The 144,179-nt window shown below is 40.9% G+C and overlaps 1 protein-coding gene across 2 annotated transcripts; it reads left to right on the forward strand.

The window, feature by feature from the left end:
- Positions 1-19,282: 19,282 nt before the first annotated feature.
- On the forward strand, positions 19,283-108,377 carry dnah9.S (dynein, axonemal, heavy chain 9 S homeolog). 2 transcript variants are annotated; one of them, XM_018238559.2, is made up of 70 exons: positions 19,283-19,364; positions 21,270-21,705; positions 25,392-25,588; positions 26,869-27,027; positions 28,106-28,236; positions 28,661-28,872; positions 29,394-29,627; positions 33,077-33,244; positions 35,168-35,284; positions 36,824-36,974; positions 37,945-38,059; positions 38,796-38,864; positions 43,023-43,149; positions 43,507-43,762; positions 44,948-45,189; positions 45,599-45,734; positions 45,885-46,081; positions 47,692-48,116; positions 48,704-48,926; positions 49,975-50,141; positions 50,248-51,118; positions 52,381-52,511; positions 53,095-53,221; positions 53,511-53,663; positions 53,780-53,905; positions 54,550-54,789; positions 54,976-55,136; positions 55,260-55,416; positions 55,502-55,606; positions 58,759-58,916; positions 59,244-59,382; positions 60,112-60,399; positions 60,515-60,725; positions 61,154-61,281; positions 61,773-61,881; positions 62,294-62,441; positions 67,726-67,900; positions 69,570-69,743; positions 70,225-70,432; positions 71,149-71,314; positions 71,459-71,561; positions 71,662-71,901; positions 74,740-74,901; positions 75,403-75,599; positions 76,259-76,421; positions 77,031-77,154; positions 77,364-77,506; positions 80,483-80,644; positions 80,774-81,007; positions 82,337-82,597; positions 82,685-83,110; positions 83,227-83,346; positions 83,781-83,969; positions 86,694-86,929; positions 87,025-87,147; positions 87,865-88,069; positions 89,661-89,825; positions 90,206-90,346; positions 90,517-90,687; positions 91,103-91,225; positions 97,626-97,819; positions 98,472-98,620; positions 99,299-99,426; positions 100,136-100,363; positions 102,096-102,287; positions 103,279-103,470; positions 104,658-104,828; positions 105,319-105,501; positions 106,038-106,427; positions 108,029-108,377. In XM_018238559.2, exons 1-70 carry the CDS (start codon positions 19,309-19,311, stop codon positions 108,254-108,256), a joined length of 13,536 nt encoding a protein of 4,511 aa, XP_018094048.1. In that variant the 5' UTR covers positions 19,283-19,308; the 3' UTR covers positions 108,257-108,377. The 2 variants fall into 2 exon arrangements, with proteins under 2 accessions (XP_018094048.1, XP_018094049.1); XM_018238560.2 differs by lacking the exon at positions 19,283-19,364 and adding an exon at positions 19,730-19,929.
- Positions 108,378-144,179: the final 35,802 nt, after the last annotated feature.

Genomic DNA, 144,179 nt, shown 5'->3' on the forward strand with positions numbered 1-144,179 from the left:
AACCCGCACTGATACATGACAGAATAGGAACAAACTATATATATATATATATATATATATATATATATATATATATATATATATATATATATATATATATATATATATATATATATATATATATATATATATATACAGTATCTATTTTCAGGAGTGGAGTTCAAGATGTTCTTCTTTAAAAGATATCCCATGTTTTACATCAGACAACCCAGACTTAAGCGGCTCTTTAAAATAAATTTATATAGTGTAAAACTCAGTCGGCTCTGGAAAGAATCCTACACAAGGTGAAAAGTTTAAATTCTCCATTGCTTAATAACATGTTTTAAGGGGAATTCAATTGGAATATAGAACTGTATTTTAGGTATGCCGCAAGAGAACACCTTTTCAGTGAACTGATTCCTAACCTACAGCACAGAAGCACTAATGTTAGGGTAATGTTAGGGGCAGATATACTGAGAGCTCACCATAGAAGAACTCATACACTTTCTATTCATTTCTATGTGATTTTACGAAGCGAAAGAGTTTACTATTTGATAAAGTGACTACTCGTGTCCCCCAGATGTACCCTGCCCAGACAGAGAGAAGGTAAGTGGTACATACAAGGTGAGGAACCAAAGATGTACCAAGAACTCCACTTTGCTCCTATGAACCTAAATTCCTTTTAATACAAGACAATACCGTGGTGGCTGTTCCTTCTTTTCACTGGCATTGTTTGCTACATGTAAATGCATTATCTATAAATACACCCAGGTCTTTCTCCATCACATATTTGCATAAATTGGTCCCATTAAGGGAATTGATAATGTGCATATTGTTAAACCCCAGATGCAAAACTTGCAATTTTTTTTATTTAGATGGTACATCCCACATTGAACTCCCCCCAGTTTATTACTAAAAAGAGTAAAGTGAACCCAGTAAAGAACCATGGGTTCAACTACTGTATCACCATCAGTTCCAAAAACTACTAGGTATTGGCCAAAACATCTGTCCTAACTGGTCTTTAGACTGCCCTGCAGACATTGTTTTGGACACCCCAAGTGGTGAGTTCCATGGTATGGAAACCTCTGATCCAAGCTCTTACATCACAATAGACTGTATTTTGTTGGTTTCAGAGATGTCTGCTAGTGTCTGATCAAAGTCCTAATGGAAGCATTGAGGGGGACAAAATATAGGCTGATGGTCCCAATTCGGCCATTTGATTCTCCTTGTTATTGCGTTTGGCTTTATCTAGTTTCAACTTGAACTCTGGAAGTTGTTCCCAGAACATAGCTAGGGGATTAGCCTAACTCAAAGCAAGTTACAAATATGACAATAACCCGACTTTCTTTCCGTTAAAGGGATACTGTCATGGGAAAAAATATTTTTTTCAAAATGAATCAGTTAATAGTGCTGCTCCACCAGAATTCTGCAATGAAATCCATTTCTCAAAAGAGCAAACAGATTTTTTTATATTCAATTTTGAAATCTGACATGGGGCTAGACATTTTGTCAATTTCCCAGCTGCCCCTGGTCATGTGATTTGTGCCTGCACTTTAGGAAAGAAATGCTTTCTGGCAGGCTGCTGTTTTTCCTTCTCAATGTAACTGAATGTGTCTCAGTGAGCATGAGTTTTTACTATTGTGTTGTTCTTAGATCTACCAGGCAGCTGTTATCTTGTGTTAGGGAGCTGCTATCTGGTTACCTTCCTATTGTTCTTTTGTTTGGCTGCTGGGGGGGAAAAGGAGGGGGGTGATATCACTCCAACTTGCAGTTCAGCAGTAAAGAGTGATTGATGTTTATCAGAGCACAAGTCACATGACATGGGGCAGCTGGGAAATTGACAAAATGTCTAGCCCTATGTCAGATTTCAAAATTGAATATAAAAAAATCTGTTTGCTCTTTTGAGAAATGGATTTCAGTGCAGAATTCTGCTGGAGCAACACTATTAACTGATTCATTTTGAAAACATTTTTTTTTCCCTTGACAGTCTCCCATTAACAGACACAAGTTGTTCTCCTCTGAACAATATGTTATTGTCTATTTATAAGCTTCCAGGCATCACTCACCCTTTCCAATTAAATAGCAGGGCCACCATTAGAAATCAAAGGGCCCCGTATAAACAAAATTTTCAGGGCACCAAGCCCCACCCCAGATCCCCCCCACTGCACACAGACATCAGCACTAAAAACTGTAACCCCCCCACACAAGTTATAAAAAGCCATTGATGGTCAGAGCCCCCCTATAAGTTAAAAAAAAATAATAGGTGACTAGGCCCCCCCTATAAGTTAAAAAACCCATTGGCACCAGGGCCCCCCATAAAAGATTTTTAAAAATCAATGGTGGCCATGGCTCCCTAAAGTTAAAAAAAAGTTGGTGCCAGGGCCAGTGGCTTAACTAGATGTTGCTGGGCCCCACAGCAAATTAATTTTAGGGCCCCCAACATATTCAGTGTTTGTCCTGTTTTAACAATATATGTTGAAATTGCTCATCAATGAGAGCCTCATGGGGCTCCCTGTATCTCCTGGGCCCCCCTGCAGCCGCAGGGTCTGCTTCCTCTGTAGTTACGCCCCTAGCCAGGGCCCCACATAAAAGTTATTTAAAAAAACAATGGCGCCAGAGCCCCAACAAGTTAAAAAAAAGTTGGTTATAAAAAACATTGGTGGCAGGGGCCTATAGAGTTTTAAAATAATAGATTGGTGGCCAGGAGTTTAAAAAAATAAAAAAACACACATTGGTTTTCAGTAGAACTGAACTAGTGGCTTCAGAAATTCAACTTTCATGACTTTGGGTCTTTTCATGGCTTCTGGACTTCAAGTTCGGGTCTTTTCGTAACTTTGTGTTTTTTCGTGGCTACCGGACTTCAAGTTCGGGTCTTTTCGTGACTTTGGGTCTTTTCACGGCTTTGGGACTTCAACTTCGGCTTGTTTCGTGGCTTCGGTTCTTTCTGTGGCTTCGGGACTTCGTCTGTTCGGGACTTTGGCTTTTCGGCTCTTCTGGACTGTGGCAGTTCAGGAAGAGGTGGCACGGTGTTACGCTGTAAAGAAAAGTGTAGTACAGCCATGCCCCCATTTAAGCCCGGGCCTTGTACAGGAGTACCTCCTGTGCCCCTTGATGGTGGCCGTGCCACAAAGGCATCATCACCTGCCATGCAATTATGGCAACCTTCGTTCCTCACATGCATCTGGCCAATGCCAAAACACAGCTTTTTATTTAGGGAAAAGTGATTTATTGTCTCTTCTCAGTGCAAAACGCTATGATATTCACACCGCAGACCCTGAGGTATTTTGATCAACATGCGAAATCTAAATTGTTGATGTTCCCTTTGATTTGAGTTTCACAAATCAGACACAGACACGCATTCCGCAAGGGATCCTGCGTCCCATTCATCACAAACTGTAAGTCTTCCAGCCAGCTTTAAATGCACTGTTTACAGAACACGTTGGCATCTCCTTTATTGTATATTATTCGTATTTTGTCAAGCTTTCCCCTCTTACAGCATCTGTGCACTGTTACTAATGCAGCTGCTGTCTGATGCTCATTGAAATTCCTATTGGAAAGAAGAACAGTGACGTGTGCTTGTTCTTTCTTAATATCATATACTGTACATTTATCAACCAAACAGTGGAAAATTGGGACTGTGTATATATATCTTCTGTGATTGACACTAGAGATCCCACCTAGTAACTTCCTACAATGACATCTTCTGGCATCGATTACAACATAAGACCCATAGCCTATGGGTGGAAGGGAGAATTTCTTAGATCAAAAAATAACCAACGGCACTTCAATAATTTTTACACAATAATACAAATTAGGGCTCATAGGGCAGGCAGTAAGGACAGGTACCTGGTGTGGCCTGTGTCCTCTGCTTATCTTAAATCTAGTTTTCCGAACTCTAATATTTCATATTTATTTATTGAAAAAATCATGACATTTAAAATCATTAATAAAATCAGCAGCTACTACTGTATATATGTGCAGGTGTTTATTTTTCTGTTTCTTATTTATGAAAAAATTGAAAAATGACTGGAACTATGAGATTTTTTTCCCACGAATAAGCATTATTTGGTTTTTCTGATATTATTAGGAAAACAAATTGCAAAGAACGTAATCAAGGGAAATGTAATTTTTTTCTAGCAAATTGATTTAGAAGAAATGCAAACATTTTAAATCTATAAATCTGCTCTAAGGGGTCCATTTACTAACAATGGAATTTATTTTTTTCCCACAAATTTTAAAAAATTCTTGGTTTTCCTATACAGTATTTCTAAAAAGTTCTAAAAATTTTAGATTTATTAAGGGGCAGATTTACTAAGGTTCGAGTGAATTTTCGAAGTTAAAAAAGTTCGAAATTCAAAGTAATTTTTTGAATAATTCAACCATCGAATAGGATACCACGACTTAGATTCGAAGTAAAAATCGCTCGAATATTCGACCATTCGATAATACTGTCTCTTTAAAAAATCTTCGACTTCAATACTTCGCCAGATTAAACCTGCCCAAGTGCTATGTTAGCCTATGGGGACCTTCTACAACCATTTTCTAAGTCTATGTACATCAAATGAAAATCCTTCGATCGTACACTAAAATCGTTCGAATCTTCGATTAAAGGATTTTTTTTTTTTATTTGAGTTTTTTATTGATTTTCAGGTAACATTGAGAATTTCCAGTGAAGACTGGGGAAAAAGAAGAAAGGAGAAAGAAGAGAGTGGTGAAGCCAGAAAGGTAAGTAAAGGTAGGGGGGGGGAGTGGAGGGGGTTATAACTTGCGTAGTCCATGAAACCATAGTATATAACTTGAATGGGGGGGGGAAGGTTTGACGTTTTTCCTGTTGTCTGGTGTCCATGGGTTGACCGTTGTAGATATTTAAAATCTTTCATGGCCTTTAGTTTTGTAAATCCGTTTTATCAGGTATGTTCGGGTATTTGACGATTATGTTTCCATCTTTCCCAGAATTTGTGAGTCACTAGATCTTTGGTGATTTGCGCAAGAGTTGTTGCAGCATACTTTTCATGTGAGAGATTGGAGTCTATTAGGTGGATTACATTATCTCTGTCGGGTATTTCCGTAGATTTCCAGTGTCTTGGTATTAAGAGACGGGCTGCAGTAAGAACATGGAAGGTCAATTTCCTTGTTTCTGGAACTAAGTCTTGTATTCCAAGGTTTAAGAGTGCCATGGCTGGTGATATATGAATTGGTACGTTGAATATTTCTGAGAGTAAGTTGTCAATTACTTGCCAGAAAGGCAATATTTTGTGGCATGTCCACCAGATATGTATAATGGTGCCTTTCGCTGTGTTGCATCTCCAGCATTGATCTGACACATTGGGGAACATTTTGTGTAGCGTTGAAGGTGTTTTATACCACCTAAAAAGTATCTTTCTGCAGTTTTCTATATGATTTGTGCACTTGGTGTACTTAGAAGCAATATTCGCTATTTGGGACCATTGTGGTAGAGGGAGATCAATGTCGAGGTCCTGTTCCCATCTCTGGATATGTAACGGTTTAGTGGGCCCTATGTCTGGCATAATGGCTTGATATACTTTAGATAGGCCTTTCTTTTTACCAGCACTATTGAAGCATATGCGTTCAAAGGGTGTTTGTGGTCTGGATAGGCTATTTGTATGTGAGCCTAGGAAGTGTCTGATACGTAGATATTTGTAGAAATCATGTTTAGGGAGGTTAAACTCAGTTTGTAGAGTCTCATACAGTTTTAAGTCACCGTTCGAAAATAGCTGTGCTATGCGTGTGATTCCTAGAGTTTCCCAATTGGCTAGGGAGATGTCAGGAATTTCCGTTTCCAGTATCTTGTAGAGTTTTTTGTGGGGAATATATGGATGTATTCGTGTTTCTTCAGCAAATTCCAGACTTTCAGAGCTGTCATTGTAGTGTGGTATAATGAATTGAGGTCAATTTTGTGCAATGCAGACTTGGTCCACATTAGTTGTTGTAGCGAAAATGGATGAACTTGGTCTTGTTCTATCTCCAGCCAGTGCTTGCTATCGATCGGAAGGTTCCATAGGGTGAGTTGCTCTAATATTGTAGCTCTGTAGTAGTATTCGATACTAGGGACACCAAATCCTCCTGCTTTTTGGTTAAGTTGCATTATACTTCGTTTGAGTCTAGGTTTTTTACCACCCCAGATGAACATATCTATTTTTTGTGATTGCAGGAGAAAAGTTTTTGGCACTGTGATTGGGAGGGTCCTGAATAGGTATAGGAATTTGGGCAGTAACATCATTTTGACTGCTGCTATTCGTCCCAACCAAGAGATATATGAGGTTTTCCACTTTTCTAGTTGGGTTTGGGTTTCTCTCAACAGTTTTGGGAAGTTGCTGCTGTAGGTTTTCGCCACTGTGCTACCTAGTTCGATTCCGAGGTAGGAAATAGTATCTTTTGTCCACTGAAATGGGTACAGTTTTTGCATTTCGTTCTTTTTATCTGTTGTGACATTTAGTAAGAGGGCTTGCGTTTTACTAACGTTGAGCTTGTAATAGGACACTTGGCTGTAAGAAGTTAGTACTTGAGTCAGCTCTGATAAAGATCATTCCGGGTTTGTAAGTGTTAGCAAAATGTCGTCTGCAAAAAGCGCTACTTTATGTTCTGACTGAGTGGAGGATATTCCCGTGATGTCCGGCGTGTCTCTTATCGTTTTTGCCAGCGGCTCCAGGATTAGGTTGAATATAAGCGGGGAGAGTGGGCATCCCTGTCTCGTGCCATTTGTGATATAGAAGGGTTTTGAGAGAAATCCCATGTTAGTGACTTGTGCCGTCGGTGTGGAGTATAATGCTAGGATCGATTGTAGTATTGGACCACGAAAGCCAAATGCTTGCAGGGTTGTTTCCATATATAGCCAGTGGACTCTGTCAAACGCCTTCTCGGCGTCTAGAGCTAGTAAAAGTGCTGGTGTTTTTTGGCGTGTGGTTTTTTCTATCAGAGAAATGAATTTTCTGGTATTATCTGCCCCATGTCTACCTGCAGTGAAGCCAGATTGATCTTTATGGATGATGCTTGGTAGGATTTCTTTAAGCCTATTCGCATACAGTTTGGTATCTCCGTTCAACAGTGAGATAGGCCGGAAATTGGGGCATTGATTTGGGGTTTTGCCCGGTTTGGGGATGGTTGCTATCGTAGCCTTCAGCATTTCTTCTGGTATCTTGCCTTGTTGGCGGATGTGGTTGAAGAGTTGTGTCAGTTGAGGAATTAGGATAGATTGGAAGGTTTTATAATAGGCGGCAGATAGGCCATCCGGTCCTGGGGCCTTCCCTGTTGGGGTGGAATCGATCGCCTCTTGGATTTCCTTGGGTTGGATGGGAGTGTTTAATAAATCTAATTGTGGTTGTGATATTTGTGGAAGTTTGGCCCGTGCTAGAAAGTCGATAATATTTTGTTGTATTGGTTGTGGAGTTGTCACATCTTGGTTTAGATTATACAGAGTTGCATAGTATTCTGCGAATTTGTCTGCTATCTCTTTGGGGTTTATGATTTTCCCTCTATCCTTGTCCATCAAATGGTCTATGGCTTGTTTCCTCTGTTTCTGTTTTAGGAGATTCGCTAGTAATTTTGAGGCTTTGTTACCTTTTGTGTATTGAGTAAGGCGTAGCCGTTGGAGGTGGTAATACATCTTAAACAGGTCTATCTCACACAGTTGCGCCTTCACATCTCTAAGTCATTTAGTCGTTTGTTTGTTGGGTTGTGCTTTATTTTGTGTTTCTAGATCAAATAGTAGTTTTGTTAGTTCTTGCCTTTTCTGTTCACGCTGTTTTTTAAGTAGTGAGCCATATTTTATGAGTCGTCCGCGAAGTACTGGCTTGTGTGCACACCAAACCGTAGGTGTCGGGACTTCGCCATTGTTATTGAGGGTGAAGTATTCCTGTAATATTTGATTACACTGTTGAGTTATTACTGTATTGAGTAGCAGTGATTCATTTAGTCTCCAGTGTGAGGTGGATGGTATGGATTCGTTAAAATTGCTGGACATAGTTACTGGTGCGTGATCTGTCCAAGTCATCAGCCCAATTTGTATCTTTTCAACGGCTTGAAGGGTGTCTTTGTCTGTAAATATGTAATCTAACCTAGCGTATCTTACATGCGAATGTGAATAATGTGTATAGTTTCTTTCTGTTGGGTGTGACGATCTCCAGACGTCGAATAGGTTATGCTTTTTTAAGAGGTTTTTCAAGTTTAGTGCATGGGTGAGTATTTCCCTTCTAGGCGTTTGGTCTTTTTCAGATCTGGTGTCCATGTCATGAGCTAATGGTATGTTGAAGTCACCCCCTATTATGATTGTTTAACATTTGGGGCATAAGCCGATGCTACTGTATAGATTTGGTCCTGTAATTCTATCGTGACGATAATATATCTGCCTTGTGGGTCTGTTTGTTGTCTAATCACTCGAGGTGTGATAGTAGAGTGGAACCAGATTGCCACCCCTTTTTTCTTCACTGCGCTGTTCGCATATAGTTGTAGTGGGTATTCCTTGCAAGCTAATCTATTGGGCTGGTCTTTGGTAAGGTGGGTTTCCTGGAGACACAGTATGGACGGTTTTGTTTGTCTAGCCCAGAGCAATAACTGGGATCTTTTGTTCGGGCTATTTAGCCCGTTGACATTTAACGTGGTTACAGTGATTGCCATTCTGTTGTTGTATTCGATTAAAGGATTTAATCAGTCGATTGAATGATTTTCCTTTGATCGTTCGAACGCTAAATTATGTGAAAAATCCTTCGACTTTGATATTCGAAGCCGAAGGATTTCAATTCGAGGGTCGAATTTCGAAGTTTTTTTAACTTCGAAATTCGACCCTTAGTAAATCTGCCCCTTAATGTAAAAACTATGAAAACCTCTAAGTAAAAGTTGTTGTGGTACTATGGAATTCAGTGGGAGCTGAGCGGAACTGATTGGACCCCTTTAAATCAATTCAGACAATTTGGTTTTCAGATTTTTTTTCCCCGTTAAGAATCGTCCAAAAACGTGAATTTTTAGAGGTTTTTAAGGTATTTATATTTTTTACTGCATCGTTCAGCACTTTTTTTCATTCATACTTTTTATTTTCGGATCTTTAATAAATTCAGTGACAATTGTAGTTTTAGAGTTTGTGAGTTAACCACTAAAATTTGCCTCTACAGGTTGAAAACAACCAATGTTTTATTTTCAGTGAGAAACATCTATTTTATCTATTTTTTCCTGTTTTTTATATTCTGGCACAACATTCCTCTTTATACAGTACAGAACCGCCACCACCATGTTCCATGAATGCCGTCTGTTTTGTTTCCTCCCACGTCTCTTCAATTCTCTGCCTCCAACCTCTGAGTTTGCCTACAAAACATATATATTTATATACAGTATATACTGTAGATCGTTAAGCTGTGCCTGACTTGGTATAACAGCCATCAAGTTGAGTGTGATGTAATTCTTTCCCATGTTTATGGATATTTTAGAACTGTTATTTGGCGCAATAAAAGTATACACAAAAGCAGCTACTGGTTTATAATATCTTTATTCCTTGGCAGTGAGTTCTGTTTGACATGTGGAAATCTGGAAAAATGCCAGTGTTTTTGGATTTAGAATGACGTATGGAAAATGTTTCTTTGATTGCCCCCAATTATAGGAGGAAAAGTGGTTTAAACAACTCTTTTATATTCCTCTATTGGGTCAGATTGGAGGCTAAAAGGAGGGTGAAGGTGAAGTAAAGCCAGTGGAGTAACTAGAGGTAACTTAGCCCCACAGCAAAATCATTTTAGGGCCCCCTTAAACTTAGGAATAGCGAAGGGTAGTGATGGGCGAATAAATTTGGCAGGCACTATTTTGCAGCGAATTTCCGCGTTTCGCCTCCAGAAAATAAATACAAGAAAAAATGTTGCAAGTCAGAATAATCATGCACATAAAATTGTTGCACATCAAAATTATCCGGACGCCCATTGACTTTAATGCATTTGGACAAAAAAGTCGCTCGCATCAAAAATTGCGCGTCAAAATAATTTCAATGCGTTTCATGAATTTTTTGCGATTTGCAAATTTTTCGGTTAATTTGAGAATTTTTCAGCAAAGCGAAATGGCACAGATTTGCCCATCACTAGTGATGGGTGAATAAATTCACCAGGCATGGATTTGTGGTGAATTTCTGGGTTTCGCCGCCCGCAAATAAATTCACAAAATTGTTTTGCGAAAATTTGCCTGGTGAAAAATTTGGCGTGTCAAAAAAACATTATCCAAGTGTCAAAAATATTTGAACGCCCATTGACTTAATGCATTTGGACAAAATTGTTAGTTATGTATATAAAATTGTCGCTTACGTCAAAATTGTCGTTTGTCAAAATTATTTTGCTGCCCGTTGACTTCAATGCGTTTGTTGAATTTTTCGGCAGATTCACCCATCATTACTTAGGGAAAGTAATTTCATATATTGAAACTGCTATTCGTTAGTAGTCTACTGAGACCCCTATACCTTTTTTAAATCCCACTAATAGAAAGGTCTGCTTCCTTTACAGCTGCCTGCTTAGTTTCCAGAGTCATGCAGAAGGTGATGGTGAGACAAAACAGAAACCATAGGGCAAGATGAAGATCATAGGGCAAGAGGGTGAGAATAGGTCTAATGATGTCAGTAAGGCAAAATAAACCGAATAGGACAAGGAGGGAATTGTAGGCAAGATGGAGACCTTAGGACAATAAGGTGAAAGTAGGAGTTGATGGCAACAGTAGGACAAGATGGAGACTACAGGGCAAAATAGTGATGGTAGGACAAGATGGAGACAATAGGGTTGGATGAATATGGTAGAAAATACTGTACTATATTAGGACATTCTCCTCCCATATACTTTTCTGATATGTAGTACTGACAGCAATTTGGGTAATGTAATAAAATGTACAAAGTTTGCTCTGATGTTTTCATTCACACAGGTGACTGTAAATCTTATGTCCTTATTGCAATGGGGTACTAGACCCATTATTAGTAAGCAATTTGCCTTATGAAAATGCACATGGGCATTAGCCAATGTTGGACCTTGAAGTATTTCCCGGGTGTTGTAGATGTACAGTGATGTTCCTTTGCTCTAGTACTAACTATTAAAGTCAATTAAGTGACAACGTCATACAAGTGAATTGACTCAGATAATCAGGTTTTGTGAGAAATTGTCTATGACTCTACATTGTATGTTTGTACACCATGGGGCACATTTACTAAGGGTCGAATTTCGAAGTTAAAAAAACTTCGAAGGATCGTACAAAAAAAAAAATTTGCCAAAGACTCAGAGAGGTTCTAGGAGGTCCCCCATAGGCTAAACAGCAATTCGGCAGGTTTAAGGTGGCGAAGTGTCAAAGTCAACGTTTTTTAAAGAGACAGTACTTTGATTTTCGAATGGTCGAATTTGTGAAGTATTTTCAATTCGAGTCTAATTTTGGCTGAAGTACCCAAAAATTGCTTTGAAAGTTTTTGAATTCAAAAATTCACTTCGACCCTTAGTAAATGGGCCCCCATGTGTTGTCTGTCAACATACAGAGGGGCCAAATCAAAGGGGACAGTATGGATATAAAATTGTAATGAATGTGAATATGCTAATGATATTATTGTTTATGTGAGACAATTATACATTCATTTAATTGATATATGGGGACACTGGTTTGGCTTTAATATGGATTTATAGTGATGAGCGAACCTGTCCTGTTCGCTTCTGCAAAAATTTTTGCAGAAGCGTCAAATTTTATATGCGTGACTCTTTTGTCCAAATGCATCAAAGTCAATGGGCATCTGAATAATTTTGACGTGGGACAATTTTGACGGGCGTCAATTTTTTTTTTCTTCGCAACAAAATTTTCCACTACGAATTTTCGCAGCAGTTTAGCGCAAACATTCACAGTCGACTAAGTGAGGAAATTGGCCGCAAATCTATGCCTGCCAAATAAATTCGGCCATCACTATTGGTATATTGTTTGCCTGTGTATGTTTCATGAGGTTTAGGGAAACAGTTATAAAATAAATATGAAATAAATGTGAAGAATGTTAGAAAGAGCACCTGGGCAAAACTCTCTGATTGCTCTTCTTAACTATATGGGTTTTGATATATTCATTTAACAAAAGCACACACACACACACACGACACCACTTTTAATTAGCAGAATTGATAGATTAAGCTAAACCCCTGACTGAAGCAAGTACATTATGAAGAACTAATGATGTTAATGCAAGTGTTAAACTTGATTCTTCCCATAAAGCAGCTCAAGCATGCCATCTGGTGGCACCACAGCTCTGCTTTGAGTCCTGTTTAACAAATACAGGAGCATTTTTCACCTTTAAGTGAGTAGTGATGGGCGAATTTGCGGCGAATATTTTCGCGAAACGCCTGTGAAAATTCGCCCGAAAAAATTCACTGGCGTAAAAAAAAACGTTCCGTTTTTTTCAACGCCGGCATAAAAAAAAAGCCGGCGTCGATTTGCGAATTTTCCGGTGAAGCAAAACAACGCAAATTCGCCCATCACTATAAGTGAGCATTAAAGTTTTTGGCTATGTGACATTTTTATAGTTTGACCTTTTAATGGTAATGGTCTCAGCTTTATGACGTCATATTGGTTTAACTGTCATTTTTTTCACCTTGCAAATTAATATTGCTAATCCCAGATTAAATTCATATTTCAGTGAGAAAAGCGTATCCAAGGCATTTCACATAAACGGGAGGAAAATCATTATCCACAAAACTCTTTGAAGATAATCCTAAACCCAATTAATTCTTTCCTTAATTTAATGTATAGGTTCCCAGAGATAGAGTGCAAAGCAAAATGCAACTTTTTCTTTACTCTTTTTCCTAGGGTAACGAATTGGAACATGACATATATTTCATAAAACAGGGCATATTTAAATCAAAGTTTTAAATTTTTCCTGAAAATTTATTTTAAAGTAGTATGTGAAACCGGGTATTTCCAAAGTGCATTCTTGTAGTTCGCTGCAGAAATGTGCTTACACATAAACCAAATAAATGCATACATGATGGGTACCATCAGTCAATGAAATCACAGAGGTGTGTCTCTTACTCCCACACTACCTGTTACAATCTTCTCTATAGTTCTCATTAAATACAGGCCACAGCCCCCGCACTAGGCTTATTTTTGGGGCATTCTTGTTGCTTACAAAATCAAATACAAATAATAAGAGAAGGAAAGCTCTGGAAACAGAATAAGTTATACTCTTATATGGTACTGTCAAAGAGATATAACATGGCGGTTTCCTCCCATATTCATACATACAAATACACAGAGAAGGAATGCTCTGGGCACACATTTAAATTTACGACAGTGGCTCACTTCCTCTGATATTAAAAGAACATGAATGTATGTATGAGATGTATAGAGAACTGTACTCATATTGCTCAGATAAGGTGTATACAGTATAAACATACCATGAAGCAAAAACTACTATAGATACTATATATCATGTATATTGTACTAGACAAGAGCTGCTAATTCAACTCATTTATGAATCTACCTATACTCCTTTGTCACAGGATCCCACACATAAGTACGCAATCAACCAGCACATTGGACTTCTGCAATCATAAAATTCAAATTTTTACTTATATATCTCCAATTACTCTGAGCAAAAGAAGGGATGGGATGAGACCCATCAAAAACTCAGAGAACATGGCATACCCTACAGATGGGGGTTTCCATTTAAACTGGTGGTAAATAGTGCAGCCAAACATACACTCTGCAAAACCCTCAAAATGGCAATATATTCCTAAAGGCACTTTGTCTTTCTCTCAAACTCTATTTCGCCAAATCGCACTTCTCCACAGGTGAGACCATCATGGAAAGCTTGGTCTTCGGTGGACCAAATTCAACACCAAGCCACTCCACAGAAGCTAGCTTTGAGTCCTTCACCACCTCAGGAAACTTGATTGAATATATATATATATATAGAATCAAATATCAAGAGTTCAGGCAGGGGGTCAGAACCAAGGCAGGAGCAGAAACAGGCTGGGAGCTAGAAACAGACTGGGAGCAGGAATCAGGCTGGGAGCTGGAAACAGGCTGGAATCAGGCTGGGAGCAGGATTCAGGAACCTCACGATCAATGGCACAAACAGGAACCTCACGATCAATGGCAGCAAATCCTATTCTTGGGCGCCGTCACAGTGTTTTGGGCGCCCTTTTATGAGTGATGATATCATCATGCAGCGACGCTGCAGCCATTTGTTCAGCATGGGTGCCCCATCTTGGATCTTCACTGTGACCGCCGGGAATGTAAACAGCGCCGTCGGGTACTTCTGGGTTGGGTACTTCTGGCAGTCCTGACAAGTGCCACACAAAAAGTTACTGGTTAAATTAAGGAATGTTGGCCTGAAACATAGTGTAGCGCTATAGTAAATTGAGTGCACCTTACTCTACTTTAAGCTTCACCAGGGCCGGATTTACCCTTCCTGCCCCCCCTAGGCCCAGCTACTTTGCCGCCCCCCCTGTATTTTCTGGAAGTAAATCTTTGGCTACTTGCACCTGCACTGTGCACGCATGCGCTCAGCAGCTCTTGCCTGAACTAGCTCCCTTTCCAATCCTCTAGACTCTATTTCCAATTAGTCTGGCGCCGTGCGTGCCAGTGCGGCGCGCCAAGTGATGTCACAATGAAGCGTGCAAGCGCAGTTACATGGTAACGTGGCGATGTCACAGAGCGCAGACCGGAAGAAGTGGACACCGCTTGCTATCTACTCTCTGTAGAGTAGAGGCAGGCGCACAGCAGGAGTCCACACAAGCTGCTGCGCCGGGTAAATGTGGGGGGCTGGCGGTTGCTCTGTTTGGAAATGTGACTGTCATGGACCACTCCACTTTACTATGTTATAGAGAAAGATGTTAGGGGGCCTGCTTGCCGCCCCTAACATCTTGCCGCCCTAGGCCCAGGCCTAGGGGGCCTCTCCCCAAATCCGGGCCTGAGCTTCACTCCTAGTACATATGCTCCGGATGAGACCTTAAAACCTTAGGGAGTGAGCCTTCACATCGAGGTGGAAGCAGGGTGTAGTGCAACTGTAACTGTATTCAGGGTGCAAAGAACTGGGCGCCAGTGGTTCTTATAACTTAACCAGATAACAGATTTATTGAGCACAGTATACAATCCTCAGTGGAGTGTACATAAATGAGAACATTGCAGGTTCATACAGTACATTGAATAGGCAGTACTCACAACACCTTTGGTCAGTATGATTCTCCTCAGAGGTAGGAACAATACATGCAGCTTTGAGGAGGTACACCCAGCTTTCAGCCTTTTCCCTAAGTGGAACCTGAGGGGAATCTATCTACCCTAGGTCTGTACACTTAGTCCCTACTTCTGGGCAATGAGTACCCTGGGATCTTAATCCCACTACAACCCTTGTAGGAGCCTTAAGCTGCTCAGCTAAATAACCTGACTGACTATCACTCCTAGAGTGATCTATAAGGGTGAGTAGCCTATTCTTACTAGATCTGACCTGTCTAGGTTCCACTCGAGCTCTGCCTCCGGCACAGGCTAGAGCCAGCACAAGATGTACCCAGAAAGTATGGCTGAAGAGCCTTTTATATCCTAGCACAGTGCCATCTGCTGGTCACTGTGAGAAATAACAAGAGTCAACAGTACCCCTCCCAACTGTATTTTAGGACGCAATTAGGTGTCCATAACATGGAGGGACTGCCTGACAATAAAACTAGGGGTGGCTATTTTACACATCCCTACAATAGTATTTGTACCTGGATAGAGAACTGGCTAAAAGATAGACTACAAAGAGTGGTGGTAAATGGAACATTTTCAAATTGGACGAGTGTTGTTAGTGGAGTACCGCAGGGTTCTGTACTTGGTCCCTTGCTTTTCAACTTGTTTATTAATGACCTGGAGATGGGCATTGAAAGTACTGTTTCTATTTTTGCAGATGATACTAAATTGTGCAGAACTATAGGTTCCATGCAGGATGCTGCCACTTTGCAGAGTGATTTGTCTAAGTTGGAAAACTGGGCAGCAAACTGGAAAATGTTGTTCAATGTTGATGAATGCAAGGTTATGCACTTTGGCAAAAATAATATAAATGCAAGTTATACACTAAATGACAGTGTGTTGGGAGTTTCCTTAAATGAGAAGGATCTAGGGTTTTTTGTAGATAGCAAGTTGTCTAATTCTGGGCAGTGTCATTTTGTGGCTACTAAAGCAAATACAGTTCTGTCTTGCATAAACAAGGGCATTAACTCAACGGATGAAAACATAATTATGTCTCTTTATAGGTCCCTGGTAAGGCCTCATCTGGAGTATGCAGTTCAGTTTTGGTCTCCAGTCCTTAAGAGGGATATAAATGAGCTGGAGAAAGTGCAGAGAGTAAGTGCAACTAAATTGGTTAGAGGGATGGTAGACTTAAATTATGAGGGTAGACTGTCAAGGTTGGGGTTGTTTACAAGTACATTAGAGGACATTATAGACAAATAGTAGAGGACCTTTTTACCCATAAAGTGGATCACCGTACCAGAGGCCACCCCTTTAGACTAGAAGAAAAGAACTTTCATTTGAAGCAACGTAGGGGCTTCTTCACAGTCAGGACAGAGAGATTGTGGAATGCACTGCTGGGTGATGTTGTGATGGCTGATTCAGTTAATGCCTTTAAGAGGGGCTTGGATGATTTCTTGGACAGACATAATATCAAAGGCTATTGTGATACTAAACTCTATAGTATAGTATAGTATAGTATAGCTATTGGTATGTAGAATTTATGTAAAAGTAGAGAGGGGTGTGTGTATGGATGCTTTGTTTTCATTTGGAGGGGTTGAGCTTGATGGACTTTGTCTTTTTTCAACCCAATTTAATTATGTAACTATATACACTCTACATAGATATATATATTCATCCATCTATATACACTCTATAGATGTATATATTCATCCATTTAGATACACTCTACATAGATATTTATATATATATTCATCCATCTATATACACTCTACATATATATATATATATATATATATATATATATATATATATATATATATATATTCTCATCTATATACACTCTACATATATAGTGTGTCACTAACAGCAATTGCCCTCTTGGTATTAGCAATGTGCAGGAAAAAGTGCTGGGGGCGCTCCTTCATTAGAATCAGAGCTGTCCGTGGCTGCAGCAAAATTACAAGTATTAACATCCTAACAGTTAAAGTTCTGCAACAGCTAAAGAGCTAGTTGTTGAAACACATCTATGCAATCAAGTCAGTGTGAAGTCTCATAGAAAAGTAGACTAGTCAGCTGCATGCAGGACTTCCAATCATAAATCACAGGGCCCCATACAACAAAATTTCCTGGGCCCCCTGGGCTGGGCCCACCGCAAGCCCTACGTACAGGTCCGCCCTCCCCACCCTACAGGTCCGCCCCCCACCACACAGTAAAAAAACAAAAAAAATATTGGTGGCTAGGGTTCCCACATGTTAATAAAAAATAAAAGATATTGGTGGTCAGGGCCCCCCATAAAAAAACATTTGTGGCCAGGGCCCCCCATTAAAAAATATTGGTGGCTAGGACCCCACATGAGAAAAAAAAATTGGTGGCCCGAATTGGTGGCCAGGGCCCCCCCCCCACATTATAAGAAAATTGGTGGCCAGGGCCCCTTAAATGTCCATGCCTTCCCGAAGTCAGCAGCTCTCAGAAAGATGGGGGGCCCGGGTAATGAAGTAAGTGTGGTGTGGCCGGGCCCCCTTTACCCTCGGGCCCCCTACAACTCTCCCCCCTGTCCCCCACTGATGGCTGCCCTGGCTGCATGTTCCACAACACTTATGCTATCAATGGTAGCTTTGTTGCCATGCGCTGTGGCCCTTTCAATGAGTTCACATGGCATAGGAATGTGTGGGTTAATAGAGGCCATTTTTTTCTGTGATGCCTGTACTGACTGGAAGTGCTAAATGCAAGAGACGCAGCATGGAGCAATATATGTGTATGCAACGCAACACCACCAGTTCCGCCAATACAGGCACTATTGGAAAGGAAGGCCTTCATGCACAACTAGATGTATTCCACCTGCTTTAGGTGCTTACATGTGCCTCAATGAGTACAGACCAAATTGGAAGTATGGGCCACGTTTGTTCCTGTGGTCCCTGTGGAACACAGGGAGATGCATATCAAATGTCTGTGTGTAAAGGCCCTTAACGTTAAACTAAAGCCTATCTAAAGAAGTAGGCTATAAATGTTGTACATAATGTTTTGGGCTTCTGTACCAGCCCAAGGCAACCACAGCCCTTTAGCAGTAAAGATCTGTGTCTCAAAAGATACCCCAGTAGCTCCCCATCTTCTTTTCAACTGATTCACTGCACATGCTCTGTGCTGCTGTCACTTACTGAGCTTAGGGACCCACTCACAATATACAGTACACATAGAATAGAAATGTCACAATATAAGGCTGATTAGTTTTTAATACAGATAATTAGTATATAGCAGAGCAGAAACTAGTACATCTAGCATCAGAATTTAATAATCAGCCCTGTAGCATCAGCTTATATTACAGGCCAACCTCATTTTCTGATAATTTACAATGACCCCTAAGCTTAGCGTCTCAACAGTTGCTCAGAGCCCACTGAGCATGTGAGTGTCGCAGATACTTTCCAAGATGGTGACCTCCTGTGATGAGTTTGAAGTCCTGAATCATTGCTGCTATTGAGAAGCTGAAACTTTAGGCTGGTGCAATAATTTTGGTATATAAAATATGGAATTTTTAGCCATATTAATTTTTAGGGTTTAGTTCTCCTTTAACATCTTTTTCTCTTCATTCTGTCTTCTTTCAGCAGTTGGGTGTCAGATATTCATTGACAGTTAGATCCAATATATCTTATAGGGGGACTCCCTTTCCTAGCAGATGTATTAGAGCTCACTCAAATAACGGATTCTGGACAAACAAAATCTAACAAAACAACGGTCTTTTGCATAAATTCTGCATGTAGAGAGACATGATGTCTGGACTGAGCTCTGATACATTTTCTAGGCAAAATAAGTTAAAGAAACGCAGTATTTCCAAAACAGAGGCTTCTCTAAAACTTCTTTTGATAATATCCCCCTAGGGATGTTTTAATGTTACTCTACCCTCCTGGCAAGATTTCCAGTTGGTAGTGAGGGGCAGGTGTGAGAGGGTTTTGTTCTGCACCCTCAAAATAAAGCATCAAGTGAGAAGGTTAGTACAGATAGGCCTCTACTATAACAACAATTCCAAGCTTTCTGGGTGGGTACTGAGGGATAATTGTGCAGGCCAATGTTCTACAGCACCTCAGTAGCCATTTAGGCTGCTGTAATGTATTGTCTGTTCTCTCCACCCACCAAAAGAGGAATACTCCCACTTCCTGTCGCTCTGTAAATGATACAATGCATTGTGGGGCAGCAGGAAGTCCTCTCATAACAAGAAATGGCTACCTTTCCAGGTAGGCAGTGGGGTGCAAGTTTGGGGAGCTGTTGTTCTAGAGAACCTCAATAACAGCAATGGCTGCCATAGTGACCTGCCTGTTCCCCTTCCTGTCACTCTTTATTAGTAGTATAACTAGAAAATACTGGGCCCCACATAGGGTTACCACCTCATCCATTTAAAACCAAACAAATGTGGAATCCACAGCCAGTATGGCTAATTAGCAATTCATTTAGTTAAATGGCTGCACATAAATCAGTTCAGCCTGCATCTAAATGAATTGCTAATTAGCCATGCAGGCTGTGGATTCATATCGGTTTTAAAGGGGTGAGGTGGCAACCCTAGCCCCACAGCAAATTATTTTTCGGGCCCCCAAAATGTCTAGAGATTGACCTGTTTTACCAATATTTATTGAAACTGTATATGAAGGGCCTCATGGGGCGCCTATACTTCCGGGCCCCCCGGCCACCGCAGGGTCTGCTTCCTCTGTAGTTACACCACTGCTCTTTAAGATCTGCAAAGGGTTTTCCCATAGCAGTAAATGCTCCATTCCCTTTCAGTAACTCCTTCGGCTGTGCCTTTAGGTAATCATACTAAAACAAATGGTATTTGAGTCAGAATATAATCGGAACAAGAAGATAAACTGAAAACCGAAATGATTTATTGAGAGTTTTTTGACAATTATCATAATTTCTGGGTCCCTGTACTCTACAGCCCCACCTCCCCTACAGGTGGCCATACACATGGAAATCCACTTGTTTGGGGATGTCGCCAAATGATCGAATCTCTCCCCGATAAGCCCACATTGAGGTGGGCGATATCGGGCTGATCCGATCGTGGTCCCTAGGGCACAATGATCCAATCAGAATGGAGGCGGGACTGCATCAACGAACAGATGTGGCTACGATCCAACGCGTTTTTTACCCTGCCCGATGGACATCTGCCCGACTTTCGGCCAGATATCAGGGATGCCCGTCGGATGGCCCCACACACGGGCCAATAAGCTGCCTACTCAGTCTGTCGGCAGCTTTTATCGGCCCGTGTATGGGGGCCTTAACAAGTGTGGAAGGGGGATCAAGGTTCCTTACTTACGTAGGCATAGGGTCTGCTTCCCCTATTTTTACATGCATGTGCTTATCCACAGGTCAGAATTAGCAATGAGCAAAATTTTTTCGCCAAGTTTTGCAGTGGAAATTAGGCCCATAGACTTTAAAAAAAAAAATTGTCACACATTAAAAATTTGTCGCACAATTTGTCGCCCATAGACTTTTGGTAAATTTTCACAGTTGTGGGAGTTTTTGGTGAAGCAAAATGGGTCAGATGTGCCCATTAGCAGTCAGAATTCCTCCAAATTACATTTAAAAAAATTCACAAAATCTGGTTAATTTTACTTTAGAGCAGTATCTTGTTGCAACCAATCAGTGATTAGTTCTGATCACCCAACTGCGGCAAGCCTAATGAGTAAAACAGCCTGATTGCTACTGAATAACACTTGAATTTAACTTTATTGGGATTTTTTTTTTTTTTGTTTTTTCCACTGAACCTTCAAGTTGAATTAGCAAATGCAAATTTTCTTCTGAACAGCTCATGATGGGTTTTGGTAAATAGCAAATCCTGACATATAAACTTTATAGGGGGTGCTGGGAGTTGTAGTTTAACAAGAGCTTGGTAAGTCTGATCTGACATTGTTCTGCTTGTAATGTGAACTCATTTAGTTCTGCAAGTTAATCAGTGGTGACAAAGTTTTAACTACAGTAGTTACCCTTGTAACAATCTCCCGACTCCCTGGGGAGGGGCTTATTGTCTCTGGAGCAGCAACCCTTCCTTGTAACTTGTTGAATGCAAACACTGTTGCCATGACAGCAAATACAAAAGTCAGAGCAGCAACTGAAAACTAAAGCAGTGTTTCTCTGTTTCTCCACAGTTTTGGCACCCATGAACTAAAAAGGAAAGAAAAATCACTTTTGGCCACTGCACCTCCAAAACGTGACCCCTACAAAATAATCACCATGGACGATTCGACCCCCACAGACAAGAGATTACAGTTCTTAGAGGACTATGTGCTAAAAACTCTGAAACTTAAACCTGACCGATGGCAGAAATGTGTCAGCACAGAGGAATACAGGCTGGTGCTGCAGGAGTTTTTAGACAAGGCTGACCATTTGCTGTTGGTGGTGACTATGAATGCAGCCGGCTTGTTGGTACCATTGTTAGAGTTGCCCAAGAGTACCAAAAACAAAGCGGTATATTTTTGGAAAAGAAATGCCTCTGCGCTGAGCGCTGACTTAATGAAGAGCAGCCTCATCTATGGTGACTTGTCTTATGCACCCCTCGATCACTTCTCCGTCATGGTGGAAGAGGTAAGGCGTTGGGAATATTTCAGTAATCCGTTGCTGTGATTATTTGTATATGATTATTTGTATAAATCTAGCTGTTTATTAAACTACAACTCCCATTCTCAGTAGGGGGAATATGGAAGTTATAATCCAGCAACAGCTGGGCAGGTAGTCCATTTGCAGGTCACTGATTACTTTGGCATGATGCTGTCAGTGTCGACCACAGCTCTTGAGTCTTTGATTCCAGTTTATGGAGAATGCTCAGGGGATTACAGTGCAATCAAAGTGGTCAACTTCCCATTTAAACAACATTCAAATTTTCCCTGTCATCAACAAGATTTAGGCTAGGGCCACACGGGGCTGAAATCGTCATGTTAAAATACACAGAACGAAAACCAGTCCCTATGTAGGCAGTAGCCTCCTCTTCTGTTCACATAAGGAACTGTTGTGTCGACTCTGAGACTCTGACTGCATTTTTTTCCTGCTTATTTCTGCAGGTGAATTTCAGCCCCAGTATGGCACTAGCCTATAGGGGAACAGTGAATGCTGTTTAAATGGGAAGGTGACCCCTTTCAGCCCCTATGTGGCACTAGCCTTAAGGGTCAGGGCACATGCTCAGATTCGGGGAGATTAGTCCCCCGTCGATAAATCTCCTCTTCTTTGGAATGTAAATCGGTGGCAAAGTCTTTTTCCGAAGTCGCCTGAAGTTTCTTCGTGAGGCAACTTCGCATAATGAAGCGCTCCAAGTGCCACCCTGCCGGCGATTTGCAGTCTAGCCAGCGGGAGGCAGTCCGGGGAGATTAGTTGCCCCAAAGAAGAGGAGATTTGTCGCCGAGTGCCTAATCGCCCCAATTCTGAGCGTGTGTCCTGACCCTAAAGACACAGTCTCGCCTTAACTATAGATAAGGTGCAGGCGACTGCTGATAATGGAGTAAGCAAACATATTGACCTAAGGTGTAAACTGTCTGCACTGAAAAAAAACTTACAATCCAATAATGAAAATGAGCAAAACCAAGAATAAATGGTAACATTTTGCAAAGTAGACATTTACTATATTAAAAACTGTGACCCTGGGCCTCGCTGCAACCTGCATTAGGCCTGTAATTTCCCCCATGGGGCATCTGTTTCAAACACCAAACCTATTGAGGGTTTTTAGGGTGGAGTGAGTTGTGGGAGCAGACAGGACTTAGCCGCAGGACCTTCTCCACCTTATAGTTCATCATCCTTTTCATTTTGGGTTTTCAAAATGCATATTAACCCTTCCCCTGCCAACAATTGAGGTACAATATGCAGTCCTTGGGTGTACTGTTACAGATTGCTAGTAGTAAAAGGGCTAAATTAATGATTATATAGGGCAAGGAAAAAATGTATTGTTTTACACTTTAACTTATCCCGCAGTTTATTTAGTAGTCCTTAGAACACAACTTTAAAGACAAAGTCTATTTTTATCCTTTTTTTGTTGTCCCGGGGTTCAATCGAATCAGTTCAACCATATTCACATTATTTATTCTGGTAAATCCCTACCAGAGCTGGTGGCAGGCAGACTGGCAGTTGTGATTCATTGCTATTTTGCACTGAACTTGGATTTCCCTAACCCACCTGCAAAATAATGATTTCTGTGTCCTTCACTGCCAGCAACCCCCCCTGCCCCCTTATGTGTGCTTCTAAAACTTGAGGTGAACTGACGTTCGCTACAATGTTTTGGGTGTCAGAACCAGGACCGCCATCAGAAATCGCAGGGCCCTGTACGACAAAATTTCCTGGGCCCCCTGGGCTGCGCCCACCACAAGCCCCACCTACAGGTCCGCCCTCCCCACCACATAGTAAAAAACAAAAAAAATATTGGTGGCTAGGGTTCCCACATATTAATAAAAAATAAAAAGATATTGGTGGTCAGGGCCCCCCATAAAAAAACATTTGTGGCCAGGGCCCCCCCATTAAAAAATATTGGTGGCTAGGACCCCACATGAGAAAAAAAATTGGTGGCCAAAATTGGTGGCCAGGGCCCCCTCCCACATTATAAGAAAATTGGTGGCCGGGCCCCTTAAACGTCCATGCCTTCCTGAAGTCAGCAGCTCTCAGAAAGATGGGGGGCCCGGCTAATCAAGTAAGTGTGGCGTGGCCGGGGCCCCCCTTACCCTCGGGCCCCCTACAACTCTCCCCCCTGTCCCCCCTGATGGCTGCCCTGGTCAGAACCATAGAGGGATAAACAAATGCTGCTTTCAGTAGCAATTACATTTACTCATAATGTTCTGTGCTAGTGAACTCTGCTGTTGTTGTCATAGGAAGCAAGTGCCCAACAATTGGTTGGTTTGATCTCCGGTAAACACAGTCTTAGAAGTCTGTGCATGGCTCTGTTACCGTGGGGACTGTAACACAAAGTTCATTTATATTCTGCCCCCCCCAGCTCCACTAGGAACAATAGGCTTAATAAACAGTTTTCATTGATGTTACAATGGGCTCCAGAATCAGGTATGATTGACATAACAATGAGCCCAACAAACAGGTTTATATAAGTGCCTAAGAAAATTCTAGGAAACTGTGTCAGTACTTTTTCTACAAAATATTTTAAAAGATGTGGGATAAGTAACAGTGTAGTGTACTGAGTGCCGCTGCTTCCCTTCACAGTCTGAGAAAGGAGACATCAGTAAGTGGAATAGATGAGCAGGACTATTAAAGTTTTTGGAAAAAATTTGAATAAATCAACATAAAACACATTTTTGAGCATTTCCTTCTATATTTAAAAGAGTGCACTGCACTGGTACTTTCTCGTTTTTCTCACAATATATCTCCTTTAAATATAGGAGACATATATATATAGTAAGACTATATAGTAAGACCTGTCCTACAGAATTGTAGGGCTATGTGTTTATGGTCCTGCTGCACTGTCTAATGAAAACAATATGGCTGCTCTGTATTTTGTGGTCACAGCCTCATTGCACCCCCGCCTAATGTTTTTAAAAAATAGTGGTGAGCACAACTTTCCCTTGTTGTTATATATATATATATATATATATATATATATATATATATATATATATATATATATATATATATATATATATATATATATATATATATATATATACTGTATATATAATGCTGTGGGCACCCAAGAAAGCTATACTTTCATACTGTACTATGAAAATAAATCCACATAAATGACGACATTACACAAATACAAACCATCATTAATTGTAGATAATATAGATTAGCATGGGTTGGGATACTGGCTAGTCTGGCCTGACAATTTGTGGCAATAGATCCTGCTAATTCTCTTGCTATAAATAACAGTAGTTTGGGCTTATTGCTTGGCTATAGCTCAGCCACTTGAGGTCACTGTTGCTCTGAATATAAGACTCCAGGAAAACCACAAGTTTATGTATAACTGTGTCCTCCTCTTGTGATGGAACAGTATTTCTGATAATGACATTTGACAGTGCTGTAACTAGAGGGGGAGCAGACCACATGACTGCAGGGGGTACCGTTGGCAGAGTGATTTCCCCTGCTTGACGAAACATGGTGGTGGTGAGACTTAGAGTTATTTTCTGGGGTGCCCTTGGTTGATTATATAGAAAGTATGGTCTGCTGGTCTCACGTGCTACTACGTGAGATCAAATCCCTACAAGGAGAGACTATATGCCCAGATATACGCTGATTGTGATTATCCTCATTGTATAGATAACATTTTTGGTGTTGTCCCCCTGCAGATTGTGGTCCCAATTCTAACCAATTCAAAGAACCATCAGCACTGGCCTCACGTAGTGTCTCAGGATGTCATGCGTCATGTCAACCATTTGAAAAGCAGGACGTTTGTGATGGTCGGTCAGGTCAAAGGAAAGACGCTGCTGCCCCTTCCCGCTGGTTCGGAGAAGGTTGATTACATGGATTATGAAAATGAGAAAAAGTGAGTTGATTCCTATGAAAGACCAAGTACCAAATACGATACAGTCCTAAAGCCAAGTATTTTTTATGGTTATAAACATATTTCATTTTTTTGTTGTTGTATTGCTCTCATACTTTTGCAATCTGGCTGCTAGGGCTTAATTATATTAGCAACAAGGCAGAGGTTAGTCTGGAAATGAGTAGTAAATGCTGGAATGATAAGCAATAAACGTTATCAATAAGAATTGCTTCACAGCCAATCTGTTTTTTTATGGTTGCCGGGGTCACTGACCATTACAACCAGATAGAATTTTGTTGCAAATGGTTGACCACCTAGTTGGGGTCTAGGCAAGGGGACGAGTTACTGTCCTTCATAAAGCTAATTTTACATCCCAGCCTGCTTTGACCATACCTAGTAAATGTCCCAATCCCCTGGAAACTCTTTTTTCACCAGGCTCCATCCCTTTTCAGGCCTACAATTTGAGACTGTCCAACCAAAAACGAGTCAGTTAGGAAGTATGTGATGTGGGTCTCAGTGAAGCGTTAGAGGAGGATCGAAAGAAGAAAGGACACTGTGAAGCTGTATTAGTTAAAACGGGCTTTGCTCTTAAAGGAGAAATAAAGCTTAACTAAAGAAGTAGCTAGAAATGTTTACAATATGTTTAGGGCTTCTGTACCAGCCCAAGGCAACCACAGCCCTTTAGCAGTAAAGATCTGTTCCTCCATATTCTATTTGTCCCCTAAGCTTAGCTTCTCAACAGCTGCTCAGAGCCCACTGAGCATGTGAGTGTCACAGACACTTTGTGACCCCCTGTGACAAGTTGAAGTCCTGGATCATTACTGCTATTGAGAAGCTGAAACTTTATGTTGGTGCAATAAATTCAGTATATAAAATATGGCATTTTTAGGGTTTAGTTCTCCTTTGTATAGTATAAGAAAACACATGTAAGCAGTTTGTTGCACCCAGGCACATTATAGCCTGTGAGTCTACTGAGTACTCAACCTGGCAATATAGAGGAATGGGTTCTTTTAAGTGATGCTACTCCTTCCCATTTTAGGTATTAGTAGTAGGTATTAGTATAGAGTATACATATCTGCAAGGTTCTCTTTTCTTTCCCTTTTCATCAACATTAATATATCCTATCAGAAAAGGACTGATTATTGTGGTAAAATAGTATAAATTTATATATATAGATTTATACCCTTAAATGCTGACCAGTTGCATCAATGAACACCTACATATTCGCACAAACACAAATGTTGGAAACGGAAGCCTTACTGATTCTCTTTTGCTTCCCCTAGTAATGACCAGCAAGACCGGACCATAATCCACTCCATCGAATCTGCCGTCATACAGTGGAGCCACCAAGTACAGGGAGTGTTAAAGAAGGAATCATCAGAGCCTCTTCTGCAAGGAAAAAACCCCAACCCCAATGCTGAGATTGAATTCTGGAAGAGCAGGTAAAACTTGGCTTTTAAAATTTGATGTTGTTATTTTCCCAACCTATGATCAGTTCAGTGAACAGACTCTGTGGTCAGGTTTGCATTAACTTGTACAGTTATGGCTGTAGCTATATTTCACTGTTATGCAGACATATACACTCATATTTACACATTCATATGTATAAATACTATTATACAGAGAAGGAATGTTCTGGGCACAATAAGCTATACCCTCATACTGTACTGTCTAAGGGAAACAATATGGTACCTCCTACCCATTTGTATAAATACAAATATACAGAGAAGGAATGTTCTGGGCACATGATAAGCTATACCCTCATACTGTACTGTCTTAGGGAAATAATATGGCCACTCCCACCCATATGTATAAATACAAAATATACAGGGAAGGAATGTTCTGAGCATATGATACACTATACCCTCATAGCTTACTATTTTAATGAGACAAAGAATTCCAGTAATAAGGGCTGGAATAAAATACTGCCTTGGAGAATGACCCTGGAGAGCCTTTTTGGGAAGAGTCAGAACACTGTTGCTTCGCTAAATTAAACATACATCTCCAACATCGAATTTCCCTGCGTTTTCCCTTTGATCTGCATTACTGCTTAGTTCAGAGGTTTTGAACTGAGGGATTGTGGAGCTATTTTTAGCTTCCCCCATTAGTTATTGGAATAGTTTATTCGCTTCTTCCCATCTCCTACTGTAAGTACATTCCCTCAACCTCACCCCTTATGTTTCCTGCTATTTATTCTGCTGAAATTAAGAGTTACATGTAAATCCTCCAAGGTGACATTGGCGTACGCAGGAATCCATCTACAGCTCCAGGTTTTAAATCTACATTAAAAATGCATTTAACTTCTATTTTGAAATAAAGAACTTATCGTATTTGTAAACACAATAGAGGATTAAAAACACTGTAGAAGATATCAAACTACATGCCTCCATTAATAGGCCAAGAGGACTCCAATGCAGGATATAAAGTGAATACTACCTAGCGGGTACCCCTAAATACAATGCATTTTCTCAGCTCATACCTGTGATATAGTGACTTTTGTGTATGTTTCTCATGATGCAGATATGCAGACCTAGAATGTATCCACAATCAGCTGAGAACGACCAGGGTGCGAAAAATGGCAGAGCTTTTGGAGAGAGTCCAAAGTTGCTACTTCCCAGCATTCAAGGCCCTGTTTAGAGATGTAGTAGCAGGTAAGAATTAATGGTGTATTATAAGAGCTAATGTACCCCTACTGTAATTATGAGGATATAGAAGTCACTGAGGGGTTTAGTGACCATATAAAGGCACAAGGCTGCAGGCTGAGTTATACAGTGAACTCTGAGTATCACTCATGTATTATGAGGGATAATGTACCCCCTACTGTAAATTATAAGGATATTAGAAGTAATTGAGGGGTTCTGTGACCATATAAAGGCACAAGGCTGAGTTATAAAGGGATCTTTGAGTATAACTCGTGTTATAAGGGATAATGTTCGCGCTATTGTAAATGATATTAGAAGGTAAGTTAAGTTTGCCCTGAGTTGTCTTTTAACATCATCTTAACTGAAGGGCACATTCATTCAATTATATATAAATTGTAGGTTTTAATCCTGGAACGTCTTTATATGTTTGCAGCTCTGGCAGAGGCACAGGACATTAATTTACACTTAAAGCCCCTCCAGCGTCATTTTGAAAGCATAGAGAGCATCGAATTCAATGAGGTGAAACCGCACATTGGTTGCTTGATGCATGTGATCTGCTTGATTTGGTCTAACTCCAAATATTATAACACCCCAGATCGGATCATCGTTTTAATGCAAGAAGTGTGCAACCTCTTCATCCAGCAGGTAAGATATCCACTTTTGGAGCCTTAGGAAAAATGTTTTTAATATATGGACCACTTCTTACTACCTAGGCTCCTGCTAGTTCCTAGCCAACTTGGACTTTGCAAGATGCAATTCCTGGCAAGCATTGCATGGGACTCTATCTCTCTCTCGAGTGGGCCCTTGCTGTAATGGTGGAGTAAGGGTTAACCACTATATCTTGACACACAGAACTGATCACATAATAATGTGAGAACATGTAATTAACTCTTTATTTGATGAATCACACACAATCTCTTGGATTTTAATTTACATAATCAAAGTATTTCAATAGTACTTCCACATATTGTATTAGGCACAGGCAGACTAGTGGTTACAACTCTGGGGTGATGCTCACTTATAGGTGAACTACTGTAGTCTCCAGTGCAAGCAGATGGATATAGCTTTACTGGAGCTTTACTTTTGAAGTATCTCTATTCCTAAGCCTACCTGCTTAAGTATCCTTTATTTGATTGGTTAGTGATGCTCCTCTTTTCTTCCCACAGGCCCGGGGTTATTTAGGCTCAGAGGATCTTCTAAAGGGAGAGGTTGAAGAAAGCCTGAGCAAAGTGCAGGAAGCACTCGACATCCTCCGTTTACTTGTCAGCACATTCCAAGAGAAAAGGGAGACCTTGAAGGGATATTTCAGGGATGGAATAGAGCCCAAAACTTGGGACTTCCCAGCTGTCATGGTTTTCTCCAGGCTGGATGCCTTCATCAGGAGGCTGGTAACAATTGAAGTAAGTACTGCAATGCAGGAGTACTAATACAACTATTCTGCCCTTGGTAAAGGAAAAGCAAAGAAAGCCCTACACACAGTAAATTTTAATTCTTGTTGCACACAAAATTTATATGCTGCAGCTTTGCATGCAGTGCATTACTAACCAGGTTGCATATGGATTGGTTTTAGTTCTCACCAGAGAAAGCAGCCGTTATTTGTCACTTCTAGTGATGTTCACTCATGGGAACCGAGGGTTCAGGCTGACTTTTTGGGTTGCAGGTTCGACTCGAGCTCTTCCCAAAAAGTTACACTGATGGCTTTTCTATTTATAGGTGTGCCTACCCCGCCCTCTTTTATGATATCAGAAACGGGCTGGTGGAGCGTGGGTCTATAACTAGAGGGTACTTGATGTGTGGGGTGGGGTGGGGTTTGGTTTACGAGTGGGTGGGTTAGGGTCAGGACACATCACTAGTCACTTCATATATCAAATGTTCTTTTTGTAAAGCTGAGTCTAGTTCATTGAAGTTATCTCTTTATTATTTACCCTGGAAAGGAAGGATATTAAAAAAAAGTCACTGCTCAGTTTGGCCGTTACCACTCTTTCTGGGCAGTATTTAGTCCACAAGCAGCACTTTTGATCCACCTATATTATGTTAATTAGGGATGCACCAAATCCACTATTTTGGATTCGGCCAAACCCCAGAATACTTCTTGAAAGATTCGGCCGAATAACGAACTGAATCCAAACCCTAATTTGCATATGCAAATTAGGGGTGGGAAGGGGAAAACATTTTTTACTTTCCTGTTTTGTGACAAAAAGTCACATGATTTCCCTCCCCGCCTCTAATTTACATATGCAAATTAGGATTCGGTTCGGCCTGGCAGAAGGATTCGGCCGAATCTGAATCCTGCTTAAAAAGGCAGAATCCTGGCCGAATCCCGAACCGAATCCTGGATTCGGCGCATCCCTAATGTTAATCAACACGTATAGACAGATTTATGTGAGTTCAGATAATAAATAAAAATTCAACCACATTCTATTCATTCCTATGGGATTTTTAGAAGGATATTTATCAATGGGTGGAAATGAGAACTCACCATTTGATACATACGCTTCCAAAAATCCCATAGGAATGAATAGAAAGTGGGTGAGTTTTTATTTAATTATTACAGTCTGAACTCACATTTTGATAAATCTGCCCCATAGTAGGTTTAATTCCTCTTATAACTGAAGATTGTATTCCAGATAGAGAAAAGTAAAGGAACTACTGTACATTGCCAAGGTGGTTTGTTTTTATTGAGTGTAGAGCATCTCTAGTAAATATCATTTACTCATAGATATACTGTAAATGTGCAAATGTATTTTATACACTGTCTGGTAAATGACTAGCAATTTCCTGTGTGGGGTAGTTAGAATTTCTCAAAACATACAAGTTGTGTTTCAAAGAAAACAATATGGAATCTTTTACTCGTACAAATGCAAATATACCGTATATAGCTGTATCCCCATACTGTACTGTCTAAAGGGAAACAATATGGCACCTCCTGCCCTTATTATAATTTTGTAACTTTGTTTTTGTAATGCATGTGCATTGATACTAGATTACTTGTGAGACAGGGGACCAGGGAATGTGCATTGATCAATCCCTCCTCTTTTTGTACCTCCTGTATAAATACAAATATACAGAGAAGGAATGTTCTGGGCACACAATAAGCTATAGCCTCATACTGTACTGTCTAAGGGAAACAATATGGCACCTCCTACCCATATGTATAAATACAAATATACAGAGAAGGAATGTTCTGGGCACACAATAAGCTATAGCCTCATACTGTACTGTCTAAGGGAAACAATATGGCGAATTCTACCCATATGTATAAATACAAATATACAGAGAAGAAATGTTCTGGAGACACAATAAGCTATACCCTCATACTGTACTGTCTATGGGAAATAATATATCACCTTGCTCCCAAGTACAAATATACAGAGAACAAACTATACTTGCATACTGTCACGTCAAGGGTAAACTATATGGCAGTACCCACCTATATATGTAGGAATGATGATAATGGTCACTAAGAAAGATGACATATGACACAGAATAATTTCAGTAGCAGCCCCCATGATTAGATATGACAGTCTGTGAGTAGAAAAGATCATTTTATCCCTGAGGTGCCAAATGCAAACTCCAAGTCCATCAGTGTTGTACAAGACCCCTGTAACCCTGCTGTATATCACACAGCAGAAGGGGAGACACATTATAAAATTGACCATGAAATGTAACACAATTTGACATCTACTTGACCCTGAGAAACTCCTTTGATGAATTCAGTTCCACCTGAGCCCACTATTCCCCCAATAATGTCAGATTACTAAAACTCATGAATAACATTGAAGTATCAGGTGTCTATGGGAAAAAACTGAACCTTTCTGACCAATCCCATTGGATAATACATATTTATTCATTCCCCATGAGGCATTTTCTGGTGTATGGGAATAGAGATCATAAACAATCACACTCTACGTTCCATCTCTGCCAGAATTAGACTCAGGTTCTGCTCAGATTTGACATAACTTACCTAGCAACAGTCATTTACAATTATGAAATTAAATCCTCTGACCCAACTGTCAGTCGGTGCTGGAACTTTGCTGCTTGTAATCTATATGCCAGTGAGTGGAGGCAATTAGATTGTCCTACAGTGTCAAGGAGATGTAGACCACTGCCACCTTCACTTTATTCATCTATCAGTGAGGCCCTTACTGTAACACATTGACTGCCATTATTTTTGTTTCATATGGGTGCTGATAATATGTTCGTAACATTTATTCTGAGGAGATATTTTTTTATCAAATAAATGTCCCAGTTTACACCTCAATATCATTTAAATTAAGTTTTAACAGAATTATGCAGTTATGTCATATGGCAGCTTTCTTTTATGTACTGAATCAGTATGCACCATTAATCCAATATTGAAAAATTGCCATCTTGAGTACAAACGTCCATAACAACACACACTGTAAAAGATTGTAGACTCCTATTATTACTGTTCTGCATTTTAGGAATGCTACTTACCCTTTACAGTTGCTACTCTGCAAACATCTAATAGTTCTAATAAAGCTTATTCCACCCCAACACTATGGAAAGAGGGAGCACTGCTGTGTCTGACTGGTTCTTCGGTTAAATTAATGGGCAGAATTACCAAGAACACTCTGATCTGTCTCTAGTATCAGCGTTGAATACAAATTGGAATCAATCTCTCTTCTGTGTCTGTAACTCTTTCCACCCATTACTAAGCTAAATGTGCTGGGTATAGGCCTGTACCTCCTTGGCCCAAAGTGTACTAATATCAGTGATGCATTTATGGGTCAGTCTCTCCTAGGCCCAAAGTGTACTAATGACAGTGACTTGTTTATGGGTAATTGTCCTGCACTGATCCTAACGGTCAATGTGATTTTCTACCTAGAATCTCCTCCTCACAGCCTTGGATATGATGAAACTGGAGAAGATGGTTTTTGCTGGGGTGAAAGGCAATTCCCTTGGTCAGAAGGTGCTCAGCATGTATGAAGAGTTCCAGGAGGTCTTTAAAGTCTTCTCTGATCGCTCTGATGACTGCCTAGATTTATACAACAAGGTGAAACTTTGGTGTGACATCTCACACTTTTTGACTTGCATGTGCATCTATGCACAACATCACCTCCTTTACACATTTTTTCACATATAGTGAGATGACAAACAGAAGCGGCAGTTAGAGAGAATTTTTCTTCTCTGTTTAGGTGCCAGGTACCTGCACTTTGGTTTGTAAGTGGCGTCAATGATAATGGGCAACCACTGGGTGCCACTGCCTTGTCCAATGCCACTTGAAAACTGATGGAAACGGTGTATGGTAGTATTGGTCTGTCTTGGGTAATATGTGTAAAGTCCATATTTCATTTCAGGACTGTCTTGGTTATATGCATGAACTACATTGCATTTTATTACTGGATTGTCTATGGTAATCTATTTATAGGCTGTCTGAGAGTAGGACACACAATGTTCATGACACTGCTTACTGTGCTGTCTGGGGGTAATATATACACAGTCCATTAAAGCTTCTCCAAGAATGCTTCTGTTATGGATGATTAAAAACTTTCTTATTTGGGGATATGATCCAGAAATCATTAGTCAAGTGTATAAATTGTTTCCTTATGGGATCCGATGTGCCTGTTCATTTATTATACATGGCATTTCAGTGCATTCTGAAATACACAGCAGATTAAACATAAAGAGAACAGGCAGAAAATGTAAAGTTTTGCCTCCGAATGGTTTGACATTAGTGGTGGGAGAATTTATTCGCCAGGTGCAAATTCGCCACCTGCGAATAAATTCGCTGGCGTCAAAATATATTTGATGCCAAAGACAATTCTGATATAGGCGGCAGAATTGTCGCTAGTGTCGGAATTTTCGCAGCGTCTGAATTTTCGCTGCGCCGGAATTGTCACTGGCGTCAAAAATATTTTGACGCCGGCATCAAAATTCTCATGTGGAATTTCGGGAAATTCACAAATTTTTCGCCGAAGCGAAATGGGAGAAATTCACTATTTGACATGATCTGTATAACAATCGTCACTTTTTCAGATGCCATTTATATACCTGATGACAGATTAACTGGTGTTCTGCTCGGTGGATGTGGGATTAATAAAACCCATAATTTTGATTGGGCAATACAGATCAAATATTTTTTTTAAAAAAAGGACTTCTCTGTGTTTGTTTATGGAGGAGGCAGCATCTGGCTAGTTCAGATCAAACTCGTTGCCCTTGACAGGACAAGCTGGTCCCTGCAAGTCTGTAACACAGGCCTAATTAGAAAGCTAATCAAAGTTTTATTAGACTGATGTATACACATTTTAATCTCTTTCTGTGTGCTCCTTCAGCTTCCATAGTGATCCACTGTACATCTGCACAATATCAATTAGATGCAGTAATCGTCAGGCATTTTAGTTTACATGCAGAAGGAATAGAAAAAATGCAAACAGTTATTAGTTGGGGAAATGGATGAATCGCAAATTCTGGTGCAATTAATCTAGCAGGCAGCTATTTGGAACATCTCTAGGATTGTAGCTTGAAGCCTGGTTAGGTCAGTGCTGTGCAATATGTTGGCGCTCTAAAAATACATGTTAAAACAAAAGTAATAATAATATGGCCTCTTTAATTCTATGGGCCCCACGAAGGCTAAAAAAAAAACAGTTACAGCAAAAGTGCAGAAGTCTTACCTGGGTCACTTAACCTTAAGAGACAACCACTCAAGGGCCACAGTTTGGCAGCACTAATTAATAGTGTTACTTTTGCCCTACTGTCAGCCATCTTGCCTTGCTGATTTATAATGTAAACCTGGGTGAAACAAAACAGAAACTGAGCCCAGGTATAAATAAAGTATTATAGCATTTGGCCTATGTGTAAAGCGCTTTAATATTATTTTTTGGTTTCAGGACTTCTGACTGTTTTTTCCCTCCAAACTCTTTTAAGATCATGTGACACCTAACATCTTTATCACTCCATCATGTGTTTTCCTTGATAGGAATTTGAGCGGGATATCTTGGAATTTGAAATGAGGGTCCAGGACATGGATAGGAGGTTGGGATCCATCTTCTGTCAGGGATTTGAGGATGCCTCAAACCTGGAATATGCCTTTAAGGTTAGTAATTAGCTTTTTCATCTGCTTCCCAGTTAATAAACCATCAGAGAGCTAATTTACAACACAGTGCAGTGTGCAAAGTACAACATTTTTAAGCAAATGGCCATTTTCTTGTACCCAAAATGCAACATTTCCCTCCCACAACTCCAACATAATAATGGATGCCTGCAAAATAGTATCTGCATCTATAACTTGCATGCACTACACCCAGGGGTGCTTCGCCAATGAGGCCAGTTGAGGCTGTCGCCTCAGGCAGCAGCGCCCCACTAGGTACTAGGGGCAGCAAAAATGCTGCTCCTGGTACTTTAAGAGCGAATTTCCGGGGGAGGTGGGGCAGCAGCAACTGCTGCTGCCTCAGGCGGCGGAGGGGCCAGGATCGCCCCTGACTACACCAATATGAATGCAAAGTGGTGTGCGTTAAGGCAAATCGTGTATTTGCGATGCACATTTTCTTTAATGCATTTGTGCAAGCATGGCATTACTTTCCCGCACTTGGTGCAACTTAGTTGTGGATGCAAGCAACTTATATCAATGTATGCAATTAATCAGAGCAGCTGAGCATGCACATTGGCACTCACTGCAAGTTGCTAAGAAGCATATACAGATGCAAATGCCTTTGTGAATACTGTAGTATCAAGGTGAACTCACATTTGTCTCCATTTTAGCATTTTGTGGTTGGACTAGCATTCATAAATAAACCACCTTTTTTGAAAGGGGATGTAAAATAATTTTTAAAAGTGCATGTTAATATTTTTAGCATTAAATAAAACAGCTTTGTAATATATGTCTGTTAAAACTTTTGTACCTGCTTTGAGATACAGGCAATCTTTTCTGAAGCTTTCTCTCCTCTCCCTTGATTGCAATCCCCCTCGAAGTTCAGAGTTCGCTGGCCGTCCTACTCCCTAATGCTCTAAGGGGCAGCAGTTCCTCAACAAGTATGCATATATGTGAGGGTTAGGCCACCCTTGATCCCTTTCAGTAGTTATCAGCATCGGAGGGGCAGTCCATACCAGGTTTGGACTGAGATTCAAAATAGGCCCTGGCATTTCAACTACACAGAGGCCCAAACAGCACCTCACCAGCCCACTAAATAGTGCCTGTCTATGGCAATTTACAGCAGCCCCTCTGGCATTTGCCAGAACCCACAGATTGCAAGTCCGGGCCTGGTCCATACATCATTTAAGAGCCAGATAGCCAGTCACATCATGATCAAGGGAGAGGAGAGAAAGCTTCTGAAACGATTGCCTGTATCTCAAAGCAGGCACAAAAGTTTTAATAGACATATATTACATAGTTGTTTAATTGAGTGCTAAGAATATATACATGCATTTTTTTTAAAATGACTTTACATTCCCTTTAAAGAGAAAATGTACCTTATCTGTTCATAGTGTTGAAGCTTGTCTTAAACACATGGTATTATAGCACATAATGTATGTATAGCCATAGGAGGGGGAACTGCTGACATTCATTTTTGTACAAAGATATGACTACAAAATGAAATAATCTCTGTATCTGAATAACATGTTCTTATACCCACAGCTACTTGACATGTTTGGGAGCTTGCTGGAACGACCAATCATTGCGGCTGATGCCTTTGATAGATATCCTCTCTTGATTTCTATGTTCAATCAAGAACTGGACTCTGCAAAATTCATATACAACAGGCACATGCAGACAACCATGGAGCAAGGTATTTACTGTACATGTGTATTCAAGAAATATGAGTGCTAAACAATGGAATATACTACAGCATCAAGGAGCTAGATTGTTAGAAATACATTAAGGCCTCTAGAACTGCCCAATAATGTCATCATCCAAAGCAGATCAGATTTGATCTGACTCAGTGATTGTAGAATCCTTGAGACAAGACCTTACAAATAGCAACCGCCTGCATAAACTGTCTGAGGGGAATAAAAGCTGATATTATTTTACTCACATATAATTAACATTGTAACATTATTAGGGGCAAAAAAAGGGCATTAACTCAAGGGATGAAAACATAATTATGCCTCTTTATAGGTCCCTGGTAAGGCCTCACTTATGCAGTGCATAAACACTCCAGTCCTTAAGAGGGATATAATTTGAGAGAGTGCAGGGATGTGCAAATAAACTGGTTAGAGGGATGGAAGACTTAAATTATGAGGTTAGACTGTCAGGGTTGGGGTTGTTGTTGGGATTACACTTTACAAGTACATAAGAGGACATTATAGACAAATAGCAGGGGACCTTTTTACCCATAAAGAGAATCACTGCACCAGAGGCCACCCCTTCAGACTAGAGGAAAATAACTTTCATTTGAAGCAACGTAGGTGGTTCTTCACAGTCAGGACAGTGAGGTTGTGGAATGCACTGCCGGGTGATGTTGTGATGGCTGATTCAGTTAATGCCTTTAAGAATGGCTTGGATGATTTCTTGGATAGACATACTATCAAAGGCTATTGTGATACTAAATTCTATAGTTAGTATATATAATTTTTGTGAGGGTATGGAGGGGTGTGTGTATGGATGCTGGGTTTTTATTTGGAGGGGTTGAACTTGATGGACTTTGGTTTTTTTTTCAATTTAACTATGTAACTATGTTTTATTCAGCCATGCGTTATTGTGAAATATATATAGAACAATATTTCCATTGCTCTTAGTTACACTTTTGTATGCCACAGATTATGCACAGATAAACCTGAACATGCCACCTGTCGCTGGAAATCTGAATTGGACCCTACAGCTCAAAGAACGGCTTCAGAACACTTTTAGCAACTTCCGACATGTCACACACCCGTGAGTATTAACCCTGATGATTGAATGTGCCACTGTGGTGGTTATCTTTATAGAAACAGAAAAAAAATCAAAATTTAGCATAAAGTGCCTTTATAATATTTCATACCAAGATGACTGTTCTGACAATGAGCATTCAATCAGAGGCAGCCCCAGAGGTGCAACTGTACTCTGTCACTTTGAACAGCAGGTTTGAGGATAGAAGAGTATGTGATATTAATGAGAGATACTATAAGGCAAGATGGAATCACTTTCTTTTTAAAATCAGGGTAGCCCTGCTTTTCATTGGTTGCATATGGGAATATTAGTTCAACAACATTCAAAGGCTATAGTCATGACATAGTCATGACATTCTTATAAAACCTGTTTTGCTCTAAGGCCTATACTACTACTAAAGGTAGTGCAGGGCCAGACCTAGGGGAAAACAGCAGAGGAATGTGTCTATATTTTTGGGAAGGAGGGGTACAATTTCAGAATATATGTTTATAATCATTATACCAGCTCCTTACTTATCCCATGTCACCTGGTCTGTGTCCTTACTAACTTTTCCAGGCAAGGTATATTGGTGTGGTTGGTCCATGATGGGGGTACAACACTTGAATGCAAAAGGTCCTTGGCCCAGTTCTGCCAGGAAGGAGTTCTCTCCTCGCCTCATCAGACAATTAACAATCATGCAGTTTGTTTAAATATGAGAGCCCATGAATTGAGCTTTTCATTTGTGTTTATCCTCATATTTTAGCTGCATGGAATCTGCAGAAGGTGTTCAAATGAAACAAAAATATGAAGAAATGATGGCTCTTTTGGAAAAGTAAGTATGATTATCCGATGGCCTGATGAGCCCAGAAAGTTATTTTGTTAATAATTTTTGCGTATTGAGCACATCCTGTGCCCAGGCCCGGAAGGGATTAGTTACATTACTATGCACAAGGCTGCAGAATGACTTATACAGGGAACTCTGAGTATCACTCATGTATTATAAGGGATCATTTACCCCAACTGTAAATCATAAGGATATTAGAAGTCACTGAGGGGTTCTGTGACCATATGAAGGCACAAGGCTGCAGGCTGAGTTAAACAGGGAACTCTGAGTATCAATCATGTATTATAAGGGATAATGTACCCCCTACTGTAACTATTAAGAATATTAGAAGTCACTGGGGGGTTATGTGACCATATGAAGTCACAAGGCTGCAGGCTGAGTTATACAGGGAACTCTGAGTATCATTCATGTGTTATAAGGGATCATCTACCATACATTATACTCTTAACAGACAGCACCGGCAAAAAAAAGTCTTGTATTTAAAGCCTTTATTGAGACATGGGCACTTAGCAATGTTTTAGACCAACATTGGCCCTTTTTAAAGCTACTTAAAGGAACAGTAACACCAAAAAATTACATTGTTTTAAATGAAAATATAATGCAGTGTTGCCATGCACTGGTAAAACTGATCTGTTTGCTTCAGAAACACTACTATATTTCATATAAACAAGCTGCTGCAGAGCAATGGTGGAAATTGAAAAAATGCTATAAGGCACAGGTTAAATAGTGGATTACAGATAACACCATTATGTTGTACAGAGCTTATCTGCTGTGTAACCTGAGTCTGCTGTGTAACCTGAGTCTTTTCTCCTGTATCCTTGTATCCCTGGTACAAATTCTGAAGAATGGAGTACAGTGCTGCTATGCATTGCAAGAGTAGGCAACAAGTTTTTTTTGGTTAGATTGAAACAAAATTGACTGTATAGATATGAATGGTATTTCCCTGTTAATCAGTGGGTAAATTGATAATGAATAGAAAGTGGGTAAGTTTTTCTGTGCTCTAAACTCATATTTTCATCTGCCCCTCAATTCTCAATTCTTTCATATTTTGTAAAAAAGCAGTTCTATTTTCCAGGTTCACTCTTTTAGAGAGTCACAGGCTTTTGCCTCCTTTAACATATTGTATCAGTGTCCTTTTAACTCTGGGGAGCTGGATCAATAACTAATGGTAAACTAATAGAATTACTGTAGCCAATCAATTTCTACATTCTCAGGACAAACTTCCTTTTCTAGAACTGCTTGTACCTTTCCACCTCTGGGCATTGGGAGCACTTTTCAAGTTTTAATTGGATCCCACCATCTGCTCTGGTGTCCTCAGGAGAAATCTGTATAGTAAGAGAGCTTTGCTGTTAATTGATCCTTAAGAAATTGGGGGAAAAGGATAGAAATCTTAATTAAAGACTCTGTTCTACATGAGATCCAGTAGAACAATCTTCCTAATTTTGCTTTAAAGTTTTGTTTTTCCGTTATCTTTATGGAAGGATGAATGGGGAAATAGAATCTGTTTACATGCAGAGATGCTAATTAACAATCTAGTCTGCATGGAGGCTTTCATCTTTATCTGCAGGAATGAATTCCATTCTCAAACACACATACACACACATAGTTACATAGTTAGTTAAATCAGGTTGAAAAAAGACAAAGTCCATCAAGTTCAACCCCTCCAAATGAAAACCCAGCATCCATACACACACCCCTCCCTACTTTCACCAAAAATATATATACCCATATCTATACTAACTATAGAATTTAGTATCACAATAGCCTTTGATATTATGTCTGTACAAGAAATCATCCATGCCACTCTTAAAGGCATTAACTGAATCACAACATCACCCGGCAGTACATTCCACAACCTCACTGTCCTCACTGTGAAGAACCACCTACGTTGCTTCAAATGAAAGTTCTTTTCCTCTAGTCTTGAACCTCATTTTCCAGTTTGCAGCCCAGTTTCCCAACTTAGACAAATCACTCTGCAAAGTGGCAGTATCCTGCATGGAACCTATAGTTCTGCACAATTTAGTATCATTTTCAAAAATAGAAACAGTACTTTCAATGCCCACCTCCAGGTCATTAATAAACAAGTTGAAAAGCAAGGGACCTAGTACAGAGCCCTGCGGTACTCCACTAACAACACTGGTCCAATTAGAAAATGTTCCATTTACCACTCTTTGTAGTCTATCTTTTAGCCAGTTCTCTATCTAGGTACAAATACTATGTTCCACAGTTCCAGGCCAACATTCCTTAATTTAACCAGTAACCTTCTGTGTGGCACTGTATCAAATGCTTTAGCAAAGTCTAAGTAAATCACATCCACTGACATCCCAAAATCGAGGTCCCTGCTCACCTTCTCATAAAAAGAAATTAAGTTAGTCTGGCAAGATCTATTACGCATAAAACCATGCAGGCACAAACTCATAGTATTATGATTTGCTATGAAGTCCAGTAACTTTTATAACCCTTTGAAAAGCTTTCCCTCCACTGACGTCAGACTAACTGGCCTATAGTTTTGAGGCTGAGAACAGGATCCCTTTTTGAATAGCGGCACCACATTAGCAATTTGCCAGTCTCTCTGCACCATGCCAGACCTCAATGAATTCTGAAAAAGTAAAGAGGTTTGGCAGTCACAGAGCTAAGCTTGCTAAGTACCCTGGGATGAATACCATCTGGCCCGTTCTATGCATCATTAGTTGTATTATTAGAATTGGGACTATTAAGGAGGAAACCTTCATTAACTGCTTCTTTGTAGACAGACAAAAAATATGAGTTCAGAATCTCTGCTTTATTTTGTTTTCATCAACCAGCTGAACCCGCCTCTGATATTAAAGGTCCCACCCCTTCCTACTTCATTTTTTTACTATTAACATACTCAAAAAATAATTTTGGATTCTTTTTACTGCTTGCTGCAATATCCTTTTCCATATAGTTTTTAGCTTGCCTTATAGCTTCTTTGCATGATATATTGGCCTCCTTGTACCTTATAAATTATTCGGCTGTCCCACCTAACTTGAAAGCCTTAAAAGCACGTCTTTTCTTACCCACCTCAACACCAACGCTTCTATTGAACCAAAAAGGTTTTGCTTTGCAATGACGTTCCTTGCTTACAAGTGGAATATACTGACAAGTATATTTATCAAGCAGCATTTTAAAGACTTCCCATTTTTGTTCTGTGTTTAACCCTGTGAAAAGCATTTCCCACTTAATATGTTGCAGAGATGCCCTTATACTGTCAAAGTTTGCACGTCTGAAATTTAGTGTTTTAGTTACTCCCTTATAGAATTGCTTCTGCAACAGAATCTCAAAGGTGACCATGTTATGATCACTATTCCCTAAATGCTCACTCACACAAATGCTAGAGATGAGTTCAGTATTATTAGTTATTACAAGGTCCAAAAGAGAGTTATTCCTAGTCTTCCCATAATGCATAGCCAATAAATGATTCATGCAGTTAGCATGGCTATGAAGGTTTAACTGGGAGATGAAAGACTGCAGTTGAAGTTATACTTGCAAATGGTCCTGTTAAAGGATAAAGTTGGAGGAGAACTGCAACCATTTAAATGAGTAGGCCAAAGCTTGCAGCAGGGTTTCTTTACACAGCTACTGATTGATACAGAGAAGTGAAAAGCCAAATTCATAAGGGTTTATAGGGAAGCCTGAAGCCTGCTGTAGAGAAGAATCAAAAAAGAGCTCTCTCAAGTCTAATGAGTAGGGATAAGCAGCAGCTATATACTGTATATTAAGGAGCAGAACTTATTCATGCAGCAACCCACCATGTTGATGTAAAACAAAAAGTGGTGAAACAACAACCATTAGTATTAAGGAATAATGAGGAGGCTGAGGTCTATAGTAGAGTTTGTATAGCAGCTCAATCTTTTGAGGGAGAAGCACGAGGCAACAATAATGAATTAGGAGGTAAAAGCCTATACTATATGACAAAGCCTTAATAAGAATAATTAATCAATGCAGTGTCTCTGGTAATGAATAATGAGGAGGCTGGAGCTTGCACTTGAGCTTATTCATGCAGTACCCACTACATTAGGTCATTTCCCCTAAGATCATAATAAAAGCAAGGAATGTTATTGCTTTGGGAGCTGGTGTCTTCTAATGTTCTTACTGTGTTCTTCATTCATCTTTCCCTTTTGTCAGGTACAAAGAGAAACTTTATGAGGAATGGTGTCAGACAGTGTCGGAAAAGTCTCAGTATAACCTCACACGTCCTCTTATTGTTAGAGATGAAAACACTAAGCTGATCTTTGTCAATTTTGATCCACAGGTAAAAAATTAAGCATAGCCCAGATACAATTTTTTTTGGTGGTGGGGCAGAGGTTTATGGACATGCAGGAATATAGGTCCCTTTGAAATCCAACATTTAGTTATTGCTTGGGTTTCCAATAACTTGGAGATGTCCTTCCTGTAATTCAGAGCTTTCTACTAATTGGGGTTCTGAATAACGGATCCCACATCCATATCTAAGGAGGCTCTCAACACCTGTTGAACAATAACTGGATTTTTAAACCCAAAAGGCCACAAAAACCCTGCACATGATCTCACTTGTTACTAATCTTCATTTCTTCTGTTCCTATATGTCTGACTGGACCAATGAAATATACTAATGATTTTTCTGTCATAGTTAGTTTCAGTGCTTCGAGAAGTGAAGTATCTCCAGGAGCTTCGAATGGAAACAATCCCTAAGGAAGCTGGAGATATTTTCTCATTCAAGGAATCTTACCGAACTTTTACTGCAAATCTAGAGTTGACAGCCAATAGGTATAACAAGGTCATGAGAACCATTTTGGAGGTGGAGTTCCCACTGATAGAAGGGCAGCTCAGGAATATCGACATCCGCTTAAAGGAGGCAGAGGAAACACTAAATTGGAAAGCAAATGGTATGATCTATCTTGCCTATCTTATGTTACAGAAGTATTTATGTAACTGTACGTATCTGCTAAATATTAGTGATCTGACCCGTTTCGCAGAAAATTTGTGAAGCAGCGAAAAACTCGCCAAATGCTTTGGTTTATGAACGACAACTTTTATTTGACAATTTTTTCACCCATGGAGTCAATGGTATTTTTTCCATGGCCAAACATTGCGAAAAATGTTGCTCTTTGCTGCTAAATATAAATAAATTCATAACTTTAAATATCCATCACCTCTTTAGCCACTGATTTTGGCATATATTAAGTCAAGTAGAACATATCTTATAATGGTAGGCAATTACTACTATAATTTCGTTTAGAAGCTTTATTCTGAATGCCTCTGGATACAGCGTTAAAGTAAAACTATACCCCCAGAATGAATACTTAACCAAAAGATAGTTTATAGCATGCTAAGTGGCCTATTACAGAATTTTACCCAACTGGAACATATATATTTGTAAACATTATCCTTTTACACCAAAGTTATGGTTGGTGTGCTCCCTCAGAGATCGCCGAACCAAAAATACTGCAGCTTTACCTAGAAAAAGTAAAAGAAAGACTATTGTCCATTAATTGGTAACATATGATCCAACGGGGCAGCCTTAGCACTTAAAATGGTCAATTTCTATGTAGGATTACCCAAAGACACATGCTACTAATACAGGTATAGGATCCCTTATCCGGAAACCCGATATCCAGAAAGCTCCCATAGACTCCATTATATCCAAATAATCCAAATTTTTAAAAATTATTTCCTTTTTCTCTGTAATAATAAAACAGTAGCTTGTACTTGATCCCAACTAAGATATAATTAATCCTTATTGGAAGCAAAACCATCTTATTGGGTTTATTTAATGTTTAAATGAATTTCTAGTAGACTTAAGGCATGAAGACCCAAATTACGGAAAGATCCGTTATCCGGAAAACCCCAGGTCCCAAGCATTCTGGATAACAGGTCCCATACCTGTAGTTATAGTAGGATAGTTTTCCTTTAAGAATGTGATTAGTTTGGAAATTCCTTGGTGATTCTCCTTTTCTTACATTTGCCTCAATCTGTATGCATGGTCATTAGCTACAGGCAATTTCTTACTAGGAAAATCCTTCATAGAATATAAAAATGAGACCAGTCCAAAGAATTATTTTCCATTTTAGGAATTTGGGAGTATATTCAAGAGGTACGTGACGTGGTTCATGACCTAGAAAGAAGGGTGCAGAAAGCCAGAGACAATGTTGATGAAATCCAGGCCATCATGAAGATGTGGGTGCTGCCAATTTTTGAGCGTAAAGATGGAAGGAAAGAAACTCTACTTAGTCTTGACGACCGGTCAGATCGACTTGAGAAGCGCTACAGCCTCATCAGAGAGTCAGGCACTAAACTTCATGCCCTTCTTAAGGTATCCACTCAGAAATGCAACTTTGATACTATTTATTGATTTTCTGTAATTAAAGATTTTGGGTTGTACTTACTGGGCTTGAGACAAGAGTTGGAATTAAGCTATACCATCTGTATATTGATTGGAAAATCCATGGTGATGATGCCATGAGCTTTTATTCAGGTTTCTGCACCTTGAATGGAAGATGTTTTGCTGACACGATGGTGGCATTCATAGTCCAGCAGTCATCTCATTTGGCTGTTCTATTATAGTGTGCTGATGTGTCTTAATAGTTTGATGAGTTATTGTTATTGTTATGTAATGTATCTCTTAATAGCAGAGAAACAGACTGACCATTAACTAAGTCTTTCTATTTCAAGCAGACATGTATTAAATTTAAAGCAACATTTTATTGTGTTTTCATTTTTAGGAAAACCAAGAGCTTTTCTCTGCAGATCCCAGTTCTGATGTCTGGAAAGCCTATGTTGATTATATTGATGACATGGTCCTTGATGGGTTCTTTAATGCTATTGAATGCTCTTTAAAATGTCTTCTGGATAACACAGGTGGGTACACAGAGCAAAAACTGACCTCAGGAAAAGCTCCACCTTTAATCCAGATAAAATTGTGGAATTGCATTGTTCTATACATATTGTATACTATATGGGCTACACAGAAGATTATTTAAAAAAAATACTTTTGATTTTCTATTGCAGATGCCAAGGCTGGTCTTGCCCCTTTGTTTGAAGTGCAGCTAGACCTTTTAATCCCAGACATGGTCTTTCGACCAGGTTTGGATCATGGGGCAAGTGATGGCTTATATGACATCATTGAGGGACTAATCAATGACATCTACAGGATTTCATCATTGGTTCCTAGGCTCGCAGAACACAACACTTTCTCCCATTACCAGGTAATGTTCTGTTTTCATGTCACTGTGAAACAATTAGAGTTACCAGAAAAAAGCCAAACTGAGCCTTTAACATCTTTGTTAATGGCCATCATATTACCCGAGATTGATAAAACATTTCTGAGTTGTTGACCTCTCAGTGTCACTTTACAAATTCAGTGATTAACAGTTCATAAACTGGGCAAGCCATGCCAAAACAAAAGGGTAGCGATACAATTTGACTTTGGTCCCTGGTCATTGAATCCAATCTGCCACATCCCTTTTTGAGGTGTGTAGGAGGCATCAAAGGACCAGTCAGAGGGATGACAGCAACCACTTTAATTGTTAAGAGCTAACCCAAAACTTTGTAGAATTTTTCCTTTCAAGGCACTCATTGTGTGATTGTTTAGGCCACTTTAGCACAAGACAGCATAATATCATGGCTACAGTTTTTCAAAATCATCCAGAATGGCAAGTTAGCACTTATTCCAAGTGGTTTTCTTACAAATGTTGAGGTTGCAACCCACATGCTCCATCCATTTCTATGGACCACTCTTCAATTTCAAAAACTCTAGCTTAAAGGGGAAGTAAAGTCTAAAATAGAATAAGGCTAGAAATGCTAGAAATTTTGTATACTAAACATAAACATTAAGTTACTGCAACACAAGCCTAATCAAACAAATGATTTATGCTTTCAAAGTTGGCTACAGGGGTTCACATCTTGTTACTTTGTTATTTGTAAGACCAAGATTGTTCACCTGCTCAGTGTGGTCTGGGCTGCTTAGGGATCCTCATAAATCAGCCGATACAGCAAAACTGATTAATAATCAGAATATGCAGACTGCACTGGGTCCTGTGTTGTCATGTAAGCTAATGTTTAATAATTGATTAATACAAACTTTCTCCAATTCTGCAGAACCGGTGCCTGCAGCAAAATAATCCTCCAAATAGAATTCCAGTTTATCTGTTTAAATCTGGCTCCATGATTTTTTCCCTGCAGCTGGAGTTGAAAACAGTAAAGGGAATGTAAAGGCAAAAAAAATAAAAATAAATAAAAATCTCTACATAGTCGCAGACTGCTCTACAGGGAAACAAACAAAGCTGCTTGAGTTCTGCATGGTTGGGAAGTAGTGATGTGTGGGTCGGGTTTTCCCCGACCTGCATCCGCCCTCCCTCCATCCATGCCCGCCTGCCTGTGACTTCCGGATTCCTTTTATAGACCCAGCTAGCCCGCCGATGATGTCACAAAAAGGGGCAGGGCAATAAGGCACGAGTCTATAAATTAAGGAAGCTGGAAGCCAGCAGACTGGCAGTGCAAGGTGGCAACCGGGTCGGACCGGTCCACCCATCACTACTGAGAAGTAAGGCGGGGGCTCACCCTGCTGTTCATAAGTATGACTGATTCCCTGTAGAGTATTTAGGACATCTGACAATTCCTATTCCAGTAGCAAATGAAGGGAGAATTTCACTGCATACAGTCAGGTTTCTGATAAAAACAGTACACATGTTTTAATTAAAGTATTTTGGAAATAGGTTTCTTTTTCATTAAACAAAGTTAAAATGGGATTTTATTTTTTTGCCTTTACATGCCCTTTACATAAAACAATATGTAACTGAGATATTTTTCCTGTTAGGCCGATATGGAAGACATGGCAGATTTGGCTGATATGCGAAATGCACTCATGGAGAGTGTCCAGAATGTAATGACGTCATGCTCAGATTACCGCAACACATTTGACCACTATGCTTATCTGTACGTAGACGACAGGAAGGAATTCATGCGTCAATTCCTTCTATATGGACACGTGCTGACTGCTGAAGAGATTGAAGCACATGCTGAGGATGGAGTGCCAGAAACTCCACCAACCTTGCAGCAATTCAAAGAGCAGATTGACTCCTATGAAAAAATCTACGAGGAGATCAGTCGCATGGAGCCAGTTAATATCTTTGACTGCTGGATGAGGGTGGATGCACAACCCTTTAAATCTGCCCTGCTCAATGTGGTGAAGAGATGGAGCCTGATGTTCAAACAGCATCTTATCGACCATGTAACAAACAGGTGAGGAATGTTGAGACCAGATGGGCAGCATTCTACAACCAAAACTTTTCCATAGCCAATGTGTCTCTTTTAGTCCATGATTATTTTAGGTATAGTGATCGGCTGACATAATAGAAACCAAATTAAGATAAGATAATAAGATATGGTATCTGGTTACTTTTTGCATGGAAGTGCAAAAGCCTCAACAAACCCCTCACATGTAATGAACTGGATCAAAGTATTAGGACCATAGACCTTTTGCGGGTGGTGTTAGATTGGGCAGCTCTAGTTTAAGGATCTGTGTTTACATACACACACAGATTTGCTGTGGGGCTTAATTTGCTGTTGTTGAACAAATGACTCAATTCAAGAATTTCCTCAAATGAAATCAGCCAGAGACCCCTGATATCCAAACCAGAACCAACTGTTCACCCCTGTTAATTATAAAATACAGTATGTAACCTATCAATCTTGATTGTTTAGTCAGGCATATGGAGCCTTGGCTTGAGCAAATATTCCAGTGATGTTGAATATCAGAATCTATTATATTTTGCACATCTGATTAGTAAGAAAAGCAATGACATTATGCTGTTTTTTCCCTTTCTAAGCCTCGCCGATCTAGACGAGTTTATTAAAGTGGCAGAGCGAGGGCTGAGCAAGCAACTGAAGGAAGGAGATTATAATGGTTTGGTGGAAATTATGGGTCACCTTATGGCAGTGAAAGAAAGGCAGGCCAGCACAGATGAGCTATTTGAACCTCTGAAACAAACCATTGAATTGCTGAAGGCTTATGACCAGGAGCTTCCAGATGAAGTCTACAAACAGCTGGAGGTTAGTAAGCTACAGTACACCCAAACCAGCTTTTATTCCTTGTCTTATAAACTTGAGGGGTGAGAGCAGCGAGTGGGGGGAGGGGTATGGTAGACCGATTTATAGTTAAGTGAAAAATTTAAGTCACTTTGTTTATTACACCCATAATCAACATGCTGGTCTTCTCTAATAATTTTGTTATCTTGGAGTCTGACAGACAGAGAGAATCACTGATAAAGGGGAATTAAATGTCACTATTGAGTCACTGCCTTTTAAGGGCTGGGACACACTGGGCGATTTGGGGAGATTTAGTCGCCTGGCGACTAATCGCCGCGTCTTTCCACGACCAATCTTCCCCGAATGCCTCCCCTCGCTCTGCGCCTGGCTAAAATGAAAAATCGCCTGCGCTAATCACACGCGGCGATTCGTTTTCCGAAGTCGCCCGAAGTTTCCTCGTGAGGCAACTTCGGGCGACTTCGGAAAACGAATCGCCGCGTGTGATTAGCGCAGGCGATTTTTCATTTTAGCCAGGCGCAGAGCGAGGGGAGGCATTCGGGGAGAAAAGTCGCGGCGATTAGTCGCCAGGCGACTAAAGCTCCCCAAATCGCCCAGTGTGTCCCAGCCTAAAAATGTTGATAACAACTTGGTTTCTCAAACTTCTCTACCACTTTTTATCCAATTAAAGTCCAGCTAAATGTATTTCTTAAATATATAACTAGAACTCCTTTGTTGGGTCCTGCAGCTTCTTGGGTACCCCAAAAAGTGGGTATTGGGTCACATGTATGTAAACATGGTTGCAGATAGAGGCATGAATGAGTGGGTATCTGGGTAGGGAAACCATAATTTGGGCTACTCCACCTTCTTACGTTCCACCTGCCCTCAGATGCTGTAAATCCTGGTTATATGGCAGACACCAAGTAGTATGTTGGGTTGTAAATAAAGCTGCAGCACGTTGGAAGCAGGTAGTAGATCCAAGCTGGTGAAAATGCTGGTTGCAGGTTATCTACTTTTGTGATATTCATTATCATCATTTATATAGTGCCAGCCATTGTTCTTTATAAATATATAGGAGCTACCAGAGAAGTGGAACAACATTAAGAAAATGGCCATTACAGTGAAGCAGCACGTAGCTCCCTTGCAGGCTAATGAAGTTACCCTTCTGCGCAGAAACTGTGCAACATTCGATGTTGAGCAGCACAACTTCAGGGAGGCTTTCCGTAAGCAAGCGCCATTCCGGTAAGATGTCCACATTCAAGCTCCTTGTTTCAGTGCAATATTAGGTTATGTATAATGGATCTATATTTAAATAGAGAATGTAATGAGTTTAATTATTGTTTTCTAGATTTGATAGCATCTCTCCATATCAAATGCTGGATGCCAAAAATGTGGAAATAAAGATAATGGAATCCACCATGTCCTCCATCTACGAATCTGCTGCTTTATTTGAACTCGGTGTTCCAGATTACAAGCAACTGAAACAGTGCCGGAAGGAAGTATGCCTGCTCAAGGAACTCTGGGATATGATCTTTTTGGTTAAGTCCAGCATGAATGACTGGCAGACTACAAGATGGAGAGAAATCAATGTGGAAAACATGGATCTGGAGTGTAAGAAGTTTGCGAAGGACATCCGGAACTTGGATAAGGAGATGAGGGCGTGGGATGCTTTCACAGGGCTTGATAACCAAGTGAAAAACATATTGACATCTTTAAGAGCAGTGGCTGAGCTCCAGAATCCAGCCATCCGTGAAAGGCACTGGAGCCAACTCATGCAAGCAACTGGTGTTCGGTTCACAATGGATCAAGACACAACTCTCGCTGACCTTCTGAAGCTCAATCTCCATAATTTTGAGGATGAGGTTCGTGGGATAGTGGACAAAGCTGTAAAGGAGATGGGAATGGAGAAAGTTCTAAAAGAACTTGACACCACATGGAGTAGTATGAACTTCCAATATGAACATCATTCTCGTACAAGTGTGCCCTTGATAAAGTCTGATGAGGATCTTATTGAAACCTTGGAGGACAATCAAGTTCAACTGCAGAACCTTATGACTTCAAAATACATTGCATTCTTCCTGGAAGAGGTTTCAGGCTGGCAAAAGAAATTGTCTACTGCAGACTCTGTGATTTCTATCTGGTTTGAGGTCCAGAGAACATGGTCCCACTTAGAAAGTATCTTCATTGGCTCAGATGATATCAGATCTCAGCTCCCGGAGGTAAGGCATAACATGGCTTCCTATCTTAGAGTTGTCTTATTATAGCATCTATCTTTCTGCTACAAACCATCTGCTTTGAAGCACCTCACCGTGTACATCTAAATGTGTACAAAACAACATGGTTCTCCTGATAGCTCTCATAGCGCTGATGTAGTTGTACACCAGCTCTGATTGAAGGGCAAACTTCTATAGCTTGGACAGATCAAGTATTTTCCCCGTAATGCCTAGACTTAATAAACCCTGGACTGATATTATTAACCTGTGTGGGGGTAGACGGTGGATAAGGCCAGAGTTGCTGTTTGTCTTTTTTCTGGCATGTTTTAATAAGCACACTTTATGCATTATATATATATATATATATATATATATATATATATATATATATATATATATATATATATATATATATGCATTTCTAAACTTCCTTAAAAGTGATTTGTTACATTGGTTAAAAGAACACAGGTCAGAATCCACCTTGAAGACTTCTTGGAGTACTAAAAGGTTTTTTTTAGTTTCAAATCCAAAAGATTAAAACGTATTCTTGTAATCACTATGGCTGGGACCAGGATGAGTCGTGCTTTTACCTCCATGTTCTCACATGTCATTTTGTCTTTTATAAAAGTAGCAGTCAAAAGCTCTATAAAGTGCCATTTATTGCAGCAGAGCACTATAATCACGCAATGCTAAAAGCCAAGGAAATAGAAAGTCACTTGTGCTTTCCCAGCAGTACATACGCTATTAAATAATATGCCTGTGAAACATAAAACAATATCAACCAGTAGCCCCCTAGATGTGTTTCATTTGAATATGCAGGGCCGCAAGTTACCAATTTCTAACATAAATACATAGAGGGAAAACAATAAGAATATGACTTTATGTATATATATTCTAAGTTCTAAGTATTGGGCAGCGTGGGACTCTCAAATTGCTCCTGTTATTGGAGAGCCATTGTTCCAATAATAATTTGCTTTTGTAATTAGCTAAAAGCTTTTTTATCACTTTTGTCCCGAAATAAAATAACCTTAATTCATAGCACAGCAGGGGAAAAAAACGAGTCGCTGAATATGTTTTAGTAGAAGCAGATTACGGAGAGTATGTACCTTGCGCAGCTGAACATTTCACCCTCCTGTAGAGAGAGGTTTTTTCTTAGAAGTGTTGTTGGCTGCTGCACTTTTTATACCCAAGGGACCCAGCAGAGCTTTGAATGGAAAACACTTTGTTTGAACAAATCTGCAGAATTCAAGCAATTCTCTGTCTTACAGGATTCGAAACGCTTTGAAGGCATCGATATGGATTTCAAAGAACTGGCAAACGATGCTAATAAGACTCCGAATGTAATAGAGGCAACCAATAAACCTGGGCTGTATGAGAGGCTAGAAGATATTCAGGAAAGGTGAGAGCCTCAGTCTTGTCAGATCAAAGGTCTGTCTGGAGAATATGTTTATATATAACATATAAATAAATGTGTGTGTGTATATATATATATATATATATATATATATATATATATATATATATATATATATATATATATATATATATATATATACATTTATTTATATGTAATTTCTCCAGACAGACCATTGATACACGCACGCACTCACACACACATGGGGAATAAAGTGCCTCTTTTGTAAATAATAAGGACTAAGGCTTCAGGCTGAGTTATAAAGGGAACTCTGAGTATCACTCATGTAATATAAGGGATAATGTACTCCCTACTGTTAATTATAATGATATTAGAAGTCACTGAGGGGGTCTGTGCCCACATACAGGCACAAGACTGCAGGCTGAGTTATACAGGGAACATTGAGTATCACTTATGTATTATAATTTACTACTGTAAATTACAGAAATATTAGAAGCCGCTGAGGGGTTTTGTGACCACAAGGTTGCTGGCTGAGTTATACAGGGAACTCTGAGTATCACTCTTGCTTATTTATTTATTAATTACTGAACCTTTTGCTGTTGTGCAGATTATCCCTATGTGAAAAAGCTTTGGCGGAGTACCTGGACACCAAGAGACTGGCCTTCCCTAGATTTTACTTTATTTCATCTGCTGATCTACTCGATATCCTCTCTAATGGCACCAACCCGCAGCTTGTATGTATTTTTTATGATTTTCCAAAGCAATGGGACGGTAAATGTACGGGCTTTTATTGTCAATTGAATTGAAAGTGAAGGATCTGATATAGGTCCACAGTTAACTCAACATTTAATTGAGTTCAACCTTCAAATCAGTGTATCCCAGCCATCATCAATCTGCAATGTCGTGAAGTGCTGTGCATTCTAGGAAAGTTTTCAGCTTTGTCTCTCCTGTCTGGAATGGAGCATTGCCAAAGGCTGTCACTCATTTATTTGTACCTAATCCAAATTGTGTTTCTCTTAACAGGTCATGCGACATCTCTCAAAGCTGTTTGACAATATGGCCAAAATGAAGTTTCAGGAAGATTCTAATGGAAGTGAGTCCAAGATGGGCCTTGGGATGTATAGTAAGGAGGATGAATATGTCCCATTTAATGAATCTTGTGATTGCAGTGGTCAGGTGAGACCTGGGAAGGAAATAAGGATAGAGTAATGACTACTTAATCTTCAAAGAACCTGTCTCAGTACAGGAGTCACATAAGCTGCGTACTGTATTTTATTTTATTTTTTTTATAGGTGGAGACTTGGCTGAATCGCGTGCTGGATACAATGAGGGCCACTGTACGGCATGAAATGACTGAAGCAGTTACAGCCTATGAGGAAAAACCAAGGGAACAATGGCTTTTTGACTATCCTGCACAGGTAATGGAACTGGAGCTGCCCTTCATGATTAGTTTGCAGCCTTATAAGGAATTATACATTCTTATAGACCAGTCAACCAATTAACCATTCCAGATATGCCAGGTTGTTAAGACTTAAGAACAAAAGCAAGGGAACGTGCTGGTGGGTTACTGCCTACTCTGCTCTCATTCCCCCTTCAGAAATAGGGATTGGTAGCCCTAGATAGGTGTTGGGAAATGTTGGAAGGGTTACTGCCTGCTCTTTCTCTTTGTATTGTGAGATACTGAGCACAATTACATTTATAGAATATAATATAGCTATAGAAGAGGCCAAGTTTCCTATTTATTGCCATTTTGCGAGTTTCACTTGTGAAAAATATTAAATTCCAAAAAACATAATTGTAATTGAAAATCATAATGTAATTGAAAATCATCTTCACAGTTTCCCTCCAAACATGCTCGACTTTGTGTAACATCTGCCCATCCAGTACTGATTTGCTCCTGTACTTGTACACTTTGTCTATTCATTTTACCCACATGAGTCCTGCTTCTGTCTCTAACTGCCCCATTCTCTTGTTTCTTTGCTCTGCGGTTATAATGGAAACTGCAGAATGGCATTGTGCTGTATAGTTCCAAATATATTGTTTTTCCTTGTCTGTTTCCCAGGTGGCCCTCACCTGCACACAGATTTGGTGGACCACGGAAGTGGGCATCTCGTTCGCTAGGCTGGAAGAAGGTTATGAGAATGGGATGAAGGATTATTATAAAAAACAGGTCAATCAGCTGAACACTCTGATCACCATGCTGATTGGGCAGCTCTCCAAGGGGGACAGACAGAAAATCATGACTATCTGCACCATTGATGTACATGCCCGTGACGTGGTCTCCAAAATGATCTCTCAGAAGGTCAGTCTTGTCTTTCCTGTAATGTGGCCTTTAATGGCAGCTTTAACCTCAGAGTAGTCTGGGTTGGTGCTGTACCCAACTAGTACAGTAACCAACAGTCTAACAATTTCTTTATAATAATGTAGTCTGTACAATAAGACTATAGATTTTAAAACTTTTGAACCTGTTTCTTGTCCTGACTCATAGGTGGACAATGCCCAGGCATTTGTTTGGCTGTCACAGCTGCGACACAGATGGGATGATCAGAAGAAACACTGCTTTGCCAATATCTGTGATGCTCAGTTCCTCTACTCCTATGAATATTTGGGCAACACACCACGTCTTGTCATTACTCCGCTAACTGACAGGTGCGAATATATTCCTATGACCCTTGTGATGATGAATAGATTACTTTTAGGGAAAGTGCCTTTTTGAAGTTTTTGAAGTCTGGAAAGGAATTTGATTTCACATCTTTTATATTATCTTGGCAGATGTTACATCACGCTGACCCAGTCTCTTCATCTTACTATGAGTGGAGCTCCTGCTGGCCCAGCTGGTACTGGTAAGACCGAAACCACCAAAGACTTGGGGAGAGCCCTTGGCATCATGGTCTATGTCTTCAACTGCTCTGAGCAAATGGATTATAAAGTGAGTGTGCTTGGAAATAAAGTGAGTGTGCAATGGAAATAACTCTTGATTCATTAACTGTGTATCTGTTTGTGTTCTCTAATAGTCTTGCGGGAATATCTATAAAGGCCTCTCACAGACAGGAGCCTGGGGGTGCTTTGATGAGTTCAACAGAATTTCTGTAGAAGTGCTTTCTGTGGTCGCTGTACAAGTAAGTGAACTTCTAAACACCCATCCTGTATGTAAATGAGCCCCAGGCTGGTTCTTTTTTTATTTTAAAGGAGCCCCAAGGCCAAGAAAAAAACATTGCAATTGGATTCACTAGAGGCTTCTTAACATAATTGCATTCCCAGTGAATCAGGTTTTCCTTGCCCTTTAACACATGGGGGCACATTTACTTAGCTCGAGTAAATGTGGGTGTGGCTAACAACAGGTAGGCAGACTGGGGGGGAGACACTGCTTTGTGGTGTGTGTGATTTGAACATCGTTATGTCATTTTTTGTGGTATATATGCACCAATAAATGTTTTTAAGCGAGAAACTGTGCATGTCTTTAATATTTACCAAGGATTAGAAGGAAAAATACTTTGAATTTTGAAGTATTTTTTTCGGCTACTTCGACCATCGAATTGGCTACTTTGACCTTTAACTACGACTTTGACTTCGAATCGACCGATTCGAACTAAAAATCATCAGACTATTCGAACATTCAATAGTCGAAGTACTGTCTCTTTAAAAAAAACTTCGACCACCTACTTCGCCTAAAACCTACCGAGCACCAATGTTAGCCTATGGGGAAGGTCCCCATAGGCTTTCCTAGCAATTTGTAATCGAAGGGAAAACGTTCGATCGATGGATTAAAATCCTTCGAATCGTTCGATTCGAAGGATTTAATCGTTTGATTGACCGTTTTTTCCTTCAATCTTTCGATCGAACAAATTTCGGTAAATCCTTTGACTTCGATATTCGAAGTCGAAGGATTTAACTTCGTGGGTCGAATATCGATATTTGACCCATAGTAAATGTGCCCCTTCGCTTTCAACAATACACAACAGAAGGGGTTAACTTTGCAGTGTACCTAATCTTTGATATATTCCCAGCCGTATCTATTTACAGCCACTTGTTAATTAGAGTTAAGGTAGATCTTTTTCTTAAATTGATCTGCAACTCCTCTGAGCTCTCAAGATGCAATAGGTTAAGAACTTAAAAGAAAACTATACCCCCAAAGTTAATTCTTGAGCAACAGTTAGTTTATATCAAATTAAGTGATATATTAAAGAATCTTATCAAAATGGAATATGTTTAAATAAATATTGCCCTTTTACATCTCTTGCCTTGAACCACCATTTCATGATGGTCTGTGTGCTGCCTCAGAGATCACCTGACCAGAAATACTACAACTCTAACTGTAACAGGAAGAAGTGTGGAAGCAAAAGACAGAACTCTGTCTGCTAATTGGCTCATGTGACCTAACAAATATAGTTTGTTTGTTTAGTTTGTGTGCACCGTGAATCATATGATCCCAGGGGACTGTCCTTATTTTTTAAAATGGCAATTTTCTATTTATGATTACCCAATGGCACATACTACTAAAAAAGTATATTATTAGAAAAATGGTTTATTTACATGAAGCAGGGTTTTACATATGAGCTGTTTTATGCAATATCTTTTTATAGAGACCTACATTGTTTGAGGGGTAAACTTTTCCTTTAACACAGGCATGGGCCATTGTGGGAAACTTCCCAGTCACAAGCTTAGTGGCTCATGCTGAGATATGTATATCCTTGCAGAATTGGTCATGTCATAGAGACAAAGGCCTTTAGAATTAAATAGGATAGTCTATAAATTGTTATGCAGTGCAGGCCTGAAGTGCCACGTTCTGCCCTGGGAAAGACACAGACCATTCCTGAATATAAATGGCAGAGATATTGATTGCTGTTTGACTTATTGCAAAGTTGGGCAGGCTCACTCTATTTGGTGACAGCTTTAGGGTACAGTCATTTTTCACATTTCTTGTGGCTTGTCAGTGACTGGAGTTTTGGGTAGCTCTCAGATAACATTTGCTGCAGAGAAACATGATGTGAATTAAGAGCACTCTCCCCCCCCCCCACACCTCCAGTGAGAACTACCAGTAACACATTATCCAATCTAAAAGGTCTAAGCGAGCCTGCTAAACTTGATGTTTGGGATTACAACACTGGTTAGATTAAGGTCTGCTGTAATTAAAAGGGTAAAAGCTGCACCCACAACCTGGCCAGCTTCCTGCCACCTACCCCCACATGAAAGTCTGCCTGCTGTGTCTGCTTACCTTGTGTAAAATTTGAAGGGTATCACTACAGAGATTAACTGGTCCCTGCATAGTTTAACCCTCACATTCAAACTGTAATCCCCTGTATTGTTCACACATGTAACCCCCCCTGCATTGTTCACACATGTAACACATCTATTGTTCACACCCCTAAAGCCCTGTATTGTTCACACCAGAGACCCAGACTGAAACTGCCCACATTGTTCACCTGTTCACACTCATACAAACTGCTGGAGGTGCACCAGCATTGTGTCACTGTATGTAGCACATTTTACAGTGGTCCTGATAGGTTTCCCTGTCTCCTGCTCTGTTCTGCATTCCCTATGCTCCCTGGGTGTGTCATACTCTGCCTGCCCTATGCTTGCTGTGTATGCCATATTTTGCCTGCCCGATGCTCCCTGTGTGTGCCATACTCTGCCCACCCTATTCTCCTTGGGTGTGCCATACTCTGCCCACCCTATTCTCCTTGGGTGTGCCATACTCTGCTTGACCCATTCTCCTTGGGTGTGCCATACTTTCCACCCCATGCTCCCGGTGTGTGTCATATTCTCCCCACCCTATGGTCCTTGGGCGTGCCTGTTTGTGCCCAGCTCTGCCTGTGGAACATGAGCCTGGTATTTGTTTTGAGGTTTGTTGGCATTTTAAAACTATTGTTAGGGGATCCTAAGGTGTGCTGGGGGGTGCTGTGTTATCTACAGGGGAGGAGGAGGCATATGGATTAAAGGGAATGTCTTAATATGACTTAACTTTTTTCACATTAATGATATCCCTGCAGTGAGCATTAACCTTTCTTTTTTTTAGTGTGCTACCACCATTAATGTGGACATGGTCTTGTGGTAATATGGGTGTGGGTAAGAGTGGGTGTGGTTTAAAAACAGGAATTGGTTAACACTGGTTTCCATTATCGGCCCTCCGCCATGTAGACCAGAAAAATTGCGGCCCTTGGTACCACAGAAATTGGACAGCACTGCTCTAGGGGATTGTACAGACCATGTCCTGTACTATACTGTTATTGTAGGGCCACTTTGTTTGAGCATTCTTATCTGTTCAACCCAGGTGAAAAGTATACAGGACGCCATCAGGGACAAGAAAAAAAGGTTCAACTTCATGGGGGAGGAAATCAACTTAATCCCATCAGTTGGAATCTTTATCACTATGAATCCTGGTTATGCAGGACGGACAGAGCTGCCAGAAAATCTTAAAGCTCTGTTTCGGTAAGCTGGAGCCTCCGTGTAACATTAACAGCACCTGCTGTTGGATATATTGTTGTGAAATGCAGCATGTTTTAGAATGTTTCTTTTCAATCAAATTTTGCTGTTTAAATTATTTGGTTGTGGGGACTTCCTGTCACAGGGTACCCCCACATAAGGTTTGGGGGTACCCTGTGACAGGAGGTCCCAACAACCAAATATTTTGGGATACCCAATGACAGGAGGTCCCCACAACCAAATAATTAAAAAAGCTAACTTTGATTGATTTTTGGTTGGTCATTAACAAATATAAGAAGGACTCTGTATGTTAGATGGATTCTCTTATTGCAGGCCCTGTGCCATGGTGGTGCCAGATTTCGAGCTGATTTGTGAGATCATGCTGGTTGCAGAGGGCTTTATAGAGGCCAGGCTTTTGGCCCGGAAATTTATCACCCTCTACCAGCTGTGCAAGGAGCTCCTATCCAAACAGGTAAGGAACCACAACACTTGCATCTATAGGTTTCATTTGCCCAGTTGGACTTGTGAAATTGGGTCCCCAGTGAAGGGTTTATTGGCTTGGAGAATCCATGCTTTAGTAAATATGGTCCTGCGCAGGGATAGGACATGCTTTATTTGCTGGGGGAACACCAGCACTCCACTAAGCATTAAGACAGTACACAACTATATCCAGAATTCCTGCCATAAAGCAAGACAGGACTGTTATATTCTGGAAGCAGACACAATACATTTCCACATGCAAGCCAAAAACATTGTCTATTTTTTCTGAAGTAAATGCCCCCCTTCATCCATCCATAAAGCACTCTTCCAGTATCCTTCTGGTTTGTTCACATGATCTTTAGTAAACTGTAGACAGTCAGCAGTATTTTTGGGGGAGAGCAGTGCCTTTCTCCCTTGCTTCCCTGCCATACACACCATTGCTGTTCAGTGGTCTCCTGATGGTAGACTCATGAACATCAAAATCCGCAAATGCTACTTAGTGCAGTAGCATTTTCATCTGACCATTTGCAATTGACCCCCGATATGTTCATGAGTCATTAATAACAAAATCAGAGTGGGTTTGTACTAGGGATACACCAAAACCAGAATTGTGTTTTTTATTGCAGATATTCTATCTCCAGTCAAATTGTCATCACAATAATCTTACATTAACTCCAGATGCAACAGTGTTTTAGACAATAATTTTAATTTGCCTTTAAAGGATCATTATGATTGGGGTCTGAGAGCTATCAAATCTGTGCTGGTGGTGGCTGGCTCCTTGAAAAGAGGTGATCCAGATCGCCCTGAGGATCAGGTCCTGATGAGGGCACTGCGTGACTTTAACATCCCGAAAATTGTGACAGATGACATGCCGGTGTTTATGGGCCTGATTGGGGACCTTTTTCCTGCCTTGGATGTTCCCAGAAAGAGAGATATGGAGTTTGAGTCATTTGTTAAACAGGCTGTGCTTGACCTCAGACTTCAAGCAGAGGACAACTTTGTGCTAAAGGTAAGAGGCCCGGTCCCAACCAAACAGCTGAATTCTACAGCAGCTAATCAGCAAAGGCTAGAGGGCCTCAGAGTCATTCTCTAAATCTGTAACTGTTGCTGTTTCTTTCCTACAGGTGGTGCAACTGGAAGAACTTCTGGCCGTCCGACATTCGGTGTTCATTGTGGGCAATGCTGGCACTGGCAAATCCCAAGTTCTGAAATCTTTAAATAAGACCTATCAAATCATGAAGAGGCGCCCCGTGTGGACTGACCTCAATCCCAAAGCTGTCACCAACGATGAGCTGTTTGGCATCATTAATCCGTCAACAAGAGAATGGAAGGATGGTAAGTAAACTCCTCCAACTGCTCCATGTAGCCCTCTCTATAACTTTTCCTATTCCTTCCTATCACTTCTCCCTTTGCTCCATTTCACCTTTAATATAATTCTCCCTAATGCTACATATAAACTGCCATATAACTTCTCCTATTGCTCTATATAACCCTCCTTAAAATTTTACTTCATCTACTGCCTCCTTTTACTGTTCCTATTCCTCATAAACCGTAACTCCATCTGTTGCTTGTTTCATATCTAATGCTATGTATATACTTTGCTACTCCATTCCTGCTATGAGTCCCATTACCTAGTTGAACTTGATTCCTCCCGGCCAGTTCTCCTATTGTACATTCAGTCCTGGCTTCTAATCTAAACACCTCTCGTGGGATGGTTTCTGTGTCCCACACTGTGCTGTATTGAGATGCGCTGTCTGTTACAGGGCTATTTTCTTCAATCATGCGTGAACTGGCAAACATTACACACGATGGGCCCAAGTGGATTGTTTTAGATGGAGATATCGATCCGATGTGGATTGAGTCCCTGAACACTGTTATGGATGATAATAAGGTACAGAACCCAATACAGTGCTCACATTTAAGCAACAACAGCATCAAACATTTTATCTTAAAAGTATTCTGTAATGCAATAGGTACATTTATGGGAACATACAGCAGCACTCTTGCTGCTCATAAGAAAGAGTTGTGGGTTTAGTTTCACTGCTTTTATCTATTTTGTAATTCTGTAAAGGCCTCTCCAGGCAGCAGTGCTGTAAAAAAATTATTTATTATGAAGAACCCATGACATTTCTTAATTCAGGCCCTGAAAGAATCTCAGCCATAAAGCAGGACAGGACTGCTGCTTACAATGGCTATTCAATAGGGCCTGTGCCACTGTAACAATGCTCTGTTATAAAGATAGCTAGAATCTCAGCCATAAAGCAGGAAGGGCTGCTAATTACAATGGGTATCAGATAGCATCTTGTCACTGTGCCCAAATGCTCTGTTATAAAGACAGCTAGAGGTTTCTATGTTTAATTAACTTACATGTATCTTTTTCAGGTTCTGACACTGGCAAGTAATGAGCGAATACCACTGAATCCAACCATGAGGCTGGTGTTTGAAATAAGTCACTTGCGCACAGCAACACCAGCCACAGTCTCCAGAGCAGGTAATTTGCCATTGCCATATATGTGGTTTCTGGCCAAGGAGAAATCACATATCTAATATATTTCACTATACATGCAGAATGTATTCCATGTATGACTGCAAAGACAGTTTGTTCAAGCCATTGGACAGTAAAGGATAAATAGTTTGTGTTTGGGCAGTGATAAGTAGACAGAGCTTTGCAAGATGTCAGAGGGACAATAAGAGATTAGTAGACAGAACATGGCAAAATGGCATCCTGGCAGTAAGGGATGAGAAGATAAAACATACCAAGATGGCATTATGGAATACGTTCACTGAGATTAACAGGATGATTGGCAAGCAGTAAGAGATGCTGCAGAGCAGGGGGCAAGGTGAGGGTTAGGTGAGGACCCAAGATCCTTGTGACCCACTCCACCATTTGTTTCCTTCCCCAGGAATCTTGTACATTAACCCTGCAGATCTTGGCTGGAATCCACCGGTCACTAGCTGGATCGACAAACGGGAAATCCAGTCTGAGAGAGCCAATCTGACCATTTTGTTTGACAAGTACTTGCCGTTGTGTCTGGACACGCTCAGATCCAGGTAATGAACAAGCACTGGTTTTCCCCCGTCATCATTGGATTTGTCTGTGCCCTGGGTTTAAACAGCACTAAATATTTAAATATCCTATTGAGTTAATAATTGTGTATTCACATTTCTCCCTAGTAAGGTCTATAGTCCAAACTTGACATCTGAGGCACAGGGAGACCATGTGCAGGGGTGTAACTACAGAGGAAGCAGACGCTGCGGCTGCATGGGGGCCAAGGGGGTATAGGGGCCCCACGAGGCTCTAATTGATATACAATTTCCATAAATATTGGCAAAACAGGTCAACCTCTAAACAATTTAGGGGCCCCAAAAATAATTTGCTGTGGGGCCCAGTAATATCTAGTTATGCCACTGATCATGTGATTTGTTCTTAGCCAGGAGCTGGGAATTGGTTCCTTATATCTGGATTACAAACTTCTGTCATAATTTTTTAAGGCATGGATCAAATATGAAAATGGTTAAAAATAACTCTACATAACATGAGGGTAAATAACCCCTCAAATTATAAATGTTCTTTCTCTATCAGTGTGGCCAGCAGATGTCGCCAGCTGTTAATACATCGCCCTCTCCTGCCGGCTTCCCTTTAATTGATTTGCCGTGCTTTGCATAATCCAAATAAATACAAACATGAGTTTGCTTCCCCTTGTTACCAGCAGTGTATGTTACCACCACTGAGCTTTTAAGAACTATAAATACATTATTTTGCACTTTGCAGTATTAATATTTAGACCAATAATCCCATCTATATTCTTACCCTGTTACTCATTTCATAGATAATCCTGGAAGGCAAATCCACGTAGGCTGTTCTGAGGTACCTGCCAGGGAGCATTAAGGATTGGGACACAAGTTGGGGCACAATTCTAGAAGACCAATGTAACCCAGGGGAACACAGTTACAACAGAAAGGGATGGGGGAACTGTATAAATGAAGGTAGTTTAGCAGGAGAATCTGCACATTTTCATTAACTACAAGTCCCAGCAGACAACACAGATACAAATTGAACCAAGCAAATCATTTGACCCCCAGGACAATAATGAGATCTTATGGAGGTGCCTCCAAACCCATTAAGTCCAGTCTCAGCTTTGTGAAACATTTTTAGCCTTGCTGTTCAACATCTTGCCTACCTCTATTAATAGTAGGGGTGCCCATTGTTTTTTGCACCATGCTATCTGCACCAGGAAAAGTTATTTACAGCATAATTGCAATCTAATGTGTGTGCTTGGCATCCTAATCACATGGCAGAGTTTGACTGTTGTCAAAGAACTAATTCCTGATGATGGTCCATGTGTACAGCTCTGTTTCTCTGAGCAGCTGGAAGTGGGTCAGTATTGGTCCACACATAGCATTTGGGCAGTGCATGTTAAATTGGTGGCAATGAGGCATACTGCTTGTAACCAAAGCCTCAGATGTTCATGTGTGCTGAAAATCATACTTTAAGATCAACTCCTAGATTAGTGAAACCACTAAAGCTGTGGCTGCTGCCATCTGTAGCCATCTTGCTTTGCTGTCTCTATATGTAACCATCTTGTCCTCCTGGAACCATCTTCTTTTACTGTCTTGTTCTACTGTCTCTAGCTTGCCCATATGTAGCCATCTTATTATATGGTGTCCATCTTGTTCTCCTTTCTCCATTTTGCCCTGCTGTAGTCTTGTAATACTTTACCTATCGTGCCCCAATGCAGTCATCTTTTTTTTCTGTCTCCATCTTAGTCAACTATAGCCTCTTTGTTATTTGGCCTCATCTTTACCTACTTTTTCCAATTTGACCTATTTTGGCCATTTTACCCTGCTGTGGCTTCTTGTACTTCTATAGCCATTTTATTCTACTATCTTGATTTTGCCCAACTGTAAGCATCGTGTTCTAGACCCTACTTCCACAATCATGCCCTTCTTCTACTATTGTGTCCTACTTTCTCCATTTGCCAACTTCAACCTCTTGTTTGGCTCCATCTTCTCCTAATTTTTATGTGTCACCATCTTTTATCGTCATCTTGTCCTATTTTTGCTATATTTTCCTCCTGTAGCCATCTTGTTCTTTTGTCTCCATTTTGTCTCATGTGCTCCATTTTGCTGACCTATAGCTATCTTATTCTTCAGTCTCTATTTTGTCTTAGTTTCTTCATTTTTCCCTACTGTAACCATCTTATTCTACTATCTCCATTTTGCTCAGCAGTATCCATCTTGTTTTACTGGCATCCTCTCTCCTGCTATAGCCATCTTATTCTACTGTCTCTATCTTACCCTACTGTAGCCATCTTGTTCCAATCTCACCATCTTGCCCAGTTGTAGCCTTTGTGTCCTACTTTACCGCTATGCCCTGCTTCTGCAATCTTGTCCTACAGTTGTCATGTTGTTCTACTGTACCTAAAAAATCGTGATTTAAGTATAAAAACCACAAAAAACCTCTAATTCAAAACTTCACCAAGTAAACGTTGTTGAGGTGTTATAGAAGTAAATGGGAGCTGCGCTGATCTGATTGTACCACTGTTAATGAATTTGTACTTTTAGAGGTTTTCGGATTTGTTTTTCTCTAGGAAAAAAAATCAATTTTTTAGAGGTTTTTGAGGTATTCATATTTTTTGGTGCAACGTTTAACAATTTTTTTTAAAAAAAAATCTACTTTTCATATTCAGATCTTTTAATAAATTCCATGTCATTCGTGGTTTTAGAGAATGGTGAGTTTAGTTGTGGTTTCAAAAACTTCTAAATCCCCTAACATAAGAAATAAGACTTATTAGTGTCTTACTCCATTTGTGAAGAAACAAGGCTTCCGTCTGTTTGTACAGATGCTACCAGTTGGGATTAGGGCATCTGAGCAAGAGGTTCTCGTGTGATAACATTTATGTATCTTCTTGAAAAGTAAACACACAGAGAAAACTGGCAGAGCTTTGGACTCGCACAATGCAGAATTTTCTAAATTATTAATCAGATTACTGGAAGGAGCAGATGGAGAGAGGGGGTGGAGGAATTTGTCGTTCTTCATTTCCATTTTCTGATTACCGGCAGGAAAGAATTCCTTAGGCAAAGGGTAAATACAGAGCTACGTATGCGTAGAAATCTTATAAGGGCATCGGGTGCTTATTATTTCATTATTACATTTATTCGTATTAAGATGAGAGAGAGGTCAGCAGTACCAAGATATGCCCGCCCCACTTTTTGGCATATAGCCTTATTTACTTTTAATCTATATCCCACTGCCAAACCAGCCCGGTATATAAATCCGGGTTTATTATTATTTGTGCTTTTATATTAAATTCTCAGGACTCCTATTTTTATTGTGAGACCCCCTATCCAGGATTTCGTCCTGCTCTTGCCTTTGTCTTGCTGTCTCAGTACAGTAAACATAGGGCCACAGAGTCACAACAAATGGGTTCTATTGCATTATATGGATATTTGCATCCATCACAACTGACTTTTTCTCTGATCCATAAGCCTGCTGGTTATATTGCCACTTCTCACTCACACAGTAACCAGTCTTGTATTAATGGCTTAGAGCCCGGAAGAGAAGAAGCCAGTTTTGCTGAGAATCCTTTACCTTGGAGTTCAGACGACCCACTAAAATGCAATTATTAACCTTTTTACTGTAAACATAGCCTTGGGCACACTCCTGTCTTGAACTGATAAACCCAACTATGTCAACTAAACTGTATTCTCAGGCTGACTGTGTATCCAATGGAAATTAATCACTTACTAAGGCCCCTGTTGTGTCAGACAGTACAGTATTAACCTATAAACTACTGTTTGCCCAAAGTATAAATACAAATTATATAAAATAGGTATAGAATATCAATATATCGTTTAATTAAAAATATATATATATATATATATAATATAAAAATGATATAAAACAAATATATAAAAATAAATACAAAATAGGTATAAAATATAAATCTAAAAAATAGTTTATCAGACATTTCGAACACCATCCGTGCTCTTTCTTAAGGATATCATTAAAAAATTCGTTAGTATTCATAGAAAAAAAACACCAAGACAAATGAAACCTTAGAATCACAAAGCCTTTATTAAGAAATAACTTAAAGAAATAACTCCGCTTCCGTTCCTCTTCAGAAAAGGTGAAACGGCGACGATCCATCGTGCGGCACTCAATTTTTCCTCCCTGGCTATCTCCTACAAGGAAGGCAGGGAGGAGAAATCAAGCGCCACACGATGGTTCGCCCGATTGCTTTCTGAAGAGGAGTGCAAGCTTTGTTTAATTTGTCTTGGTGGTTTTTTTCGATGTATACTAACAAGTTTTTTTAAAAAAAAAAGTTTTGATGTTACTGGTCCTTTAAAAAACGTTGTATCTTTTTCTGGCGTCAGTGCAGGAGATCAAAGATAAACTCTGGACATTTCAGTAAGAAACCTGGGACTGTGGGTTGATCTGTCAAAATTGGGTCTCTTCTAATCTATATTGCAAGTTTTCATTTTTTGTTCACCCTTGGACTGGGGGTCTTTTTGATGAAACCATACCATTATTACTATAAATATATATATATATATATATATATATATATTTATTTATTTTTTTTCATTTAATTTTAGGAACAGGGCCACACACCACCATTTTCTTTATTCCTTATTTGGCACCCCCTAAGGATATTTTTGTGCTTATTTACATTTAAATGTGGCTTACAGTCAGGTCTGGACAGGGAGTCAAAATAGGCCCTGACCAGACCACTAAATAGTGACTGTCTATGGGACCTTACAGTAGCTGCTCTGGCATTTTCCAGAACCAACAGATTGCCAGTCCAGGCCTGCTTACAGTACAAAAAGGTTGGGGACTCCTGCGCTGGGCTATGAAGAGCCCTCTCCACCAGTCCTTACCAACACCATCATTGAGAAGTTAGTTAGTCTGGCCCAAAAGGGAACCAGGAAAATTCCCAGAGGACCCAGGTGTCCTGCTCACCTAACCAATGTGGCCTTATAAAGCTAGCATATGTTCTGCTTCTGCCAACATGATATTTGGGGTTTGTCAGTCAGACCATTCTCAGGTATAGCTGTGGTATGGGGGGTACACTGCAGGTACACTTTTACATGAGCAAGTGTCAGAAGAGTTACTCACTTCTGAATTCTGCAGACAACATTCTCCAAGTGATGCTCATCAGCGTTGTTCTGCAGGTTCAGTGACCCCAGAAACTAGACAGGATTTTAAATTTGAGCCAGGCTAGCCAAGACTCTATCTAGTTAATTTTAAGGTGAACTGCCCTTTAAACATATTTAGCTTGGGTCAAAAAGATTCTGTATGCTGATTGCATTTCTCTTCCCATTGATATTCCAGGTTTAAGAAGATCATCCCAGTGCCGGAGCAGAGCATGGTGCAGATGCTGTGTTATCTTCTTGAGTGTCTTCTGACCAAAGAGAACACACCACCTGATTGTCCCAAGGAGCTTTATGAGCTGTACTTTGTTTTTGCCGCAGTCTGGGCTTTTGGTGGAGCAATGTTTCAGGATCAGGTGCAGCTCTTTAATTCTTTGCTTGTTGCCTGTATTGTTCAGTGTTCTTTATTAGTTATACCGTCATACTGAACCTTCTAAAGGGAAACAGCAGGACAGTTCCCTCTTATACTGTATGTATATAGATATACAGTATATTATACACATTCGCCCAGCACTCCATTACAATGCTTTGTCTTATAGTGGAGTGATGGGGTAATATGTATAGTATATGATACAATCGACACACCTACGTGAACCTTATCGGTTTTAATCGAATTATGGTATGAGTGGAATTTTGTTTAATACATATTAACAGAAAAGGAATGTTCTGGGCACACAATAAGCTATACCCTCATAAATTGCTGTCGAAGGGAAACAATATGGCACATCCTACCATATGTATAAATACAGAGAATGAATGTTTTGGGCACACAATAAGCTATACCCACATACTGTACTGTTTAAGGGAAACAATGAGGCAACTCCTACACATATATATAAATACAAATATACAGAGAAGGAATGTTCTAGGCACAAAATAAGCCATACCGTTATACTGTACTGTCTAAGGAAAATAATATGACAGCTTTTACCCATATGTATAATTACAGAGAAGCCACACAATAAGCTATACCCTTATACTGTAAGTATAAATATGGAAAATCAAGAAAAGAAATGTATTTGAGAAGTACAATAGGGTATGAAATGAGTAATGTTTTTGGCTAGTAATTTATGCTTATATGCAGGAACAGGTTTTCCACCCTCTGTGAGTCAATTTAAGCGTTTGCAATAATGCCACTGGTAAATGTCTTACTCCCACCAGCTCATATTAAATCGACTATGGATTTAAACTACAACTTCCAACAATCATGGACAGTAGTTGCTGGAATCTGTAGTTTAACTGTAGCTTGAGAGTTAAAGCTTGGAACCCTACCTATAAAAGAGATCTGGAATATTGCTTAGGATCAATACTGACTCTTAGTTCCATACAATGGGACTATTCCTTGGGAAATCAGTGGTACCATTTTAGAATTTTCAGATCCAAATCCCTTTTCCAGCACTGGAGGAAATTATTTCTTCTGCCTGGTGCTTAAATTTAACCTGTATCACCGAGCACCACCTTGGAGATCTATTTTTAATGCCCAAGGGTTTATATAACCTTTATTCCTCCTAATTGAAAAGGCACATATTCTCCTGTTTCACTGCAGAAACCTGATTGTATTTAATCATAGGCTGTGTATACGGTGCAAGCGTTACCTGCGCTGCTAAAAAAGAAAATGAAAAGCTTTCCCTCCCTTCCCTCGTACTTGTGAACATACAGCAAGAATGTTCCATTCCCTGTGGATGGGCCTAAGGTCACACATTTAAATTCTGCGCTTTATGTTTAATCCCTCGTCAACCCATTAAATTGATATTAAGAAGCTCGAAAATGTCACAGCGTCTGCTGAATGATAGAGAAAAAAAGTGCTGGAAGGCTTACAAAGTGCTGGATTTAACCATTTGGGTTCCCTTTTACTTTCTTTTTTTGTGGATTGTGTGTAAGGTTGCCCCCCGCTAGTAAAGCTAGCCAGAACTGGTGCCTAGTATTAACCATCCACCATTTGACTGCATCATCTGTATCACATTCAGAAATGTTAAGTACACTGCCATATTTTTCTTAATGATTTCCCTATCTTCTCCTTCCCAGCTGGTAGACTACCGTGTGGAGTTCAGTAAGTGGTGGGTAACCGAATTCAAGACCATCAAATTCCCATCCCAAGGCACCGTGTTTGACTATTACATTGACCCAGAGAGCAAGAAGTTTGAGCCTTGGTCCAAGCTCATCCCAAAATTTGAGTTTGATCCTGATATGCCTCTGCAGGTTTGTATGCCCTTTGCTTAATTGTAACTTACAGCAGTTTAATAGTGGAGAGATTAACAAAGAGTCCACATTTGTGTTGTTTGGATATACAGAAGAGCTATGAACTGAGCAGGGCTGGTCCTGTTCTGAGTCGGGATGAGCAAATCTGTCCCATTTCGCTTTGTGGAAAAATACATGAAACCATGGAAATAGTCGCAAAATGCATTGCAAATTCATTAAAACTACAGGAGGAAGAAGAACCTATGGCTGCAGGGGGCCCAGAATGAGATCAGGGCCCCATATTAGACAATAATTGGTAAAACAGGTTACCTCTGGACATTTTGGGGGCTTATGATTAATTTGCTTGGGGTCCTGTATGAAATAAATAAGGTCAAACAAGATCTCACTTTAAGTTTGTGCTCTTAAAGCCATTCATGGGGTTAGTTTAGAGGAATTGCAGGAATCCTGTTGGGTTTAACAGAGTTCTATTTGTCATTTATAGGCTTGTTTGGTGCACACTACTGAAACCATCAGAGTGCGTTATTTTATGGATAAACTATTGGAGAGGCGACGGCCAGTCATGCTGGTTGGCAACGCAGGGACTGGGAAGTCTGTTTTAGTTGGTGACAAGCTGTCTTCCCTGGATTCTGATGAATATATGATAAAGAACGTTCCATTCAACTACTACACCACATCGGCCATGTTGCAAGGTAATGTGGAGACCCTATCTAAACCTATCCTACCCATTCTAAGCAGTAGTCCTGCCTTGCTTTATAGCTGACCTCTATGTTATCTTTATAACTGAGTATTCTGTCACAGTAGCAGAGATCTTATCTGATTTATAATTATTTAAAAGCCAATGTAATATATTTAATAAAAAGGGTGAGTGGCTAGGTTCCCCTTTGAGAGTGCAAAGTTAGGAAGGCTGTCAATTCACAAATGGTTCTTTCTCTACTATTGAACCCATAGATACTTGTCTTTTTGGGCTTAGCTGTAGCAGATAAGAGGAGCGGAGGTTAAAGTAACACTTCTTCATGAGACGTTATGCAAAGTAAATATGACAAGCAGCGTCTTTCTGCTGTACAAACAACCCAATGAGCTGCTTATTCTATAAATTTCCCTCCCACATTACCGGAATGCAGTCCCCCCTCTCCCTTGTGCTTCACCCCTCCTCGTTTTATTTACTTCACTTTCTTGTAACTAGAAAGCTTGTGAGGTCAGAAAGAAAAAACAAAAAGCAAGTCATAAAAATAAAAAACACAAAATAAAAAGAAAAGATCAATTGCAAGGTTGATTTAGAGGACAACTTAAGAGCATTAATGACCTCCGATACAAGCTGGCACACATACGTCTATTTTTTTTTAAATTCCTGTTAACTACTTATACTGGGGCATTAGATCATCCTCTCATTCCGCTCTATCCACAGCTGTTCTGGAGAAGCCCCTGGAAAAGAAATCTGGCAGGAATTATGGACCCCCGGGGACGAAAAAACTCATCTACTTTATTGATGATATGAATATGCCAGAGGTGGATACTTATGGCACTGTACAGCCCCACACACTGATTCGCCAGCACATGGACTATGGACACTGGTAAAGCCAGTTGTGTTTTGGTACCAATGTGGGGGTGTTACGGAGGGGATAAGAGTAAATATATATAATTGGTAGTTTAGGTGTTGTATTGTGGCTCATGGAGAATGCTGATTGTAAGTAAAGCTGTACATTTCATTCTCCAAGGTACGACAGAAGCAAGCTCTCCATGAAAGAGATCATGAATGTACAGTACGTCTCCTGCATGAATCCTACCGCAGGAAGTTTCACCATAAACCCTAGGCTGCAGGTCAGCAATGATCCCTTAATAACGATAAACTCTCTGTTCTTCCATATATTATGTGAGTTCTTTACATCTATCTGACGTACATTCATTTATTTCCATACAGCGACATTTCTGTGTCTTTGCCCTCTCCTTCCCTGGTGTAGATGCATTATCTACTATATACAACACCATCCTGACTCAGCACCTGAAGATGGGCAATTTCTCTGGTCCTTTGCAGAAGTCGTCTCAGCAGCTTATTAACCTTGCGCTGTCCTTCCATCAGAAAGTCGCCTCCACCTTCCTGCCAACTGCCATCAAGTTCCACTATATCTTCAACCTGCGGGACCTGTCCAACATTTTTCAGGTAGTGTGCTACATATGCCTTAAGCTGCTTTTTATTTCAAATTCTAAGTGGACCCTGCAGCACAAACTTTATAGAGCCCATTAGCCTTGGGAAAGGGTGAAACCTTCTCAGAACTCCCTGCATGCTGTGGCAGCCCAGTAGCAAGGCCGGAACCAAGGGTGGGAAGAGGCATGTACCCTAGATAGCATTTGTGGGGAAGCAGTAGGCATGTCCCTTTTATGTCACCTAGCCTGGGGCCCTTGTGATATTGCTTCTTCGTACAGTTATTTGTGCGAACAAGCTGGGGAGGGATAAGGTGGCATGCCAGGTTGCCTTACGCCCCCAGCAGGCTCGGTACAGCCCTGCTTGAATGTTATCATATTTCAGGCCCCATTGTTCTTTATGTGCTGCCTTTTTTCTATACTCTTTGTCAATTGCCTGTTTTGCTGCCTTTAAAGTGGATCTAAACCTAAACAGAAAAGTAATGCAAATAACTCAGAGTGCTCTCTTTAAGGTTGCTCAACAACTCCAGTAGCTGTACTTTTCAGTAACAAGTATTGTTTTTCCAAGCTCATCGGCAGTATACATTAATTTTAAAACATATATTTGTGGGTTTTGCGCAGCTCATGGCACCTACCGCCTCACTGTCAAAGTTAATTGGGGGTAGTAGGAGTTATAGTGTAGAAGCTCAGAGGTCATCTTCTTAGAGTAAATAATGGGGACACACTAGGTCTGGTTTGACCTATGTCCCATAACTACGTTCTGCCCTTATATATGAATTGATCATGCCCAGATTTGCAGTGGTACCCTGTTAAAATGATATAATTAGCTGATTATAGTTTAGATTTACCTATACTTCAATTTATCATTGTGACACAGCTGTTGGAAGACACAGGGCATAACATCTGATCCTGATCATATAATGACCTTCCACTGTGTGATTGCTCACAAATCTCTCACTGACCTCTCTAATGTTGAAAAAAAAAGAATTCAAATTGTCAGCTGTCACCTGTGAAACTTGCTGAAGTGGCCTCTGGGTGCCCGTCCGTGATCTCTTTCTACCAAGTGATATTTTTTGCCTGGCTCTTTACTGCCATTCTGTGAGCTGTCTTTTTGCAAATCTCTGATCTCTCTAAGCTGGGACACACTCATCTCATTCTTCATTAGCAACACTAATTAAGGCACTGAATTTAGCCCAAGTGATAATGAAGACAATTAACATAGGCCCATTTGTAATGAAGGCAACTGTCAGCCTGTTTTGACAAGAGCTATCCTGGTGGGCCCTCCAGTTATGGCTCTAATGCTAACCTGGCAAGATGAATGTGTCCTATATAGCGTGGAAGGAACACACAGAGAGACAGATAATGGCAGGAGGGGGATTGGTCAAAAACTCACTCTACAAGGCTTTAGCTTTCCTTTTTTTGTGTAAAATAATATGTTAATGGGGTAGTTTGCAGCTCAAAAGTTTCCAGAGATTCGCCAAACATTAATTTAATCACTGTAAGCTGAAGTGATGATATTAAAAAAGGCAAAGCAGCCATGTGGGTGGATCAACAACACTCTGGGCAGTGCAAGAGGTACATCTTGCTGAGATGAATAACAAACTCTCCACCCTTCTGCCCATTTCTATTCACCTTCTGAGCTGATCACTACATTCCCCAGCGAGTGTCATTGAGGATTAAGCCCTTGATAAAAACTCCAGCTAATCACTGTCACAGTTCAATCTGACTCCGTCTCTGCCTCAAGCTTGTGCGTTTACATCAATTTAAGCTTTCATGGAAAAGTGCTTTGAAATTATTAAATTTAAGGGAACAAGCCTAAGTGTGGGATCATGAAAAAGTGCTTTGAAATGATTAAATGTAGGGGAACAAGTGTGTGAAAAGCAAGTAGCAGATTGTGCCAAAAGGAGCTCTCCAGATATGGAAATGACCTGGGATTTGAATCTGCACCCACAAATTTCAAAGCAAAAGAAAAAAAAATATTAATAAAATTGTTTTTTTTTCCAGAAAGTGCTATATGGCAGTGTAACTCCACAAATATGTGTCTGTGTGTGTGTATGGTGGCCCACTGATCCTGACTAATATTCATGTACTATGGGCATTGATTGGTTTGGGTATCAGGCAGGTTTGAAAATTTCATCTGGTAGTGCACCATGTCGGCTAATGCACTGGCAGATAAAGAAGAGGAGCCACAGCTCTGTACTGTTGCTTCCTACTGTTTCCATTGTTAGTGCCCTTTGTAGCACCATCGTGGTACCCAATGCTTGTTGGCAGGTAAAGATAAAATGTATGCAAAACTTGTAGACCATGATGTAGACTGTAGAACACAATAGATGTTGAAGACAATGATAAAGTCCTCTAAGCTAAGGCATGATGGTGACAGGATAAAATGGTGCCAGTAGGGTAAGATATTTCTAGTACAGTAGTACGGAGAGTAGGCAACAATGGAGACAGTAGGCCTTAATGGTGACAACAGGACAAGAGGTTGTAAGTAGGCCATGCTCGAGATAACAGGCCTTAGTGGTGACAGCAGCACAAGATACTGCTGTTATGGCAATGTAGTGACTGTAAAGTAAGGTGGAGACTGTAGGACACCATGGTGACAGTAGATCAGGATATTGCCAGTAGAGAAAGATGGCAACTGTAGGGCATAATGTCAGCAGCAACACAAAATATTAATGTGCAGCTGCTGTTAAAATACTCCCACAATACCCTGCCAGTCCCGTTGATATAGTAATGCCAGGAGATGTAGTTCTGCCCAACGGTGTATATAAAACTATTAATGCAGCTGATAAATGACTTGTAATAAAATTCTGTTTCAACCATGAAAATAAAACAGAAACGTATGTGTTTTTTTTAGGGCATTCTCTTCTCTACCCCTGAGTGCCTGAAAGTCCCACAAGATTTGGTCAAGCTGTATCTCCATGAATCCAATCGCGTCTACCGGGATAAGATGGTGGAAGAAAAAGATTTTAACATATTTGATAAAATACAAACAGAAATGGTGAAGAAGTTTTACGACGTAAGTGTCATGTGAAGCAGAGGCAATTTTAAATGTATCATTATCATACATTCATCTGTAGTAAGCACAATTCAGCAGGAACAGTCTCTTTGCTCATAGCCTGTACTGAGAGACGCCATAAAACTATGGGAGCACAGTATTCCTTTGTACAACACAACCTAAGTGTGGATGGAACAGCCCCCCTAAGTGTGCTCATAGATTGTACAATGAGACACCATAAAATTATTGCAGCATAGGTAAGTGTATTCCCCAGTACAAAGTTTAAATCTAATTTGCTAACATGATCTACAGTAAGTCAAACAACAACATATATCATTTGTTAGGCATTGGGGAGAGCAGGAAAAAAACTACAAAAAGTAGCAGAACGATCAAAAAGCCATATTTTGGAAGAACAGCTTTTAGACTGAACAGTTGCAGAATACAAACATTGTAATAAAAGATATATTAAAGATAAGTGAACTTTAAGAGAACTCAACAAAATGTCTCTTCTTGCATTCCTAGGACATGGAGGAGATGTTAGAACAAACCAAGACAATGAACATGTATTGCCACTTCGCCATCGGGGTTGGTGAGCCCAAATATTTGCCAATTCAGTCTTGGGAGTCGTTAAATAAAATTCTGGTGGAGACTTTGGACAACTACAATGAAGTCAATGCTGCAATGAGCCTGGTTCTTTTTGAGGACGCCATGTGTCACATGTACGGTTGGGCAACTTGACACTGGAGAGTTGTGGTCCATGGGCGTGTCCAGGGAAAACACTTTTGAAGCTAAAAGGCAGCAACCTTATAACCATGGAGGGGGGGATGACCATTCTTGAGATGCTACTTATTGACATCTATAGGACATCTATAAGACATCTATAGGACACTTCAAGGGTCACGTCCTTGCAGCTACAAGCATGTCTCTGTAGTGTGCCCTAGATGTGGGACTTCCTCTTTTTCAATATTTGAGAGATAGGAGGGTGCACCTACCAATCAGAGCTGATGACAATTTAAAACCAATGCAACACTGAATGTCCCACCTACTGACACACTACAGAACAAGAAACACATTTTGCATAAAGTGGTACCAAATCTGTAGAGAGCTGTAATATTAGGTACCTAGTGCCACATTTAATTTAGATGTGCTAGTATCCCATTTATAAAACCATGCATTGATGCACCAGTGCTGCCCTGGTAGCCTCACTTAATTACATATAGTTCTATCCTCTCTGGCCGTGACACTGTGGACTGTGAGTTTATGGTGCAATGGCCTGTCAGGTCAGTATGTATCTAGCCTTTGGTATTGGATGGCAAAACATAAGAAATCTACATTGTAGCCTCTTGTTAAACACATTTTTCATTTTATCTTAATGCAGTTGCCGAATCAACCGTATCCTGGAATCTCCCCGTGGGAACGCACTGTTGGTTGGAGTAGGGGGAAGTGGCAAGCAGAGTCTGACAAGACTAGCGGCCTTCATAAGTTCCTTGGAGGTTTTTCAGATCACCCTACGGAAAGGTTACGGCATCCCAGATCTCAAGGTACAGTGAATTAAATCAGTTTTAGTAACAAGGTACTGACTATAAGATTAGATTTTAGCAGTAAAATGATGCTAATTAAAACAGTTCAGAGCCAATGATTAAATCAGTGTCTAGTAACAATAGTAAGGGTAATATTTGCTTCTGAAAGCAAGGTACCAAGACTAAGTCTTGTTCTAGTTAAAAGGAACACGTCTGTTGTTAGTAACAAGGTACCAAGAATTAATCACTTCATAGTTATCAAGATACTCAGGATTATTTTGGTTCCAGATGTAGAGGATTAACCCAGTTCCTAGCAATAAAGTACTGAAGATTAAATCAATTCCAGGTGTTGAAGATCAAATCAATACCTAGTAACAGAGAATGGAGCATTAAATGAGTTGCTAGAAAAAATATGACTGGTTTTCCCTTCCCTGAAGTAGAGAGTGCACTTACAGCTGCTTCATGGCTGTTGGGAAAAACACTGATTTCATATCAATTATATTATGTGCAAGTGGATATGCAGAAACATTCATAGGCAGGAATGCTATGTGTCCCATGCTGTCCAGTGCAGATAAAACTCACACCGGCTACATTATTAATAAAGTTTTCAAATGTTTTTCATATTTCCAGGTGGACCTGGCAAACCAGTACATAAAAGCTGGAGTAAAGAACGTGGGAACAGTTTTCCTAATGACAGATGCCCAAGTGGCAGATGAGAAGTTCCTTGTTCTTGTCAATGATTTGTTGGCTTCTGGTAAGTGCCTCTAATGTACTGTCCATGAGGTTTCCAATCCAATAGGGCCAGAACACGGAGCATGCAGGAGAGACATGTGTATAGGGTAGATTTGGTGGGGCCAGGTTATATTATAACACCTGCTACAGTATGGATACATTCTAACAGCTTTGACACTTCCCCTTCATTCTTCTATTGACCATGCTTTTTTTTCACCCCTTGCCTTGAAGGAGAAATCCCAGAATTGTTTCCCGACGATGAAGTGGAAAATATCATTGGCAGTGTAAGAAATGAGGTTAAGAGCCAAGGTCTAATGGACACTAGAGAGAACTGCTGGAAATTTTTTATAGATCGAGTTAGAAGGCAGTTAAAGGTAAGTAAACATGACTGGTAGACACATTGCAATTAATTCTACAATGGTCCCTTGCCTATAATTAACATTCTCACTTGCAATAGGATTCTAACTGGTGTTTGCCTTAAGGTTGATTTGGTAAAATATTGTGAATAGTGAACCGGAACTGAACCAACAGGTATCTGATGGATACAGCACCCACAGACCTAGAAAGCCAGTTACTGGTTTGTACGTTAAAACAAAGGTTGAATAAGATATGGAGCTGTATTAAAAGAGAACAAATGATTCTTTACAAACTAGAAGTGAATAGAAGTTTAAAAAGGCACCATTCACATGTAACTACACAGTCAAAACAGTCTTCAAAAGCCAACTGTAATCACATCAACACAATGCCTCTCCAGGAGAAGCAAAAGAACCAAGCTGTGATTAGGGCCATTGATCTTGGCAAAAAAACATCTCCCCTCCCAGAAGTGATTCCTAAATGTTTGATTGCAGAAATGTTTTCTTGGTTTGACACACTCTGCTGCATTAGTACAGAAAAACACGGAACCTAATAAACTGGGGAAGCCCACAGCTTGTGGTGGAGGCTGAATAAAGATTAATTTAGGTGTGAACTGTAGGGGGTATTGTTATTATCAAAGCACTGTATTTAGCTGAAACATATAGAACAGAGGCCCGTGTTTCTAGTTGACTGCTAACAGTCACCGTTACAATTGGCTTCTACCTGATGTTTGTCTGAAGTTTGATTTGGTGAAATAATATCCCAGGGCCAATTCCATATATAATGCCCCCAGAAAACATGGCAGGATAAACGCAGGGCTTTTTCCAGGTATAATACAAAAATTCCAGCACGTTCCTAATGGTTACAGAACAGCTTAACCTCCACATCGTCACACTGCTAAGACCAGATGAATCCAAAAGTGGAAATGAAGGGAGCTACACAGACCTCAGAACTATGCTACAATTATTTTGTCTCACAACATGTTTTGTATCACACAGACACCTGTGGTGTATAATACCCCAGAACACATGGCAGGATAAATACAGTGCCAATCCCATGTATAATAACCCAGTACACATGGCAGGATAGATACAGTGCCAACTCTATGTATAATAACCCAGTAAACATGGCAGGATACAGTGCCAACTCATGCATAATAACTTAGTACATATGGCAAGATAAATACAGTGCCAATTCCTTGTATAATACATCTGTACTATGTGTGTAGGAAACTTGTTTGTACCGGTTTAGAGAGGCATAGCCTCCCCAAGCCTTTATTAACATTTGCTTATGTCAATAGCCAACCAATATACTAGCCATGTGCTGGTTTGTACTTTAGAACAAAGGTTGAATAAGAAAGGAGCTGAATAAAAAGAGAACAGGCAATTTTATCCGAACTAGAAGTGAATATTTCCCATTCACTGTTGCACCAATTTCATTGTGTTCTTTATCTGTGAATGTTAGCAGATGGATTAATATAATATATGGTAATGGGCATGGCATGGGGAGGACTCACCCTATAATAAGATAAGGGGGGCAAGCAGATGTTGGCTGCTCTGTGCAAACAAGTTTAAAAAGACACAACTCACATATACAGTAATTGCGAAGTCAATACAGTCTTCAAAAGCCCCATCTCCAACTGTAATCACACCAACGCAATGTCTCTCCAGGAGAAGGAAAAGAATCAAGCAGTGATTAGGGCCATTCATCTTGGCAAAATATCCCCTCCCAGAAGGGATTCCTAGATATGTGATTGCAGAAATGTTTGCTTGGTCTCACACACTCAATTGTAGAGAAACACGAAAATAAACTGGGGAAGCCCAAAGCTCGTGGAGGAGGTTGAATTAAAATTCCTTTAAGTATGAACTGAGGGCGTTGTTATTATCAAGGCACTGTATTTAGCTGAAACACATGGAACAGAGGCCCATCTGCCATTAAATATTTAACCTGTTTAGTCTTAGAATGCGGCTGTCGGCATAATATTTCATTTCAAGCTGAATTTACCTTTAAAACTAGTCATACACCAGAGTGCTATGCCCCCCTAGGGCACAGACCAAAGCAGTGGAAGTGAGGTTCAACTTGAGAGAGGGAGGTAGAATTATTTTATTTCCAGCCCTGATCAGCCCAACCTGTATCTGTCCAAATACTTGGCAGATATCTCTTGGGCAGGTTAGCTCACGTGTCAGATTATGTTTATACAGTCCTTGACTAATGGATCTGCATAGGCTCATATTATGATTTGGTTGTAATGCATGGGGGAAACTATTGGATTAGCCTGATTTGGACCAGCAGAAGGGTGCCTGACTGGGAACAGCCTGCTACTTGGGCAGCCTTGCCAAACGGACAGATCTATTAGTGTATGGTAAAATTTAGTCTCAAAATCAGTTTGCTTTGTAGTCACCTACAATAAAAGGGGGTTGTGGGTGAACTCCTAAGGCTAAATTATAATATGCTTATATACAATGGAAGTGCTACTGATCTGGCCAATTAATCAATGCACATTCACTGGCCCCCTGTCTGAGTAATTCAATAAATATGCAAGTGCATGTATTTTAAAAAAAACAGGGTTTTTTGTTACAAAGTTATGATCATAAAATAGATAAGCCACCATACCACGTCAAGGTAAACCCCACATGGTGGTCCCTAACTTGTTTACCTCTGGTCATAATATAAAAGGTCTTTTACCTCTCTGCATTACTTGGAGTAAATGTCTCCTGAATCTTGGTTTCAACCTGTGGGCTATATCCTCCCCCACCACCTGCTTATGTGGCTTTTAATAGAGAGAGACTGCCCTAACCAACGCCCATTTTTAAAAAGATGGGATAATAGAAAGACAATAATGAAATCAAAGTAAAATGATATGTATAGGTGCACATTGTAGTCACCTACCCTACATCTATAAGAAGGTGGTAAATGGGGGTTGACTACTGTTTTATCTAGACCATTCACTTTATTTTTAATAATCACTACTCTTCTGGGTCGTGGTGTTTCTGCAGATTGCTCTTTGCTTCTCCCCAGTTGGGAACAAACTTCGGGTCCGAAGCAGAAAGTTCCCTGCAGTGGTCAATTGTACAGCCATAGACTGGTTCCATGAGTGGCCACAAGAAGCCTTGGAGTCCGTCAGTCTTAGATTTCTTCAGGAGACTGAGAATATAGAGGTGAGGTCCTAACTCAAGCTCTTCTGTAATGCTGCTTTGAGTCATACTAAGCAATAAGCAAAAGAGGAATGTGATTCTGTATAAGTTCAACTATGACACTAATGTCTATCGATTTTACTCTTAACCTAGTCAACTGTGAAACCATCCATAAGCAAGTTCATGGCCTATGTCCACACAAGTGTTAACGAGATGTCTAAAAGCTACCTTACTAATGAGCGCCGGTACAACTATACCACTCCAAAGTCATTCCTGGAACAGATTAAGCTGTACCAGAACCTGCTGTATAAGAAAGGCAAGGAACTCTCAGCTAAGATGGAGCGCCTGGAGAATGGTTTGCAGAAGCTTAACAGCACCTCTGCTCAGGTAAGCTAGACTATACATACAGTGAAATAGTATCATTTAAAGAGATGAGAAGGGGTCCCTTTAAGCAGAGCACGAACAGTAAAGAGATTTCTTACTTTACAAAATAAGAAGAGGGAAATAAAGAAAGAATCATTTAAGAAAAGTAAAGAACAGAAAAATCAAATAAACAAAGAACAAGTCTATTATATCCACGAGGCTGTTTCTCCAAACAAACATCCATTTTATATAATTGTTTAACAATCCTGTGAAACAGTAGGGTCAATCCCATTTGGCTTCCCACTCCATAAATCTCTGTTTCCTACATGTGCACAGAACAAAGCTATTATGTGGCTGGGTCACTCTTTCTTTCTCCGCCAGCCAAAACCTCTTCCCTGGATTTCCCTTGAGTTTACTCAAAGATTTCCGACACCAGCAGAAATGTTTTTAGACGTAATTACTAATTTCTGACTATAGACTTCCTCTTCCCCTTGTGGAAATAACATTGTGTAACAGAACCCATAGCTGAAAATGAAATGATACTATGAGATGGCTTTGTAAAGAACATTTTGGGGGTGTAAGCACAAACAGCTTTGTTCTTGGTACTCTCTTATTAACTGAAACAGCCTTACAAATGTAACTGGTTCCATCTTATATTCCTATATCACCACAGTATGTACATGCAATCTCGAAGAGGTGTATAAGAGGTGAGATATTACTTATGGGAGTCAGTTATTACTGCAATTGCAGGAAAAAAAAGCAGTTGTTATGCACATTGAGGCTACTCATTAAAGGTAGTTGTGTTAAAATCTGCATTTTGCACTTCTATATACAGTAGTTACAGTTGGCATTAGTAGAGGTACATATATTGGGCTATTTGTGAGGTGGGTTCAATAAAGATGTAGCGATCAACAGGGAGAAGGAGCCATTTAAGACTGGCCTTGTTGTGGGTCAAACAAAGGACTGGTTTATGGTGTGTGGACCAAGTTGGAAGGGGGAGCCCTTACTGAACAGTGGGAAGGGAATAGCTGAAAGGCACTTAGATATCAGTGAGAGTTAAAAATATCTTTGATATACTTAACTTGGGCAGGAGAGTCAGGAGAGTAAATGTTTCTTGCCTCAAATCAGTAATATCTATTACAAAGTACAATGGTTTTTCTCCAAAAGGCCACAAACAAACATAATACTGTAGGTCCAGTTGGTTTGTGTTTCTGTTAAAGCTTCAGAATCTGAGATCTGAGATCCAAGTAACTTTCATGAAATTCTTATATAATCATCTCTCAACATTTGAAAATGTTTTTCTCTTCCTAAGTAAATATTTAACTGTACTGTCTGTCTTTTTTCTCTCAAAAGGTGGATGATCTAAAAGCCAAGCTGGCAGCCCAAGAGGTAGAACTCAAACAGAAGAATGATGATGCTGATAAACTCATCCAAGTAGTGGGGGTGGAGACCGAGAAAGTGAGCAAGGAGAAAGCTATAGCAGACGAGGAGGAGAAGAAGGTGGCGGTGATTGCAGAGGAGGTGGGACGGAAGCAGAGGGACTGTGAGGAAGATTTGGCTAAGGCTGAACCAGCACTGGCTGCAGCCCAGGAGGCTCTGAACACACTTAATAAGGTATGGGTGGTAGGCCTCTACTATCGTAGTTTAACTCTTTCACATATATTGGTGTTAAAATGTATTAAAGGGTATCTTTCTTTTCAGACTAATCTGACAGAGTTGAAGTCATTTGGGGCCCCACCTCCAGCTGTAACCAATGTAACTGCAGCTGTGATTGTCCTTACTGCACCAGGAGGCAAGGTTCCCAAAGACAGGAGCTGGAAGGCTGCAAGGGTTGTCATGGGCAAGGTGGACAGCTTCCTGGACTCTTTGATAAACTTCAAGAAGGAGAGCATCCATGAAAACTGCATTAAATCTATTCAACCATACCTGCAGGACCCAGAGTTCAACCCAGAATTCATTGCCTCCAAATCATTGGCGGCTGCTGGGCTCTGCTCTTGGGTTGTCAACATTGTGAAGTTCTTTGAAGTATACTGTGAGGTGGAGCCCAAACGGCAGGCCCTTAACAAAGCCAACGCAGAGTTGGCTGCTGCTGAGGAGAAACTGTCCAGCATCAAAGCCAAGATTGCTGTAAGTGTTGCAACTAAAGGGCAACTAGCACCAAAAATGCACGTTGTTTGTTAGAACTGACATACCAGCAGTTTTTATACAGCTAATTTTCTCGGTTTTCCTTATCTCTTTACAAGCACCTGAATGAGAATCTGGCCAAGCTAACGGCAAAGTTTGAGAAGGCTACAGCTGATAAATTAAAGTGTCAGCAAGAAGCAGAAGCCACCGCCCTCACCATCTCCCTTGCCAACCGCCTGGTAAGTGACATCAAGTAGGAATTTTCATTAGAATAAACTAGTCATTTTTATTTGGTATGTTTTATGGTGCTTCTCAACAGGCTGCAACTCCCAACTATGTTGCAAGTGGTACCAAATTATGAAGAAAATAGTACCCAGAGAGCATGACTTGAGCTACCCTTAAATTCTCTGAGACCTATGTCACATTATTAATATGTAAATATATTATGCTGCACAGAGTAATGGCGGCAGTGTCACCAGGGGCATTGTAGAAAGTTGTGTCAACACAACAAGATGGAGTTTGCGCATACAGTGCAATATGTGAATCATGGGAGGTCCTTATGATGTAAATTCATGTATAACAAATTACTGCACCATGACCTGTGTAAGACTCAATTAATATTAAACTCATGGCAATGATGGACACTTCTTTGCTTCTTTTTCAATATATATAGGTTGGGGGTCTTGCCTCTGAAAATGTAAGATGGGCAGAAGCGGTCCGGAACTTCAAGCTGCAGGAGAGCACGTTATGTGGAGACGTTCTATTGATCACGGCATTTGTCTCCTACCTGGGCTACTTCACCAGAAAGTACAGACAAGATCTCATGGATAGGATGTGGAAGCCTTACCTAGGGGAGCTTAAGGTAAGGACCCATTAGTGGTCACCAATCCACATTCTTTGGGTGGCAGAAAAGTCTTCCCTAGCTTTGGCCTTGGGGTTAGCCAGGGGGCCCATTTATTAACAAACAAATAGCGATTTTTTTCCATGAATCTTGAAAAATGTGTGGTTGTCCTATATTTCTTAAAAGCTCTAAACATTTGAAATTTATTCAGTGAAAAAATACCTTTTAAACTTTGCAGAGTAAAAGTTGTCGAGGTGCTACAGCAGTCAATGGAAGCTATGCCGATCATATTTTTAATCAAATCAGACTTTTAGAGGCTTTCGGATTTTTTTCACTAATAATTGTCCAAAATACTCAAATTAGAGGTTTTCAAGGTATTCGTACTTTTTATCGCAACATTCTTTGCTTTTTTCGTTCACACTTTTTTACTATCCGGATATTTTAATAAATTCATTGACATTTGTGGTTGTAGAGTGGGATATTCTCAGGCAGTTTGATAATTTTCAACATAGCTAATCACTTATCCATGTTTAGCTTTGGAGGGTTGTTTTGGCAGCCCATTATGCAATTCCGTCCAATTTTTTAGGCCATATTTGACAAATTCAATCTTTTGAGGCCTGTCATTGGCGTGTGAGGTTTTTTTTTTTAAAGCATGTTGATCAGAGCAAACCAGTCTAACACCAGTGTGTGCTCATATCCCAAACGATCCGCTCCACTCACTTTCTGGGGCAAACAAACTGACCACAATGAATCAGATGGGTTACCATGTTAAATAATGCTGACCTGGTCTCATCGTTTGGGAAGTTGGCATCTCAGCCGGCCAATTTGATCCAGTTGATGCTTGTTTATTTGAAAGGATGAAAAAAGAAAGTCTACATCATTTCATTCGCAATAGGTTTTCATGTCAGTTTATTGTTTAGTGAATGGAACCCTCTGTGTTATAAACACTGGTGAAATAAGACAAAATCTTGTGGCCTTGTCAGAGGTTTCCTTTAAGTGAAAGCAAAGTAGCCGGGGTGCTTTATTGCCTCATTGAAAGTTTATTCAATGTTTATCTGATACTCTAGCAGACTTAAGGTATGAAGATCCAAATTGCAGAAAGATCTGTTATCCAGAAAGGTCCCAAGCATTCTGCATAGCAGGTCCCATACCTGTATCATCTCAGAGGGGTTAGTGCATTATTAATATGTGTTGGGCAGTGAGTAAAAACAAAATATGCAAATTCTTGTCTTAATAAAGATGCATGGCTGCAGGCTGAGTTATACAGGCAACTCTGAGTATCACTCATGTAGTATAAGGGATAATTTATCCCTACTGTAAATGAATAGGATATTAGAAGTCACTGAGGGGTTCTGTGACCATATTAAGGCACAAGGCTGCAGGCTGAGTTATACAGAGAACTCTTTTGAGTATCACTCATAGAGTATAAGGGATGATGGAGTTGTAGTTTATATTCTTGCAGCAGGTTCACATCCATAATCCCACTGTATCTACAACAGTGGCTTGTCACAGTCAGCCTCTTATGAGAGTAAACTGGCATATAGAGATTTATTTTCCTTTGCTGCTTCAAGTTCTTCAGATCTATTTTGTAATGAAAAGTTATTTGGAACTTGAAGCTGAAGGCATGAAGCAAAAAATACCCATTGCTTTTGCGAAGGTGCGTTTGACTGAACTGATTTTTCTCATAGAGGCATAAGAAGGCAGCAGGCGACAGGAATAATATGTTTCCAAGGGCCATGCTGGGACAGAGCTGTTCTCACAGCAGATCTCCATGCAGCCTTCTCGCATGCCTTTTCCTTGTTTATCTTGGCTTATTTGTTGATTATGCGCAAAAGGAATAGAAGAAACAGAGGAGGTCAAACATTTAAGTGCGTCTCTGTGGGAGGACGTGCTGCAGTATATTAATCAAATCTAACATTAGAGCTGAGACTCCGTGTGGCTCCTTCTCTGCCAGGGAGATGGACATGAACACGTTTGTATCTCAGTAGTGGCTAATTCCAGTCCACCCCACTAATGGGTTTATTATTCATGATCCTAATAGTATCCTGTTAAAAATACATGATGACTGCAGATTGGATCAGATGTAATCCAGAATGACACAAATATGTAATCGGATTCACCATAGACTTGTTCTGATATCCCTTTACAACACAATCAGCTATAAACTCATACTTAATGGATTATTTAAAAGTCAGTTTCTAATACCCCTGCAGAACTGATACACTATGTCCAAGGGTGAAACCTCACATTGATCCTTCATCCAGGGGTCAGAAACCACCAAATTATGTTGGATACAACTTTGTTGTTGAAATGCTCCAACATCTAGAGGATCTTCAGCTGTCTGTGTCTATCCTGGGCCATGATAAATAACTCACTGGTGTGGTTTCAATAGGCCAGTGGTTGCCCAGCAACAGTGTCTGGGTAGGGTAGGCAGACTGAGGGCCAGGTTGGGTGAGGTGAAGGTCTATTTGCCCCATGGGTCAATTCGTGTGAGATTGTTAGAACTGAATTTCTGGCTGGGCTTGAAGAGCAAAAAACATTTATACAAATCTTATGATGAAGCTATGATAAAGTGCTGAGATTTCTGAAATGCATTAGGTCCATTGATGCTATAGTGCTTACTTACTGACCTCAATTAAACGAGTTTAAGCTTGTCCCCATCTTCATGAATTCACTCTGCTTTTGATGAAACATTGACTTCTCTGGGAACATCAAAATCAGTTAACTTCTTTTGTTTGCTTCAAGGTTCCCATTCCAGTTACCCCATCCTTGGACCCCTTAACTATGCTGTCAGATGATGCTGATATTGCAGCTTGGCAAAATGAAGGGCTCCCTGCTGACCGAATGTCTACAGAGAATGCCACAATACTAACCAGCTGTGAAAGATGGCCGCTGATGGTGGACCCCCAGTTGCAAGGAATCAAGTGGATTAAAAACAAATATGGAGAAGACCTTCGAGTAATCAGAATTGGGCAGAGAGGGTAATCATTAAGTTTGATATCTCAATCACTGTGTTAGCATCCGCCTTAAAGTTCCTCTCATGAGATATCTTCTCACTTCCATTTTTCTTCTATAGATACTTGGACACCCTGGAAAGGGCCTTGGCTGGTGGAGAGGTGGTTCTGGTTGAGAACATTGAAGAGAGTTTAGATCCTGTTCTTGGGCCACTGCTCGGCAGAGAAACCATCAAAAAAGGAAGGTAAGATTATAATAAAATTGTGAGGACCCTCATCTTTAGCACAGAGGATATGACAAATTCTATATACAAATACATTTCTCATGATGTATCCTGTGAAAACAGTAGGTGACTGTAACTCTTCTAGGAGGGTCTTGTCAATCAAATGACACAGTTAAATATACTTTGAGCACCTATGACGAATACTTTTTGATACATAATTACTAAATATACTCACCCTACCACACATTAGACTTTTTGTATTTCACACTAAAATAACAGTATAGGAATTCTGCTATCTGGCCCCCACCCCGGCTCTACATATTAATTGACACTTTTGACACGTTTCATACACATGGGAACAATCTCACAGTTTTAATGCAGATGCCAGTAAGTTTGCAGAATGTCACAAGGAGCTTGTCACGCTACTAATACATTTTATCGCTCACCGCTCCGGCTTTATCAATTCACTGGATTCTCCTGGGCACCACATCGATGAGGCAGAACTGCTACGTATTGAAGGGGAGATGCATGAAATAGGAAAATCTGCCACATGAGTCATTTGAAGTTTTTCTCATTATGGGAAAAGCTGTTAATTTAATGGTGTCGATTTGCTAAAGAGTCACCAAAATAACGAGAAGGCCCTGTCTCACAAACAAGGATTTAACCTACAGCTCTAGTGTTTCTGGGATAAATACACCTAGTACCTGCTGGGCTGAACCTTGGGTATCTCTGTTTCAGATACATAAAGATTGGGGACAAGGAATGCGAATACAGCCCCAACTTCCGCCTCATTCTGCACACTAAGCTGGCCAATCCCCATTATCAGCCTGAGATGCAGGCACAATGCACCCTGATCAACTTCACCGTCACTCGTTATGGGTTAGAAGATCAGTTACTGGCGGCTGTTGTGAGCATGGAAAGGCCCGATTTAGAGGAACTTAAGGTAATGCAATGTGGTGACCAATGGCAGGAATGCATTTATGGGTCAGTCATGTACTAATGGCAATGACATGTTTATGAGTCAGTCTCTCTTAAGCCCAGAGTGTACTAATGGCAGTGATGTGTTTATGGGTCAGTCCCTCCAAGGCCCAAAGTGTACTAATGGCAGTGACTTGTTTATGGCCCAAAATGAGCTAATGTCTTGGACATGGATAAGCAGGGTCTGAACTAGGGAGGCACCTGCCTAGGGCGCAACAACAGGGGGGTGCTGGGCAGGTATCTCTTAAACTGTCTTCTGCCTACCCCTAGTCTGTTATCACAGCTCTCTTTGGTTTCTCACCCTCCACCGCTCTCTCCCCTCTGTCGCTCTGCCCCCTTCCCCTCTGCCGCTCTCTCCCCTTCCCCTCATCTCTGTCGCTCTGTCCCCTTCCCCTCTGTCGCTCTCTCCACCCTTCCCCTGCCTTCTGTCGCTCTGCCTCCTTCCCCTCTGTCGCACTCTTCCCCTCCCCTCTGTCGCTCTAAACCTTTCCCCTCCGTCGGTTTTCCTCCATTGCTCTCCTCCCCTCCATTGCTCTCCTCCCCTGCATCGCTCTCCTCCTCTGCATCCCCTCCCTCACGCCCCCCTTCTTTCCCCACTCTCTCCCCATCCTGCGCATGCGCAAGTTGCGGTTCATCTGGGGTGCACACACATGCGCGGGGGAGTGGGGAGGGCGGTCGTATTGCCTAGGGCACCCAGCCGGCTTGGCCCAGCCCTGTGGATAAGGGTAACAAATAGGAAACTTTTTGTTTTTGCCTAGACCCAACACAATTAAGAAGTATGGTGCCATATTTCAGCAGTAGAAATGAAACAATGTAACAGAACTGGTATAATTAATTTAGTAAATGTATTTCTTTCTCTGAGATTAAAATGTTTCCCAAGACAGTTCTATTTGAATCGAATCATAGGCTGTTGTGTCAGCTTAATTTTCTTTTGTGAGAAAAATGTCCTTATCCGGCGCTAATCGGGTACTCAGCGGTGAGCCCAAGTACTGATAATAAATGAGTATTATTCCTGACATTGTTTTTGGAATTCAATTCAAAGATGTGCAAAAGGATGAGACTTCAGTCAGCAATGAAGATGTTATGATTAAGAATGCATTCGCGGGAACTATTGTTTTGATAGAAAGCAGCAAGTCTCTTCTTTCCCTTTCCATTGTCTTTCTGTTATCTGAGCTTATTCAGCCTTAAAGGGCAAGAAGTTGCTGAAAAGCACAGAGCTAGGGACTGTATTTCCTGAATATTAAGTGCAGCTAATGTCTTGTATCAAGAAAGAACTGTACATCATAATTGATTTAACTTTCTCAATTCTGCAAACTTAGAAGGTTATGAAAAAAACCCACTGCTGGTTGGTTGTTATGGGTTACAGAACAGAACGTTTTCAGTTAACTAATCTTTTGCTAATCAAGTGCAGTTAGAACATATGAGTACCTCAAAGCCATCCTTGTGTTCCCACTCCTTAAACCCTTAAAATTGTAGCTGCTGACAAAGCAGAGGGCCTGGGATTGGACCACCAGTACATAGTTAAGATAACATACCTCCTTTTGGTTCCTTTCCAGTCTAACCTGACCAAACAACAGAATGGGTTCAAGATAACATTAAAGACCTTAGAAGACAACTTGCTCTCTCGCCTCTCTTCTGCCTCTGGAAATTTCCTAGGAGACACAGCCCTTGTGGAGAATCTTGAGATCACTAAGAAGACTGCAGCTGAGATTGAAGAGAAGGTAAGCATTAAAAAAAAACAATATGTTCTGAATGTTCCCTTAACTCATCGCCAGGGGCGCTGCGCCAATGAGGCGAATTGAGGCTGTCGCCTCAGGTGGCAATGCCCCACTAGGTACCAGGGGTAGCAAAAATGACGCTCCTGGTACTTTAAGAGCTGAATTTCCATTTTCCAAACCGGAAATTTGGCCCTCTCTGCCACCCTCGTATACCCCCTGGACCCCCTCAGGCGCAAAAATGTAAGCGCACATGGGGGGGGCGGCAGCAACTGCTGCTGCCTCAGGCGGCGGAGGGGCCAGGAGTGCCCAGGAGTGCCCCTGATACCCGCATAGGCATTCCCATGTTCTCTGTTTGTATTTATTTATTCATTTATTTCTTGTAGGTCCAAGAAGCCAAAGTGACTGAAACAAAAATTAATGAGGCCAGAGAACATTATCGCCCTGCTGCTGCCCGAGCCTCACTCCTATATTTTATTATGAACGACCTCAATAAAATCCACCCCATGTACCAGTTCTCACTGAAGGTTAGTGCTGTTTTAATTTGATGTTTCAATGACCCGGTTGTTCCAAGTTAATAGTTTTGTGTCTATATTTGGTCACATTCCTACATTCCCCCCTGCTTCACTTGTGTTTTCTGCATTCGCTCCTTGCCACCGTATATCAAGTTTACAAGGTGCCTCTTTTGCCCCTGCAGGCGTTCAGTGTGGTGTTTCAGCAAGCAGTCCAGAAGGCACCAACAGACGAGGTGTTGAAGCAGAGAGTGACCAATCTGATTGACAGCATCACTTTCTCTGTCTACCAGTACACCACCAGGGGGCTGTTTGAGTGCGACAAGTTAACCTACATTGCACAGCTAGCTTTCCAGGTGACACAACCAGAGCCAAATTCAAATCGCTTAGGAGCGAATTAAAGTTAAATTAAATCATTGGTTGTAGCCTGGTTATCTGGCCTCTTTGCAAGCTGTTGTGCTTTTCAATGTGAAAGTTATGAGATTTTTTTATCAGCCATTTTTTACTTCCTGCACCACCCAATTCATAAGCACTAGTGACATGTATAGGGAAATAGTTATCACTGTGATTAAGGAGTTTCTCCAGATTTATTTAGTTTTAGTAAGCTGCAAAACTTTTAGAAAATCCACTATGGCTGAAATCAGATGAGAGGGAAAGGGATGTGGACCTTTTGACCATTCCTTGGAAAGCATGTGATGCCCCCTAGGCTTGGTCTAGGGCACTAGTAGGGTACTATGAACAGAGAATCACCCTCTATCTCTGTATTTTCAGATACTCCTGATGAGCAAGGAGATCAACCCAACGGAGTTAGACTTTCTCCTGCGCTACCCAGCACAGCCTGGCCTTACAAGTCCAGTTGATTTCCTTTCCAACCTGTCCTGGGGTGGAATTAAGGTAAGCAGACAAGCTTAGTACATATTTGTTTTATCTTTAAAACTGAGAACAAAACAAGAGATAAAAGAACGTATTTGTCCGATTCCCTGTAACTGGCTATTACTGCCACCCTACTTTGTGTTCAGAGGAGTTCTGTGTCATTCTTACGCTTTCTTCCCCTACTGAGTTTGGTTTCTCTAGTTGCTGGCACATTTGATCTACCCACTCCTAAACTCCATGAGATCAGACTAATAACGTAGCACACGAAGAGATATGAAACAGATACTGTATTGCTAGAATTTAATTGACGTAGTTGGCCAGCTTAAATATATTGCAATATATAGACAAACAATCCCTGTTTTATTTAAAGGGTAGGACATTTTTTAGTAGCTTAAGGCACAAAATGTCTCAATGTCTTAAATGTATTGTTAATGGGTTGAGTGCAGAGAACTTCTTGTATTTGTCTGTATAAATTTTGTGGTCACAGCCTGCATCCCTACTTTATGCCTTCAAAATTTTTGGTGAGCACAACTTTTTCTTGTTTGTTAGAATTTAATTGCCTTTTATGAGGAGGAGAGCAGGAACCTCGATGGCAGTTCACAGTTCCACATAGAAGGTGCATAGTTAAATTAAGCAATATGGAATAGGAACATATTATTTGTACTTGGATAGAATACCGGTTGAAGGATGGATTATAAAGAGTGGTGATAAATGGAACATTCTGTAATTAGACCAGTGTTGTTAGTGGAGTACCACAGGGCTCTGTACTTGGTCCTTTGCTTTTTAACTTGTTAATACATGACCTGGAGGTGGGCATTGAAAGTACCATTTCTATGCTCCATTTTTATTAATGATACTAAACTGTGCAGAACTAGAAGTTCCATGCAGGATGCTGCCACTTTGCAGAGTGATTTGTCTAAATTGGGAAACTGGGGAGCAAACTGGAAAATAAGGTTCAATGTTGATAAATGCAAGGTTATGCACTTTGGCATAAGTAATAAAAGTGTTAGTTATACACCAAATGACAGTGTTTTGGGGGTTTCCTTAATTAAGAAGGATCTAGGGGTTATTGTACATAACAAGTTGTCTAATTCTGGGCAGTGTCATTCGGTGGCAACTAAAACAAATAAAGTTCTGTCTTGCATAAAAAAGGCCATAAACACAAGGGATGAAAACATAATTTTGCCTCTTTATAGGTCCTTGATAAGGCGTAACCTTGATAATGCAGTGCAGTTTTGGGCTCTAGTCTATAAGAAGCTGAAGAGAATGAAGAGACGTGCAAATAAACTAGTTAAGGGGATGAAAGATTTAAATTATGAAGATTGTCGTGGTTGGGGTTGTTCTTTTTGATAAAAAGACACTTGCGAGGGGACATGATTACTCGTTTTAACTGCATTAGAGGGCATTATATACAGATAGTGGGAGTTGTTTTTTTTCCATAAAAAGGATCACTGCACCAGACTAGACCTTCAGACTAGAAGAAAAGAACTTTCATTTGAAGCAACGTAGGGGGTTCTTCACAGTGAGGACAGGGAGGTTGTGGAATGCACTGCCGGGTGATGTTGTGATGGCTGATTCTGTTAGTATAGAACGAAAAACACAAAGACGAATTAAACTTTTTAAACTAAAAAAGTCTTTATTAAGAAATAACTTACTGGAACTCCACTTGCGCTCCTCTTCAGAAAAGGTGATCTGGTGATCCATCGCGTGGCGCTAGATTTCTCCTTCCTTATAGGAGATAGCCAGGGAGGAGAAAATGAGCGCCACATGATGGATCATCGCTGTGTTGCCTTTTCTTAAGAGGAGCACAAGCTGAGTTTCGGTAAGTTATTTCTTAATAAAGGCTTAGATTTATATCTTCAATAATGAATATGGAATGATGGAGCTGGTTTAATATCTGCTCATGCTGCGGTGGTCTTTCATTAAAATATATGCCTCAGTCGGGCTATGCCCTCAATATTCAGTTAATTCAATTCAGCCTGCAATAAGCAATAACCTCCTATCAATCAGCCTAATTCATCCTGAGTGACTGATGTCATCCGTCCAGGGCCGGACTGGGAGTAAAAAGCAGCCCTGGCAAAAAAATCAAAGCAGCCCACATGTAAACACGTGATGGTCTTGTACTCATCCGCTCATATATTGGAGTAAAACCGCACAAAACTATGTGCATTTCTCACTTCAGTGTAATTAAGGTAAATATGGTAAAGCGTATTCAGCCTTGTGCCTTTATATGGTCACAGAACCTAATAATTCTAATATCCTTATTTACAGTAGGGGGTACATTATCCCTTATAATACATGAGTGATACTCAGAGTTCCCTGTATAACTCAGTCTGCAGCCTTGTGCCTTTATATGGTCACAGAACAACCCCTCAGTGACTTCTAATATCCTTATCATTTACAATAGGGGGTACATTATCCCTTATAATACATGAGTGATACTCAGCGTTCCCTGTATAACTCAGCCTGCAGCCTTGTGTCTTTATATGGTCACAGAACAACCCCTCAGTGACTTCTAATATCCTTTTCATTTACAGTAGGGGGTACATTATCCCTTATCAGTGTCGGACTGGCCCGGCGGGACACCGGGAAAATACCCGGTGGGCCCCGACCCTAGTGGGCCCCTGCCGGGCCAGACCCCCTCCCCCAAACAGTTTTTTTAATAAAAAAATAACAATATTTTTTTTTCGGCGCAGCGCCGTCTGCGCATGCGCGCCTAGCGCCGTTTGCGCATGCGTGCCGAGCGGCGCTTCACTTCAAGTAGGTAGCGGGGGCCCTGCACAGGAGTCCCGGTGGGCCCCGGGTCCCCCAGTCCGCCCCTGTCCCTTATAATACATGAGTGATACTCAGAGTTCCCTGTATAACTCAGCCTGCAGCCTTGTGCCTTTATATGGTCACAGAACAACCCCTCAGTGACTTCTAATATCCTTATCATTTACAGCAGGGGGTACATTATCCCTTATAATACATGAGTGATACTCAGAGTTCCCTGTATAATAAGTTTTCTCTTGGGAGAACTAAGACTCACAGCTTAAAGGGCAATTCACCTTCATTAGCAAAACTGTAATAACACATAAAAATGTGTTCAAACTGGACATGGTAATTAGGGGCCACAAAATTGGGCAAGGTGCCCATTGCTTCAAGTCTTTTTTTTTTCTCCTTCCCTTGTCTATAGAGTGCAAGCCCTTCAGGGCAGAACTCTGGTGTTCAATGGTAAGGGCCAAAGGCAACGTGATATTCCATTAATTGTAAGCTCTTTTGCCCAGGCTTGCCTTTTGAAACACTGATGATAATATCAGCTTTGAAAACAATCTCAATGACTAAGCTTATTAGGGAGAGCAAGTCAGTAGGAACCAGGGCACTTTGTTTATAGCAAAGGCATTATAAAGGAGTGTCAGCTCTTGAAGCAAAGCACTACAGGCCTATTTCTTTACTTTGAATTCCCAGATGCTGCCAGACATGATATTCTGAAACATGATTGAAGTTGTAGCCCAAACAGGGTGCTAGATTCAAACCATTTGAGTCTCCTTCACTATTAACACCGACATCTGACCTCCGTTCAGTAATGGTTGGACTACATCTCCCAGCATACTCCAGTGGCACATGCACACACACACGACCCAGGCTGCTTCTCTGTATAACATGAGTCTAACTCAAACCCCCATACACCCCTCCTGCCCGACCCTCTTCACCCACACCGCAAACTACCCCCCATTCACGCACACTTTGCCCTCACCATGGTCCTGGTTGAACCCGAAGTAAAGCAAGCCGTTCCCGTGGGGGTTTGAGGGCAGCAGGATCATGGCTGCGGCCTCCCGGTACTGGGATTTCCTCTGTCAGCCCCCCCATCCCCCATGCCCGGTGCCGGTGACGCTCCTGCAGACTCAGCTCCAGTTTTACACTGTTGGAGGTGGGAGGGGGCTGCAAGCATGAGTGTGGCGACGTCCGTCCTGCCATGCCAGAAAGTGCGGGAGGAACTGGGAGACAGAGCCGACAGCAGAGAGATGAAAGGCTAACACTAAGCAGACGGTGGGTCACGGGTTAGTTTTAAGATTAACTAATTAGATGGCCACGCCGTTCTGTTCAGGCTGAGGACAGGTACTCACGCTGGGGGCTTTGATTTATTACTTGTAAGTGAAGCACTGCAGCGCAGGTTATCAGACAGCGGGCAGCCCACTGAAACACATGGCAGAGCGGCCCCTCGGGCAATTGCCCGATTCGACAGATTATCAGTCCGGGCCTGCATCCGTCCAATCATCTGCATGCCAAAAGACGCCAATGGTTGACCCAAGCCACTGGTCTGGTGCCCCTCTTGTATCAGCCTAAGAGATATATCTGAAGGGAACAATAAGTAATGCAGCAGGAGACCAAAGCCGGGTCACATCTCATCCTGACAAGCTGAAGGTTTTGTGATACTATTGACGTCAGAAGATTTGTTTATCATCTTGAGGAAGCGACTGTAGGGAGCAACCTGGCAGCCTCTCTGGGTACATTTAATTGCCTGTTAATAGTATTCCTTACATCCCGTCCTGTGGCAGAGTTATTATTTGTTAAATAATATTCACTGCAGCCATAGGCAAGAGACCCCCAGTCATAACATATATTATTCTATAACATAGGTTACCCTTTTATAAGCACCTCTTGAGTTGGTCTTTGTTCATATTATTAATAGCAACAAACACATGTGTTTTCCATTTATTTGTGCAGCCAGGGAAGATGCATCACTATGTAGGTCCCTTTCTGAGCAGCTCTTTAATCGGGGACCATCACTCCGGCCTGTATCTCTGGCTGCCAAATATAAGAGACAATATGTTCCATTGCACAGAGTTTCTCTATTTGCACAAACATCCACCTCTGTAGAACACTGTGCGGGGCTGCTGTTCCATGGAACATTCTGTAATAATGGCAGAGAAATATTCACAGCTGGGCAATCTCTCTCCCTCTTACTCATGTCTGTATGATATCACAATGGCTTGCCTTTATTAGCATTCTGTTGCTAAGGTCGAGAGGAGATGCTTGTTTAAGTCTCCATGCCCATCCCTAATGCATCTTGTTTTTCATTGATATCAAAGTTTTCTTACTGGTCCCAGACTACAACTGGCCATGAAGAGGGTATATTGTTTTTAAAGTGGTGTATTTGGGTAATTTATTCTCCCCTAACATACTGTATGTCTTTACTGTGTCCCAAACTATGGAGCCACTTGCAGTACCTTTGTTTAGTTTAATAAAGTTAGTAATTGAAGTGGCAATTGGTGTTTTCAGGTCTGGGTGATTTATCCAGTAACAACTCAGCCAATAGATATTATTAAGGGTTTCAGGGCAGATTTGCAAGTGTAGAGTGATATACTCCTAGTTACTATTGGATTTTGTGGCTATGGCAGCTTCAGTGCTAGGTCAATGTGGGAGAGGGTGTTATGGGTAGAGTTGAAACATGTAAATTGTTTGTTTAACCCCTTTAATCTGTGCTCTCCATAAATCAGTTAGATGAAACATGTCTAGCCATTTTACTGGCCAGACTGGTGGGTATAGGCAGCCTATCAAGGGCAACATTAATCACATTGATAAAGTCTCCCATAACTATAGTGGGGGCTAAGGGCAGGGTAGCTATAATTGTGTACAACACATCATCCAAGAATGGTGGAGGAATGTAGACATTAGCAAGGGTCCACGGTTATTGCATAGTGTGTAGATGTAGAATTCGATAGCATCCCCCAGGGTCAGATATAATGATTTGTGAAGAGTAAGTGCATGTTTTTGCTATGAGTGGAGAGACTCCTCTGGAGTAGCTAGAATATGGTGCATGATAGGCTGCAGCTTCCCATGGTTTCTTAAGTGTGGTGATTTTGCTACCATCCAGGTGTGTTTCCTGGGGTACGACAATATGCAGGTTGTATCTTCGCAGGAATTTATTGGCCAGGCCTCTTTTAACGGGGTCAACTAGGCCCCTAACATTCCATGACATTAAAGTAATATTATACATTTACAATTATAGTATATATAATGTGCTTTATTTCATACCACTCCCCTCTCCTCCCCCCTGGCAGTTGTGCCATAACATTTGGTGCCTCTTGGATCAAATTGCAGTGCAGGTAGAGTCTCTCATTGGGTCTTAAAAGATGTCCATTGTAGCAATGCTTCATAGCCTTGTTTTTTAAGTACTATGTTACCCGAAAATATGGCAACTGACACAGTGATCTCACAGTTGTTGTAAGAAATAGCAGGGCCCCATAGGCACTTATGGCCAAATGCCTGATCCATTCAAACTCCTCCCTGATACTGCCAAACCTAATCCTTATTAAAGAAGGGATGCCCAGTTTGCAGCATATACCATCTAGTAGCATATGTATTTTAAAGCTCATCCTATTTATGGACCAATAAATCCATCTACACCCCCCATTAACTTTGCTGTCCTTTTTTCTAGGCCTTGTCAGCCATGGATGAGTTCCGAAACCTGGACCGTGACATTGAAGGATCTGCCAAACGTTGGAAGAAATTTGTGGAGTCTGAGTGCCCAGAAAAGGAAAAGTTCCCCCAGGAATGGAAAAACAAAAATGCCCTCCAGAGGCTGTGCATGATGCGGGCAATACGGCCCGACCGGATGACATATGCTGTCAGGTAAGAGACACGTCTCAGTGATAAGTTGGCCTTTGTCTCATGTTGTGTACTGACCAATGCTGTGCTCTAGGGGAGAATTTGGAATTGCCTTTTATATCCTTAATGAGAAGTTGAGACATGCCTTGACCCCTCCAGACCCATTCTGCCCACTCCCATCACCTTTCCCCATCTCCAGAGTCCTCCCCACCATGAAGGCAGCTTTACAATCAATAGCCAGCCTGGTTCCTTGGCCTGGAAATTCTGTTATGAGACCTACTTACTTCAAATGGTGTAACTGATTTACACCTCCGATTTAAGTGCATTTAATTTGCTGCCTTGACAATCCTACTACCTGATAGGCAGGCCTATTCATAGTGTATAGATTGGGGGGCCTGAACTATCAATGTAGCCTCACCAGCTCTCTAGTTCTCTACCTTCTTATTCTAAGAAACCTTGAACTTTTTTTGACAGTTCCTGCTCATTAACTGTGAATTCCCTATAGATTTTATAGACTATTGAAAGGATAGAATATATCTACATGGGACATAATTTGGGATCCACTTGCTTCTCACACCTGTGGTTCCCCCCAATGTTTATTCAGGATATCAGTCACCAACATTGGTAACTGATGGTTATTGGAATACAGCTGACAGCACCATCTTTCATTTTTTAGGGACTTTGTTGAAGAAAAACTGGGAAGTAAATATGTGGTCGGGAGATCCCTGGATTTTGCCACATCGTACGAGGAGTCTGGGCCTGCGACCCCCATGTTCTTCATCTTGTCTCCTGGTGTGGACCCCCTGAAGGACGTGGAGAAACAAGGTATTATTTCTTCTCTATCTATCATGCAAACAATATTATTTTGTCTCCAACTATATCCTGTAGGACACACTGGTGGGGTTGGACAGCAAAATACACTTATCTAGTGGTTTGAGGACCTGACATTTCCACGGACCTCCCTGCCCATATCAGTCTCCCGGAATTCCTTCTTCTATCCCTGCTGTCTTTTATTTATATACTCACCCCTGCCCCATAGTGATGTGCGGGTCGGGTAAAATTTGACCAGCACCCGACCATAACCCGCACTCCCTCAGCCCGCGCCCGACTTCCGGGCTCCTTTTATAGATCCACACCGCCCCACGGATGATGTCACAAAGATGGCGGGGCGAGCAGGCGCACGTTTATAAAAAAGGAATATCGGCTCAAACCGTCCGACCCACTGATTCCCGCTGGTATCGGGCCAACCCCACATCACTACAGCCCCACTCCAGAGATGGATTTGATGGGCAGGCAGATGTTTCTTTACTGCTGGAACCACTGAAACATTGTATCGGCAGTCAGTTCTCCTCCAAACAAACCCCCAATTACCTCAGTGCCTTGCATGTTGTGTGATTCACCAACCAAAGAAGGAGAATAACAAATGCATCCAAGGCAATGTGGGAACATAATAGATATGCTGCTATCTATTGTTTTTTGATGGAATTAAAACTTCCTTCACAGGCAGAAAACTCGGGTACACTTTTGACAATTGCAATTTTCACAACGTGTCCCTTGGACAAGGCCAGGAAGTTGTGGCTGAACAAGCCTTGGATTTGGCAGCAAAAGAAGGCCATTGGGTTATCCTGCAGGTAAGTGGGTTCTACAGACGATGTAAGGTAATAAACCATTTGGTTACCCATAGCAACCAATCAGCAGGTGCATTTATTGGTATCCTAAAAGTCACCTGCTGCTTGGTTGGTGTGTGTTACTATCTTTACATTGTTACATCTTAAATTACATTCTCACAACACAGTAGGGACAAAACGTACCCTGTATTTCCCATCCTGTATTCCCCAACAACCCCTCCGGCACTTGGCCCTAGATAGAGCTAGGGAAGGGAAGCAAGACAGATATTCCCAATGTAACGGCAGTCTGAATCTGTTACCCGACATGTCTGCTCCCATTTTTATAACAGAGGTCATGTAATTCCCCATTCTCTTCATCTTGATACATAGGTGCCTCACTGAGCTCATTGGCATGAATGACCTGTCCTCATAGAGCCTTATCTTGATCAGAAGGTTATAAAGAAGCCTCAATGCAGCAGTTGTAATAGTAGTGATATCAATGTGTACCAGTGGCAATGATGTGTTAATGGATCAGCCCTCCTGTTCCAAAGTATACTAATGGCAGTGACATGTTTATGGGTCAGTCCCCCCAAGGCCCAAATCACACTAATGGCAGTAACGTGTTTATGGGTCTATTCTCTCTAAGTGTATTAATGGAAGTGACAATTGTATGGGTCAGTCCCTCCTAGATCCAAGTATGCTAATGGATATCTGTTTCATGTTAATTGTGTAGAACATCCATCTTGTTGCCAAATGGCTCAGTACATTGGAGAAGAGGCTGGAGCAACTCAGCGAGGGAAGTCACCAGAACTTCCGTGTGTTCATTAGTGCTGAGCCTGCTGCCTCCGCTGAAGGGCACATCATTCCCCAGGGCATTTTGGAGAATTCCATTAAAATAACCAATGAGCCTCCCACTGGTATGCATGCCAACCTCCACAAGGCTTTGGATAATTTTAACCAGGTAATTTCTACTGTCATTTACTGAAGAAATGTGTATCAAGCATTCAGTTCAGAGTGGACAGGGATTTCTTTAACAGGGCAAAAGCAACTTTGCAGGGGACTACTATTAATATTAGTTAGAATTGTCCAGCCAATGATCCTGAAATGGTTGCAGGTCTCCATCTTACCATTCTGAAGCCATCTAGCATTACTGTCTCCATATTGCTTATGCATCATACTTTTCTGGCTACATCTTACCTTACTGTCTCTAGTTGTTTTGTTGGCCCCCATCTTGCCTCACTAGTTCCATCATGCTGTTGCTGTACTGTCACCATCTTGCTTTTCTGGCTCCATCTTGCCCAGCAATAACCACCTTGCTTTGTTTCTTTTTTTTTTTTTTCCCTACTGTTCCAGCTTGGTCTTCTGGCTCCATCTTGTCACATGGTCTCCATCCTTCACTACTGTCTTCATCTTGTTTTTCTGACTCCAACTTACCCTCTTGTCTCCATCTTAACCTCGCTCACCATCTTGCTCTAGCATAGCATTTCTACCTTCAAGTTCTGCTTTATAGAGTCAAACATGGTGCTAAATTCTGGGCCGGTAATAACATTAAGTCAAATTGATAAAAAATTAGAAAGATTACCACATGGTCCCATAGTTCATGAGCCATACCAAGTGGCAGAATGCTATGGGCATGTAGTAAGCTAGAGACTCGTATTTTAATATCTACTGAAGCGAAAATAAGCAGCAGGTAAAATCTTCTAAATAGTGTATATTTTGCCTTTAATATAAAAGCAGTTTATTTTTAAACCTGACAGCTCCCATAAATAATCCACAAGCCAATAAAGTGAGGTCCTATATTGTATTTTAGGCTTCACCTCAGCATAAATAGGAATATAAATGTTGCCCTAAAAAATATCTGTATTATTAAGTTACTGATAATTTCACTGTGACTTTATTCTGGCATAATAATTTATATAGCAGGTGGCTCCTGTACTGTCCTAAAGCTACAGTGTGTGCCCTATGCACATTAATAAGGACGGGCCATAGTTGCACCCATGAGGGATCCAAGCTGTCAGGATTTCTAAACTGTGTTCCTTCCAGCTATTGTATCTCACATCTACTTCCACCGAAGTAGCCCACACACCCATCTGCTTAATACCTACAATTGCCTTATTGGGTTGTATTGGTCACAAACACAGAATATATGAGGATTCTCTGAGCTAGAATTAATTTACTACAGGTATGGGATCTATTACCCGGAAACCCATTCTCAGAAAGTTCCAAATTATGGGAAGGCCATCTCTCATAGATTAAATTTTAAACAAATAATTAAATTTAAAGAAATGTCATTTTTCTTTGTAATAATTTTTTTTTATCCCAACTAAGATATAATTAATCCTTATTGGAAGCATAACTATCCCATTAGGTTTATAATGTTTAAAAGATTTTTTAGTGATTTAAATTATAATGATCCAAATTATGGACTGATCCCTTATCCGGAAAGTCCCAAGTGCCGAGCATTCTGGATAACAGTTTCCAAACCTATACTAAGTGATGGCATTCGCATTACTCTATTATAGCCAGAGGAACTTACTATGTTTGAAAAGGGCACATTTAGAGCACTGCCGTCTAGAGAAGCCAGTGACAGATTTAGCTACAAGGTTGGGAAATAAGGAACCATTGCTGATGCAGAGCAAATCAAACCAACTACTTTTGCATATATATCCAATATCTTTTGTTTGTTACCGCAGGACACATTAGAAATGTGCTCTAAAGACACTGAGTTCAAGAGCATCCTCTTTGCCCTCTGTTACTTCCATGCCGTTGTGGCCGAGAGGAGAAAGTTTGGGCCCCAAGGCTGGAACCGATCGTACCCATTTAACACCGGAGATCTGACCATATCGGTTAATGTGCTGTTTAACTACTTAGAAGCCAATGCCAAGGTAAGTCTTTAGGGTCTGACCCAGAGTAGTTGCCCCTGTTTACACCAAAAAAAAGGGTTACAGAGAAAAATAATTGAAAATAACTGTCATTAGCCCATTGTTTTTGACCAAAGATGGTCTTCTTCAGGGGAAATTAAATCAAAAATAGAAAGAAAATGGCAGTTTTCTTTCTATTTTTGAATTAATTGCCCCTGAGAAAGACCATCTATGGCTGAAACGCTAATGACATTTATTTTGAATTAATTTTTCTTTGTAACCCTTTTTTTTTGATGTAATACATATATTTTTTATTTTTCACCTGAGTGTGCAATCCTCTACTTGATTCTTGTTCATATTACCTTGGAGACTCTCATGGGGAGCCTCCTCCAGTATATTCACTGGGTGTGCGCCTCCTAACTCTATATGTCCCTGTTTACACCCACTCCACAAATAACAGTCTCCATTTAACTTACCCTTCATGAGAGGAGTACTACTTGGCACCCCAACAGCAATAAATCCTTTCACATACCAAGGCACCAAGTAAATAAGTATGACAACTTCCAGCTCTGAGTGTGACCCACTCACATTATGGGGGAGATGTGTCTGAGATCCCCTCTCATAAGGTTCTTTCATGATCTGGATCATTTAGTGATTATTAACTTGAGTGTTACAGATGCTGTAAATAATCTCCCTCGTCCCCTATCTGATCTTTATTGAACCTCTGAATGAATTTCACTGCCTCTTAGGAAATACTCAATACACAACTTATTTCTTAAGTTGAGGGTCATTAGAACAAAATTATCAGAGAAAGAGAGAGCTTTTTGGGCAAGTAAACCTGTTTATGGACTCTACCAAGGTAATCAATGTGTAGCCCTACTCATGCTTAAAAACCAAATATGCTTAGAAATTAGTGTGACCAGTATATGGAACAGTATTGCTCCCTCTAGTGACAGCTCTGCTTCCATTCCTGACTCTCCTCCCTATACCCACTCATAGTTTCTTTTTACCTCAGGTGCCATTTGATGATCTGCGCTACCTGTTCGGGGAGATTATGTATGGGGGTCACATTACAGATGACTGGGATCGGCGGCTCTGCAGGACATACCTGGAGGAGTTTATTAAGCCAGAGATGTTGGAAGGGGCCCTGTATTTGGCCCCTGGCTTCCCACTTCCTCGTAACATGGATTATAATGGATACCATCAGGTAGTGGCAGTGTCAATTACTTCACATTTGACTCACAGGGGTCTCCCAACTGTATCTGCTGAAGACTGTAGGAACTGTTGAAAGTAAATTGTTCTCTTCTTTCTGTCTAAGGGAAATAATATTTGTATAAATACAAATATACAGAGTAGGAATGTTCTGGGTACATAGTTAGAAATAAACTTGTACTGTACTGTCTAGGAGAAACAATATGGAAACTCCTACCCATATGCATAAAAATAAATATACAGAGAACAAATGTTCTAGACACACAGTAACCCATATCCTCATACTGTACTGTCTAAGGCAGTGATCCCCAACCAGTGGCTTATGAGCAACATGTTGCTCTCAGTGGCCTTAAAGCAGGTGCTTATTTTTGAATTACTGGCTTGTAGGTACGTTTTGGTTGCATAAAAACCAAGCACACTGCCAAACAGAACCTTCTGTAGGCTGCCACTCCACACGGTGCCACCAAATAGCAATCATTGCCCTTATTTGGCATCCCCAGAGGCTTTTCTCTGTTTATTCTGTAAATTCTGTTTACTTTTGAATGTGGCTCAAGAGTAAAAAACTTTGGGAACCCCTGGTCTAAGGGAAACAATATGGCACCTCCTACCTATATGTATAAATGCAAATATACAAAGAATAAATGCTCTGGGCACACAATAAGTTATACCCTCGCATATTTTGTCCCAGGGAATGATTATATGGAGGATAAAAGCAATTTTATTCTTTGTAAGATTAAATTCATATTGCATTTAGGGTATCAGCCCTGATGATCAGGCGACACAAATAGACTTCTGGCCTCTCATAAAAGCAAATGAAATAATTTAGTAGTCTGAATCAATCTCTGTTCTGGAGATTATAGAATAGATTGCACAAGGGAACAAGAAGATAACATTTTTATGTTGACCAATAGATCGGAGTTATGACAAAAAAAACCTTTACAGATAATAACATGATTTATTCCACTGAACTAAGCACAATTCAGCAGAAACAGCCCCCCAAGTTTGTTCATAGCCTGCACAAAGAAATACCATAAAACTATGGCAGCATAAGTATTCTCCTGTACATAGCACTATTCAGCAGGAACAGTCCCCTAAATTTGTTTATAGCCTATACAGAGAGATAACTGCACAAATGACATCCCTCTCCAACATAATGTAAATAATAAATGTTTCCTGTCTCAGTATATAGATGACACCCTTCCACCAGAGTCCCCTTACCTGTATGGCCTGCACCCCAATGCCGAGATCGGTTTCCTGACTCAGACTTCAGAAAAGCTCTTCCGTACAGTGCTGGAAATGCAGCCTCGAGACAGTAGCGCAGGGGAAGGAGGCGGGGCAACCCGAGAGGAAAAGGTACGTTAATACATAATGCAGGTTTTGTCTTGCATGTAGTAAGCCATAGTTTTGTGATTTTCCCATAAACCTACTTATCTATTTCCAAAACCCCTTTGTCAATCTTCCTGTGACCACATATGCAGCCAAATGAGCAGATAGTTTTCAATCTAGCCTCCCATTTTTAAATTCCTTGGCCCAGCGAGGCTTTCTTTAAGGCCAGTGATAGAGAGTCTGAAGGTCACGAAGCAACAGTGAAAGTCCCTCTTGTGTAACTGTAACACAAGAATCAATCCTGTACCAGAGAGCCTGCACTCTAGAAGAATTACTTTTACCCATAAATCTTTGATAAAAATTCATTATTCTCAAAACCATGACTACGTATCGCTTAGATACGAAACGCGTCAGGATGCAATGGTTTTAATGTATTTTGAAATAAAGCAATAACTTTTACTCACTACAAGAGGTTTCCGGAGTGCTTGCTGACTTTTTCCTAAATTCTCAAAACCAGGTCAAAGCAACGCTGGATGAAATTCTAGAGAAGCTTCCAGACGAATTCAACATCCCTGAACTCATGGCCAAGGTGGAGGAGCGAACCCCATACATAGTGGTCGCCTTCCAGGAGTGTGAGAGAATGAATGGCTTAACCAGCGAGATCAAGCGCTCCCTCCGTGAGCTGGATTTGGGCTTGAAGGTAAGGCTTATGGGATAATTATGTTGCTGCCAGGGGCATAACTATAGAGAACCCTGGAACTGTTAGCAGGAACCACAATGTATATGGGCTGACACACAATTTTAACATGAGATTGCAAAATTGTAGATTGCAAAGATGAGTAGGTGGTCTAGGAATACTGAAGGTATGGCTAAGTAGATAGAGGTATTGCTTGGGCAGATCTGTGCATTGCCCTTATCACATCATTTTAGACATGCTGAGAGCTATGTCAGCACCTACTGTAATGTCCAGACTGCACAGAAGAGTGGGAGTCCTTTTGGGGACCCGGTGACATTGAGATCCCAGACCCCAGAATTGGGTGGCGTATTGGTGGATTATGGGTTTTTTTTGCTGTAAAGGGCCAACGTGAGGTAGGAAAATGTCAAGTATATGCTTTAGATAAACAGGCAGTGGTCTCACATAGGGTCCTTGCTCTAGGAACAGCATTTTAACATCTTAGGCTAGGGCCTGCTTCTGGACTTTGGTGGATTTCTTGAATTTCACTTCTTTTTCTCCAGGGTGAACTGACAATGACCAGCGACATGGAGAACCTGCAGAATGCCATCTTCCTGGACCAGGTGCCAGAATCTTGGACCAAGAGGGCCTATCCATCAATGGCCGGACTTGCAGGCTGGTTTGTAGACCTACTTAGCCGAATCAAAGAGCTGGAGACATGGACTGGAGACTTTGCTTTGCCTTCTGCCGTGTGGTTAGCTGGATTCTTTAACCCTCAGTCCTTCCTCACTGCCATCATGCAGTCCATGGCCAGGAAGAACGAGTGGCCCCTTGATAAGATGACCCTGCAGTGTGATGTGACCAAGAAGAACAGAGAGGACTTCAGCAGCCCACCCCGTGAAGGAGCTTATGTCCATGGTTTGTTCATGGAAGGTGCCCGCTGGGACACACAGGTAACAAGCTCACTTCTTTATCACCAAGTCATTTTTCTTTTTTTTTTTTAAAGTTCATCCTTATTTAAATCCTCTATTAATATACTAACAAGGGCATGGGAAGTGCTCTAACCTAGCTTTAGTAGGTGCATAAGAATAGGTAGGGAGTCATAAAAATGGATTACCAATCAGTCCATGCAGAATTCCTGCAGAGCCTGCATTTTAATGGATTTTTTAATTATATACCGTACTGAGTGAACTAGGTCAATGTGACCTTATCAAACATAACCCAATCTTTGCACCCTCTCTAATTCCTATGTCCATTTGGAGACCAAAACTATTTTAGATGGGGCCTTACCAGTGGAAGAATAACCCCCTCCTTCCACAAATCGATGGCCCTTTTAATACGGCTAAAGACCTTATTTGCCCCGGGTGCTGTTGACTGGCATTGCTTGCTACAGCCAAGTTTATTATCTACAAGGTATTTTTCCATTATGGATTTGCCTAGTGGCTTGTATATTTTTACATCCCAGGTGCAGGACTTTACATTTATCAACATTGAATCTCATTTGCCACTTAGCTGCCCAGATTGCCATTTTGTCAAGATCCTGTTGCAAGGATGCCACATCTTGGATGGAATTAATTGGGCTGGATAGTTTTGTGTCATCTGCAAACATGGAGTCCCCTAAGTCAAGTCATTAATGAACACGTAAAATAAAATTAGAACCAATAACGAGCCCTGAGGGACCCCATTAAGAACCTTACCCCAAGTAGAGAATGTACCATTAACAACCACCCTCTGTACCCGAACCTGTAGCCAGTTTCCTATCCATGTGCAGACGACTTCATTAAGCCCAACAGACCTTAGTTTAGAAAGCAGTTGTTTGTGGGGCACAGTATCAAACGCTTTGGCAAAATCCAAATAAATCACATCTACTGCTCCCCCCTGTTCAAAATCTTACTTACCTCATCATAAAAAGCAATCAAATTTGTCTGACATGACCTATCCTTCATAAAGCCATGCTGATTGTTGCTCATAATGCCATTCACTAGGACAACATTTTGAATGTGATACCTCAACAAGCCTTCAAATAATTTGCCCACCACAGATGTCAAATTTACTGGCCTATAATTTCCAGGTGGAGATTGTAATCCTTTTTAAATTTCTGAATTCCCCCAATCCGTAGGTGCCATACCAGATGAAAGCAAATCTGAGAAAATCAGTAATAGAGGCCGGTCTAAAACTGAACTTAGCTCTTCTTAGAACGCATGAGTCTATGCCATCTGTCCCTGGAGCCTTGTTCATATTCATTTTTATTAAAGCTTTATGAACCATATCCTGATTCAGCCACTGACTAGATTGAGCTGAGCCAATAGTGCAGCTATGACAGATTATGCTTTTGGGTATCTAAGTGGAAGAGGATATTTCGCTGGACATGGTTTCCATGGTAATCTACCAGTAGATAGGTAAAAATAAATGCATTGGCAGGATTTATCAACATACCTGTAAATCTTGTATCAAGTGTTAATCTGAAGCTGATTTGCAACTACCAATCCCAGCATTTTCTACTGAAGCCGATGGCTGGTTCTGTATTAAACCATTTCTGTTTTGCACCTTCTAGACGGGAGTCATCATGGACAGTCGACTCAAAGACTTAACGCCGGCCATGCCAGTTATCTTTATAAAAGCCGTCCCAGTAGACAAACAGGAAACACGCAATGTGTATCCCTGCCCCGTCTATAAAACCCGCCAGAGGGGCCCAACGTATGTGTGGACATTCAATCTGAAAACAAAGGAGAATCCATCCAAGTGGGCCCTGGCTGGAGTTGCCCTGCTTCTGCAAATATAAAAGCCCAAAACTTCCTTATGTGCCAAGATGTTTTTTGACATGTTACAATGTCCTTATTCCTCACTGTTACCTTTAATTTATTGTGCCAAAAGTTGTAATAAATTTTTTTTATTACTTACAATTATTTTGAGGTGCAATGCTAGGGTAAATCTCTGTAGGAATAATCAGAGATCTGATTTAAAAGGTTCCATTCATTTTAATGTTAGCTTCTCTATTCCCATGTCTTTTTGCTCCCCCTTCTTACTTTCTTACAGCTTCTTTCCATCCCTATTCTCTATTACTTCTTAGCGAGACAGAAAATCTTTCAGTCTCTCTAACCCAGGGGTCCCCAACCTGTTTTTCTACCCGCGAGCCATATTCAAATGTAAAAAGAGTTGGGGAGCAACACAAGCATGAAAAAGTCCCTTGGGGTGCCAAATAAGGGCTGTGATTGGCTATATGCTAGCCCCTATGTGGACTGGCAACCTACAGGAGGCTGTACTTGGCACTATACTTACTTTTTATGCAATTAAAACTTGCCTCCAAGCCTGGAATACAAAAATAAGCCCCTGCTTTGGGGCCACTAAGAGCAACATCCAAGGGATTGGAGAGCAACATGTTGCTCACGAGCTACTGGTTGGGGATAACTAACTGATTTTCTCTCTGCCACACACATTTCTTTCTCCATTCCAATTTTTATCTATATAGACTTTCAGTGTTTTCCCTTTATCTACAGTACATGGATTACTCCCATCCTAAGCATTCATACGTCCATCTTTGGAACAGACACAGAGACAAAATACAAATTCCACACAGATTGGAAGATTGGAATGAAACAGTTTAGCCAACATGATGAACTGGGCTGTTTCTCTTTAAATAGTGCTAACTTAGGCACATAACATAAAAAGTCTTTCAACTAAGGATAAATTGAACTCAAGCCCAAGCAGTGCACCACAACAGTAACCACAGCCATAGCCTTATATACCTTCTATGTGCTTATGCAGCACTTTATAGAGATTTCCAGTAAAGAAACTGTTGACAATGAAGTGTTATATAATGAGTGAAACAACCCCGCACCCTCCTTCCCAGAGGTGCAAAACTTTGGCAGCACTGTTTGTTTCCCTGCAGAGCCGCCATTGACTATTTAGAGAACTGTGTCCACGGCAGTCAGAGGGAGTAAATCGAAGGGGAAATCCGAACAGCATACTGTACATGAGGTTTTTGAATTAAAGTATATTAGATATTTTTTTTTTTTTATACATGTAGGGAACAGGAAAAAGGGATTCTATATTTTTTGCCTTTACATCCCCTTTAAAAAGAAAGAAAAAAAAAAAACCTAAATAAAATGGAGAATGGTAAATCATCATTCTTCCCTACAAAAAACAATCCCAAACATATGAACGAAACAGTACAGCCAAAAGCTCAAAGTTTTAGGATTCAGACACCATTCCTGGGACAAACACTGCAAAAGATATATGTCTCCTTTAACTTCACAAAGTAATGATTACTACTCGCCCTCAACTACAGAAGTGGCAAAATGTATTAACCCAATGATAGAAAATACTATTGCTTCTGCTCTTGACAAGGCAATTGGGAAACCAAAGAAAATATTAATAGCTTATCCAACAAGCTCTCCTTTCATGACTGGAATCAAATTGAGGATTCAGCCTTTTTCAGCAGGATTTGGATTCAGCGCAATCCTTCGCCCAGGCCAAACCGAATCCTTATTTGCATATGCAAATAAGGGGCAGGAGGGAAATCGTGTGACTTTTTGTCACAAAACAAGGAAGTAAATTTGCATATGCAAATTCGGATTCGTTATTTGGCCGTATCTTTTACGAGGGATTCACAGGGTTCCACCGAATCCAAAATAGTGGATTTGGTGCATCCCTATAGAAGAGATTCCAGTTATTTTAGATACTATTTCTTCTATGTCAAGAATTGACAAAAACAGAAGATCTTCAATCCAAAGTAGGTGATTTGGAAAACAGATAAAGATGCAATAACCAGGCCCGGATTTGTGAAAAGGCCACCCAGGCCTAGGGCGGCATGAATGCCAACCACACCCACATTGGTTTGGAAGCTCTGGGGCTGATCTTGAGATAGAATCGTTTTTTTAAATTTCCCATGCACCAATCACCAGTGCTCCCGGCCTAATGATGAAAATTTGTACATCTGTGCAAAGGAAGGGGAGGGGACAGGGGTGACGAACGGCAGCGGGCCTAAGGGCATCCGCTATGTAAATCCGGCCCTGGCAATAACTTATGGCTATTTGGGATCCCAGAATCCGACAACCTGATCACTTTTATTACAAAAACCATACCAGTAAAACTGGGTATTCAAACAAAACGACCAAAATAAAATTTGACAGAATTCATTGTTTAGGGCCTCTTCAGGAAAACAAAATTTCCAGACCTAGATGTTTCAAAAATGAACTGAATTCAACAGTGTTTGTGTTACAGGCCACTGTGTGGCGGTGGCAACAGTTATTTTGTTAAAGAAAATGAATAGAGACTCAGAGTCAAAGTTACAGATGTGCTGCTTCTCCTCAACTTACAAAATGGCATATCTCTGTGTCTAAACTCCCTCACAGTGTGGGCTTATGGGTAACCCCTATTGGTGGGAGTGTGAATATATAAATCATACTACACAGAACTTGGCTATGGTCTGATGCACAGATACAGTATACATTCACATATATATATTTATTCATATATTTTTTGACGCCGGCAATGTCATGTCATAAATTTTTCGGGACAAATTCGCCCATCACTACTTATTCCTTTTATGCCAACCTATTTGTTAGCCAATTGAAAAAAAAGAATCACTTTTTCAAACTTATAATCAAATTAAAGTTGGAACAAAGGCTCGCAAATCTTCCCTTCCTAACATAGCCTCAGATCAACCTTCATCTCCAGTGCCGGGGGAAGTCAGCCGGACGCCCAAAGCAACCCAGCCGACTACATCGCCCCCTACATGCGCGCACGCACAGAAGGTTTAACCACAAGGGATGCAGAACTTAATCTTAAAGAGGTTATTCACCTTTGAGCTGAGTCAGAAGAAGGTGGCAAATAATAAAAAAACGAAAAATAAATAATAAGAGCAGTTGAAAAGTTGATTCGAATTTGCCATGTTATAACTTACAAAAGTTAACTCCAAGTTAAGCCACTTTACTTCATGTCTAAAAGAACCTGCAGTATTCCCAAATCAGAAGCTTTTCTAAAACTGATGTTGTTTAAAGCTGGCCATAGACGCAAAGATCCGATCGTGCGAATCGATGATTCGTATGATTTTTGGACCGTATGTGGAGAGTCCCGACATTTTGCCTCCTACGGAGATTTGGTAGATCAGACAGGATAAAGGATTTCTGTCGGCTGCCGATAATATCTCTGCGTGTATTGGCGATCGTACGATTTTCAGAGGGAGACTGTCACCAGCTTTGTCGGACATAACTTTCATACGATTGTTGTCAGGGGCAGAACATCGGCTGATCTGTTCTTTTCTACGTTATTTGATCGGAATGGTTAGTGGCAGGTCGGGAGATGGGGAAAGTCCAATCGTTTGAGGATTCGAGCCATCAGAACTTTGCATCTATGGCCAGCTTTAGTCTTCTTTTGTCAATATCCCATAATATTCTGTATTAAAGGGCAAAAAGACTGGGTGCCCAGTTATACTTCCTTTTGTTGTAACAGAATGTGAGTATGCAGCAATTGGCTGTTGGTGTTTGACCTCCACTTAAGAAAGTTTTAGAAGTGTTACCATGGGGATTGTGCCAACCCAACTCCACCAGGAACAATAGGTTAAACAAGTAGGTTTCATTGATGTTGCAATGGGCTTCCGAAACAGGTATGATTTGATATAATAATGGACTCAACAAGCACGTGCCTTGGAAAAATCCCAGAAGCAGGCTGTTTTAGGAAACCATGCCAGTACTTTTACTTATTTTGCTACAAAAGATTTTAGGAGACGTATAGGACAAGTAAAAAAACTCGTAATCTTGTAAGCAATATTGAATAATATATGGAGCTGGTTTCAATTTGGGCTAAAAATGTATTTAATTAAAATGGCCCCTTTATTGGAGCTCCCTATAAATCTGCTATGGTCCCTGTCTTGTGAACTGGCGATCTGTGGATTTTGACAATAGGTCCTGTTAAGTGTCTTCATATAGATAACAGTAGCTTGGCTTATTGCTTGGCCACTTGATGTCACTGTTGCCCTGAAAATAAGACTTCAGGAAAACCATAAGATATATCTATATATTTCTATACCTGTGTCCCCCTCTTGTGATGAGACAGTATTAAATAATAGCAATGGTGTAACTAAAGGGAGCAGACCACATGACTGCAGGGCGACTGGTGAGAGATTAATTTCCCCTGCTTGCCAATGCATGGTGGTGATGAGGCATAGAATTATTTTCTGGGGTACCTTTAGGTGCTTTATTAGAAAATATGGTGTGCCAGTGTCCTTGCAGTCTTACTTGCTGCTAGGTTTTCCAGCGATAATCACCTGACCCTGAATCCCCTAGACTTCAGTTTCTAGTCCCAATTCTAACTAATCCAAAGAAGCATCAGCCCTGGCCTCATGTAGTGTCTCATGGCATGCGTCATGTCAACCATTTGAAAAGCAGGACTTTTGTGATAGTCATTCGGGTCAAAGAAAGACCCCGTTCCTGCAGTCTTGGAGAAGGACGATTGCATGGATTACGAAAATGAGAAAAAGTGAGTTGATCATCATGAAAGACCAAGTTCTAAGTGTGATACAGTCCTAAAGCCCAATAATTATTTTTTATGGGTTTCAAATTATTTATTTGTTGTTGCTGTTGTACTGCTCTCAAAATTTTGCAATCTGGAAAGGTTAGTATGGAAATGAATAATAAATGCGAGAAAGATAAGCAATACAAGATGTGACTACGAATTGCTTTTCAGCTAAACTGTTTTTTTTCCTCTTGTTGCTGGGGTTAGAGATGTCGCGAACTGTTCGCCGGCGAACTTGTTTGCGCGAACATCGGGTGTTCGCGCTCGCCGGAAGTTCGCGAACGTCGCGCGACGTTCGCCATTTTGGGTTCGCCATTGTTGGCGCTTTTTTTTGCCCTCTCACCCCAGACCAGCAGGTACATGGCAGCCAATCAGGAAGCTCTCCCCTGGACCACTCCCCTTCCCTATAAAAACCGAAGCCCTGCAGCGTTTTTTCACTCTGCCTGTGTGTGCTGAAGAGATAGTGTAGGGAGAGAGCTGCTGCCTGTTAGTGATTTCAGGGACAGTTGAAAGTTTGCTGGCTAGTAATCGTTTTGATACTGCTCTGTTATTGGAGGGACAGAAGTCTGCAGGGGTTTGAGGGACATTTAAGCTTAGGTAGCTTTGCTGGCTAGTAATCTACCTTCTACTGCAGTGCTCTGTATGTAGCTGCAGTGGGCAGCTGTCCTGCTTCTGATCTCATCTGCTGACTGCTGCAATAACAGTAGTCCTTGTAAGGACTGCTTTTATTTATTTTTTTGTTGTTTTACTACTACTACTACTACTACTACTACTATAAGAGCCCAGTGCTATTAGTCTAGCAGTGTTGGGGAGTGGGACTGGTGTGCTAATCTGCTGCTCCTAGTAGTTCAGCAGCACCAACTTTAATTTTTTTTTTTAATATTCATTTTTTTTTATTTTACTTTTTTTTATTTTACTACCGCTGTAGTAGTGTATAAGTTGACCTTTTAGGCATTATTTGCCCTGTAGGCATTATTTGCACAGTGTTTTCTTCAACCCGCCATCGAGCTGTGTGACCTTGTTCACATTCTGTCTAAATATCCATAATATTACCGTCTCCAGAAAAAACACCGGAGTCACTTTTTTCAAGCAGCCATAATATATTTTACGTAATCCGTATCCACCGCTGTAGTAGTGTATACGTTGGCCTTGTAGGCATTATTTGCACACTGTTTTCTTCAACCCGCCATCGAGCTGTGTGACCTTGTTCCCATTCTGTCTAAATATCCATAATATTACCGTCTCCAGAAAAAACACCGGAGTCACTTTTTTCAAGCAGCCATAATATATTTTACGTAATCCGTATCCACCGCTGTAGTAGTGTATACGTTGGCCTTGTAGGCATTATTTGCACACTGTTTTCTTCAACCCGCCATCGAGCTGTGTGACCTTGTTCCCATTCTGTCTAAATATCCATAATATTACCGTCTCCAGAAAAAACACCGGAGTCACTTTTTTCAAGCAGCATTCATATATTTTACGTAATCCGTATCCACCGCTGTAGTAGTGTATACGTTGGCCTTGTAGGCATTATTTGCACACTGTTTTCTTCAACCCGCCATCGAGCTGTGTGACCTTGTTCCCATTCTGTCTAAATATCCATAATATTACCGTCTCCAGAAAAAACACCGGAGTCACTTTTTTCAAGCAGCCATAATATATTTTACGTAATCCGTATCCACCGCTGTAGTAGTGTATACGTTGGCCTTGTAGGCATTATTTGCACACTGTTTTCTTCAACCCGCCATCGAGCTGTGTGACCTTGTTCCCATTCTGTCTAAATATCCATAATATTACCGTCTCCAGAAAAAACACCGGAGTCACTTTTTTCAAGCAGCATTCATATATTTTACGTAATCCGTATCCACCGCTGTAGTAGTGTATACGTTGGCCTTGTAGGCATTATTTGCACACTGTTTTCTTCAACCCGCCATCGAGCTGTGTGACCTTGTTCCCATTCTGTCTAAATATCCATAATATTACCGTCTCCAGAAAAAACACCGGAGTCACTTTTTTCAAGCAGCATTCATATATTTTACGTAATCCGTATCCACCGCTGTAGTAGTGTATACGTTGGCCTTGTAGGCATTATTTGCACACTGTTTTCTTCAACCCGCCATCGAGCTGTGTGACCTTGTTCCCATTCTGTCTAAATATCCATAATATTACCGTCTCCAGAAAAAACACCGGAGTCACTTTTTTCAAGCAGCATTCATATATTTTACGTAATCCGTATCCACCGCTGTAGTAGTGTATACGTTGACCTTGTAGGCATTATTTGCACACTGTTTTCTTCAACCCGCCATCGAGCTGTGTGAGCTTGTTCACATTTTGTCTAAATATTGATAATATTATCGTCTCTAGAAAAACCACTTGAGTTACTTTTTTTCAAGCAGCATTCATATATTTTACGTAATCCGTATCCACCGCTGTAGTAGTGTATACGTTGACCTTGTAGGCATTATTTGCACACTGTTTTCTTCAACCCGCCATCGAGCTGTGTGAGCTTGTTCACATTTTGTCTAAATATTGATAATATTATCGTCTCTAGAAAAACCACTTGAGTTACTTTTTTTCAAGCAGCATTCATATATTTTACGTAATCCGTATCCACCGCTGTAGTAGTGTATACGTTGACCTTGTAGGCATTATTTGCACACTGTTTTCTTCAACCCGCCATCGAGCTGTGTGAGCTTGTTCACATTTTGTCTAAATATTGATAATATTATCGTCTCTAGAAAAACCACTTGAGTTACTTTTTTTCAAGCAGCATTCATATATTTTACGTAATCCGTATCCACCGCTGTAGTAGTGTATACGTTGACCTTGTAGGCATTATTTGCACAGTGTTTTCTTCAACCCGCCATCGAGCTGTGTGACCTTGTTCCCATTCTGTCTAAATATCCATAATATTACCGTCTCCAGAAAAAACACCGGAGTCACTTTTTTCAAGCAGCATTCATATATTTTACGTAATCCGTATCCACCGCTGTAGTAGTGTATACGTTGACTTTGTAGGCATTATTTGCACAGTGTTTTCTTCAACCCGCCATCTAGCTGTGTGTATTATCGTTTCCAGAAAAACCAACTGAGTTTTTGTTGTTGTTGTTGTTTTTTTAAAAATAATGCCAGGCAAAGGCAGGCCGCCACGCAGAGGCCGTGCTAGGGGCCGTGCTGCTATGCAATCCTGTGGCCCTAGCAAATTGCCCAGTTTTAAAAAGCCAATGACCCTGAACTCCCAAAATGCTGAAGAGGTAGTTGACTGGCTTACACAGCACACCCCATCCTCTACCGTTTCTAACTTTACCACAACATCCTCCTCATCCTCCACTGCTATGGCCACCCCACGTAACACTTCCTCCACCACCGGTGCCCCTTCTTCACTGGGGTCAGAGGAGTTATTTTCCCATGAGTTTCTTGAACTGAGTAATGCGCAACCATTATTGCCAGAAGAAGATGAAGGAGATGAGGACCTTACACCAGATTTAATTCTGGCAGAGAACACGATAGAGATGGACATAATGAGTGATGAGGAGGAGGTCCCCGCTGCTGCTTCCTTCTGTGATGTGTCAGAAGAAATTGATGCATCTGAGGAGAATGATGATGAGGAGATTGATGTTTTGTGGGTGCCTAGTAGAAGAGAGCAAGAGGAGGGTAGTTCAGATGGAGAGACGGAGAGTCAGAGAGGCAGTAGGAGAATAAGACTTAGAAGAAGCAGGGAGGACAGCCCGCAGGGATCAGTAGGGCAACAACATGTATCGGCACCTGTGTTCAGCCGGCCAACGCACCCGCCATTGCCGCCAATACCGCCAACTCCGCCAACTTCTACTGTTACCGCCAGATCGCACACTTCCAAAAAGTCAGCAGTGTGGGATTTTTTTAATGTGTGTGCCTCTGACAAAAGCATTGTAATTTGCAATGAGTGCAGTCAGAAACTGAGCCTTGGTAAGCCCAACAGCCACATAGGTACAACTTCTATGCGAAGGCACATGAGCGGCAAGCACAAAGCACTTTGGGAGCAACACCTCAAAGGCAACAGGCAAACTAAAAGCCACACTCCTTCTGGTCCAGCATCTTACTGCTCTACCTCTGCTCTCCTTGACCCGTCTGAACCACCCTCCACTCCGCCTTCCACCTTGACCACCTGTTCCCATTCCCAGTCATCTGCCACCAGTCAAGTTTCTGTGAAGGCCATGTTTGAGCGTAAGAAGCCAATGTCTGACTGTCACCCCCTTGCCCGGCGTCTGACAGCTGGCTTGTCTGCACTCTTAGCCCGCCAGCTTTTACCATACCAGCTGGTGGACTCTGAGGCCTTCCGCAAATTTGTAGCAATTGGGACACCGCAGTGGAAGGTACCCAGCCGCAATTTTTTTTCTAAAAAGGGAATACCACACCTGTACCAACATGTGCAGAGCCAAGTTACCGCATCTCTGTCACTTAGTGTTGGGCCAAAGGTCCATATGACTACTGACGCATGGTCCTCCAAGCATGGTCAGGGCAGGTATGTCACCTACACTGCCCACTGGGTGAACTTGGTAATGGCTGGGAAGCAGGGAATGGGTAGCTCAACAACAACAGTGGAGTTGGTGTCACCGCCACGGATTGCACGCGGTTCTGCCACCACCTCTACTCCTCCATCGCTCTCTACCTCGTCTTCTTCTTCTTCTTACTCTGCTGCTGGGTCCTCCTTCTCCTCCTCCACACCTGTGCACCCCCAGCTCCCCCTAGGCTATTCGACGTGCCAGGTACGCCGTTGTCACGCTGTCTTGGGGATGACGTGCCTGGAAAGCAAAAACCATACCGGATCTGTACTCCTGTCATCTCTGCAGTCACAGGCCGATCGGTGGCTGACCCCACACCAACTGCAGATCGGAAAAGTGGTGTGTGACAATGGAAGCAATCTGTTGGCAGCGTTGAGACTAGGCAATTTAACACATGTGCCCTGCATGGCACATGTGTTAAATTTAATAGTCCAACGTTTTGTCTCCAAGTACCCAGGATTCCAGGACGTTCTCACCCAGTCCAGAAAGGTGTCGGCCCATTTCAGACGTTCCTACACAGCCATGGCACGCCTTGCTGACATTCAGCAGCGCTACAACATGCCAGTCAGGCGTTTGATTTCTGACAGCCAGACTCGCTGGAATTCAACGCTCCTTATGTTGGAACGTCTGCTGCAACAACAAAGGGCCGTCAACGAGTACCTTTTTGAACTGGGTGGTAGGACTGGATCTGCACAGCTGGGGATTTTTTTCCCCCGTTACTGGGTGCTTATGCGCGATGCCTGCAGGCTCATGCGACCTTTTGAAGAGGTGACAAATATGGTCAGTCGCACCGAAGGCACCATCAGCGACCTAATACCCTTCGCTTTATTCCTGGAGCGTGCCGTGCGACGAGTGACAGATGAGGCTGTAGACCAGCGTGACGAGGAGCTGGAAGCGCACGATTTCTGGTCGGAATCACCAGAACGAACCCAGGCACATGCTGCAACGCAGGGAGAGGTGCCAGAAGTGGAGTCAGAGGAGGAAGGTGGCTTTGTGGAGGAGGAGGAGGAGGACCAACAGGAGCAGGCTTCCCAGGGGGCTAGTGGTGACCTTTTGGGGACCCCTGGTCTTGTACGTGGCTGGGGGGAGGAGACCGTGGATGATGCAGTCCTTGATAATGAGGAAGCGGAGATGGATAGCTCTGCATCCAACCTTGTGAGAATGGGGTCTTTCATGCTGTCATGCCTGTTGAAGGACCCCCGTATCAAGAGGCTTAAGGAGAAGGACCTGTACTGGGTCGCAACGCTACTAGACCCTCGGTACAAGCATAAAGTGTCAGAAATGTTACCAACATACCACAAGTCCGAAAAGATGCGGCATTTACAAACCAGCCTGCAAAACATGTTGTACAATGCTTTTAAGGGTGATGTCACTTCAGGAACTCATCAACATTCCAGGGGCAGAGGTGCCAGTAATCCTGCCACGAGCACACCTGCAAGGACAAAGCCCTTTGGCCAGTCTGTAACGTCAGACATGCAAATGTTTTTCTGTCCAAGGCAGCGCCACAACCCTTCTGGATCCACCCTCAAAGAACGCCTCGACCGGCAGGTAGCGGACTACCTGGCATTAACTGCAGATATCGACACTCTGAGGAGCGATGAACCCCTGGACTACTGGGTGCGCAGGCTTGATCTGTGGCCAGAGCTGTCACAATTTGCCATGAACCTCTTGTCTTGCCCAGCCTCAAGTGTGCTCTCAGAAAGGACCTTCAGTGCAGCAGGAGGGATTGTAACTGAGAAGAGAACTCGCCTAGGTCACAAAAGTGTAGATTACCTGACCTTTATTAAAATGAATGAGGGGTGGATCTCGGAGGGTTACTGCACGCCGGAAGACTTGTTCTGACTTCTATGCAGCTGTCCTTCTCTTCAAGCCTCATGACTCCACACACAGCTGTCCTTTAGCGTCCTCCTCCTCCCTCCGCCACCGTTACAAACTAGGGTGCAAACCCTACTGGTTTAATTTTTTCTGGCCTCTGTGCTTCAGTGGCTGCGACCAAAAAAATGCCTATTTTCTGCATTTATATGACATAATTTTTCTGGCCTCTGTGCTTCAGTGGCTGCAACCAAAAAAATTTATATTTTCAGCATTTATATGGCATAATTTTTCTGTCAACTGTGCTTCAGTGGCTGCGACCAAAAAAATGCATATTTTCTGCATTTATATGGCATAATTTTTCTGGCCTCTGTGCTTCAGTGGCTGCAACCAAAAAAATTACTATTTTCAGCATTTATATGGCATAATTTTTCTGGCAACTGTGCTTCAGTGGCTGCGACCAAAAAAATGCATATTTTCTGCATTTATATGGCATAATTTTTCTGGCCTCTGTGCTTCAGTGGCTGCAACCAAAAAAATTTATATTTTCAGCATTTATATGGCATAATTTTTCTGTCAACTGTGCTTCAGTGGCTGCGACCAAAAAAATGCATATTTTCTGCATTTATATGGCATAATTTTTCTGGCCTCTGTGCTTCAGTGGCTGCAACCAAAAAAATTTATATTTTCAGCATTTATATGGCATAATTTTTCTGGCAACTGTGCTTCAGTGGCTGCGACCAAAAAAATGACTATTTTCAGCATTTATATGGCATATTTTTTCTGGCCTCTGTGCTTCAGTGGCTGTGGCCAAAAAAACTGGGCAAACAATGCCTACAAGGTCAACGTATGGCAGTTGTTTAAAGAGAACAGTAGATTACTAGCCAGCAAAGCTACCTAAGCTAAAATGTCCCTCAAATCCCTGCAGACTTCTGTCCCTCCAATACAGAGCAGTATCAAGCAGATTACTAGCCAGCAAACTTACTATCATCTGTCCCTGAAATCACTAACAGCTCTCCCCCTACACTATCTCTTCCAAGCACACACAGGCAGATTTTTCAGATACATTTTTGCCCTTGATCCCCCTCTGGCATGCCACTGTCCAGGTCGTTGCACCCTTTAAACAACTTTAAAATCATTTTTCTGGCCAGAAATGTCTTTTCTAGATGTTAAAGTTCGCCTTCCCATTGAAGTCTATGGGGTTCGCGAACCGTTCGCGAACCGCTCGCATTTTTGCGCAAGTTCGCGAACTTTTTTTCCGACGTTCGCTACATCCCTAGCTGGGGTCACTGACCATAAAAACAAACAGATATCATTTTGTTAACGGTATTTGATTGACCACCTTATCTTTGGTTGACCACCAATCTAACAATAGTTATATATATAATCTACTGTATATAATAATCCAATAGTTTTTACAGTAGCAGTGACCAGCTCCATGTTGTTGCCCCCACCCTTCCCAGCTATAGTCAGGTGATCCCACTGGTGTCTAATAAAAGGGCAGCCAAGTTTGGGAGTTTTACTTTGAAAGCAGCAAGTAAGTTGCAGGTAAAACTTAGTCCCTTTGTAAAATGTATAATGAAGCAATAGAATTCTTAATGAATCAGATGAAAATTGAGCATAGGACTGGCCAGATATGGGATGACTTTGACGTAGTTGGCCATCTTAAATATATTGCAATATATTGACAAACAATCCCTGTTTTGTTTAAAGGGTAAGACATTTTTCAGTAGCAGTATGCACAAAATATCTCTGTCTTTAATATATTGATAATGGATTGAGTGCAGAGGACTCTTGTATTTGTCAAATCCAATATGTCACTGTACAATCTCAAAAGAAATTGGGGGAGAAAAAATAAAAAATACAGTATATAGTGTAGCATCTCATACCTGCCGTAGTTGTATATAAGTCAATGGGAGAGGTTTCAGTGGTCTGTTCCAGAATTAGCCCAAAAATCAGACTATTTCGGCTCTTCTGGCAAAATTCCAAAAAAATTCAGGCTTTTTGGGAAGAAAACCTGAAAAAATCGAGTCATCCGGGAAAAAATCCAAAAAAAACGTACAATTCATTTTTTCACTCAATTTTATCAAGTTTTTCCCCAATCCAATAAAATCAAGCTTTTTTAATAATAAACAAGATCAAATCGTGGATTCTAGTTTGGTCGAACTTTTCTTAATAAAATAATCAGAAAAATTTGGATTTTGATAAATAAACCCCTTAGAATCACGATTATACGGTACTCACAAGAGTATAGTTCTAATTGCGATTCTCAAATCGAATCCAAAAGGTTAACAGTCACTTCCAATACGCCTTTTCCCTTTGTGGACAATAAAGAATGACGTGCAGAAGCGTTTTCAACGCTTCAATAAATGGATAAAATTGCACTCACTAAAAGTTTTCCTTGTGTCCGCTTTTAAAATCATTAAAAGACCCCATTGTGCATGCTCCTGCTCCATATCAACGCGCTTCTGCATCTACTTATCACTTCGAGGAAACGGAATGTCATACCCTGAACATTTTACTTCCCAATCCCCCTGAAACTCTGCCTTTTTCCATTAGGCTCCATTCCTTTTCAGTCCACTTCCAATTTTGTAATTGCATGGATCAGTAGGCAGCGGCTTTATTTACTCGACAATCTCCCTAACGCATTTCGTGCGGTCTGCTTATGAATACGTCTGAGACCACACAAAATGCATTAGGAGGATTGTCTGGTAAATAAAGCTGTAAAGTCAAAAACAAGAGTCCTCTGCACGCAACCCATTATTAATATATTTAAGACAGAGACATTTTGTGCATACTGCTACTGAAAAATGCCTTACCCTTTAAACAACACAGGGACTGTTTGTCCATTGTTTGTCCAACAGGGGCTGTTCTCATTTTGGCAGGTGTATCCGCTTCTTGTAGCTTCTTTTCTGCCTTCTCTGTACCAAAGGGTGGTAAGTATACTATTATCATGTGTTTTGTCTTTGTAAACATTATGTTACTGTCAAATTGTTCTTCTAACTAGTAAAACGTTTTCTATCATACCACCTGAGTCAAATGATCTTTTTTGAGTGTGCAGACCTGATTTTTGGACATTGTTTGTCCATATATTGCAATATATTTAAGCTGGCCAACTACGTCAAAGTCATCCCATATCTGGCCAGTCCTACACTCAACTGGCCAGTCCTACACTCAAATTGCATCTGATTCTTTAAGCAAATTGGTGGCTAATTAATAGGGCAACCAAGTTTGGGAGTTTTACATTGAAAGCAGCAAGTAAGTTGCAGGTAAAATGTATAATGAAGCAATAGAATTCTTAATGAATCAGATGCAATTTGAGTGTGCATTATTGGAAGTGTGCTGATCGTGAGATCTCCCTAAGCTGTGGGTTTGGGGCGCTGCGCCTGAACCAGAGACTCGAAGTGGTGAGTGACCTGTTAACACTGAATGCATTTGAACGTAGGAATTTAGGTGACAGGTCCGGGGCATCTGCATCCGGACCCACTAAGTTATAGGATGAGCGTTGCAGTTAATACGCATGTTGTAAATTGGTTCATAAAGGTGGTAGGGTTAGAGCGCATCCAAATCAGTGTATTCCATTCCTTTTCAGGCCCACAATTTGAGACTGGCTAATCAAAAATGAGGTATAAGGCTTGATGGGATAATGGGGTAAGAGTGGGCCTCAGTGAGGAGGTAGAGGAGGTATCAAAAGAAGGAAGGGCCCTAATTTAGTATTAGTTAGAAGTGGTTTTGTAGTTAAGTGTAGTATAATAAAATATATGTAAGCAGTTGATTGTACCCAGGCATGCGCTGCCCATTAGAGCCTGTGGATCTCCCAAGTACCCGCACTGGCAATATAGTGGAACGGTGGTGCATGCTGGTACACTGATGATTTGCCAAAATTCCCATAATGGGGAAAAGAATGCAAAAAAAAAGTGATGCTAAACCTTCCCATTAAAGATATTTGTATAGACGAGTACACATATTTGCAAGCTTCTCTTTTCTTTTCCTTGGGATCAACATTACAATTTCCTATCAGAAAAGGACTGATTATTGTTATAAAATGGTAAAATCTTGCCGATTTATACCCTGAAATGCTGACCAGTTCCATCAATGAACAACTTCATATTCACACCAACACAATGTGGGAAACAGAAGCCTTACTGACTAGATTCTCTTTTGCTTCCCCTAGTAATGACCAGCAAGAAATTTGTGAATTTCCAGTGAAATTCGCGAAATGGCAAAAAATTTGTGGAAGTTGTCCGTTTTGGACGTGTGTCCGAAAAGTTGCTTGTGGCAATTTTGACGCCTGCGTTAAAGTCAATGTTGACATGGGGCGATTTTGACGCGAGCGACTTTTCGGACGCGCGTCCAAAAATTTTTGACACAGGTGAAATTTCGCAGGTGAATTTTTGTGGGAGTTTGGCTAATTTATACTCCGGCGGTGAAACGTGGGAATTTGCCACAAACTTATTTGCCTATCACTATAAATAATACATCAGCTCCCTCTCATATACAGTAAAGGAATGTTCTGGGCACAAAATAGATTACTTAGCTTGATATTTAGTACACTGGCTTTTAATAACGGCTGGAATAAATTACTGCCTTGTCCTGGAGAGCCTTTTTGTGAAGAGTCAGAACACTGTTGCTTCACTAAATTAAACTACATCTCCAACATCAAATTTCCTTGCGTTTTCCCTTCGCTCTGCATTGCTGATTAGTTCGGAGGATTTGAACCAAGGAATTGTGGAGCTATTTTTAGCCTCCCCCATTACTTATTGGATTAGCTTCTTCTATCCCTATCTCCTACTGTAAGTACATACCATCAGCCTCACCCATTATCTTTCCTGCAATTTATTCTGCTTAAATTAAGAATTATGTGTAAATCCTCCAAGGTGACATTGTCCTATGCAGGAATCCATCTACAGCTTCATCTTTTAAATATACATTAAAAATTGCATTCAATAGTTATTGTGAAATAAATAATCTACTTTATTTCTAAACACAACACAAAAATACTATAGAAGATATACAACTACATGCCATCATTATTTAATTGGAGGACTCCAATGCAGGATATAAAGTTAATAATACGTAACTGCTAACAATGTATTTTCTTGGCTCATGCATGTGAAATAGTTACTTTTGTGTACCGTATGTTTCTCATGGTGAAGATACACAGACCTAGAATTTATCCACAATCAGCTGAGAATGACCAGGGTGCAATAAATGGCAGCACTTCTGGAGAGAGTCCAAAGTTGCTACTTCCCACCATTCAAGCCCCTATTTAGAGATGTAGTAGCAGGTAAGAATTAATGGTGTATTATAAGGGATAATGTACCCCCTACTATAAATATCAGGATATTAGAAGTCACTGAGGGGTTCTGTGACCATATAAAGACACAAGACTGCAGGCTGAGTTATACAGGGAACTCTGAATATCACTCATGTATTATAAGGGATAATGTACCCCCTACTGTAAATTATAAGGATATTAGAAATCACTGAGGGGTTCTGTGACCATATAAAGGCACAAGGCTACTGTAATTGTAAGGATATTAGAAGTCACTTGGGGTTTCTGTGACCATATAAACGTATAAAGGCAACCCACAGTTTTTTTTTGATCTCCTGCACTGACGTCAGAAAAAGATACAAAGTTTCTGAAACTAAATTAAAACAAGAGGCTTTTTCACAGAGCCTAGAACACTGAACACCTGCATTTAGATATGTTTGTTACTATTTAAGTTAAGCAAAGATACAATTGTAACTGTTTAATATAAGCAGGTCTCACAGCTTAAAGGGCAATTCAGTTTCATTCGCAAAACTGTTAAAATACACCAAACATTGCACTTAAACTGTGTTCACATTGTGTTCCACCTTTCATAACCTGCCAAATTAGATAGTAATTAGGGGGTGTGGCCATAAAATAAGCCTGGTCAAAATGTTGCCGCACTGCACACGGCACAATATTTCGTCCCTCTTTCTGTTTTTTCAATGTTGGGAGGTATGATATATATAAATATTGTATATAGGAATGATGATAATGGTCACAAAGAAAGATGACATATGACACAACATTCTTTCAGTTGCAGCCCCCATGATTAGTTATGGCAGACTATTAAGAGGGGAAATTAAAAATATTTTTTTTTCTCTGAGGTGCCAAATGCAAACTCCAAGTCCATCAGTGTTGTACAAGACCCCTGTAACCCTTCTGTATATCACACAGCAGAGGGGGAGACACATTATAAAATTGCCCATGAAATGTAACACGATTTGACGTCTACTTGACCCTGAGAAACTCCTTTGATGAATTCAGTTCCATCTGAGCCCACTATTCCCCCAATAATGTCAGATTAATAATACTCATGAATAACAGGGAAGCATCCAGTGTCTTTGGGAAAAAAATGGACCAATCCTAGAGTTGCTCTTAAGCAGATAATATATACAGTATTTATTCATTCCCCACTGAGGCATATTCTGAAATATGGGAATGGATATCATAAACAAATCGCACACTACGTTCCATCTCTGCCGGAATTAGACTCAGGTTCTGCTCAGATCTGACATATTCACTTGCCTAGCAACAGTCATTTACAATTATGAAATGAACTCCTCTGATCCAACTGTCAGTCGGTGCTGGTACTTTGCTGCCTGTATTCATATGGCAGTGAGTGGAGGCAATTAGATTGTCCTACAGTGGCATGGGGATGTGAGCCACTGCCACCTTCACTTTATTCATCTATCAATGAGGCACTGGCTGTAACACAGACTGACATTATTATTGTTTCACATGGGGGCTGATAATTAGTGATGGGTGAATAAATTCGCCAGACACTAATTCGCGATGAATTTCCATGTTTCACTGCAAGCAAATTCATTCATGAAACTGCGGCAACAGTTTGCCAGCAAAAAATATGGCGCGTCAAAAATGAACGCTCGTGCATGCCAACATTATTTTGACCTCAATGTGTTTCGCAAATTTTCCACCGGTTTGTGAATTTTGCGGTAAATGGTAAAATGGCACAGATTCGCCTATCACTACTGATAATATGTTCTCTGCTGTTGGTGAGACTACATAATAGATCATACATAATTAGATCTGCTCATTAGGGATGTCGCCAAACGAGCGGATCTTAACCTGATATTACCACTAACACCTGGGCAATATTGAGTGAATCCAAACGTTCGGCTCTGGGGCCAAATGATTGGATTACAATGCTGTGAATGGGCGCCGACGGGTCACAGGACCGCTTAAACTAGCCAATGCGGACCTGGAAAAAATCAAACTTGACTGACCGATATCTGCTCGACTTTTGGCCTGATATCAATCAGGAGGACTTGTCCGACGCCCCCACACATGGCAGATAAGATGCCAAATCGATCTAACAGACAGATATCTGCAGCTTTAATCTGCCCCTGTATGGCCACTTTAACAGAAAGTATTCTGGGAGAAGGGGATATTGTTATTAAACAATTGTCCCTGTGTACACTTCAGTGTCATTTAAATAAAATGTTAACATAATTGTGGTGTATTTGTGTCAGATGGCAGCTTCCTTTCCCATGTATCTATGTATTTCTCTCTTACTGTGTGAGCCTGTAGATAATCCCATATTGAAACATGACATTTTGAGTCCAAATGACCAATTGTAGATTCCAGTTATTTCTGCCGTCCACTTTAGGAATATTGTTTACCCTTTAAAGTTGTTACTCTTCAGATATATAATATTTCTATAAAAGCTTTTCATTTGAGTGAACTCCCCCCCCCCCACACACTTCTGTTAAATGTATGGCAAAATTACCAGGAACACTCTAATCTGTCTCCAGTGCTGGCACTGAATACAAATCTGTATTGATCTCTCTATTCTGTGTTTGTAACACTTTCCAATCATTACTAAGCTATATGCGCTGGGTCAGTCTCTCCTAGGCCCAAAGTGTACTAATGACAGTGACTTGTTTATGGGTAATTGTCCTGCAATGATCCTAACAGTCAATGTGATTTTCTCCGATGACTGCCTAGATTTATACAACAAGGTGAAACTTTGGAGTGACAACTCACTTCTTTCTGCTGCAACTTTAGGGCATAATAGTAACAACTCAAGGGCCACAGTTTGGCAACACAATTTATAGTATTACTCTCTCAGTTTTGCCATGCTGATCTGGGTGACAATGAACAGGAACTGAGCCCAGATTTTCCCAAGTTAAGAGTTAAATAGCATCTGGCCTATGTAAAAAGCATTTTCATATTAATTTTGGTGTTCAGGACCTCTGACTCTATTTTCTCTGACATCTCCAGGGGACAGAGGAAACCTGTGGGGTAAAACTCTCCAGGAAGCAGGACGCTTGATAGACAGATGAAATAGGACATGCCAGGACTACTCCAGCTTTACCCCTAGCAGATCAGTTTTTCTGGTGTCCTGCCCACAGGTGGTCGGACACTTGGGTCTCTAGTAAGACCCACTGAAACAGGCCCGGACTGGCAATCTCTGGGTTCTGGAAAATGCCAGAGGGGCTGCTGTAAGATGCCATAGAAAGTGCACCTTGGGTCTGTTTGGGCATCTGTGTACTAGGAATGGCAGGGCCTATTTTGAATCCCAGTCCAGTCCTGCACTGAAAAGAACTCACAGGTCAACGAAATAGATCTGAAACCTGGGGCTAGACTTTGGGTGACTCCCTGCACCTGGAATAGTTAACCCCACAACATAGGATCAATTACCCCAAGGCTATCTCTTTCTCTAAGATGGAGAATGGCCTTCCAGATGAAAACCTGTGATGAGCAATTTTTTTTTGGCCAGGCATGGATTCGCAGCAAAGTTCTGCATTTCAACATCTGCATTTTTTTTTTAGTCCAAAAATCCGCCACTGACAATGTTGCCGCTGAGACAAAAAAGTCGCCATAACAAAAAATTCCTATTGACTTTAATGCATTTGGACAAAAATGTCGCTGAGACAAATAAGTCGCCAAGAAAAATAAACGTAATCTCAAGAAAAACGTCCATTGACTTTAATGCATTTGGAGTGAGAAAAGTTGGTCGCACGCATAAAAATTTGTCGCTTGTAACAAAAAGTTTGATGCCCTTTGACTTCTATGCAATTCGCTCATCACTATTTACAGAGTATTATAGGAACAGAGGGGCTTACTTGTAAGAGTTTACAAACTAAAGGTTAGGGTACCATTGAGACGTAAGGATTTCAGAAACAATTTTGCTATTCATGATACAGCAATGACTGATTAGTTAAAGTACATTGAATAAGCTTCCCTAAACAGGTGGGTCTTTAAGGAGGGTTTGAAAGTTTGGAAAGAAGGAGAAATTCTGACAGCTGGAGGCAGAGAGTTCCAGAGAAAAGCAGAAGCCCAAACGAAGTCTTGTAGACGAGAATGGGCTGAAGTGATGAGAGGAGAAGACAAATATCAGAAGCAGAGTGAAGGTTGCGTGAAGAAGTGTATTTTGAGATTAGAGATGAAATAGGGACTTCATTGTTAAGGGCCTTGAATGTAACTCCTAGGCAGCATGCCTGTGTGGTTGAATGAAAGGTTATATTATTAACTATGAGTGAGATCTGAGGGACAGGGGAATATCTTTGAGGAAATATAATGAGTTCTGTTTTAGAAAGATTCAGTTTCAGGTGGCGCTGTGACATCCAGGAGGAGACAGCAGAACGCCCATTGACTTCAATGCATTTGGAGCGAGAAAAAATGCGTAAAAATGTTGTCACGTGTAAAAGAAATTTTGACTCCTCTTGACTTGAACGCTTTTCACAAATTTTTTACCGTTTCGAAATTTCTTTTGCAGGTTCGCAAATTTTTTGTTGAAGCAAACAGATTCAATCATCACTAGTCATGAAATGAGATGAGAGCAGGTGTTTTGCTGGTAGGGACTAGGGGGATGATACTGTATATGTCTGTGACACGCAGTCAGATACGAGAAAAAGAAATGTATGCCGTGGACTTCAAAAGAAGTGAAGGAAAGAGAGGTTGGTGTGTTTAAAGTTTGAAACCTACATTTGGGGGAGAGAATAAATCATTCAGACAAATACAAGAGTCCTCTGCACTCAACCCATTATCAATATATTTAAGTCATTGTGACATTTTGTGCCTTAAGCTACTAAAAAATGCCTTACCCTTTAAACAAAACAGGGATTGTTTGTCCATATATTGCAATATATTTAAAGTGGACCCGTCACCCAAACAAAACTATTCCAAATCCTATTTTATCATGTTAGTCAAGCAAAATGAACTTTAATTACACTGTATAAATTATTTGAATATTGTTTCCATCAGTCTGGGAATTCATAATTATAGCAACCAGGAAGGAGCCATTTTGTGGACACTGTTATTAAGACAAGCCTTGTATCATCTCAGAATCATGTTTGTGCACCAGGGGACAGGGAAACAATGTCCATCCCCATGCACTGGTTACACAATTAAATCGTTAAGAGAGCTGGGGGAATGCAGGGAGAGCAGTGACATGTAGGAAGTGCTGAATGGAAAGTGATAGTAATTGTTTGCCCCGCCTCTATGCCTAGGCATAGAGGTGGGGTAGGCAATATTTGATTGACAGCTGATATTTTTTAAATGAGTTTACAACAGCTATGAATGCTTTAATAAAAAAAATAAATTGGATTTCATATTTAATTTAAAAAGGACTTTTATTATACAGATTTTTATGTCTGGGTGACGGGTCCACTTTAAGCTGGCCAACTACGTCAAAGTCATCCCGTATCTGGCCAGTCCTATGCTCAATTTTCATCTGATTCATTAAGAATTCTATTGCTTCATTATACATTTTACAAAGGGACTAAGTTTTACCTGCAACTTACTTGCTGCTTTTATGGTTAAAACTCCCAAGCACGGTTGCCCTTTTATTGGCCACCAGTGGGATCACCTGACTACAGTTGGAAAGGGTGGGAGCTACAACATGGAGCTGGTCATTGCTCCTGTATAACTATAACAAACAAGGGAAAGTTGTGCTCACCACTAATTTCTAAAACCATTAGTGCAATGAGGTTGTGACCACAAAATACATATAGACAAATATAAGAGGCCCACTGCACTCAACCCATTAACAATACCACCCCTGTGACAAACTCCCGGTTTAGACATATGAGTAAATGAGAAGCCTCCATAGGAAAGGGCAGCAGGTGAAGCAGTCTCGATGGGAGAGAGCCATATTTCAGTAATAGTCAAAAGTTGTAGAGATTTGGCTTAAAAAGAGATCATAACCTGCTGTGAATTTACCAAAGATTGACCATGCATGCCATAGAGGCAGAGAGGGTGCGAGGTATAAGGTGTGTAAGGTTTTAGAAATTGGAAAAGACATTGTTAATTGCCAGTGTGTGGGGATAGCCAAGGGTAGGAATGATGAAAGAGTGGGACCAGGATTTGGGGAGATGTCCCCAGCTGTAAGTAAGCAATGTTTCATATAGATTTGAAAGTGTGAGCACTTGTATTAAAATTGTACTTAAAATTCTTGTACTTTAAATTGATTGTTAAGTGTACCATAGCTTTCCTGCCATGCTCACCCCTGCCACGCTTCCCCTTAAGTGAGTGCCCTGCCCTGATATACAGCAAGGGGGTCACATGGGTAATGGCGGGCAGCTACTATTTTTGCCTGTCCTTGCACATCTGCCATCATTGACAATCTCATTCTCCAGCCCAGCTTAGTATTGCAAGCCCAAGTGGACTGGGGATGCACAGTCTCCCTGATAAGGCACTTCAATTGGAAATCAATTGTGCTAAATTTAAACTCCAGATCAGATGACCTTCCTGGGTCTGAGTCTTGCACTGTCCCGTAAGCCCAACCATTCAACAGGCCATGAGGGACTTGGGCTCCATGGTCTCAAGCTGATATATTTTGGTGGTCACTGAAGACTCTAGCTACGGGCCAGTCCTGGGCAACCCCAGAGTGGACAGTGCTGACAACAGATGCCAGTCTCACAGGATGGGCAATGCAATACAGCACAGGGCACCTAGACACAGGAGGAGTCCCAATAGCCCATCAACATGCTGGAGCTGAAAGTGATTCTCCTTGCCCTGCACCATTGATCGGCCACATTACGGTCTCAAGCAATCCATGTGCCATGCTACAATGCCATAGTCAGGGAGGCACCTGAAGCAATTGGACTCTCCAAGAGGACGAAAAGATCATAGCCCGGGGGGAACCGAATTCAGTATACTTATTGGTCATTCACATCCCAGAAGTGTCCAACATTCAAGCTGGATCCAGGAGAATGGGAACCACACCACAAGCTGTTCCAAGACATAGTACGTCATTGACGTCAACCACAGGTCAACCTCATGGCATCCAGAATCAATCGCAAAGTCACCTGGTTCTTTGCCCTTTACTTATACCCGCTGGCGGATGGACTCATCACCATGACACAAACCTGGAGGTTTGACCTTGTAGATGTGTTTCCCCTGCTACCCAAACTCCCCTGGGGACTTTATCATAAATCATTTAAACCTTTGAGTGATAGCATTGCCACCCCAGGGTCGGACTGGCCCTCCAGGGTATTCGGGTTTTAAATATAATTCAGCACCATCTGCGCATGCGCGCCAAGTGGCACCGGTTGTGCATGCGCGCCTATCGATACTAGGCACATCACAGTAGGGGGGGGCTGGAGGAGGGCCCTGGACAGCAGTCCCGGTGGGTCTTGCCCCCCCCCCAGTCCGACCCTGATTGCTGTGCACCTCAAACAAGTTTCCCTAGTGCAACTAAATGACTCAGGGCATGTATACCTTATAGACAGCATAATCTAACAAATGGAGAACAGCACTGCTATGCATTGCAAATGCCAAGAGCAGGCAACATGTTTTTTATGGGTTTTTTTTTTGGTTAGGGTGAAATACAATTCAGACTGTATAGCTATAAAAAGTATTCCCCTGTTGATATAATCTTTTTGTTATATGTAGCACCAAGAGATTATGGGGGTAATTTATTAAAGTCCGAGTGCCAAAAACTAAAAAAAATTGAGCTTATTTTACTATAAAATTTCGAATTTTTAGTTCTGCCAAGTTCATGTAGAAGTCAATGGGAGAAGAGCTAAAGATATCCTGGTCTGCGCTGGGTTTCGTGCAATAATCCAAAAATTTTGTGGTTTGCAGGCAATAATATGAAAAAATCTGAGTTTTTGGGTGTCAAATCCAATTTAAATTTTTTTCACGTTTTATTTCTGAAAAATGTATTGATAAATCAGGGGAAACAATCTGTGTGGCTTTGGTGGGACTATTTTACCGAAAATTATCAGATTTTGATAAATAATCCCCCTGTTCTTATTTTGTAAAGAAGCAGTTCTATTCACTAGGACAATACTCTTTTATTGCTTCTCTTGCTCTTTCGAAGAGTCACAGACTTTTGCCCCTTCTAGCATGTCGCTTCAGTGTCCTTTTAACTCTGGGGAGCTGGATCAATAACTAATGTTAGGCCAATAGGATTACTTTAGCCAATCAATTTCTACATCCTCAGGACAAACTTCTTTTTCCTTGAACTGCTTATTCCTTTCCACCTCTGGGCATTGGGAGCACTTTTCATGTTTTAATTGGGTCCCACCAACTGCTCTGGTGTCCTCAGGAGAAACCTGTGTAGTAGGAGATATGAAACAAGGCTTTGCTGTTAATTGGCCCTTAGGAAATTGGGAAAAAAGGATAGAAATCTTAATTAGAGACTCTGTTCTTCCCAAATTTGCTGCAAAGTTTTATTTTTTGTTTTCTTTATTGGAAGGATGAAGATGAATGGGAAATAGAATCTGTTTCCATGCAGAGAGGCTAATTAACAATCTAGTCTGCATGGAGACTTTCAACTTTGTCTGCAGTAGTGAAATGTTGATAATGCAACAAGTGCACATATACACAAGATAAATCCTTAAAGGAGAACTAAACCCCCTTTCTAATAAAAAAAACCCTACCCTCCATAGTCCCCTCTCCCTGCTCCCCCTGCACAGGAGTTAACATAAGTAAATACCCCTAAGCTGGTAATTACCCCTTGTTGCAGAGTCAGCACAGCGGAGCTCACTGGGACAATCTTTAGCCGCTTTGGTTATCTTTGGGTCTTCTTCCGGCACTTTGGTAATCTTCGTGACTTTCAGCGCATGTGCAGTTGTAGTGAACCAGGAAAATGTTCCAACTGTGCATGCACCGAAACGGAGCTTCCTTACTGAGATTACCGATGCGGCTAAAGATGGCCCCCGTGAGTTTTACTGCACTGACTCTGCAACAAGGGGTAATAACCGTCTTAGGGGTATTTACTTGTGTTAACTCCTGTGTGTGGGGGGGAGCATGGAGGGTAGGGTTGCCACCTGGCCGGTATTTTACCAGCCTGCCCGGTAAAAATGATGGTTGATCCCAATGTAATTAATAGGGAAAAAATATAAATATATAGGAAGGCCGGTATTTTTTTCCAGAAAAGGTGGCAACCCTAGGTAGGGTTTTTTATTAGAAAGGGGGTTTAGTTCTCCTTTACACACAACCATGTGTTTAATTCTGAAACACATACGGATACACACCTACACAAATGATGTAGATGAGTGTTCATCTACCTTTGCCCCAGACATAACTGCAAGAGCACATGCACTCAAGGTAGTAGTGTAGTGTAGTAGAGGAAGCAGACCCTGTGGCTACATGGGGGCCCATGAGGTACAAATAATGAGCAATATCAACATATATTGGTGAAACAGGACAATCTCTGGATATGGGAGATGGGGGCCCTAAAATTAATTTTCTGTGAGGCCCAGTAACATCTAGTTACTCCACTGCAAGGATTTATTTATGCAGTAAGCATGGCTATGAAGGGATAACAAGGAGATAAAAGCCTGAAGTAGAATTTATACAACAACTGCTCTTGTTAAAGCATTAAGTAAGAGGAGAAACAGCAACCATTTAAATTAAGGAGTAACAAGAAGGCCAAAGACTGCAGCAGTTTATTTCCAAAGCCACTAATTGATAAAGAGAAGTGAAAAGGCACAACCATTGCTCATAAGGGTTTATAGGGAAGCCTACGCTAGAGAAGAATCAAACAAGAGCTCTCACTATTAAACTCTAATGAGTAGGGAGAAACAGCAGCTATACACATGAAAGGGCAGAGATGGTTCATGCAGCAACTCTCCATGTTGGTTCAAAACAAAGATGGGGAAACAACAACCATTAGTATTAAGAAATAATGAGGCTGAGGTCTATAGTAGAGTTTATGTAGCTGCTCAATCTTGAGAGGGAGAACCATGAGGCAACAATAATAATATGGGAGGTAAAAGCCTATAATAGAGTTTTTTATGAGTACCATCAATTGTTATTAAGAGATAATGAGGGGGCCAAAGACTTAATAATTCATTCATGTAATATGTGTTACTGTTAATGAATAACGAAGAGGCTGGAGCTTGCACTTGAGCTTATTCAGTTTCCATGGTCACCCCCCCCACCCAGAAAAAAGCAAGGAATGTTATTGCTTTGGGAGCTAGAGTCTCCTAATGTTCTTATTGTTCATTTATCTTTCCCTTCTATCAGGTACAAAGAGAAACTTTATTAGGAATGGTGTCTCAGTATAAAAACAAAAAGTGATAAGGCTGTGACCACAATACAGAAAAAGACAAGAGGTCCTCTACACTAAATCCTTTATCAATACGTATATAGTCATTAAGACTACTAGTACTAAAAAATGCCATTCTTTTAAACAAAACAGGGATTGTTTGTCCATATATTATATTTAAGCTGGCCAACTACGTCAAAGTCATCCCATATCTGGCCAGTCCTACACTCAAATTGCATCTGAATCATTAAGAATTCTATTGCTTCATTATACATTTCACACAGGGACTCACCATCACACGTCCTCTTATTGTTAGAGATGGAAACACTAAGGGGCAGATTTACATAGGGTCGAATATCGAGGGTTAATTAACCCTCGATATTCGACTGCCTTCGACTTTGAATATCGAAGTCGAAGGATTTAGCGTTATTCCTACGATCGAAATCAATTCATGATTGCTAGGGTAATTTGGACCCTAGCAACTAGATTGCTGAAATAGCAAACTGAAGAGCTCCTGAATAAAAAAAAACATGAATAATAAAAAATGAAAACCAATTGCAAATAGTCTCTCTACGTCACACTGAATGGTAATGCAATGGTGAACAATCCCTTTAATGAGAACATAGGTAAGAACCCATCTTGGAGATATCTTTGAGTTCTTAAAGCTTTTCTTATTTCGTTTCCAATCCAAAAGACTTATTGTTTATTGTTGAAACCCCTATGGCTGGGACCAGGGTGAGTACATTATTCTACCTCATGTGGATCTGTCACCAAAAGCTGTGTTTTTACCATCATATTCTTAAATCTCATTTTGTCTCTTAAAAAGGTAATAGTCAAAAGCTCTATAAAGTGCCATTTATTGTGACAAAGCACTATAATCGTGCAGTGCTAAAAGCCAAGGAAATAGAAAGTCACTTGTGCTTTCCCAGCAGTACATACGCTATTAAATAATATGCCTGTGAAACATAAAGTAAATGTTTCAACCAGTAGCCCCCTAGATGTGTTTCAGTTGAATATGCAGGGCCGCAAGTTACCAATTTCTAACATAAATACATAGAGGGAAAACAATAAGAATGTGACTTTATGTATATATATTCTAAGCCCTAACTATTGGGCAGCGTGGGACTCTCTAATTGCCCCTGGTATCTGAGAGCCATTGTTTCAATAATAATTTGCTTTTTTAATTAGTTAAAAGCTTTTTCATCACTTTCGTTCCCAAATAAAACAACCTTAATTTTTACCGCAGCAGGGGAAAAAATAGTCGCTGAATATGTTTTAGGGAAAGCAGATTACAGAGAGAAATTGTTTGGATAAAAGGCACCTTTTCACCCTCCTGTAGAGAGAGGTTTTTTCTTAGAAGTGTTGTTGGCTGCTGCACTTTTTATACCCAAGGGACCCAGCAGAGCTTTGAATGGAAAACACTCAAGGGTTTTTTGTTTGAACAAAGCTTCAGAATTCAAGCAATTCTCTGTCTTACAGGATTCGAAAATGCTTTGAAGGAATCGACGTGGATTTCAAAGAACTGGCAAACGATGCTAATAAGACTCTGAATGTAACAGAGGCAACCAATAAACCTGGGCTGTATGAGAGGCTAGAAGATATTCGGGAAAGGTGAGAGCCTCAGTCTTGTCAGATCAAGGTCTGTTTGGAGAAAGTACAGGGTAGGGTACTAGTGAGGTGCGGGCCGACCCGATATTAGAAATTACGGAGGGGTTCTGTGACCATATAAAGGCACAAGGTTGCAGGATGAGTTATACAGGGAACTCTTAGGGGCATATTTATGAAGGGTCGAATTTCAAATTGAAAAAAACTTCAACATTCGAATTCAAAAAGACCAACCGAAATTAAGTCAAAGTCTTTTTTTGGTCGAATAGGTCAGTTTTTGATCGAATAGGTCCGTATTCAACCAAATTCGAATTGCATTAATCGAAGGAATAGCGCATTGATCTAATTCGATTTTTCCCAAAAAACTTTGGTTTTTCAAAGCCCACCAAATGACTCCAAGTGGGTTCTAGGAGGTCCCCCATAGGCTAAAACAGCAATTCTGCAGGTTCTAGATGACGAATGCTCAAAGTCAAATTTTTAAACAGAAAGTACATGATATATTTCGATATTCAAATCAACAAATTTGGACTACAAAAAAATAGCTCAAAATTCAATTTTCACCTCGACCTTTGATAAATCTTCCCCTCAGCGTCACTCGTGTATTATAAGGGATAAAAATCACTCGTGTATTATAAGGGATAATGTACCCTCTACTGTAAATGATAAAGATATTAGAAGTCACTGAGGGGTTGTTCTGTGACCATATAAAGGCACAAGGCTGCAGGCTGAGTTATACAGGGAACTCTGAGTATCACTCATGTATTATAAGGGATAATGTTCCCTCTACTGTAAATTATAAGGATATTAGAAGTCACTGAGGGGTTCTGTGACCATATAAAGGCACAAGGCTGCAGGCTGAGTTATACAGGGAACTCTTGAGTATCTTACTATAAGGGATAATGTACCCCATATTGTAAATTAGGAGGATATTACAAAAAACTGAGGGATTATGTGACAATATAATGGCAAAAGTGTTGAGGCTATAAGTAGAGTTATACAGGGAACTCTAAGTATCACTTTTGCTTAATAAGTAACTAAAGCTTTTGCTGTTGTGCAGAATATCACTATGTAAAAAAGCTTTTGCTGAGTACCTGGACACCAAGAGACTTGCCTTTCCCAGACTGTACTTTATTTCATCTGCTGATCTACTCGATATCTTCTCCAGTGGCACCAACCCCCAGCTTGTATGTAATTTTTATGATTTTCCGAAGTCCTCTGAAATGTCCGGTATGGAATGGGGTGTATAGGGCGAGGTTCTATGAATACAGAAATTGCTAAAAGGGCTAAAGTGAAATCTACAGTCACAAGATCTATCAGCGACATTGTTATAAAGAAGAAAAACTGGTTGTCAGTTGAATTGAAAGTGGAGGATCTGATATAGGTCCACAGTTAACTCAACATTTAATTAAGTTCAACCCTTCAGTGTATTCCAGCCATCATCAATCTGCAACGGTAGGAAGTGCTGTGTGTTCTAAAAAAGTTTTCTCTCTCCTGTCTGAGATTGAGCATTTCCAAAGCTTATCATTAATTTAGTTGTACCTAATTCAATAATACAAACTGTGTTTCTCTGTTTCTCTTAACAGACCATTAACATCTCTCAAAGCTGTTTGACAATATGGCGAAAATGTTTCAAGAAGATCCTAATGGAAGCGATTCCAAGATGTATAGTAAGGAGGATGAATATGTCCCATATAATGAATCATGTGATTGCAGTGGTCAGGTGAGACCTGGGAAGGAGATTGAATACAATAATGTCGACTATATCCATAAAGAACCTGTCTCGGTATAAGAGTAGCATTAACTGTGTTCTGTATTTTATTTTATAATTTTTTTATAGGTGAAATCTCATTCTGGATACTGTAAACAGAGGCCCAAACAGCAGCCCACTAGTGATTGTCTATGGCATCTTACAGCAGCCCCTCTAGCATTTGTCAGAACCCACAGTATTTTTAAGTGTTACTACCTGCTCTGCTCTCAATCCTCCTTCAGAAATAAGGAATGGTAGGAATGGTAGCACTAGACGGGTACTTAAAGGGGAAGTCCGGCTTTCAAACCAAAATTTGATAAAGAGGCCCACATGACACAGAAACCTCTAATATACACATGACAGTTACCTGTTTCTTCAAAAAGTATGAATAAATGCCATTTTCTATGCTAAAATCCAGCTGTTTAATAGTTCTTCTCATTCTGCATAATTTGAAATACTGGCAGGGAAGGAGGGACTAAAACACTGATGTTACAAGTGTATACCAACTTATCCACAGCTTACAGACAGCATGCAGGAACGACATAACCCACAATGTATTGCACTATGATGTTCCGTTCCTTGTGCATGGAATTGTGGGGTTTGGAGGATGCAGGCTGAGGACAGCTGTTGATACAAAGAAACAGTAGTCAGTCAACTCAGCAAAGTAGTCAGAGAGATCAGCAGGAGAGCAGGGGGCAAGGCTTAGGCAACTATCAGAAACCATTACAAATCATGAAAAATCTGCATATTTTTTAATGGTTGTATATTGCAAAGTTGCTTGAAATGATGTTTACTTTTCAAAAAGCTTCAGTTATGTTTTTGTGGAATTCCACTTTAATATAATCGGGACAGGGACAGGGCACCATTAAACTTATAGAACAGTGCTGTCCAAGTTCTGTGGTACAGAGGGCCAAAATTTTACTGGCCTATGTGGAGGAGGGCCAATAATGGAAGTCAGTGTTGACCACTCCCCCTTTTAAACCACACCCACTGTAAACCACACCCATATTACCACAAGAACTTTTAAGATTGTATCCACATTAACGGTGGTAGTACACCAAAAAACCAAATGGTTGGTGCTCACTGCAGGTAAATCCCTCATCAGTCATAATGTGAAAAATTGAAGTCATGTTAAAAACATACCCTTAAATCCATATGCCTCATCTTCCCCTGTGGATAATACAACAACCCCCCAATACATGATTAAACACCTTAGGGGCCCCTAACAACAATTTCAAAATGCTAACAAACCCCTAACAGGCTTACATCCAACAGGTAGGGTAGGGCAAGCAGCACTGGGCAAACAGAGAATGGCACACAGGGAGGCAGGGCCGGGCCAAGGTATTTTTGCACCCTAGGCAAAGGCTTCAATCAGTGCCCCCCCCCACCCAGTCCTGCATTACCATTTCCCACCTTACCAGTCATATAGACCCCTGTACCTGTGCCAGCACCTATCATATTGCCTCCATTTGTACCTATACCAATGGCAGTCAATCCCTCAGATTACGCCCAGGCCCCAATCTGTACCTGTGCCATCATAAGACAAAACATCCATCAAATTTATACCCCCAATCTGTACCTATGCCAGCATCAGCCAAAAAATCCACACTATTGCCTCCATATTTGTACTTGTGCCAGCAGAAGCCAAATATCATATCATCTGTTTACCTGTGCAAGTAGCAGCCAAGATATTGCCCACAAATATGTACCTGTGCCAGCAGCTGCCAAAAGGGAGCTGGGAGTGATTCTGTCTGGAACAGGGGGTTTATAAAGTTGAAAAACTATTAGAGGCCAAGCAAATCAGGGTTTAAAAAAGAAAGAAAGGAAATTCCCCTTCCCCCTCTGAATTTGAGGTTTAAACAATGCAGGGTGCAGTTTATCTCTACAGTGATACCTTTTAAAATTTACATATGGTAAAAAGACACAGCATCTGGGGGGCCAAAGAAGGGGGGGTCGCCAGTTGGACAGCCCTGTTATAGAATATAACAGACTATAGGAGAGGCCCAGTTTCTTATAGTCATTTTGTGAGTTTCAATTGTGAAAAATATATTGCCAAAAACATAATAGAACTGTAATTGAAAATAAGTTTCCTGCTGTTCCCCCAAATAGGTTTGACTCTTTCTAAAGTTTTCCCATTCTGTACTGATTTGCTCCTTTGCTTCACTGAACATCATTTAACTTTTGCACTATGTATATTCATTTTACCCACATGAGTCCTGCTTCTGTCTCTATAACTGTCCCATTCTCTTGTTTCTTTGCTCTGCGGTTATAATGGAAACAAAACTGCTGATTGAATTATGCTTTGTAGTTTCAAATACAGTATAATGTTTATTCCTTGTCTGTTTCCCAGGTGGCCCTCACCTGCACACAGATTTGGGGAATCACGGAGGTGGGCCTCTCATTCACTAGGCTGGAGGAAGGTTTTGAGAATGGGATGAATGGGATGAAGGATTATTAATAAACACAGGTCAATCAGCTGAACACTCTGATCACAATGCTGATTGGGCAGCTTTCCAAATGGGGAGAGCTCTTGGCATCTTGGTCTATGTCTACATCTGCTCTGAGCAAATGGATTATAAGCAGCCTACAGTGCTTCTATAGGGAATCAATGAGCACTGTGAAGTAAGTGTTTTGATTAGTGGTTATAGAACTATGTTTGCTGCTTCCCTTATAAATTAAGATGACCAAAATATTTTCACTGGCCAAATGACACAAGTGCTGCTCTCTTGCAACCTTGCAGGAATGTTGGCTGTTCTCTTGCATTCCTGTGGGAATAACTTTGTGTAACTTTTTTGTGTTCTCTTAATAGTCTTGCAGAAATATCTATGAAGGACAGGACAGGAGCCTGGGGATTAGTGATGAGCAAATCTTTATACCAGGCATGGAATTGCGGCGAATTTCTGCCATCTGCAAATTTTTTCTCTCGAATATCGCCATAACTAAAAAAGTCGCTGACACAAAAAAGTCAACTCAAGAAAAACGCCCATTGACTTTAATTCATTTGGAGTAAGAAAAAATTGTTGAGCCTAAAAATTTGTCACCCATTGACTTCAATGTGTTTCGCTAATTTTTCGCAGTTTCGTCAATTTTAATGTGAAGTGAAACAGGACAGATTTGCTCATCACTACTGAGGATGCTGAACCGAGTTTCTGTAGAAGTGATTTTTGGGGTCGCTGTACGAGTAAGTGAACCTCTAAACTCTCATCCTGTATATAAACGAGCCCCAGGCAGTTTCTTTATCTTCTTAAAGGAAATTCATGAAACGGCAATAAATGGGCGACAATATTTTTTTGAAATGCGAGAATTTCTTTTTTTGACATGCAACAATTTTAATTGCCGCGCAACATTTTTTTCACCCGCTGGAGTCTACAGTTGTCTTTTTTGCAGTGAAACCTGATAAAAAATTTCGCTCATCACTATTACCAGCCATATATATTCATATGCACTTGTTAATTAGAATCTAAGTAGTGGATATTTTTCTTGATATGCAACTTGTTAATTAGAATCTAAGTAGTGGATATTTTTCTTGATATGCAACTCCTGGAAGCTCTTGAGTTGCAATAGGTTAAGAAATTAAGGGATCCAGGTCAAAAGCATTCTGGGAAACTACTTGACACCCTGTTGCCATCTTATAAGTCAATTATGCTGAAATACGTTCCTCCTTGCAGAATTGGCAAAGTTGGGCAGACTCTTTTTAGGGTCGAGTCATTTTTCCCATTTCTTGTGGCTTGTCAGTGACTGGAGTTTTGGGTAGATCTCAGATAACCTTTGCTGCAGAAAAACATGATGTGAATTGACAGCACTGGACCTGATCCTCAGGGAAGTCTGGATCTCCACTTTTCAAGGAGCCAGTCACCACCAGCACAGATACTGTAGCTCTCAGACCCCAATCATAATGATCCTTTCAAAGCAAAGATTATTGTCGCTGTCGCTGTTGCATTTGGACTTAGTGTAGAAAAATTGTGATGATTTAACATGACAAAAAAATGGAGATATAATATCAGCAATAACAAAACACATTTCGGTGCATCCCTAGTACAAACCAACTCTGATTTTGCTATTACTGAGCATATCAGGGATCAGTTGCAACTGGTCCAAATAGAAATGCTAATGCACTGAAGGGCCAAAAATCACATTTCTCAGAGCCCATTTACCCAGCACTGGCACCTGGACCACTTGTGCTCGGCACCTTGAGCTCTGTACCTTGAACTAGATTTTACGGGGCAAATTCACTAACCTCCGGAAATTCGCCAGCGACGGCTTCGCTCACATCGCCACACTTCGCCAGGACAACGCTAATTCACTAAAGTGCAAAGTTGCGTCCAGGGCGCCGAACGATGGCGAAGTTTTGCCAGCGTTAATTCGGCAAGCAAAGCGAAGTTGCTCTAGCGTTGGCTAATTTGCATACGGCGGGAAGTTAAATTTCAATGGACGTATGTGTTGCAGCAAATACATTACACTACACAAGCCCGGGAAACCTTAATAGAAGAAAATAGAGTTATAATATTGCCCTACACATGAGCCCAGTGTATAGTTTAGGTGCCATATGTTAGGAAATGTAAGGGGGAAGCCGGGTACCCTAAAAAAAAATGTACGATCTTTCGCAGATTATCACCCTGAAAAACTGAGAAGTCGCCATTGTATTTTGGGGAAAATTTTCTGTTTTTTTTAAGAACTCCTATCTACTCTATTGCACTTCGCCTGGTCTGAGGTGGCGAAGGCAAGTCTGGCGCAAGAGGTAACGTTCATTAAATTCCACATCTTAGTCAATTTGCGTAGTTACGTTCATTTGCCAGAGTGAAAATTCACCTGGCGGCAGAGTGCGAGTTAGTGCTACAGTCCTTCGCTAGCGAATTTATGCCAGCGCCCATTAGTAAATCGGCCAAGTCCCGAAATGACATCATGCTGGCGAATTTTCGCCAGCATTAGTCACTTTGCCCTTTAGTAAATTTGCCCCTACGCCTTGACCACCTGCACTCTGTACCAAAGTTCATTTTATACCTGTGACGCCTGCACTCTGTACCATAAGCTGCATTTAAAACCAACCTTGGGCACTTGTGCTCTATACCTTGAGCAGGAATTAAAATCTGGGACAACTGTGCTCTGTACCTTGGATTTAAAATCTGGTGCAAAGTGCAGAAGGCACCAGCTGCAGAGAAATGTTACATATGTCTTTGGCCTAAGGATTTTTTTGTCATCAAAAGTTTCCATTGTATAACGTTCCAGTGTGAGTCCACTTTTATTCTCCTCTATCACTGGACTTACTGCAACTCTCAAACGCTTTAAAGCTTCAAAGCTGCTGCAAATCAGCGGCCCTTTGTCACATACTGTATTATGCCGGAGACGTAGGACTGATCGCTTCAGTGAGCCATGCATAGAAGGATGGATTGTTCTGCTCTAGTGCTAAATTACAATTTGACACACCAGCCAGATGCACTGGGTTTTTGATTTTCTAACCTTTTTTTTTTAACTGTAGGAGAGAGGGACTTGACTGGGGAATCTGTGGAAAAAGGGAGTAATAGGTTCTGCATGTGCTTTAATAGCTGCTTTCATCGCTTTGCCAAGCCAGGCAGTACAGGAAGGGTACAGTGAGGTTTTAAAGGGAAAAAATGCAATGTCAAAGGGGTCTTTGTACTGAATTCTGAATGAAAATGGAAAGGGGTTTGGATTATAGATGCAAAACTGCAAACGGCTAGAAGAAAAGGCCAGTGTTGCAGGGAAACATTCATTTATCTGTATTTATCATAAGTTATATAAGGTATTTATCATAAGACGGAATCCCAGTTGTTAAACTATAAATCCAAGATAAAAGCTAGAAGGAAATTGTGTTTAGAAAAACATGTTTATTTACTCCTCATACCAGTACATGTGCATTTTGGGGGGCCATTTAATTACATTTGAAAAAATAGACACTTTTTTGGCATGCATGGGGAAGTGTATTACATCCAGCTCCCAACGCTGCCTATAGCGTGAGCACTTAAGACTTCC

This window comes from Xenopus laevis, chromosome 9_10S, assembly GCF_017654675.1.
Source record: "Xenopus laevis strain J_2021 chromosome 9_10S, Xenopus_laevis_v10.1, whole genome shotgun sequence".
Classification (NCBI taxonomy): Eukaryota; Metazoa; Chordata; class Amphibia; order Anura; family Pipidae; genus Xenopus; species Xenopus laevis.

Coding starts and splice junctions, on each gene's coding strand:
- dnah9.S (XM_018238559.2), top strand. CDS start 19,309: ATGCATTGTGGGGCAGCAGGAAGTCCTCTCATAACAAGAAATGGCTAC. Junction 38,060..38,795: donor TTCCGACATGTCACACACCC/GTGAGTATTAAC, acceptor CTCATATTTTAG/CTGCATGGAATCTGCAGAAG. Junction 83,111..83,226: donor GCATCAAAGCCAAGATTGCT/GTAAGTGTTGCA, acceptor TCTCTTTACAAG/CACCTGAATGAGAATCTGGC.